Below are 144,179 nucleotides of genomic sequence, written 5' to 3' on the forward strand. Positions count from 1 at the left end.
GTGTGTGTATAATCAATAGTTCCATAAAAGTAGGAGAAAATATTGAGGAATAGAGAAAGGTAACCGGAGAGCGATTGGTTTGTGTCTTAGAGATCATGATTTTGGCAGGCGTTGGTTTCTTTTTAGACATTCTCTGTCAGAGAATGTACTTACCAACTGTTCTAAAGCAGGCTCTTCAGAGGCCACCAGAACCAGCTAACGATGAACTTACAGAACAAAGAAGAAAAATGTCACACTTCCAAGCTCAAAAACCGTCAGAGTCCCGAAGCCCATAGCCGAGGCCGCAGCCTGCAGTTAAACCAACAGCCCGTAGAGAATCGTATGGCCAGCTAATTGCTGATGACCTTGATCGCGCGGCGGGATTACAGAGAAATCGTATCATTAGCCCTGGTACAGATGATAAATCAAACAATTAAACTTATCTTTTCCGTCAGTTACCGCACCGCTGAAGTTACTCAGTTATGAAGACCGGACTCTGCATCAAGATCTGACAGGCCGCAGACTGAACGCTGCCGCCATGGTTGTATAGAGAGGGGGTGGGCTTTACCTATTCAGTGCAGAGTGTAGTGTGTCTGGCAACTTGTTTTCCAGTCAGGTCGGATGCCTTCTGTAGCTTGGCTCCTCATTGACAATAGTGTTGCTGCCTGTTTAGTCATGCTCAGTAGTTTCTCTGCCTTTCTGCATAGCCTCAGAAGCCTTCTGAGCATGGAGGCTACACTCTCAAGCTGAGTTAGTATCGGAACCAAAAAGTGTTTGCCATCCCGCCTGCCCCCAATACTTTCTGATGGAAAGTCAGTCGTCCAGTGGGGTCTCTTTTGTTGTAATGGCTAGATTTCCTACTCTTTTTACCCCTGATTAGAGATCTTTATGATTGGTTCTCCTTAAATGAATTCAAGTCTGAATTCTAAGTCTAGAAGTTTATCCAAACGATGCAATGTTTTATGATTCTAAAGTTAAAAAGAGGGAAAAGTTATCATTGCATAGATCCTAATCTAGTTAAGCGGGGCAGGTTTCCTGGTTTCATGATACTGACAGTCTTCTAGACTTAGTTGGGCCTAGTGATTGCTAATTCCTGCTGGGCATTAAAGTTGGTGATCCAGTTTAGGTCTGTTGATCAGCACCTATGGGAGTCTGGACTGAGCATATTTTGAGGGAAGGAGGGACAGTATTTCAAACCTAATTTCTTTCTTTCTTGTTTTTTTTTTTGTGGTTTTTGGTTAATTTTTTTCTGTTTATATTCTTTTTTAAAAATGGATTTTTAAAAAATTTATTTACATTTCAAATGTTATCCCCTTTCCTGGTTTCCCATCCATAAACCCCCCTATCCCCATCCTCCCTCCTACTTTTTCTATGAGGGTGTTTCCCCCACCCATCTACCCACCCCCTTCCCACCTCCCTGCCCTGACATTCCCCTACACTGGAGGGTCCAGCCTTGGCAGAACCAAGAGCTTTTCCTCCCATTGGTGCCCAACAAGGCCATCTTCTGCTACATATGCAGCTGGAGACATGGGTCTGTCCATATGTGCTCTTTGGATGGTGGTTTAGTTCCTGGGAGCTCTGGTTGGTTGGTATTGTTATTCTTATGGGGTTGCAAACCCCTTCAGCTCCTTCAATCCTTTCTCTAACTCCTCCAGTGGGGACCCTGTTTTCAGTTCAATGTTTGGCTGCGGAGCATCTGCCTCTGTATTTGTCATGCTCTGGCTGAGCCTTTCAGGCGACAGCTATATCAGGCTCCTGTCAGCATGCACTTCTTGGTATCATCAATATTGTCTGGGTTTGGTGGCTGTGTGTATATGGGCTGGATCCCCAGGTGGGGCAGGCTCTGAATGGCCATTCCTTCAGTCTCTGTTCCGAACTTTGTCTCCATATCTTCTCCTATGAATATTTTTGTTCCCCCTTCTAAGAAGGACTGAAGTATCCCCATGTTGGTCATCCTTGAGCTTCATGTGGTCTGTGGATTATATCTTGGGTAATCCAGCTTTTGGGCTAATATCCACTTAACATTGAGTGCATACCATGTGTGTATTTTTGTGATTGGGTTACCTCACTCAGGATGATATTTTCTAGTTCATTCCATTTGCCTATGAATTTCATGAAGTCATTGTTTTTGATAGCTGAGTAGTACTCCATTGTGACTGTACCACATTTTCTGTATCCATTCCTCTGTTGAAGGACATCTGGGTTCTTTCCAGCTTCTGGCTATTATAGTAAGGCTGCTGTGAACATAGTGGAGCATGTGTCCTTGTTATATGTTGTAGCATCTTTTGGGTATATGCCTAGGAGTGATATAGCTGGGTCTTCAGTTAGTTCAATGTCCAATTTTCTGAGGAACCTCCAGACTGATTTCCAGAGTGGTTGTACCAGCTTGCAATCCCACCAACAATGGAGGAGTATTCCTCTTTCTCCACATCCTCGCCAGCATCTGTTGTCACCTGAGTTTTTGATCTTAGCCATTCTCAATGGTATGAGGTGGAATCTCAGGGTTGTTTTGGTTTGCATTTCCCTGATGACTAAGGATGTTGACTAAGGATTTCTTTAGGTGCTTCTCAGCCATTCAGTATTTCTCAGTTGAGAATTCTTTGTTTAGCTCTGTACCCCATTTTTTAATAGGGTTATTTGATTCTCTGGAGTCTAATTCCTTGAGTTCTTTGTATATATGTTGGGTATTAGCCCTCTATTGGATGCAGGACTGGTAAAGATCTTTTCCCAATCTGTTGGTTGCCATCCAACCTAATTCCTATATAGTAGAGAAGTTGAGAAAGTCCTGTGTGTGTGGTGTGTTCAGTATATTTGTGTGTGTGGGTGTGTATGTGTGTGATGTGTGTATGCTATGTGTATATATGTGTGTGTTTGGTATATTCGTGTGTGAGTGTGTGTGTATATGTGTTTGTGTATGTGTGTATGTGTGTGTGTGTGGTGTGTGTGGTGTGTTTGGTATATTTGTGTGTGTGGGTATGTGTGTATATGTGTGTGTGCTATGTGTGTATATGTGTGTATGTGTGTGTATGTGTGTGTGTGGCGTATATGTGTAGTGTGGTCTGTGTGTATGGTGTATGTGTGAGGTGTGTGTAGTGTGTATGGTGTATGTGTGGCATGTATGGTGTTTGTGTGTGTGTGTGTGTGTGTGTGTGTGTATGTTGTGTCTATTTACCCCCTGGTCTTAAGGAGGTGAGTAACAGGCTGCAATAGTTGGACATTGAAGAGTTCTAGGTCCCGGGTTCTTGCTCTCAGGCCTCCATTGAACTTAGTTCCACGAGAGGATTTCCAGAAATAGGTTGAAGGCATTTAGGTTGTCATTATCTTGCCAGCAATTGATGTCAAGACTTGTGAACGGTAGGGATTCTAGCAGTGGGGGTGGGGCTGTTAACACACTGACGGCGCCTATTTTATATACCAGCAATCACCACGGAGACAGAGGCTCTGAAACAAGGTCCACCTGCATCCACTGTGTGACTGGGGCAGGGTCTTACCCAACTCCACAGGTCTAACCATTGCCTACAAAGCATTAGCGTTGGGCTCAGAACATCGTGTCACCGTGTCTCGTTGTTTAATCTTTCAATGCTGGACCACAGGGATCACACACAGGTACTGTGTCTAGCCCATCCAAATGCTTATGTGTACAGAAATATTTTAATTTTATTTGCCTTTAGTTCTGGTTAAATCTTAGATGCTGGAATTCCTGCTGAGGGACAGCACGCAGGGCTTGGATCCCTACATTTCTGTTTTTGGGGAAAGCGAATGATGTCATGTTGATGAGCTCCATCCCTCAGAGGTCTTCAGAGTGGAAGTTCTAGCCTCTGTAAGACCATCTTCTCTAATCCAGATGGACTTTAACCATAGTGTTCCCTCCCTCAATCCCTCCCTCTTTTCCATTCAGCAGAAGCATTTGCCACTCCTTTTCCTCAGTTCATTCTGGGCTTTCTTTTTCTTCAGGTCTTTACATTTAATATTCTTTATCTAGTTGGGCTTCTTTCTCCTTTTTTTTTTCTTTTTTCTTTTTTTCGGAGCTGGGGACCGAACTCAGGGCCTTGTGCTTGCTAGGCAAGCGCTCTACCACTGAGCTAAATCCCCAACCCCGGGCTTCTTTCTCCTTAAATATCAACTCCTTCGAGTCTCTTCTCACCTCACCTCTCTCCCTTTATCCGTGTAGCCTCAGTGTATAAGATATCGCCCCATCCAGACCCTCTTTATCTCTCTTGCTTTATCCCCATGGCATGCATGCCATCTGACATAGTCTGTACTTTCTTGTTTATTAGTTTATTGTCTCTCTCCTGCATATAAGGCCATTGGTTTGTTGTGTCTTGTTCACTGCTGTAATCCCAAACCTTAGAACTGGCTCAACAGATAGACACTCAGTTATTGAGTCTGTTGGGTCTTCATTTACCACTTACAAAATTCCATGACATATTCATTTAGTCAGCAGATAACCACTGACCACATGGTTCTCTTTAGGGCATTGATCTAGGTATTATTGGGAGCAGGAAGGGTTTTAAGATTCTTTGTAAACTGACAACCTATACTTGGAAAGACAACTTACCAAGTTGGTAGAAAAAGACATAAAAATAAGTGAATATACATGGAGGTAGGTTATAGATACTCAATAATGTCTATATCTATAATAGGTATAGATTATGGACATTCAAATAAACTAGAGGTCAACAGAGGAAGGTGTGTCTTGGAAGGGCAGGCGAGGTCTGCTATGGAAGATGGAATTTGAGCAAATCTTTAAAAAGGTGGCGGATTATGGTTATTGAAGAACTGTGGTATTACAACAGGGGAAGGAGATATATGGTCCAAGTGTCCATAAACACCTGCAGAGGTTTGAGAGGGATCTTGGTACAGCACGAGTGGTTCCAACAGCCAAAAATGGAAAATGAGGTTATGGATGGGTTTGCAGGCTGACCAAGAGTTAGGATTGGTGGTCCTAGACTCAGGGAACTGGGGAAGGTGATGGTGTGGAGGTAAGAGTTCACACAGAGGTGGCTCTGGAGGATGCAACTGATTTATACAGGAGAACAAAGAATGCAGAGGCCAGCTAACTGAGCAGGCTATGGAGACAGCTCAGGCTGAGGGCTGTGGAGGCTGAGGCATGCAAAACAGAGAAGCTGACCTTGCAAGTGAACTACAGAGAGGGTAGTGAGAGAGTGTGGGACCTAGGTGAGCCTCTAGTTTCTTTTAATTTTTCTTATACAGACATTTGGTCTTTTGGTTAGTTTTTGGCATTTGGTCTCCTCAAGAAGATCAGAAGACTTAAACCTAGTCTTTAATTTTTTTCCTTAACTTACGTCTTAGTTAAGGTTTTACCGTTATGAACAGACACCATGACCAAGGCAAGTCTTATAAAGGACATTTCGTAGGGGCTGGCCTACAGGTTCAGAAATTCAGTTCCATATCATTGAGGCGGGGAACATGGCAGCATCCAGGAAGGCATGGTGCAGGAAAAGCTGAGAGTTCAACATTTTCATCTGAAGGCTGCTAGTGGAAGACTGACCTCCAGGCAACAAAGGTGAAGGTCTTAAGCCCACACCCACAGTGACACACCCACTCCAACAAGACCACACCTCCTAATATTGCCACTCCCTGGGCCAAGCATATACAAACCATCACAATTTCTATTTTAAAATTGTCTTGCAGAAGGGAAGAAGAGATTTAGGCCTAGGAGCTTGTGATTACATTAGTGGTTGATTATGTGGTCACACATAAGCTATGGTTATTGTGAAGGCCAGAGGGCAGCTTATATGAGTTGGTTCTGTCCTTCCACACAGGTTCTAGGGACAGAACTGAGGTCGTCTGGCTTAGTGGCAACCACCTCTACCCAATGGCTGGTCCAAGCTGGGTATTGAGTTTAAGGCCTTTCACACTCTAGGCAAGTGCTCGCCTACTGAAATATATTCCCAGATCTAAAGAAATATACCCGAGTTTCAAATAGAGAGAGTCAGAGACAAGCTATGTGTTCTGGAAACCCTTTTAGCTGTTTTGCTGCAGAATCTACAACCTGTTTTGCATAGAAGTGCTCCACTGCTAAGGCAAAAATGGTGTTAATTTACTAGTCTCTGAGGCCTGTGGGTCCGTGAACGATTGCTCGTGTCTGTAATAATTCTTCCCATCTGCTTGGAGATATGGCCTATCCCTTCTCCCCAGTCCCTAAAACCAATCCCTAGAAGCAGAGTAGTTTAGATCTCTGTATTCAGTTGCTTTTTCTTGTTCTGCGATCAAATGCCTGATAAGAAAGGTTTTGTTGTGACTGTCAGCCAGAGGGGTTATAGTTCCCCTTGTCAGGGAAGCCCTGGAGCCAGACACAAGAGGTGGCTGATCATACTTAGTCTGAAATCAAGAAATAGGAGGCAGACGCAAAATGGAGCTGGACTAAAAGCCTTCAGGGTCACTCGTGGCTCTGTCTCTTAAACGTTCTATAACCTTCTAAAACAGCGCCACCTGCTGGAGACCATGTATCAAACGTATGCACCAGTGGGGGACATTTCACTTTCAAACAGCAGTCTTTGAGTTACCTAACTTGTGTCCTAACAGCCTTCTGGTATTCTGGTAACGGCTTATGTGAGAGGTACGGATTTAATTTTCTCATCACATTAGAAAGATCTGGTTATAACGTGGAACACTCTCAGATCTGGCTTTTAACTTCTCCTTATAATTTCACTGACAGCTGAATTTTGGAGAAAGAAAACAATCATACATCATTGTATACAAAGGAAGCGACTTGCTCAGTATTAAGCAGATTAAGGAAGGGCGTGGTTTGAATAGGAATGGACCCTATAAGCTCATGTGTTTGAATGCTTCACCCATAGAGAGTGGCATGATTAGGAGGTGTGGCCTTGTTGGAGTGGGTGTGGCCTTGTGGGAGAAATGTGGGGTGGGCTTTGAGGTCTGATCTGCTCAAGCTTCTCCCAGTGTGGTTCACAGTCCCCTTCGGCTGCCTGCAGATCAAGATGTAGAACTCTCAGCTCCTTCTCAAGCACCATGTTTTTTTCTGCCTGCATACCACCGTGTTTCCCACTGTGATGATAACGGACTAACCTCTGAACCCGTCTGTCAGTCCAGTTAAATGTTTTCCTTTATCAGAGTTGCTGTGGTCACGTGGCTTCTTCACAGCAATAGAACCCTGACAGGCAGTGAGCCTGACAATGTTGGTCGGGGACTGGCCCGGCTGCATCCACAGGGGAGCTGCTCCTGGAGTCTGTGTGTAGCTTGTCTCTGCACTCCAGTTTCACTGTAAGCAGCTGCCTAGACTCTCAATATGTCTGTGCTGAACCTTTACAAGGCTGACTTGGCTTAAAATTAATTCCTGCTTGCTCGGATAAGACTCCAAAGGAAGGCAGGACTGTAAAGAGTTTCCCCAAAGCGGTGGAGGGGTTCTAATAACACAAAAGCAAGGGGAAATGATGTCATATGCAGTAGTCCTTGCCTGTCACTCCTGAGTAACACTGAATTGTTCCCTTACCATCCTTGGTTAGAAAATAGCCATAATTGAATAATTAAAAATACTCTATTTTGGCTACCCTCATTTAAAAATTTGTAAGCAATTAAAACACAGAAGCGGTTGGCTCTATAGAGACTCCTTTCTCCCTAAACCAAGTACCACAAACTCAATACTGTTCATATAAGCTTACGTGTGGTTATTCTTATACAGCTGAGAAAACTTACAACGGAATAAAAGCTAATTGCTGGGTTGGGTATAGAGCCAAGTTGCATGGTGCGTGCCTAGGATATGTAGGGTCCCGGGTTTGATCCCCAACATTGAAACGCAACAGGAAAAGTATCTCTTTAGTAAAGATTTTAAATTCTATTTTTATTTGTATCACATATGAAGGATTTAAAAAATAAAATCTCTATGCCTTAAAAAATATCCAGACAGGGGACTGGGGAGTTGGCCCAGCAGTTGAGAGCACCTGTTCTTGCAGAAGAGCAAAGTTTGATACCCAGCACGTGCATGGCAGCCCACAACTGTAACTCCAGCTCTGGCCTCCTCAGACACCAGGAAAACACGTGGTACATTGACATGCATGCAGGCGAAACATCCACACATATAAAAACATTTAAAAGACAACAACAGGGGTTGGGGATTTAGCTCAGTGGTAGAGCGCTTGCCTAGGAAGCGCAAGGCCCTGGGTTCGGTCCCCAGCTCTGAAAAAAAAGAACCAAAAAAAAAAAAAAAAGACAACAACAAAAATGCAAGCAGAGGCGAAGATGACACCAGTTTCACCGTCACGTGTATCCATCAACCTCAAGTCCCACACCTAAGAATTAATGCCAGAAAACGACACATGTGCATAGCATTAATTTTCTGTGAAAATTCCAGCATCACCCCCAAGCACTGGTAATTAAATTCAGGGACTTACACCTGATAGGCAAACATTTACCAGGCTATAACGGTGGCACCCAAGATCCCGAACCTCATCTTGTATTTCTGTAAATGTAGCGTCAGAGCTAATTTATGTCCCTGTGCATTTTTTTAAATACAGGAACTGGGGGCTGGAGAGATGGCTCAGAGGTTAAGAGCACTGACTGCTCTTCCAGAGGTCCTGAGTTCAATTCCCAGCAACCACATGGTGGCTCACAACCATCTGTAATGAGATCTGGTGCCCTCTTCTGGCCTGCAGTCACATATGCAGGCAGAATGCTGTACATAAAATAAATAAATCTTTAAAAAAAAAAGAATATTAAATACAGGAACTATGCTCAAAGCAGAAAGACTGACAAAAACTGTTCCTATAGCTGTGATTAAAAAAATGAGTTTTTAAATCTGAGCTATCAAGTGTACACACTCCTGTGGCCGTGAATGCTTATGATTGTGGCTCCATAGAGAGATAGGAATAAACCCGTCATCCTAAAGATTTAATAAAATTGTAGGGTCTAAAGTGATCCATAAACCGCCCTCACTTTTAGTAAGTATTTGGCGACTTCCAAAGGGCTCAGGGGTCTTGCTCAGTTAAGAGTCAATTCGTGAATCCTTTTAATGATTAATACAGCCATCCATCTAGGTTTGAAAGGCCATGTGCATTAACTCTCAAATAACTAAGGATTTGTTTTCTCAAACTTTCTTTAGGAAAAAAAAAAAGAAGGTGGTTCAGCCAAACCCAGTTTATGCGTGAAAAATTTTATCCCACAAGGCTAATATTTTTGGAAAGGAGTGCAAACAGGAGCTTTGAATGGAGGCGTGTGTCTGCGGATGGGAGGGGAAAGGCCGTAACTGACAGCTCCCTTCTGTGGATCACCGCTTCCCCCACCCCAGCGGTGACTTGGGAAAAAAACAAAACAAAACAAAAAAACAAACAAACAAACAAACAAAAAAAACCCAAAAAACCCCTGAAATGGCAGGAGCCACGATCCTGCAGCCAGACAGGAAAATTAGAACACATGTGTTTTGTGAGGAAGTTCACTGACTTTTAAAATACTTCATCTTCAGTCAGGAACAGAACGAAGGCTCCTGAAGAACAACTGTTTTTAAAAAAATGCTAACAATCTGTGGGGACGAGTAAAATTAACACACACCCCAAAAAAAGGAGAACAAGGTAACGGGACTCCACATCTGGTTGACATTTAAAGAAAGCTGCCAGAGTACAAACTAATTTCAAGACAGCAAACCTAGTGATATATTCTTTTTAAAAGATTGCAGAAAAAAAAATTTTTTTTGGCTGAGCGAATCTTAACACCATATGTGAGGGAACCATCAATATTTATTACATTATAGATTTTGCCAAACAACATGAGGACATCTGGGAATATTAAAATCGGACGGTTGATTATGTACTTTCGTGCCTTGGGTTGGACTCCACACTGAAGCCAGATTTGGGTCTTTTTGGAACCGATAAGACAAGTTTACTGACTGTGCAGTGCTCGAGTGGCTGAAAGTTAAGGGTGCAGACGTATCCGTGTGTTGTGCAAACTGGGACCGAGAACAACTGAAAGGGAAGGAAAAAGAGCAACACAACGCAATAAAACCCCGTTTATTAGCAGTGCTGGAAGGTTGTTGATAGGAATGAGACAAGACTGAAGAGGTCTTAAAGAGCCGGTTTCTGATCGGAGGAGCCCTTAAGTTCAGAGTTTTAGAGCTAAGGCTGAAATCTTTTCTGTTAAGGGAGCCAGCTAACCATAACCTCTTACAGCCCAGCTGTAAGATCCTACTGTTTGAGGTCACCATGGCTGTGTTTTAGAGGACGTCTCCCAAGTTACTGAGAAGATCAAGTGGCATGTAATTAAGTTTCTAGAGTGTAGATCTACCATTTATTTTGGCCACCTGTGTCTCTGTCCCTTGCCCACTGGCGTCAAGCTAGGCGCTCTGTTAGTATCTTGCTCAGAGGATTCAACTCATAACACGAAGCACACAATGTATTATACTCCAGACCACGGGAACTCCATTCATTTGGTATAATTAAATCCTACCAGCTCAGCTAATGGACAGAGCTGCAGTGGACCCTCCAGGTGGCCATGACGGATCTGCCTAACGGCTGTGCAGATAGTGTATGCTCTTGGGTCAGTGAAGTCATTATTCTACTAGATTACTTCAGTAGATCTTATGCAATCTGGCCTACTCAAGTTTTTCCCTAAGCAGGAGACTGGAACAACAAAGACAACAAACAAAGCCAACAGAACAAACAACAGAGAAGAGCCCAGCTGAAAGTCCCAGCTGGGAATAAGTTCCAAGGGGTGAGAATGGCAGCCTGACTGTCCCTTCCTGCCTCAGTGACAGCTTCTCAGGAAGAGAGATTCTGAGCAGAAAGGCCTTGACCCCTTGCTGCAACCCCTTCCTGCTCTTCAAAGGGAGGAGGGACATATGTCGCTTTGCAGGGACAAGCAATTCTGTAATAACATCTGAAAATCTGGGTCCTCGTTGGCCAAAAGAAAGGTAAGTCTGCCTTTTTTTTTTTTTTTTTGGTTGAGGAGTGGGATGGCAGCTTCCTTTGAGAGATAAGAGTTGCTTGAACATTAACAACAGAGGACCGGTAGCTTCATCCGTGATCCTCCAGATGCTGTTGTTGACATGGTGTTCCTGACTTGAAAAAAAATTAGATATGGAGACATGGGCACCTTATATTCACAGCGCGCTCAGATTTTCAATTACTTTGATTTTTGCCATTGTAAAGTTTTTATTGCCAAGAATTTGCGTTTTATAAACGAGGAGACAGAGGCACAGAAAGTGAATTGTGCAAAACTTTTCAGGGTCCACGGCAATGATTTGTGGTATCGCGGGGCTTGCAGAACCCTGGCTGATCTACACAGCTCATATGATACATTGTTTGGTGAAATAGTCTTGGGTACATTTCCTATCACTAGACCTGAACCTTCGTCATTTGCTACAGTGTGGGATTTTGGAAACCCGTTTTCCCCCCAAAGGTCCTCCGCTTCTCAAATCATTTTTTTGTGGGATTTACAAAGCAGAAGCAGGAGTGGTGGGGGCAGGGGTGGGTGGGGGTGGGATGGGGGCAACTCCGAATGTGTGCTTATGGAAATTAGCTTCCTGTGGTAGGCTGAGGAGGAGGCTTTATGCAGAAGCAGATGGAAAAAGGTTCACCTTCCCCCTCCAGGGTCTCTGCAGGCTAAGGAGGGGTGGCCATAGATTGAGATTTTATTCGCATGCTCCTCCCATGCTGCTCTGAGCGAGAGAACCTTCTGGAACCTGCTGCCTGTTGCAAGGGTCAGCCTCTGGTTCTGACAAAATGTGGGCCCACAATGATACTGACTCCTTTCACCTTAAGGGTCGATGCTTGGGAGTGATCCTCCCTGTTCTTGCAAGTAGAGGTCACAAAGCAGCTAGAAGAAGTAATCCGGACACCCAAGGTCGTGCTTGCCTGACACTTCCTTCAATGCGTACCATCTACTAGGCTTGGCTGGCAAAGCAAGTGGGAGGGATCAAAGATGTAATCCGGTGGCCACATGCACCTCTCAGCCCCCGGACCACCGTCACGGTGGGAACGTACAGCGCCCCCGCGCGGCCTCCTTGTGCAGTGCTCAGGCACTGGCATTATGGAAGCTTGAAACCCACTGAGTCGCTTGCCCAGGGATCTCGGGCTTTTGGGGGACTGTTGGCCACTTGAGGGGATCAAAGCATTTTTGTGGAGCCCGATGCTCACGAGGCTGCCTTTTTGTTAGCCTGCTTTCACCCCGTCAATAAATTTTCTATCAAAGAAAGGGCAGGGGTGGAGGGCTCAGGGGCTCTAGGTGGATGGGAGAAGGGGCTGGAGTTTCCTGCACCTGCGCTCCCGCCACGTTAAATTAGCGTGAAGCAAGTGACATCTCCTAGCTCGCCCCTTTCCAATGGCTCATCTCCGTGGAACGCCCACCTACTCTCTAGGGGTCAGCACCTTCAAAGAGAAGATTTCCTCGGCTCTTAAAGTTTATGTAGTGCCTTGTTGTAAAGGCGCGCTACAGCTGGCGGGAGTCCCTCTTCCCCCTCTCTGGCTTCCCTACAATCCCCAGGGGAAAACATTTAGACAAGTCTGTCTCTGTCTCTGTCCCTCTGTCCCTCTCTCCCTCTCTCCCTCTCTCCGTGTCTCTGTCTCTGTTTCCCTCCCCCTTGTTTGTTTGACCCCACCCAGGCGTAGTCAGAATTTCGGAAAAGATTTCAGCAAGCAAGGATTCTTGTTCTGTTTCAACTCCTTCACAACGCAGAAGCCTCACAGGTAATGGTGAAGAAAAGGACCCAGGGTCAGGGCTGCTATAGTTGGCAAAACTGACTAGAACTGGATCCCCAGAGACCTGTTTCCAATCATATCCCACCTCCCGTGTCTCTTCTTCCCTCCCTCTCCTCCTTTTAGTTTTCTCCCCCTTTGCCACTTATTATATGGATGGAAAGAATCCCTTTTAGGCAAGTCGTGTCCCTTTTTAGGACCTGTGTTTTTGCCATTTGGATTGGAGATCCAGGATCACACTTCAGTCACCCCGAGGTCCTGGGCAGTCACTTGCTATCTAGACACATGGCCAAGTAGAGTTCGATTCCCTCTGCCCCTATGATTTCTTCCAGCTCCACCCATCATTCAGAGGCCCTGGAGTCGGCTTCAGGCCAGTCACCTCCCAGGCTGGAGGAGTTGAGCTGCAAAGGGGGAGACTTCCCTCTCAGCAAGTGATCTGCTCAGAGAGACTTCCTGGATCTACAGTAAGGAAAAATGACTTCAGTCCACTTTAGAATCCAAATCCAGGTCCCAGAGTGAACGGAAGATAGAGCTAAAGAGGTCTGTATAACCTGCCTGCTAAATTTTTGCTTAAAACCCAGGCAGAAGAGGCCTAATCTAGAAACCACAGGGTCACAGGCAGGTTGTGACTTGTGGGGACTCTTTTGGCCAGTGGAATCTCATCCAGTTTAAACTCTGGGAGTGAGTTCTTTTTTGGATTGCATCGGATCAATAGCAGAAAGAAAGTCACCAGTGGGTCAGAATTGGTGCCAAACCATGTTTCTATTTTTCCCCCTTCTCCTTCTCCTTCTTGATCTTGTTAACCAACCGGAGGAAGAAGGCTGGAGAATTTCTGTACAGTTTTTCATCTTTGACAGAGTAACTAGAAACTTGAATTTGATTCTTTCAGTCTACCCTTAAGGACCTGCAAGGACAGGGTGGTGCTTCTAATGGTTCTTCTTCCTGTAGCTCCTGCAGGACCAACACTTTGCTCCTCACTCCTCTCTTGATCCCCTTGTACTTTGTTGGTTAGACTGCTGGGATGATGTGAAGAGTGACATGAAATCTAGATGTGGGCAATATCAAACACCTGAACTGTCAAACTCTTAACACAGGGAGAGGGGATGGAAAGTTCCCAAGAACTTTTGTTCTTCCCAGGCTTGAGTGCCCCCCTCACAGGGTATGTGTACAAGGAGGCCCTTGGCACACACAGTCTCCTGACTGCCTTCTAAAACAAGTCTGCTGCCACCGGGGTCCTAATGCCTCCTGGGGTGTATTTGGCATGGGTTTTGAAAGATGACTGTAGTTCTCGCCTCTCTTGGCTGCTAGATGACCTCAGGGTGGACTGAGCCCAGCTCCTCCTCCTGCTATTGGCCGTTGGCTGCCTGAGCAGGTGGACCCCCTCGCTGCAAGATTGCCTTACCGGTTGTGCACGGAATTCTGTATCTGGCCTCAAAGGCATGTTTCACAAACCAAGTATCGAGGTGGACCAGAAATAGGCAAGGCCTCTTTAGTTCTGCACTGTCTCTATGGCTGTGACCTGTCCCCTATGTCCTAGCAAGTTCTTCATTCACTCCTTTGAGTTTCAGTTCCCCTTCAGTGCAAGACCAGGGACAATGCTCCGTTTCTGTTTTCAGGACTCCTTTATCCAGCTTTCCACGGAAAGAACAAGAAGCGAGAGGATTCCTCTTGTCCTCTGATTTTAGGCTGCCAAAGCAGGGGAAGGGGGCCCATGCTAACCATCCTGGTGCAGGTTAGCTATCTCTTCAAGCACTCCATGCTCACCTCCACCCCCACTGAGTGTGATCTAATTTCGCAAAGTAAATTGGGAAATCCTATCTCCGTGGTCCCATCTGGGATTATTTATTTCACTGATTTCACTGTGTCCTGTGTCCATAGCTAGTTGAAGTTCTTAGACTGTATGACACTTTAGCTTTCTATAAGAGGACATGGGTTTGAGGTCATCTCTAAAGAAACCAGAGCCACATTTAGCCACAGCAAGACCTTAGATCCAGGTGCTCAGAAGTGCCCAACAGCCAGTCACCACCTGGCACTCAGGGTTAGCTAAGTGGTTTAAACTGCTACCGCTGCTGGCAGTGGTGGTACTGGTGATGGTCTCCTAGGTGTCCTCTATGAGTTTTCAAGTTTGGTTACCTTAGAGGCCCTAGGGCTCCTTGAACAAGTGGAGGCTGAAGGATCAGGCTGGGGACTCAAACAGGCCTTAGGATTTAAGACAGGAGGAGTTCCTCAGCTGGGTGATTCTGGGGCCAGTCTAGTGGAATTCCTTTAAGGAATCTTACAATGAATGGAAGCCAATTTGACACATGCTTGTGTTCTTTGAAATTTATTTTTGGACATGTGTTTAAAGCAATCAAGCAAGCCATGCTTACCAAGGAAAGACCGCTCCTCCCCATTGTTCCTTCCTTTTGACTTTCTGAGGACAAGCTTATCAGCTGGTGGGCTCAATAATTCTGGGCAAGAAGAGTGTAGAGGTGTGTGTGTGTGTGTGTGTGTGTGTGTGTGTGTGTGTATGTGTGTGTATGTGTGTGTATGTGTGTATGTGTGTGTATGTATGTGGTGTGTGATGTATGTGGTGTGTGTGTGTGTGTGTATGTGTGTGTGTGTGTGTGTGTGTGTGTGTGTGTGAGAGAGAGAGAGAGAGAGAGAGAGATTAGGTGAAGGAAGACGCTGGAAGCAAGCTAAGGCATGCCGGCTTCACCCACTTGGGTCAGTAGGGAAAGAAAACCAACTTCACAGCTTGCAGTTGAGCCTTGCAACAGCTCAGAAAGCACTGGAAAGAACTGTGCTCTGTGACTTTTAGGGATTTGTTTATTTTATTTTTATGTTTTTTTTTTTTTTTTTTTTTTTTTGGTTAAAGAGTGTCTGAAAAGAAGCCAGGCTCTCACTGGATGCAAGTGCTATCCCCTCAGGAGAAGTTCTGCTTTGGAGATCTCACAGCGTGCTACTCTACCCTTGCTAGGTGAAGTTTTTATATGAAGAGGAAAAGTCCCTCTTCCCAAGATGCTGGAAAATAACCGACCAAAGTCACATAATCTGTGGAAGCCAGCTGGAGCTCCGGCTTCCTCCACCCCTGTTTCTTCTGAATATTTAGTTTACCAAACAGTTTATGTAGCTGTGGAATCCGTTGGCAGTTCCATAAAAGGCATGGCCATTTACCCCGAGGAGAAGCACACACAATTTTGCTTTTCGCAGGGGAGCGTCCTGGACTTCCTGAAGTCTGTCCTAGGGTAAATCCCCACCCTCCTTGCTCGAACCATCTCACTTTCCAGCCGCTGGTGGGAAAGTGGTTCCCGGGAGGGCCTCAGGACCAGAGGATGTAATTCAGCAGGATCTTGATTACAGCTGCGTGTCCTGAAGCGCACAGATGGTGGTATATGGAGGGAAAGCACACAGGGGAAGGATGCGAGGTGGAGGGGAAGGGGATCAGTAGACAGCCATGAAGTTATTGCCGTATTTTTTCCAGTTCTTGGGGTTCTGGAGAAGACACCCCTCCCAGAGGGGAGCATCTACCTGCTTGGGGTCTAGCTAAGCCAGGAGGCTCCTCTGAATCTCTTTTTTAGTCTGGTCCAGCATGCCCACAATAGGGGGCCTCGTGTCTTCCCTAGAACACTCCCAAGGGCTGATCCCCTGCCTTCGGGTCCCCTAACCCCAAACCCCACTTCCCTGTTTTGGCCCCATCTGACTGGCTCTTGCACGAATGTCTCCTCCTCGAGGGCTGTTTAAAGTTTGAACCGGTCAGAAGGCTCCTGCGCTCTAGAGTCTGTTTACTTTCAGTTCAAGAAGCAGCCACTCACAAGCTCCTCTCCCTTGGCTCCACTCTGCCATCCTCTGCAAAAGCTATTTTCTCAACTTTGTTGATATTTAAAATTACTGGTGAAGGACTGATCATTCTACTTTCTTTCTTACTTAAGCCATGAGTAAAAGCCTAGCCTGTCATCCACATAATCTGGCAGGGTAGCAGTGGTGGAGTTATAGTTCATTTTCAATCGGAGTACAGATGTGCACAAACTGCCTGTTTGTAAAGGTAGAAAACTATCGTGTGTGTGTGTGTGTGTGTGTGTGTGTGTGTGTGTGTGTGTGTTCGCACTCCCTGAAGAAAACTCAGCATGATTTGACAAAAACAAAACAACGAACAAAAGAGTGCCTAATCCTGTCACAGAGGCTCTACCCCTAAAGCCAAGTGTTAAAATCCGAAGGGGTGCAGGAGTGCTAGGGAGCTACAAAAACAAAAACAAAGCCACCACAACAATAACAACAAATAACGGAGAAACCACGGCCAACCATCTGCGACTATTGCCAGCTGAGAGCCGAGGACTCGCTACTTTCTGTCACTTCAGGGCAGACGCTATCCTGGTCCAAGATTCTTGACCAGGTCCCCGGCTTTCCTGGAGGACAGTGGGTCTTTTAGGACTCCTTACTTTCATCACTGGAGAAAAGTGAGGTTAGAAAACACGTTTCAACTGTAGTCAAGAACTCAAACTCTCCCACTCGCGTTAAAAGAAAAGTAAAGAAAGTAAAAGAAAAGAAAAGAAAAGCGCTTTAGTTAGAAGACCACAAATGAGGAAACTCATCTGTGTTACAAGGCGTTTGCAGAGGGAGGGAGGGCTACCAAGGGTTGGTTCCCGTGTGCCTCAGTGGGAAGCCTTGCGACTCACAAGTGGCCCCTCAAGACTCTCAGAAACACTGAAAGAAAAAAATAATCTGCGGGAACATACAGAAAGCCACCTTCATGTACTTAGCTGGGCATTGCCTTGGCCCTAGGAAGAAGCAGACACGAATGCGGTTCCAGTGCCCGACCTAGGAGAAATTCCACCTCATAAGGGCCAGGGGATACCTGCGCTTCTGGCAGGCAGGCGGCTAGTCTTTGTTCTCACTTAGGCGAGCTTGATCCACTCGGAACTTTCTGACAGGTTCAGATTAGAGGAAAGTTACAATCAGTTCCGAAAATTTCTCCCTTCAACAAATATCCATCGCCACTCTACCGCGTATCCAGGAAACAGGCAATCTCTTTTCTAATGTGTTTTTTAACCGGCTCTTCCTGTGGAGGGCTGGATCTAAAGGTGAGACTAGAAAAGCAGCGCTGGGATTTTAAATTTAGCTTAAGATAATGGAAGGTCGCGTTGCTTAAAGGACTTGTGTGATTCGTGGGAAATTTGACTTTGTTCCAAACATTTTTGTGAGGGGTATTTTGAGAGGGGGGCAGTTAATTTTCTTGATAACCATTCATTCACGCACGCCAAAAAGCAGTTTATGTATAAATGCATGCTTAGACTGAATATTTTTGTATCTAAAATTGCTAATGGCGTGAATTATTTCCATTTGCTTCAGAAATGAACTGGGCTATCCACTGATAACAGGAAAAACTCAGATGGGCTATAGTGGCTGCTGTCACCTGCCTCGCAAGCTCTATGGAAGTAAGGGACTGCTTTGCACTTCAGAGTTGCCCACAAAATACAGATATTTGTAAGGCAAGTAGGCGCTGTCCTGCAAGACAAACATGGTACTTGTTCGTGCGGAGAGAAGGAGGTCAGTGTGCCCCTTTGGCGTGACCTCTTCTCTCCGCCCAACTGCCGGTCGCCGGTTAAACACCAGAGGTGATGATAATATTGATAGAAATCATCGCTAACCTTTCTGATCTTAGTTACCTTCTCGAGAACAACGCGATGCATAAGAGTACGAGAATCAGCTTGTTCCCTAGTCGGCGAGGTAAACGGCGACTTCTCCGCCGCAACCACTGCCCACATTTTCAGGTTCAGCTTCCAGATCAGAGACCCGGCTGCAGCGAAGGCGGGCGGGTGGACTCCGACGGCGCGCAGTGGTGCCGCGAAGGAAGCTTCCACTGGGCTGAGGAGGAGGGCGCTCCACTCCAGTGCTCTGGCCAATCGGCTTGCACACCGCCTGACAACCGACCAATCAGAGGATGCGGTGCTCCGAGTGGGGGTGGGTGGTAGGTAATACTAGGAAGGGGAGCTCAGGTCCCGGACTGCAGAGAGTGACTCCGCGCTGAAGGCAAGCAGAGTGCGCCTGAGGCGGAGTTCTGGGTCGCCGGCCGACCTTTCCAGTTTGGGCCAGAAGTGGAAAGCGAAGCGAAGCGACCCAGGCTGCAGAGGCCCGGACAGAACTTTGCAGAATTTGGAATGTACGGGGTGAGGTTGCTGAGGACTTGATTCGCCTCTGGCCTCTGTCTCCCATCACCATCCAGTGGGCTCCCGCCTCCTACTCTCAGGCCCAATTCTGTTTGCTCCCGCTGCTTGCAGCTCGGGGGACAGATTCCGAAGCTGGCTGTCTTTTAACTGGGTTGCTAGCCTGAGCCTGGTTCTTGGTGAGTGCTGTGTGGTCGCCGCCGCTCGGGAGTCAGGGAGGGCACGGGACAGGAATCTTCAATACTGCTTCTTTCTGTTTCTGGTTGTCTTGCCTTAAAAGATGAAAATCAAGTTCCATCAACCTTGTGCGGCTCAAGCCCTACTGATACCAAACCAGCTTCTTCAGCCTTATGGCCAGTGTCCCCCTCTCCCTGTGTGTACATGGGACCTCCAGTACAGCATCGGTTTAGGGGAAGGGGAGGGATGAGACGACCTCTCTAGAGTCTTTGTGGTAGGTCATTAAGGAACATTTGGGAAATGTGGTTTCAAGGTCCCTTGTAATAAAAGGAAAGACAATTGTCTCATCGACATTTTTATATTTATCATGGCCATGTGAGCTGGCTTGGAGTGTGTAAGGTCAGTAGGTGACTTGTCTGCAAAGGCCAGACAAGTTAAAGGTCAGGTGCACAGACCACTTAGAATTAGTAAAATACAACCTTGGTTGAGCTGTGGATCTCTCGGGTTCTCTAGACCCATGTGGCCCGTATCATAGGGAACAGAAGAAAACTGGGTAACTCAGGCTGGCCTTGCAGAAATTTGGGGGCGAGCCTTAGAGAGGGTCGCTGTTTGCGAAGGGCGGCTCTTCAGGTCTTTTTCTGTCTTCCTAGCGCGCGGGCAACCGAACCGAACTACAGCCTAGTGTCACGATGGAAGGGCAGGCAGTCCCCGGAGTTGGGGACTGGGAGATCGACGTGGAGAGCCTAGAGCTGGAGGAGGATGGCTGTGGGACACCGTTGCGGGCCACGCCACAGGAACCCAGTCCGTCGACGGCCGATGGAGAGGAAGATGAGGACGAAGAAGAGGAAGATGAAGATGCAGAGGATGAGGGTGAAGGCGAGGACTCCAGCGCGTCCCCGGAGGTACCAGGTCGGCCAGAGCAGCCCGGGGGACTGGCACCCAGGCCACCGCCCGCTGCTCAGGCGCTGCCAGCCGCCGCCGTAGTCCCCGAGCGCGGTGTCACCGCCGGTGGCGGCGCAGAGCCCCGTAAACTGAGCCGCACGCCCAAGTGCGCACGCTGCCGTAACCACGGCGTGGTGTCCTGTCTCAAGGGCCACAAGCGATTCTGTCGCTGGCGGGACTGCCAGTGCGCCAACTGCCTGCTTGTGGTAGAGCGCCAGCGAGTCATGGCCGCCCAGGTGGCGCTCCGGAGGCAGCAGGCCACAGAGGTGGGTGCGGACAGGCTCCGGGTACTTCTCCAGGGTGTGCACCCAGGCGGGGTGGGGAGTCCCTTACAGCATGGAGCTAGGCTTCCACTCACACTTCCGAGTGACCTCGGATCTCGGATCGCCTGGCAGGAGAGGTGCAGACACTCTGTCCACGTTAGCCTGCGGGGCTCCGGAGGGAAAGCATGGGCTTCACTGCAGAACGTGCTGGAAAAGTCTCCCATTAAAAGCAAAGAGAGGCAAATTAATTAGGTCCATTTGAGACACCACGGAAAAGTCAATAAAACTGTTTCAGGGGTTAGTTTTGCAGGTGGTTGAGGAGGGAGGGAGGTGGTTGACAGCAGCACACAGTGCTGTCACTGTGCAGCTGTCCCCCTACCTTGAGACGTAGGCAGAACTTGATGTCCATTTTCCAGATAAGACCACAATGTCGTTGGAGTTAGGAGACCCTCAGCCTAAGGCTACTGACTCTGTGACCTGTCAGAGAATGCTTAGAGGACGTTGCTGCCTTCTGTTGTGAGAAGTCGGAGTTTCTCCTTGAGAGACTTTTGAACCCCGGAGTTTTGTTGCTTTGAGGGAGTGAATGCAGGTTTCAGTGAATCTCCTCTCAGACCTGAGGCTAGGTACAGCTTTGAAGACTTTATTACTGTTATAACCGTGGCTGTTTCAGGAGCCGAGGATGGGTTTTAGGCCAGTGCTCTGCAGCTGAGCCCGGAAAACTTTCCAGTTGACTTTCCCCTTTTGACAGGTGCTGGCTGGTGGTTAGCAATGGAGTCCGGTGACTCCAACGGGAAACCATGCAACCTGACCAGACAGTACTGGGGACCTCAGGTGGCCCTGGCCCTGGGTTCAACCTCTTTGCTAGTTGGGCTGCATCCTGTTTCTGCCATGCTAGGCTTCTCTGCAGCCCACTGGGTTGGGAATAACCTGGCAGTGACCAGGGGGCTCCCGGGGCTGGTGTCCCTCAAGAGGTTCACATACCCCACCTCCTAGACAAATACAGACGATTCCCCCAATCTCTGGCACTCCATCATGTCTACTTCACCTAGGGGGAGAAACCACCCTGGTTTTCGGTCCTCAGAAGCAGTCAGTGTTCTGCCTAATGGGCATCAAATTCTGCCTGAGTGTCAAGGTAGGGCGACAGCCTGGGGACTTTCAGCTTAGTGGTTACACCCTGGGGAGGCAACCATCCCTCCACCCAGTCCTTCCAGGCTCTGTTCCTAAAGTCTCCTTGACTGTGGGTCTCGTGTCCCTCTTAGCTTCCGCTGTTGGCTGCTCTGAGATTAAGAGGCTCTCCTGTTAATTTTTTTTTCATAAGAGATGACAAAACAGATGCGTCAAAGGGTGGGGAGGGTTCAGAGGCTCTGTGGATGCCGCTCCACCACCCTCACAATTGTTTCTCGTGTTTACAGGACAAGAAGGGGCTTTCTGGGAAACAGAATAATTTCGATCGGAAAGCAGTGTACCAGAGGCAAGTCAGGGCGCCAAGCTTGCTGGCCAAAAGCATTTTAGAAGGTAAAAATAACTTCAAGTTGTCCTTTGGCTTCTAAAAACCGAGCTGAGGGATGCCTGTTATTTACATGCATGACCTGTGTGCTAACCAACCCAGGAAGGAGCTAATTTTCATTAGAAAGTTTGCTTTGGGGAAGCATATCTGGAAAGTGTGTTTCTGCCACATACTCACAGAAGTTTCTGCCACCCACACTAATATTATCCTCCACTGCAGCGCCTGGTGAAATTTACCTAGTGTGAGGGACATAGAAAAATGCACTGTCAAGGGATCCTGGAAGCCACCTTGGGGAAGAAAAACAATTAGGACTCACCCCCACCCCTTCCCCCCAACTCTCTTAGTTACTGAAGGAGTTTAATGTTAACGTGCAGAGTAAATCAAGCAAGGAGGTTATAGCTACTGTTACCAAGAGTCATCTCTAGCCTCAGGTTTCACTTTTTAGAGTCGGACCTCCTTTTCCCTCCCAGATGGCTGAGGCATCCCCACACTTCTTCCTTACAGCGTCTGCCAGTCAAGGCTGCCGAGTGGGAAAGGCTTTGAATCAAACAAGCAAATGGAAGGCTCACTGGTAGCTGCTAGTCAAGTTCTGCCCCTTGCTTTTATCTCCCATGAATCCTAGAGGCACATTCTCTTTTCTTAAAATAGTGGCGATTTTCTAAAGCACGGTGTTTGTTTACCCACTGGCTTAGCGCTCTACTGGCCACCATCGACATTTTCCCTTCATCTAATGTGAGGTTAACCCTAATCTCTGCCACTCCCTACAGTTCAGCTTAAAAGGAAGGAAGTCCTTCCTTGAAGCGGTCAGTTGAGGGTTTCTTTTTTTTTTTCCCCTTTCTTCCTTCCCTGTGAGTCTTACGAGTTTAGCTGATCCTGGACAGTTTTAAAGTATGTGTCTCAGCCTGTGCTGTGCACCTCTGACCTTAAAAAGAGTTCCTGAGAGCTCCGAGTGAATTTGGGCTCCAAGTGGGTAAACATCTATACGCACAGGGGACCACGTTGATGAACTGAGATTTTGCCCAAGCAAGTTGAGACACTTGAAGTCAACTCAATGGAAAAGTCAATCCAAGTAAATAACTTTCTGCTGAACTTTTAGCCTAGGGGAAACAATAATTTTCAACTTCTATTTTATTTGCAAATGAGTATAATGGGTTTGTCACTGTGTAAATACAAACACCACACTGGATTCTTCAGAAAAAAAACCTGCTACCGGCAAGTGTTTGGGGGTAGGGGGGGAGAGGTCTAAGTACTTTAAGCATTCTGTTTATTTTGTCTTAGCTTTGCTTTTGATTTTGCTCTGTGCATGAGTTCATCTGCATCGCAGTGGCCTGCTTGTTCAGTCCTTTTGGTATTTGCCCAACGTGAATGAACTTGGGGAAACAAATGCTTGAGACCTGTTATTTTCAGTGTAGCTGGAGAAGTCTTTCCCTCACCCCCACTGTTCCACCTCACTTTGTTTGTCCTGGAGGTCACTGCGAAGCCTGGCTAAATTGTTAGTTTCCCTGCGTGGCTGTGGGTTTGGGCTAGTTAACTGTTCTTTTCAATTTTTCTTCGCTTCTCTTTATCCTCAAGTCTTTTCTTCTCCCCCCCTTCTTACTAATCTTCTTTAACTTTCTTCTTTTTCTTTTTCTCCTAGTTCTCCTTGGATTATTCTACAGCTGTAACAATGTGTACATAATGAGACGTCTTTAGAAAATAAAAGTGGCGTCAGCTGTAGGTATAGATATCTTTTATAATAATCCCAAAAAAAAGGAAAAAAAAAGATACGGGCAATGAAACATTAATTAAGATAATGTGGACAGATTTGTCTCTCGATATCTATGGATCTGGGAAGAATACTCAAATCTCATTGATACAGTGCACTTGCTGAAGCAAGAGAGCAGACATACCTACACCAACAAAACCAAAGGCCTGCCAGAAGCTACCGTATGGGAGCTGTTCCTCAAAGGGAAACTCTATTCAACCCAACCTGTACCACTCTTTGGATTAAAATACCAGTGATAGAAATAGTAACTGTGCTTTGTAGTGTTACTTTTTTGTCTTCTGGTTTTTCTAGATTTTTCTTGTCAGGATGTTAATATGTTTCCTTTCCAACACTTGCTTATTTTAGGGTACCGCCCAATGACGGCGGCCGAGACTTACCTAGGAGGGACCCTTCCCCTACCCCCGCCTGTCAGTGACAGGATGAGGAAGAGAAGAGCATTTGCTGACAAGGAGTTGGAGAACATTATGCTGGAGAGAGAATATAAAGAGAGGGAGATGTTAGAAACATCTCAAGCCGCTGCCTTGTTTCTGCCCAATCGCATGGTGCCCGGGCCTGAGTACAGTTCCTACAAAGGTGCCTTCAGCCCCAGCGCAGGCGAGCTGCCGAGCAAGGACTTCTGTAACTTTTTACCTACCTGTCTCGATCTCACCATGCAGTATTCAGGGTCTGGGAATATGGAACTGATTTCTTCCAATGTCAGCGTGGCCACAACTTACAGACAATATCCCCTGTCCTCGCGATTTTTAGTCTGGCCCAAGTGCGGTCCCATTAGCGACACCCTCCTCTACCAGCAATACCTGTTAAATGCTACCACTTCTGTCCAAGCCCTGAAGCCTGGGGCCGGCTGGGACTTGAAAGGAACCCGAGTTCAGGATGGGCTTAGTGCAGAGCATGACGGGATGCCACCCAAACCGGAAGGCTCTCTAGTGCTGCCTCAACTATCAGAGGTCCCGACCTCAAGAACTGACCTTCAGGCTCACCAGGCTGTCCCAGAGAGGTCTGCCTTCTCCCCACCGAGCCGGAATTTCTCCCCCATTGTTGATATGGACTGTCTGGCAGCTCAAGGGCACGTCTTAACCAAGATCAGCAAAGAAAACACTAGGTATCCTCTGCCACTTAAACGTAATCCATTCCACTCAGTATTCCAGCCGACGCTCAACGACAAATCAGGCCCTGAATTGAAAGCACCGTTTGTCAAAGAAGCCTTTGAAGAGACCCCGAAGAAACACAGGGAGTGTTTGGTCAAGGAGAACCCGAAGTACACATTTACAATAGACAGATGCGCAAAAGACCTCTTCGTAGCCAAACAAGTTGGAACGAAACTCTCGGTGAACGAGCCTCTGTCGTTTTCCGTGGAATCTATTCTTAAGAGGCCCTCATCTGCTGTCACTCCCGTCTCTCAGTGAAGGGCTGCTTGCAAGGGAAGCTGGATTTTTCTCCAGTCTCCTGGAGATGCCTTTTTTCTTTTTAAAGTTAAGATGTGTGTATAGAGAAATTTTTAATGTAAATGACCAATTCTTAAGATCCTACATGTTTCCTCCGCATGTATCTTTTCGTATCACGCGAGTATATTTAAAGACGGAAACTACTTACTGTGCAAATTGTAAGGGCTTATGCTTTCTTTAGCCAGCATTCTGAAAAGCAATAAAAATAACACCGTCTTCTAAAGACCCAGTGTTTCAAACAGCTGTCTCGGGCTAGATGACAAAAGCTTGCGTCTTAGAATTTTATTCTTTATTTTTCTAGGAGTCTATGTACTTTCAAGCATTCTTAATGGTCCTTGTGAGCCACAAGAGAATATCTATGGATAACTATGAACTTAATGACTTTTTTTTGTAGTTTTTAAAATTTGTAGGTAGTATGAGGAAAATTCAGGGTCTTACACATGCTGGGTGAATATTCTTCCTCTCAATGACATTCCTGATGTTTTTTTGGCTATATATCCAAATACACACACACACACACACACACACACACACACACACACACACACACATATATTTAACTTTTCAAGATGGAGGCATAAAGAGCTTGAGGACAGAGTTGGGGCTGTTTATATAGTGATAGATCTTAAATATTATGTAGTCTGACAAAGTTGAAATAATTAAAAGGGAAGGCAGGTACAACAAGATTATGTACTTTTGATTGTATGTTTGGGGATGGATGATTGTGAACTCCTGGGCCCCTTTCTTCCTCAGGTCAGGCTCAGTATGTCAAGTCTTAAGCCCCATTCTAGGAAGAAGGCATTCCTTTGGACATCCCTAGCTGTGTAATAGAGCACACCATATCTTTAGCTTGTTGGTGATTGCCAATAAGTTCCCCTTGTTGCGTGCAATCCATTTAGTCCACGATGGTGTCAAATCCCCCCCCCCCCCCCGCTCCCACTCTTGACTTAGTTCACTATTCCTGAAGGCTTGGTGACGGCAGTCATTTAGATGTAGGCCGTGTAGGCCGTGTCAACTCTCAGCTGGCCCCTAACTACCAGTTTACGCCTCTCACGGGTGTACCTGCCCCAAAGGCTGTCAGCGTAATTTTCTTTTGAGATTAAAAAATTTACTACACAAATGTGATCAACGGACACTTGCCAAAGCCTGCGGATATTTATCACAGAATGCAGGCAGTTTCTCTTCCCCACCATCTGTAAATTCTTCGCTCCCCTCTTATTTTGCTTAACAAACTATTAAGTGCTGCTTGAGAAGTCTGATAGAACGAGTGTGAGACCCGTGTGAAGAAACTAATCTTCTGTGGTCACCTGTGGGCTAGGGACGGTGTGAGTGCCTGCTGAGCGTGCAAAAGCCCTTGGTCTGAGCCCCTGCACGACCTAAGCCAGGCTGCTCTTGTAATCTCCGCACTGGGAGGCTGAAGCAGGAGGATGGTGTTTTTGAAGCCATCCTGGGCTATATCATAAGACCTTGTCTCAAAACAAAGCCACAGGAGATGAACATAGCGTCCTTCCTTCAGTTGTGCACCCCCAATCAAGTTCAAGTTTTAGAGCTAATAAGATAGCTTAGTGGATAAAGGCGTTTGATGCCATCAAACTCATTGATGCTGAGTTTGATTCCCAGAATCTGCATTCTGCATACTAGAAGGAGAAAACCAATTCCTGCAAGTTGTCCTCTTACCTCTACATATATACGGGGGTGCAAGTAGATAAACGTCTCTCTCTCTCTCTCTCTCTCTTTCTCCCTCTCTCTCTCTCTCACACACACACACACCACACACACACATCATACCACCCCCCCACACCACACACACAAACACACACACAAACACACACCACACACACACACACCACACACAAACACACATACACCACACCACCCACATACACACACACACACCACACAAACACCCATACACCACACCACACACACAAACACACACACAAACACACACCACACACAAACACACATACACCACACCACCCACATACACACATACACACCACACAAACACACACACACCACACACACAAACACACACACATAAATGTAATGAATCCTTTAAAGTTCTAATATATCAAAGTCATCTCACTATAGAAGACATGGGTTCAGATAATTTCACCTAAAGGACTGTCCTGGGGGTTAACTCTGGATATCAAGGCCATTTGGGGTTTGTGGAAAGTGACAGAGTTTCGACAGCATGAAGGGTTTCTTGCTTGCTCTTGAAAAACACTTTAAAATTTCAGAAAATGCTCGTGCTACCGGCTACTAGCTCATGCAGGCCTCCGGGGATTCTCAGGGTTGCTACTTAAAATTAGCATCAGTTTCAAAAACCCAAGCCCAAACTTAGGTTGATTTTCAGTTTGTACTTGTAAAATAATACTTGGTTTTGTTGAGTCAAATTTACTTACTGTTACTCTTGCAAAAGCCAGAGCGAATGGAAGCTTGCCAGCGACACAGAACTGAGAGCAGGCAGAGATTTCAATAGTTGTTGGGGATTATCATTAAGTGGAAAAGGTGTTTTCCAGCCAAGTCTACCCCTGTGTTAGGTCTGCCTTCGGTCACCTGGGCTTTGTCTACACACTGACTCACTTCTTGTTTTCCTATGGACAATTTACCTTTTGTGCAAGGCCTTGAGTGTGAACTGCACACTGAATCAACTCCTTGGAGACAAACTGTAGCAAAATTTCTCAGTGAGAAGGGGTTCTTAATTCAAAGATGGATTTATTCTCAGTCCCCTCCCCCCACCAGGCACCCTCTCTGCAGGGTCTCATGTAGAGCAGGCTCTATAGCAAGGAATGACCTTGAACTTCTGATCCTTCTGCCTCCAGCTCCTGAAAGGTGGGATTCCAGGCATGTGTTGCCGTGCAGTGCTGGTGATGGGATGCAGGCACCTCAGATAAGCTCTCTACCAACTGTGGGAAATCTTAATTTTGAATACCCATATTCATCAATTATTCCCCTTTTCGTGCCAATGACCATATTGGGACATCTTTGTCCTGTCTCTGGATCATTTTAATCCCATTAAGTGAATCCAGTTGGCGGTGGCTGTAAGTGGTTTTTCTCACAATACGAGTGACTGGAATTTTATTGTCCTTGAATGTTTATGAGGGTGAGTACTTTTCCTGGCAAATTTATTAGTTCTGCTGTAATGATGAGTTCTTAGAATTTCAACCTAGCAAATCTACCATCGGCCACGTAATCAGAGCTCTGCTCTGGCCCGATATTTGCTTTGTAAAATCACCGAGCTTCCCTTGAAAGCTTCTAGTCTTCAAAGAACCCTGTTTTTGACATATTGAGCCAAACTCCTGACTCACTTTGATCATTTTTGCTCGATGTTCAAGGTAATGGATTGATTTGAATCATTTCTCAAGAACTTAACGGCTAGCAAAACATTTGCCTCTTTTCTCAGTTTAACTCTCAATGCAATCGTGCGGTTTTAATGAGTTGCTTTCTTTCCATGTCAACTGATCAAGTGCTATTTTTTTTTTGTGTGTGTGTGCTCTATTTGCAGTTTTCAAAAGCTGACAACAGTGTTTCTCAAACTTTAATGGACAATTGAATTCCCTGGACCCTTGGTAAAATGCAGACTCTGCTCCCACTGGTCTGGGTGGGCCTACGGTTTTTTAACGAGTTCCCAGATGTTGATGCTACTGGCCTCAGCCCAGGCTTTCAGTAGCAAGAGATTACAGTTCCATTGTATTACTGCACATTTAGTGCAACGTGTTGTGGATGGTGGATACTAACGCAATGATAATATTGTTAGCATAAACAATTTTATATACATCAATATTGAGAAGAAATTTCCCTTTCTGCTAACCCCTTGGTGGCTTGAGTAGGTTAAGATCTAGGCAAAGACCACATGAGCTGCATTAATCTCTTCTGAGGTTGATGTCGCTGATGCTCTAACTCACTCCCTGGGGTTCCTCTTCTTGACATTCCCACCAGCTTAATGCCATCACACTGGGGGGGGCATGTTTCTGCCCTGTGATGCTTTGACAGACACACTCGGACCATACCTAAGCCACGGCAGTGTGCACATATGTCCCTGAAACGCTCCTTGTCACTTGTTTGGTTATAGACATCCCTCTCTCTTCAACCACGGGGTTATCAGTGCCACCAACCTACCTACCTACTTCTTTCTTTGCAAACTGGATTTTCCCAGTTAGACGTCCCTCCCACACTGTACCCCCCTCTGCATGTGCAGTGTGTCCATTCAGTATTGTCCTCACCTGCAGGGGCTCCAATATCTGTTACATGCTTTTCGGTGTGTGTCCGAGTGTGTTATCAGTCATTTGAACCTAAAAACTAAATTCCAATTGTGTAAGGAAAGGCTGCAACTTGTATTAAGAAATGTTCCAGAAGTCCTGAAGCAGAGTCTCTGAGGTGCTAAAGGGAAAAGAAATGGCTGAAGGTCAAGATGAAGAAATGAGAATCCGCAATTCCCTGTAGAACAATAAAGACATCACTTAACGTCAAGGCCGTGCTTTCAATTGAGACAAGAATTATGACAGCCCACCAGATTGCATGAAGTTTGGATCAACTTCTTTCTTTCTATTCTTGGTTTAGTGCTGCAGTTAATTTCCAAAGCTGGAGCCCAGTCCATGGAGTTCATAACTTCTGAAATGGCTGGACTCTGCATTATATAAACTCGGGCCAGTGGTGCCTACTGATATTCATTTTTATGATTATATTAAGCTCTTTATCATGTTTCTCCTGCTTCGTTCTTTTGGCTTCCAACTGGTTTTGTTCAAACACATTTAGAACATGCTAGACAGAGACACCTGGAAATGGGTTGGCGAGGCGTTGTGGTAACTGTGCACTAGCAGTAACTGCGTGGTGCGTTTAGAGCCTTCCAGTTTAGAGGGGGCACATTTGCATTTAGTATCGCTAGCATCTGACTGGAAAGGAACAATGTTGCTGGCTGTGGGAATCCTTTAACCGGCATCCTGAGTTGGGGAGCTAAGCCCGTTAGTTATGGTATTCGATGAGCCTGAAAATGAACCCCTTGTTTCAGACCTGGGTGGAAAGCACGCCCACCCCAGTTAATACATGAGACAAAGAGCGGGTCTGGCACTTGGGGATGAGACGACTCTTATCTACTTTGTCACCGATTATCATCACCTTGGAGGACAGAGCTAGCAGGGTAGAGACTTCCTAGTGCTGAATTCTCTAGTAACACAGACCACCTACCCAGAAACACCTTGCTCACCACATCTGCACAGCCTGTGAGCAGATGGACAGTCTGTAGTCTGTGCATACAGGTTGGCTCTTGACAGGAAGGAGAGGAGTGGGAAGAGGTCCCCAAACACCAAAGACCCACCAATCTGCTAAGTTATTCTCCTTCAAACCTCTCACTTAATATGCACGTGCTCATTATCTTCTTTGTTTTTGCAGTCAATCTAGAGACCGTCTATATCTACATTTAAGGGCTGCAATCAACATTTAAGTCATTACTGAAGATAAGCCAGGGAAAGGGGTCACTTCAGATTTGCTAACTGGGTGGCAGGTACATGTAGAGTAACGAAGAGAATGGGAGGGATGACCTCGTCTATTCTAGTTAGAACGAGCACACTTAAGCCAGCATGCTGGCAAGAAGCACCGAGGTATCAGACAACCACGTGGTCACTGCTTGATGTTATTAAGTAGCATGCTTACATAGGATATTATCAGAAGACGGTACCTGAGATTTCGTAAAGCTGTGGCACCAAACTAATGCATTTACTCCTTGATACACCTATTACCACGGTACCAAGAAGATGGCACGGGCAAGCGAGAGCCCAGCCTAGTAAGGCATGCAAAGTCTTTCAAAGTGAAGGGTTCCAGAATTGATAGCAATGAAGCCATGGAGTTCTGTAGCTGTTTGAATAGCTAGCTTCCAAACCTTCGAATGATTTATTAATATTAATTTCAGGAAAGGTCTTTTGTTTCCTGCTCCCAGATCCTCTTGTCTTCCTCTATATTCTAGTAGGCAGGCGAAAGGGTAAACATTGCCTCTCTAACTCGAGGATAGTATTGTTGGGAGGTTTGGCTGCTAGTGTGGGGTTGGTTTGACTAACGTAAAACTCTCCATCACAGGGCAAGTTTTTGTTTTGTTTGTGGGTTTTGTTTTGTTATTGTTGAGACAGGTTCTCACTCTGTAGGTCTGGCTGGCCTGGAACTCACTATGCAAACCAGACTGGCCTCAAATTCAAAAGAGATCCACCTGCCTCTGCCTTCCAAGGGCTGGGGTTAAAGGCATCAATCACTACCTCCAGCCCGCAGGGCAAATCTTAAGTCAGATATTAAAAACAACTTTCCCCCAGTTATGAAGCAATTTGTTGAAAGAGAGTTAACTTCATGTTTGTTTTCTGCGAAGCTGATCTCAGTAGTCATGGGGGACTGCAAAGCCCCAAAGGGAACTAGAATAAGTCAAGATTATAAGCAATTGCTAAGGCAAACTTGGATTCCATTTAGAACACTGAGATCAAAGGAAATGCTAGCTACAACCCCTCTCCTTGCATCAGATCAGATATGGACGTCTGTAACAAGCTCTGAGCATTGCGTGGTAAATGTAGTTATTGATGGGCTTGGCAAAGAGGGTGGTGAAAGGACTTCTAAGTTTTGTCTAAACATGAGCTTCAGGATGTTGCAGATGTGGCCTTGAGCAGAGCTATCTCAAGGGAGAAGGCTTATTTCATGTAGAGGAAATGTTGTCATCTTGAGTCGGGGAGCTAAGTTCCCTTGGAGTCTCTAGAAGAAACTAGATTGGCTAAGAAGGGGACATGGAGGGGTCAGCAGACACAACGAAAAGATGGCCGCCTTCAGGTTTGGCTTGTCTGTGCATGAAAGCATATCTGGAGGTCTTTATTGAGGAACAAGGTGAGGGGACACCCGCACTGTATATTGGACTGCACTGACAAGCAGAGGCTGCTCCAGCCGGAGTCCTACCACACGGCCTGGCATATGAGCAGCACAGAGAATTGTCATGAGTTTTTGGGCGGCTTGGGTTAGAGAGTAAGACTTTTTTGTTGTTGTTGTTTAAACACAAAAAGAGTTTATTGAATAAGAACTCTTTCCAGTTCTGGTAATTCATAATTTTATGACAACCGTCCACGAGGAGGATTAGTTGCTCAGAAATCTTTAGAGTTTTTGAGAATAGATTAAAAAATTGTCTTTAAATAGAGTGCTCTTTCGTGATATATATATATATGATATGTATATCATATATGAGATATATATCACACATATATATGATAAACAATGTTTTGAAATGCTTATATATAATCAAGCAAATTAACATACTCTCACATAGATCTTACTCATGTGTGGAATCTAGGACTATATCAAATATATACAAATAGCGACTGGACAGGTCAGTTCAGTGGGTAGAGAAGGAAGGCATGCAAAATAGGATGAAAGACTGAAAGTTGCTAATGTACAGGAATCATGGCTCATACTACTCGACTGCCTATCAGAAGTTTGCTGAGAGTAGTTTTAGGTACTTTTATCATAAAATTTACTCCTATGGTTTGGAAGAGGGCATGAAGAAACCGTTGGAAGTCAAGCGTCACTGTGGATAAGAACATCGCACCGCTGCTTCAGGTATGCATAACTGAATAATACTCCCCTCCCTATGTACCTAGGCAGGCAAGTGCCTTATTACAGTTGCTAATTTTTCTATTGAGATATTCTTTGGGGTTTAGTAGTATGGGACATACATATGTGCTTTAGTGTAAAATTAATTTTATCTATGAATTCTTAGGGTTGATTAAAGTATTTTTAATACAATAGACACCAAGTTCTGAAAATGGTTCCCTTGGCTTAGAAAACTTAATAGCTGATCAGTTTTGACTGAAAAAAAAACCAGATTTATTATGGCTTAAGTTAATATAGATCTAATTGATATTTATTAAGGTAAAACATGACTCTATTCAAGTTTAGTAAAGTTGAGCTTTGGTTGTCTTTCCAGTTTAGTCAAGTCTGTAAATCTGATTCTTTACAGACTGCTGCAAACAGTGTGTTTACACTGCTGTCACTGAGCCCCGTCAATATTTATTAAGCACACTCTATAAGCTGGACACCATTGGGCTATAAGAGGAATCACCAGTTAAGACATGGATAACAAAGATGTCCAGTCTGGGGTCTGGTGAGAGAGCTTCATTGATGGAGCCCTTGCCATACAGGCGCGAGGACCTGAGCTGAATCTCCAGCGTCCATGACAAGTGTTATAGTTGGTGCTTCTGATCCCAGCACTGGGGGAGCTGGACATGGGCAGATCCCAGGAATATACTGGCCGGCCAGCCTAGCCAAATTGGCAAGTTTCAGGTCCTAGTGAGAGATCCTATCTCCAAAAACAAGGTGGATAGCTCACGAGGATTGATACAGGAAGTTTCCTGTGGCTTGTGTGTACGCATGTACACATCGATCCTCAAGCGAACATGTGTTGCCAGAAAGTTTAGTGTCTCATATCGATTATGTTTCTTTCCACATGATCTCTAAACACAGGCAACCGCTTTCCTCTGCAAGTCACCTGACAACAGTCCATGATTATTTACTGTTATTTCAGTATTACTTGGGCAGGGTTCAGCCTTCTTTCAATTTCCCCTGCACACTTTATTATATGACCAGGGCTTTAAACAGGAGACTTGTAGGTTCAGGCGTTTCATATAGGGGATTGCCATGATATTCAAGGATGGTGACTATGACTATAACCAATAGAAGACAAACTATTTATTAAAGTGCATGTGTGTGTGTGTTAGTGTGTGTGTATGTGTGTGTGCATGCATGCATACATGTGCGCTTGCATGTTTACATGTGAATATGAATACCATAGTGTATGTGAGAGGTCAAAGGACACAGAGAGACAACCTAGGGTGTCTTCAGGTGCCGGTCAGTCCTCTCCTACCTTCTTTGAGACAAGATCTCTTGTGGTTCATTGTTACACATACCAGGCTACTATTTTTCAAGCTTCTTGGGGAGGAGAATCTTCTCTCTTTGCCTTTACCGGGGAAGCCATCTTCCTACCCACAGTGGTACTTGAACCCCTACACTAAAGCCACTGGGGATCCACATACCAGAAGGCATTAAAAGCCCGCTGCTAATTACGGTTTTGTATTTGCAAAGTCCTAGTGGAAAACAGCTCCGAGCCCTCAGCACAGTGGCCTGAGGTACAGGTGGAAGGCTCAAGGCAGGCAGAGAGTAGTTGTGGATAAGTGACAGAGCTGTGTGAGCTCCCATAAAATTCAGCCTGGTTTAATGAATATGTTTAAAAGACATTTTTAAATTTTATGTGCATGTATGTTTTGCCTGTATGGATGCCTGTGTACAATGTGTGTATAGTGCCCAGAGAGGCCAGGAGAGGGCACCTGATCCCCTGGAACTGAAGTAACAGCTGTTAGCTATCACGTGGATGCTGGGAATCCAATGCCTGGTCCTCTTGAAGAGCAGCCAGTGCTCCTAATTGCTGAGCCATCTCTCGAATCCCCAGTCTAATGAGTATTTAATAAGAACCTTTTTTTGTACCAGCTATATGCTCCAAATTGGGTTTATGTGTGACTTTTTTTTGTTGTTGTTGGTTTGTTTTTTGAGACAATGTTTTGTGTGTGTGGTGTGTGTGTGTGTGTGTGTGTGTGTGTGTGTGTGTGTGTGTAACAGTTCTAGCTATCCTGAAATTCATTCTGTAAACAAGATTGGCATTGAATTTACAGAGTCTGTCTACCTCCTTCCTCCCAAGAGCTGGGATTAATGATGTATGTCACCATGATGGCTGATTTTGTTTCTTTTAAGTAGAAAGAAGTCAGAAGTTAACTCCAGTCATTAAACAAACACCATACAGAATTTATTTCAATTCTAACACTAGAACAGGGAATGGGACATATCAGCCTTCAGCAGGTCTCCCAGGCACCAGACTCAGCCTGGATAAGGAAAGGTGGCTCAACTGACATTTGACCACTTTGCTTCCTTACTGTTCCCTTAGTTGCTGAGTGCCTCATTCAGGGTGAGTACCAGAAACTGCTCCTTGCCTTTTCTTTTTTTTTTTTCTTTTTTTCTTTTTTTCTTTTTTTCCCCCCGAGCTGGGGACCGAACCCAGGGCCTTGCACTTGCTAGGCAAGTGCTCTACCGCTGAGCTAAATCCCCAACCCCTCCTTGCCTCTTCTTGTCTGTAGGTAACAGCTTTTAGACTGGCTATGTGCCCAGGTGAAAGGCAACGGCTCCTAGGTTAGTTTGCATTTGCCTCAAGGTGTGGCCGCTGAGGTGCAGGTGGCCAATTGCTCATGGGACTTCAGGAAAGGCTCTCTACAAAGACCTAAACAGAGAGGATGAACACCCTTGGGTGTTTTACTTCTCTATTTCTTTCCGGAATTTGGACCTCTGCCAACATCCTTTTACCTGGACAGTGACAGCTATGGTTTTAAAAATCTGGTGGAAAAGCCAAAGGATGCTGAATGCCTGTATAGGTTGAGGGTCTGCAGAGCCAGATCTGGGCTGTGTTCCTCATTCCACATTCATGTTCTGTAAGAGATAAGTTACCGTTTACACTATAAGCCACTGTCATAAGTCCTGATTATAAGCAGCCAAATAATAATAAAGAGAATTCAATTGACCACACCCACCTTTCTTGTGGTCCCCACTGATGCCTCTGCATCTTTTTTGATCTGAAGTTTCATTATTTTCTCTGTGTGCATCCCTTTGCCTTCTGTTTCTACAACCGACTGTCCTCTGATGCCGCACACCCTTCATTCAAATCTAAGACCGTGATCTAATGGGTTCAGTTAATTCCTGCCGTCTGTGCTAAAATCCTTTCTAAGTATCTGATCAATAATTAAACTCCTCTGCCCACTGCCGATCCAAGATCTTCCCCTCAACTGTTTCCTTTTCACAGACTGCCAACGACTTTACCAGGAGATGTATCTGGCTTTAAGAGATAAGTATTGGGGGAGGCGGGGATCAGCCTTATTACCACAGAACTGTTTCTCATATCATCTAAATTTTAAATATTAGAACAAATGTGTGTTTATTATAAAATACATTGCATGAAGGTGGAACCGCTTTGTATTAAACACACGGGGTCTATTTTTCTAGATTTTCCTGCCTTGTCTTCCTATGTGACCTGAATGGGAGCATGCATTGAGTTAAGCTCTGTACCTTGTCTTTCCTCATGGGCTGGCCTGTCTGGACGAACACTCCACATTAGTGCCTGTCTTAGCGGTTCTGCTGTGATAAAATATTATCACTAAAAGCAACTTGGGGAGGAAAGTGTTTATTTCAGCTTACAACTTTCAGCTCACGCTGCATCACTGAGGGAAGTCAGGGTAGGAACTCAAGGCAGGAGCCTGGAGCCAGATGCTATGGAGGAGTGCTGCCTACCGGCTTGCTCCTCATGGCTTGCTCAGACTTCTTCCTTATACAACTCTGGACCACCAGCCCAGGGGTGGCACTATCCACACAGGCTGGGCCTTCTCACCTCAATAATCATCCAAGAAAATGTCCCCCAGGTCTTTCCACAGGCCAGTCTAGTGGGAGTCATTTTTTCCTCTCTTCCCAAATGACTCTAGCTTGTGTCAAGTTGACCAAAAAACCCAAAACAAATAAGCAAACAAAAACACCAAAAAACCCCCAACTCCCCCCAAGTACCCCCAAAACAAAAATCTAGTCAAAACAATGCTTATAAGCTGTTTTAATGTGAACTTAGACTGTTGGCTTCAATATGTAGAGGTCCTTAGGCTAATTTCAATACAATTTTTCATTGCAAAGATGAGAACACTGTGACCCTTCAAGGAGTTATGAATTGCTCAATGTTTCGGGTTCCTTGATTTTTATTCTGAGGGCTTTCCATGTCAGCATGCTACTTAGGAATGTACATGTGCTTGCCTAGGAAGCGCAAGGCCCTGGGTTCGGTCCCCAGCTCCGAAAAAAAAAAAAAAAAAAAAAAGAACCAAAAGGAATGTACATGTGAGCACACACTAATGTATTTGAACATCTTGGGGCAATGAGTTAGCTGACAGCTCATAGCCTACCAGGTTCCATTTTGAAGGCATAACAAGAATTATGGGGAGCTTTCAAGAGTAAGATAATTTGCCAAGTTTCTATTCCTTGAGTCTAGAACAGTTGACCTTGTCTGGATTGAAAGGTTCTTTGTGGAATGTTTGGGGTGGGGCAAGCAAACTGAGAAGGTTGGTTACTGGGCCGTCATGCACAGCTGCCTCAGAGGAAGTAGAACACACGACTGTGTGTAGTCCCTGTAGGCTGTTAGTGTCACAATACCTGGGTTTGCATCAGTGAGGGCCAAACTTGCCAGGCAGCCTGGTTGGCATTCCACTCCCAGTGCTAAACTATACCATAGGCCACCTTTACCTCATGGTGGCTTCTCAACCTATTGAAAGCTGTTCTTCTCTCATCTGGGAAGAACTCAATTCATCTGACCATGGAACGTGAAGTCATCGGAGCCGCCTTCGCTGTGTGGTGGCACTGATCTGAGGAAAGCACCCTACAGCGTCTCATCTGTATTTAGAAGATAGCCTTTATGTTTACCACCGCTGACAACCTTGACTCAAAGGTGGAAGACAATATCAGGAAGCATTGTAAGCCTGGTGCGGACTGGTGGCCTTTGTTATGGAGGGCAAATGTGAGCCTCAGGCCAAGAAGATCATTCATAGGGACCTGTCTGTGGTCAAGGTTGAGTCTTTTCTTTGCCCTAGAAGAACCTGGGATCTTGTGGCTTTCCTTCTGCCTCTGTGTAGCAAAGGGTCTATCTCAGTAGGGCTCCCATTTCGTGTCCTGTGCAGAATGGGGAGGTGTGCCTCCAGCTAGGTATTCTGAAGGCAGACTAAAGAGCTTCTCTAGAGTCATTCCTATTCTGTCCTGTGATGAATGTAAGAAGAACTGAGGCCAGCTCCCAGGAAGGGCATATCTTGGCTCAAGCAATGTTCTTCCTTTCAAGCTTGTTTATTTGTGGAAGCACTGAGGTCAAACTTATCCTTAATTTTTTTCTCCTTCTCTCTGATGGATTCCTGAACTTCTGCCTCTAGCTTTTGTATGGAGTCAGCATCCTTAGAAAAAGTCAACCATGCCTGTCCTGGGCAGACTATATATTATCGGAGACTGTATCATGTGCTGAAAGAACATTTGAAATGGGACACTAACAAGCTGAACCAACCCTGAGGAGAACTATGCAAATGGCAAAGGCATAGAACATCTTCTGGCAAAAGAACATAATAGTGTTCTGATTATGACTGAAGACTTCCCCTGAGAACAGAATGAACTTCTCATTTCTTAGGGCTACAGAACAGGATGTGAATGTATTGGTAGAAGTTATAAAGAAAATCTGACCTCAGTACTTTCCAAAAGGGGAATGGATGGGCCAACCAAAGTGACTTACTATAGATGCATACTGGGTTGCAACTCCTGCTCTGGGAGAGAAGTTGACCTGTCATCAAGAACTGTAGGTCATCAGTTTTGCCTAGGAATCCTCTCAAGGTTCTTCTTGGGACTAACTTCTGGAAATTCTGATACAACAGCTTGGGGAGTTGAGACATGATGTTTCTGGAGACATCTCCAGTTGATTCTGATAAGTCTCTAATTCACATATGCCTCAGTCTACAGTGAATGAAATCCTGTCACAATTTGCATGGTTTGGGTCCTGAAATTCTGACTAGGGGCAGCAAGGGCATGGAAAAAATGACAGACAAACAGTTATACATACAGAAAAGCTGGAATCAGGTAGGGGGTGTGTGCTTTAATGAGGGGGCCATGCTACAGTCCACAAGCTGGAATGTCAGAATGTTTATTATGTACAGCACAGGGGACAGGTAGGCTAGCTTCAGTAGGAGGTGACTGTAGCCTCAGGCTATAAATACCCAGGAGAAGGATGCTGCAGCTGGCAGTTTTGGACACAGTGATCACTCTCTTGCACTAGGATCCCCCAAAGATAGCTTTGTAATCCCGATTGGTCCAGGTTTGTCAATTGTCCGTGGTTCCAAGGCCTTGGAGTCCTTGGCGTGGCCATGTTCATGTCAAAAATACATATTACCTCAGGTCTCCACTGCCTCTGTCCCCTACATATCCCCCTTACTCCTTAGATGTTCGAGTTGGATGTCCATGACTGGTCCAGGGGCAGTTTGCTGTCATGCTCAAGACAAGACTGTCAAGATGAGAAGGAAGAACATATCAGCTCCTATGCCCAACAAAAACTAAATGAGTGTTTTAACAAGTCAAAGGAATCAGAGCCCTGATGCTCATCGCAGGCCATTATTGTAATATTAGCAGGAGAAATTGTCTGATCACATCGGAAAAGGAAGGAGGCTGAGAGCCAGGTTTTCTTGGGAGGTAGATAGGATGCCAAGAGGAAAAAAGGGGAGACAGTTTAGTCATTGGCCTTGGTTCTTTCTCAGAGCGGAGTATAAATTGAATTAGAAATTCATGTCAAAAATACACATTCACTCAGGTTACTATATCTTATGAAAGACACACAATCCAGGTATTTTATTTACAATCTGTAAACTTAGATTGGGCAGGTTTTGGAGTTATTCTAGCTTATATCCTAGCCGTATGTCCCTTGTTACTTGCTGTTTCTCCTGGTCACATGCTCATGGTCCATTTCTTCTCTTCTTGGCATCCTCCTCCCTTGGTCTCCTCTCTCCTTCCTTCAATCCCCAGTTGGGTATCTGAAAACCCATCTACCTCTATCTATTGCCCAATCACAGGCTTAGAGAACAAGGTTACATAGAATCACTTGGTGTAGGTAAGGATTTCCTTGATGGTGGCAACCAGATCCAGGGGTCAGTATTTAGCATTAAAATACATAGCAACACCAGGCCAACCTCAAGAGCTGAGGAAGGAGCTGTCTCAGTATTGAAGCTCAGGAAGCATGCTTGCTGTAAGGTAGAGGAGGAAAATTGGCTTATTCTAAAGTAACCCAGGAGGTCAGATAGCTCAGTTATAACTCAAAGTGTTTCCGTGTTACACTGCATGCTGTGTAACTTTCCTTAGTCCAGTGTGACATTCTCTCTCATGATGTCACATACACTGTATAAACACTTACGCAGTATCAGAACCAGAAGGGCCTTTGGATGTGTTTTGTGCTTCAAATAACACCGTCAAGGTTGCCAAACTTAACAGCAGAGTCAGAAGTAGAACTGAGGGTCACGATGACAAGTTCTGTTTGATGATATTAGGAGCTATTTTTCAAGTTCTTGTCTAAAGCAAGTCATGGCCAAGTCTAAATTCTTGGTCAGGGGTGTGGGTAGGGGTCAGGGTCGAGGGAGGAGTAGAGGATAAGTCTCTAGAGGATGTGGGAAAGGCGAAGGAGGAGATAGTCAATATTTGATAAACTGTTATTTACTACCATTGGCTAATGTCAGTCAATGTAATATGTCTAATGCCTAGTTAAATTGTTTCTCATCCTATATCATAAATAAGCTTAATACTGAACTCCATTTCTATTATTACCAGTTCTTTACTTTTTATGGTTTTTAGAAACAATTAAAATAAATTTAATTGTAAAATACAAAGGATAGCAAAGTACTGAATAGCATTAGTCATAAAGATAAAATAATTTAAAATTTCATACTACCTATATCAGCCACTTTGCTTCAGGGCTGGGACAAAATGCACAGAAGCAACCTAAGGGAGGGAAGGTTTATTATGGCACATGGTTTCGGGGGATTTCAGTTGATTATGGTGGGGAAGGTGTGATGACATATGTGGGTCAGGAGATGTGGGAGAGTATAACTCTGGCTTCTTACACAGTGCTGACCAAGAAAGCTGATGGCGTGACAGGAAACAGCCAGGAGTAGAAAGGGTCTGCCCTCAGTGACCTAGTTCTTCTTGCTGGGTCTCCTAACATTTCCACAGCCTCAGAAAAAAGTGTCACCAGTTGGGGGTCAAGTGTCCAAGCACACGATGGACATGTAAAATGGGGGACATTTTAGAACCAAACCATAGCATTCCACTCTTGTCTTCTACAGGCTGGCTCAGATTTCAAAGTGTCTTTAGTGCAATTTCTAAGGTCTGTATAGCCTCAGTTCTCAATCTGTGAGTCACAACCTCTTTGGGGATCAACCAACCCTTTCACAGGGGTGGCCTAAGACCGTTGGAAATATCAGATATTTACATTATGACTGACTCATGCAGTAATAAAAAACTACAGTTGTTAAGTAGCAACGGAAATAATTTAATGTTTGGGGGTCACCACAACACAAGGAATATGTACTAAAGTGTTGCAACACTAGGAAGGTTAAGAACCACTGCTCTTCAGTCTTATATGACACCATTCAGGAGTCGAAGCCTTTCCTGCTACCGAAGGAAAACCCTTAGCTGTTGAGACCCCGTAAAATACAAAGGGAAGTTGTGTGCTTCCAATATTCTATGGTGTTGAATAAACATCTCAAAGCAGACTAAAGCCACACAAAAGTGCAGCAGGACAAACATACCGCCAAACAGCATGTCTAGTATCCAGGGCAGGTAGTGTAGTGATGAGAACTTGGATAGTCTTGGGTAGCCCTAGCCTTATTTCCCTGGCATTTAGGGCATATGTGGTTTCTCCTGTGGTTTGGCTCTGGTTGGTGCCTGTAGTGAGTGTCCTTTTTGGCTGATACCCGGCTGTCATCTCCAACAGCCCATGTTGCTATTGAAACTTAGGCTTCATCCCAAAGTATCACACAGTGACCTCAACCTTGCCTCACTTCTCAGTGTTTTTCTGGAATGTTGTTATAAACCTTTTGGACTGTACCACTCTTACATTTTACATCCCTACAAGACTCAAACCATGTGATGATGCCCACTTCTATTGCAGTCTGTCTGTCTGTCTGTCTGTCTGTCTGTCTGTCTGTCTATCTATCTATCTATCTATCTATCTATCTATCTATCTATCTATCTATCTATCTATCTATCTATCTCCTTGATGTTGCTACCATTTCTGCTCCCTCTTGTAGAGTTCCTTCTCCTTCCCCCTTGCCTCTGAGAGGGCAGCTCCTTTCCCCACATTGCAGTCTTAAGATGTATCTGGGACCTTTTGGACCAGTATTACAGCATCCTTTGAGTGCCTATGCAGATTAACCAGGGGAAAGAAACTTCTTTAAGTTGCCCTGTTAGAGTAGGATGCTCTGAAAGCTCTATTCTTTCAGGCGCTCAATTTGAGTTTGCATTTTTATACCTTGGAAACTCTGACAGATGGGGTCTTGAGATCTAGATACCTTTCTATTGTCCCATTCCAGTGTATATCTTTTCTTTAATATCCCTAAGCTTTTAAATACCTACAGTTACATTGTCTACACATAGTGCCTTGTCCACAACTTTAAGAACATCTATGATCCTTTTTGCACTAAACTGCACATGCTCTGCTTTTTGTTCTGGGGTTCCATTATAAATTTGGCTAAAGGCAGCTGATGATACTGCACTATGCCCTAAATGCCATGCTGTTGTGAAATTTTCTCCAACAAATAAATTAGCCCACTACATTTTTATCTAAGTTTGAGGACACAGACCATAGCTAGAGTCTTTGACAGAATGTATACAAAGGCCATTAGGCCAGTTCCTAAATGAACCCTGGCTCTTGTCTGCAGGCTCATGTGCTAGACCATTACTGTCTGTGTTTATCTAGTCTTCTACACTCCAATCAGAATGGACCATTAAGCTTTGTTTATAGCACCCTAGACTTCCCAAGTTTAATAAAAAATGAGGATTTTTAGAATATATTAGTTTCCTGTAAATCACAGAAGATTTTGTAAATGAATCTTTAAAAAGACAGATAAACATCTAAGACCCAGGAACAGTTGGATAGTCTCTCCAGGATTCCTGTTCACCTGCCATATCTTCTTTGTTTTGGTCCTCCATATCTCTCTCTCTCTCTCTCTCTCTCTCTCTCTCTCTCTCTCTCTCTTTCTCTCTCTCTCTCTCCCCCTCTTTCTCTCTCACATTGCAGACCAGATTCTATCTGAGTATCATACTTAATAGTGTTTATCCCCAAGAATACTGAACTCTTGCTCTTGCCATGATTGTAAATATTGATTAGTCAGGCTATTAACAAGACAGAGGCAAGGATACTGGAGACCAGAAGGTTCTCTCATGCTAGGTCGATCTCCGTTTGCTGCCCATCACAATGTACATGGTAACTTTATCCAGATGTCCCAGTAGCTTCTTACATTTCCTGAAAACAAAATAAAACAAAAACCAACCAACCAACCAACCAACCAACCAACCCCAAACCAAACCAACCAACTAAACACACAGCAGCCATGTGCATCTAGTGCGTTTGTGGGTTGATCTTTCAGAGGAGAGGCCTGGAGGAACCTTGGGTGTTGTATCTTCAGCCTATATGTAAGACCTGGAAGACCTAGGCCTTTTAGGTCTGGCCTAGAAGAAAAGATATACTTGTCCAAAGGAGAGAGTGTGGGAGAAGGTGTGGAAAGATTCTTCTAGCACAACTAGGAAGACACACATAGTTTTGGAGTCAAGGATGGAGATAGGATAAGAGTACTCTGATGTTTTCTTTAGGAAAGACAAGTCAAACCAACGAAGCCTACATTTGCCCTCAGAGCAGTCCCATTGCATATCTCCATCTTTCTGATGCTTGGCAGAGACACGGACACTGCTCTTCTGGATGAAAGTGTTTGCTGAGGCAGCAGATTCCCCCGATAGATTCTTTATTTGCATATTAAAATATAATAGGTCCACAGTCTTCATCTTGGACCAAAAGGAACATAAAAGGCGTTTGATCTTTGGCTCATGATAGAGCTCCTGGGGTCTTGGATAGATTATTTCTGAGTAGGTGCCCTTTGCCCAGAATTCCAGAGAGTACTCTGGGGTCAAAGATAAACTGTATATCCAGAGATGAAAGGACAGTGTTTCCCCACAGAACCTCATAAATCAGTTTAGATATCTTTCCCGTTTTATTTATTTATTTTTTCTGGCACCACAATATTGGAGCTGTTTGATGCATTTAACTGAAGCTATTTGTATAGGGCCTTTCCTTTTTCTCTTGTGATGAAAAGCGTTGCCTCAAAAAAACAAACAAACAAACAAAAAAAACAAAAAAAACGAGCTGATAAACTGAGCATCTACTCCGTGTCAGGCTGAGGGTCCAACATCTGATTGTACTTAGTGAGGAGGAAACTTAAAAAAAAAACTCGACCCAACTTTCATTTCTTGCTTCTTTTATCCTTAAGCTCAGCAATAAACTAGCACTCTTTGGTTAAAAAGTCAAGGAAACAGATGTATAATTCTGGTGCTTCAGCATCTAGATTTCAAATGGAGCATGTAAATTATGAGAACCTGTCTCAGCTCCGCTGGGAAAGTTGCAGAAGCACGTGCCCTGCTGCTGTCTGTCATTTTGCTTCCCACCACCTTGGGAATAGCTCCTCCTCCAGGCTGGCTGGGTCCTTCCAAGCTGATGAAAAGGAACCCCTTCTAAGTAGGCCATGCTGTTTCACGGGGAAGAGGTAAGTGGTTGCACCGTGGGGAACTTTACCACTAAAACCTGGCAGCAGATGGGTTACAGGGACAGCTTGGGATGAGTACTGCATATAATTAGGGGCACACTTCAGGGTGAGCAAAGCGAAGACAGACTTCTCTTCCCGAAGGTCTGGGCTGAGTTCCATCTGCCCTTTCGACCTTAGGGAAGGTGTGCCACGGTTTCTACTCTGAATCCAGAGGATAAAAGAGGGCTCTTGAGAAGGGGTGAGAAAATAATGTGTGAAGAATATTTAGTTTAGTGCTTCCATGTCCTGAAAAACAGTAGGACCCGTTATGGCTTTTCAAGAAACTGGTATCGATTAAGTAGCCATGAACAGATGAAACCCAAAAGCTGTAAGGACCTTTGGAACCATGTGCCAATGGTCTTTGAGATGGATGGTGGTTTTTTTCGGCATCTTAGCTCAGACTTAGCTCACCCCTCCTTCTAGGAAACCACACTACTATTAGACTCTAGTGGCAGCAAGCAGAGCACCTTGAGGTGTTTCCCGTACCTGCCGAGGTGCCCGCCACTCAACTTTGTTCAGCAGAGAATAAAACTGAGGTGTGCTATCAGACCAGATTTATTTTTTCCTTTGTGTTTCAGCTTTTTAAGTACTTCCAGAGAGTTAATGAGCAGAGCGTTACAAACTGTTTAATGCACAACACAGCTTATTAAACAGCTTAATAGGTCGAGAAAGTGAAAAAAAAATTGGTATATTAAGAAAACCGCTAATCCACGTGTGAAAATACAGTTGGGAACCCATTTGTTCTATAGCGAGGAGAGAGCACGCTTTTGGATGCCTACTTTAGACTTCAGTTTAAGTGGAGTCAACGTATTGAGTAGAGAGCAGCGGTTAGAGAGTTATGGGTTGCCAGACAGCCCATAGATACCTCCTCAGGGAGACAATCTCCTGATATTCCCAAAGCGCCTTCCGGATTTAGAGTCTCCCCTTCCTTTCCTTAGTAATTAAGATTTTTAAAAAGGCGCCAGTGAGTCAGGCATGATGGCGCACATCCGCAATTCTGGGAATTGAGAGAGTGGACGGATGCCCATCAGAAGTTCAAGATCATGCTTGGTCACTTAGTGAGTTTCAGGTCATCTTGAGCTACATGACACCTGGTTTTAAAAACTCCCTTCAGCCCCTCAGATCCAGTGCTGGTCTCTCCCTTCTCCGAACTACCCTTTTAAAGGGTGACGCACAGACTTCTGGATTTTGTCATGGCCAGCCGGCAGCTTGGTTCCCTTAGCAGATGGAAACCACAGTGACCCTTATCCACCATTTCTACCCCTTCCAACCCACTCAGGTTGGATGATCAGAGGAAGGGCAGAGCTGGTCAGGAAACACCCGCCACAGGAAGTCACAGGTTTCAACACTGGAAAATGAAGCGACTTCTGAAATGTTGTCTTTTCTTACTGGGAGGCAGAACCAGATAGGAGCAGGGGACGTCCTGGTGGGGGTCAGTCTCGAACATTAGCACACACATTTCACGTTTGTTCAGGCGTCATCTAGGAAAAACAAGCAGCTCATTGTGTCCCTCACTGCTTATGTTCCCCTCCCTAAAGTCTTCTGCAGTCTTAAAGATTAGCCAATATGAACAAGAATGTTGCCCTGTGATTGTGTGAATTAAGCTGGGTATTTGTTCACTGAGATGGTTAAGGCTTTTTATACAGGGTCACCATGGACGGCTGACATAACTTTGCACTGTGTCCTGTGGTCTTTGAGTGTTAAAAAAATCCCTTTCCATATTATTCATATATTTCCCTGGGAGAGGGGCCACACACAGCCCCACCCTGTACAATTTATTACCAGATTCTTTCTGTCCTCACAAAGTACTTACTGTAATAAGAGTGCTAGGAAAAATAATTTTTCCATCTTGCTGTAATTCTAGTGATACTTTTCGCACCTCTTAAATAGTTGCACCCTAGGTAACTCTTGTCTGACCCACCCCTTAATACGGCTCCATATGGAATGGAGGAGAAAAGCGGAAAGAAGAAATGTGTGGTAATGAAGGATCACGGGAGATGTTTAAAAGCTCATAAAACACGGATGAATTTGCAATGTGTGTAGCCAGAGTGTAAATCGCCATTTGTCAGAATCCACCAAAGATCCAGAATGTCAAGGATAAAATCTACTTTAATTCTTTCCGTTCCACTTCTAATGAAGGAAATAACAAACTATAAACTGTAGACTTTATACTCTTTCAGAGGGGTTCTTTTTTTATTATGGTGGGAGACAATTTCTTTTCAGTTGAAAGTGGAAACTTCTCAGTTCATAACACTTTGTTGTCATTCACTATTGGTCCAGGGGACGCCTTTCTCTTGGTGTTATTTTGTCTCCCTATTTTCAATCTCTATTCCTGGTCCCTGGCCGCAATATGTTTCCAAGCTAGTGTGCTGATCACACAACTTTCGAAATGTGTTCTAGTAAAATATCAAGCATCGTTCAGAACGGGCTTCTGCTCTCCGTTCATTGTTCAAACCCACTTTTAAGATTAATGTTTCTATAACTACAATTAGCTCTCTATTTTTAATGCTTGTAAGTTATTCTATAGGATGGACTCACTTCTTTTTTTAAAAATCTCTTTAAAATGGTGGTAAAATAGCCTTAGTAAAGATCTTACAATACAAGTGGAAACGTGGCTGCGTCTGCCTTTAATTCCAGCACTTGGGAGTCCGAGGCAGGTGGATTGCTGTGAGCTTTAGGCAAACCTAGTCTATATGCAGAGTCGCAGGCCATCCAGAGGTACATAGTGAGACCCTGTTTCAAACAAAACAAAACAAAACAAAACAAAACAAAACAAAACAAAACAAAACAAAACACCCAAAACAAAAACCAACCAACCAACCAGCCAGCCACCCAACCAACCAACCAACCAACCAACCAACCAATCAACCAACCAATCAAAACCCCAATCTTACCATGTTTACCGTGTGTGTGTGTGTGTGTGTGTGTGTGTGTGTACATGTGGCTCCAGAATTTACATCTTTCCAAACCGAACCTCCATCTTTTAGACAGCAACTTCCAAGTCCTCCTGAACCCCAGCCATTGGTCCACTGTGTTTTATTGTTCCCCCATGGATGGACACATAGCTTGTCCTTAAGACATGTATTACATTGTAGCCAGTGACCTTATGCCTCTGCTCTTAAGAAATGTGCAAGAATTCCTGTGTCACATAGATTCAGAAGAGACGTGAGAGACAAAGAGGGTGCGTTGCATTCTACAATGGCTGTGGTAATTTCCTGTGCCCTGGAAAGCACGCCAGATCTCCCAGCCTCCTACAACACGAAGTCCCCGAAATGATCTGAACTTATTATTTTTTAACACCCTAACAGTATTATTTTATTCCATTATATTTTTGTTGTTGTTGTTTATGGAGAGTGTGAGCATCTCATAATGTTCTCGGCAGTCATTGGGAATTGTCTGCTTTATATTTTTCTCCTTTAAAAACTCGAGGTGCATGATTTATTTCTTACTGATTTTCAGGAGTCTTTTTCTTTGTGGTATATTACACACGGTAACTTCTTGCCGTTTTTTATGTTATAAATATTTCATTCCAAAGGCATTGACTTGTTTGTTTTTGTTTTTAGGGTTCTGTTTCAGAAGTCTTCCTCGATGCCCATGTGAAAATGCCCTAGGTTTTCTTTAAATTTCACTTTATAGCTACTCTGGCTTTTCTAGAACTCTACATTTTCTCAGTACTTGGGATCCTCACGCTCATGTCTCTAGCTGATGTGCAGAACATCTTTTTAAAGTTACTGGTCCACATGTTTAATCTTCTTGTGATTTGTTTTCTACAGCAATTTTCACTTTTTTAAAAAAAAGATTTATTCATTTATTATATATAAGTACACTGTAGCTGTCTTCAGACACAAAGAAGAGGGCATCAGATCCCATTACAGATGGTTGTGAGCCACCATGTGGTTGCTGGGAATTGAACTCAGGACCTCTGGAAGAGTAGTCGGGTACTCTTAACCGCTAAGCCATCTCTCCAGCCCCACTTTTTTTTTTAAGGTAGCTTTCACTGTGCAGTCCCGGTTGGCCTGTCTCTACCTGTGGAGTGCTGGATGGAGCACCGTGCCTGTCTCCTATCATAGATTCCAGGCCGCCATTTCCTCATGGCACCGGACTTCCACGAGGTTCTTGTTTCCGTGTTGTGTTGTTCTGATCATGAGAACTGCTTTGTCCAGTGGGTGATGTGTCCGTTCCTGCTTCTGAAACCAGGTTGTTTTCGTAGCCCTGTCATATGTCTCCATAGATGGTGGGGTGAGTCTCTGCTTTGTGCTGACCTATTTCAGAGTGGCCTTAGCTATTTCCTATATTAATATTAGAATGGGGAACTGGAGAGATGGCTCAGTGGTTAGGAGCACTCAGTGAGAGGACTCAGGGTTGGGTCCCAGGACCCGCATGGCAGTTAACAACTGTCTGTAACTCCAGTTCCAGGGAATTTGATGCCTTCTGTTGGCCTCCACAGGCATGAATGTGGTTCACAGACATGCATTCAGGCAAAACAACCATAGACATAAAATTTTTAAAAAAATTTATTAGAATGGATTAGAGGCATTACCTTTAAAATACCATCTTGGATATTTGATGGGGTTCTGTGAACATGAAGATTAATTTGGATAGCCCTGACACCTTTTCTCTGAAAGGTCATTCTGTGTAGGTCATTCTTTCAAAGGTCAAAGCATTGAGAGCTTTCCATTCACAACAACCTTCCTTCATGTTCTTCAATAGGATACTGAAATTTTAATATGATGAAGGTTATATACATTCTCATAGGGAAATATGTATTCTAGATACACTTCTTTGTTACTATTACGACATCTTATTTTCAAGGTTATCATTGCTAATGCACAGGAACATCAACTTTGTTAAATTTATTTAACTTTTGTTAAATTCTACATTTGAATACTTTTGCTGATTTTCTAAGTAGATAGCACTATTATTTGAAAATAATAGGTTTCACCTTTTCTAACTAATTCTAATATTTCACTTACTCTTTTGGGAAACCCATAGGACTTTAAAATTCTTTTTGAACTATTTTAAATGGAGAAGCGATAACAGGATTCTTGTCTTGTGGCCAGTACTATTTGGAATACATTTCTCCTTGATATAAAATGCTTGATGTGGGATTTTGTAGGAAGCAGGGATTTATAGCCAATGAATATTCTCTCTGGGGCGGGGGGAATGCTCTGTTCAACATTTAGATAGCCAAGTGCCTTTGATCTCTCACATCACATGGAAAGAAAGGAAGAGGAGAAGGTGGAATCTCGAAGCGTCTCTTCCATGCCAGGGAATCCTGGTCTGCTAAGCTAGAAGGGGAGTAAAAGGAGTTGTGGTAAAAGAGTTAGAGGGACATAGGTAGCCAAGGAAAGAGGAGGGCTCCCTGAAGTGGAGGCTTCTTGTTCGCAGAAGACATTGTAAGAAGAAATGGTGGGAAGACATGGGGATTGGTTTCTAAACAGGACTGGTAGGAAAGAAAGAAGGACCCAAATTCCTATGAAATACTAAAACTAATGTTTGTATATAGGACTTCCAATCATAGACCTCCCTCATCCTGAAGGGAGGAAGCTGTTATTTCCCTTATCCTGCAGCTTGTTCTTGTGTTTCCGTTTTTGGTTAGTGACAGAGAATGAACTTGGCAATCCCCTACATGACCATCAGCAACCCTGTTACAATGGGTAGACTTCAGTGAGCAGTATGGTTTGTGAGTTTCCGTTTAGACTTTCAAGGGAGCAGGACTCCGAGAAGGGAGGTTTCCCTTCATATTAAATCATATTAAGACTGCATAATGCTTTGATAAGAAGGGGAAAAAATGTAAGGTAGATTTCTTGAGTATTTATTATTTGTCAAGATCTAAGTTGGGAGATTTTGAAGTGATGTTCCAGACCACATAACAAATCTTTGAGGCATATATCATAGTATGAGGTATAGTATAGTATAGTATAAGATTTATGGTGTAAGTATAACAAAGACCAAAGAAGATAACACTGTGTCCAAGTTCTTGTATCTTGTATGTGTAAGTTTTTTGAGGTAGAATCTGTGTTGAAGCTCATGTCTCTTCCCAAAGTTTGCATCTTTCCCCCACTCTGTTTCTCAGCAGATGCCTCATGATGATGACATCTACTTAGTCTTCAAAGACAAAACATAACAGTTTCTCTCTGAAATAAAGAGAAAGAACCAAAGACAGAAAAAGAGGAGTTAGGCTGCCATGGTCCTTGTGGCTCGGCAAAACATACAGAAGTTATGATAAGGTCAATCATTAGTGGTTTGAATGCTTTAAACAGACATTTATATGTAGAAGGTCTTTATTTTTATTGTCAGAACAGGGAGATTATGTAAATATGCGCAATCACAGAAATGACAGTTCCTTTATTTAAAAACAAATATAAGCCAATCTATAAAAAATGTTCGAAAGTATGACTTTCAGCTTACTTGAAGTGGAGAATTTTTATAACCTGAATAAATTTTGATTTAAACACTGAAAAAGGTCAGTGGGAATACATTGCTATACCAGAAAGTAAAGATGTTCTCATTAAAAGTGATAGAGCTCTGTCAAAAGAATGATGGGAGCCAGCTGGAACCTCTTCCGGCTTGCCACATCTGGGAAAATTTGAACACAGAAAGAAGCAACACATTGAACAAAATAAGATCTCAAGAATCTGTCCTGAAGGTAATGAAATAAACAAAAAAAGAAGAGGAAAAAGTAGATAAATGAGGAAAGAGGGGTATAGGTAAAAATAAGTAATTTAAAGCCATTGTAAGGTGGGAAGATGGCTCAGTTGGAGATGAACTTGGCACACACTATGAAGACCTCAGTTTGGATTCATATTCGCATAAAGAGCGTGTGTCTGTGACCCTAGCATTGAAGGGGAGGTTTGCTGTCCAATGGGTCTAGCCCAATCAATGAGCCCCATGTTCAGTGAGTTGCCCTGTATCAAAAAGTAAGATGGATAGATGGATAGTGATAGAGAAAGACAGCCAATGCAGACTTCTGTCCTTCACATGTACATTTATATATGAACACATACGTTCATTATGCATACATTCATCACACATGCACAAATAAAAGCACGTAAACAAATATACAGACACACAGCCACACACAGACATACATACACACACAAACACACACAGACATACATACACACACAGACACACACACATACACACAGACACACACACAGACACACACAGACACACACACAGACACACACACAGATACACACAGACACACACGCAGACACATACAGACACACAGGCAGAAACACAGACAGACAGACAGACAGACACACACACTATTGCAAAGACAGTCCCAGTGTTAAGTCCTCAATGGATGTTCCACATACGTGTAAATTAATATGTGGAGCTTCACGTTCAGATTCTCATAATGTTCCTTGATATATTATGTATTAGGTGCACAGGGGATAAGCAGTAGATATGGAGTGGAGACATTGGGTAACACTTTCCCATGCTAATAGACATTATACCGGCAGTGATGGCCTCCTATGCCACCAGACACATGGCTCTAAGTGGACACTGTGACTTCATGTGTCCCCTGTCTGGGCCTGTGTAACCTGAAGCCAACTGAAAGGAAACATCTGCCAAGGCCAGACTGAAGAGCATTCTGCAGTACAGATGACCTCTACTGAAAGGCTGTGGAATTGTTCCAGATTTCAAAACAACAAAAAGACACGGCACATATAATCCAATGTGTGGTTCTTGGTAGGATCTTGTTATCTCCCTTAGTAAGGGAAATGTGTTCAAGGACGTTATTGATAGCACTGGATTATGAACTGTAGACTACGCTGTTGTGTTCTGATTTGGAGAACTAATTTAGCAACAGGAAAGCATCTTCTTCTTTTCTTCAAGATGCATTCTATTTTTATTTATGTGAACACATGTGTTTCTGTGTGGGAGCATGTACCTGTGAGTGGAGTGCCCTTGGATATATCCTAGAGCTGGTGTTACAGGTAGTTGTGAGCGGCTTGTTGTAGGTGTCAGGATCTGAGTTATGGTCGTCTGGAGGGGCAGTGAGCACTGCTGATCTGGTCGTCCTGGCCTGCTTATCATTAAGAAATCTATGCTGAAGAATTTACAGAAGGGCATCCTTAAGACTGAGAAAATAAATGTGGCAGTATTGTGAATGTCTGTAGACGATGGAGTAAAGCATCGAGCTAATAAGGCATGCCCGTGAGTCTCCATTAGTCTTTTGATGCAATGAGAAGGAATAGTGCTTTTTACCATGTATTGTCATCAGTATTAGAATCAATATTTGTGTATGTACGGCAGAATGAAGCTTCAAGTTCATCCCTGTTACCACTGTTGTTTCTCTGAGACACTCTGGGTTCCACTCTGTGGTTCAGAGTGGTACTCTCTTTCTCTTTGGGTCTCCATTGAGTCCTGTGTTGTTACAGAATTTATGCTGGCTGTCATCACATATTGGCTCCTTTCAGAACATGGTAAGCTTTTCTCACTGTCTCTAAGCATTGTGGTAAAGCATGGATTCATGGGGAAAATACATTAAGAGTTTCAAGTTGAAAATACCCTTTGGACTGAAAGAGCTTGAAGGGGCTTGAGACCCCATATGTACAACAATGCCAACCAACCAGAGCTTCCAGGGACTAAGCCACTACCCAAAGACTATACATGGACTGACCCTGGACTCCAACCTCATAGGTAGCAATGAATAGCCTAGTAAGAGCACCAGTGGAAGGGGAAGCCCTTGGTCCTGCTAAGACTGAACCCCCAGTGAACGTGATTGTTGGGGGGAGGGTGGTAATGGGGGGAGGGTGGTAATGGGGGGAGGATGGGAAGGGGAACACCCATAAAGAAGGGGAGGGGGAGGGGTTAGGAGGATGTTGGCCCGGAAACTGGGAAGGGGAATAACAATCAAAATGTAAATAAGAAATACTCAAGTTAATAAAGATAAAAAAACAAACAAACAAAAAAATAAGAAAGAAAGAAAATACCCTTTGGCTGTTATAGTATGGACAATTTCTTTTAGTCTATATTTTCAACCAAGAAAGGTTCAGTTAGGGTGTTTTTAGTCCTTTAATCCATTCACCATGAAGGAGAAGAAGTAATGAAGTCCCTTTTATACATGGAACTTAAGTCTCCTTGGAAAAGTGCTGTAAACAGAGCATAGTATACTGGCTGGTGGTTTCTCCTCATTGTTTACTGTGAGATTTAGGGGGAGTGGAGAAGTGATATCTTCTCAAGAATGAACCGTTTATCCTTTTTAAAAAGGTTGGCTGGTATTCAGGAAGACTTAAAAGAAGGGAGGCAGCTGTTAGGTTGGTAGGCTGGTGGCCTGGGGCATAGGAAATGCTGAAGGAAATGGGAGACTCACAGAAGGAGGTGTGGACCATGGCTGGCAGTCAGCTGTGTGAGCCGAAACCAATAGGCTCCCGAAGCACAGAGCTGAAAGCTGTGCTGGCAAGCAGTGGATGGGATCATGGGAATGGGAAAGAGACAATGGTAGGGAGACAGGTGACTGGCAGGAAGCTGAGGGGTTTGTAAGGAACTGATGCTCCTGAGAAGTGGGAGTCTGTGGAGAGGCAAAGCACATCAGTTATCCCATCTGAATAGGATGTCACAGATAGAATAATGACCCCTCTCTTCCACCCATCCCCTAACCCCTGGCGTCTGTGAATGTGCTGCCTTACATGGCAAAAGGTACTCTGAGAGTCTAATGAAATTAGTGATATTGAGGCAGAGATGATGGGGTAACAAGCTTTTTTTTATTAAGTAAAAGCAGGAGCTAGCTCACGAGAGATGACTGAAGACATTATGATGTTGGGTTGGAAACTGGAAAGAAGACGAGCCAAGGAATGAAGGCAGAGGTAAACCTGGAAGCTAAATGTGGAAGGAAGCATATTTTCCCACATCCCCTCAGAGGGTTAGAACCCTGAGAATACCTTGATGCTAGCCCAGTGGAAGCAGTTTTCCATTAATGTACAGCAGGGCTATGAGGCAATGCATTCGTGAAGCCTCTGAGCATGTGGCAATCCGTAATGGTGACACCGAGGGGCAAGCACTAAATGGTACAGTAGGCTAAGAAGCACGAGGCCAAGACTGGCCTCTCATATTTACATGAGTATCATCCCCATGGCCCACGGTGGTGATCCCTAGATTTTAATGAGCAGGGAAATCCTGTGGAGAAACTTCCCAAAGTGTAGAATCTGATGGGCAGCACTGAGGTAACCCTCAGTGCCAACATGTCCAAGACGTTCCCAGGTGAGGAGAGGCAGGTCTGGAGGCTGCACGTTGGTTTCATCAAAATCCGGTGTGTATGTCAGTTACAGGGTTGGGGAACTACAAACATCAAATGAGTTTGCTTGTTATAATGGCAAAAGGTTATGGTTTGGGGCATAAAAGATGCTTGGCAGCAACATCTGGATCTAAAGCTTAAAGATCAGAGACCAACGTGTGGTGAGAACCCGGCGACCCAACTCTTTTAAAAGGTGGTTTTGATGATAAAAGCAGAGGACACTGTGACAGTGGTCTGTTCTTGAAAAGCACCATGCCCAGACACTGAGGGTCCCTGTCTAGATGCTAGGGGAATTGGTTAAGAAGCACATATCACCAGAATACTTCTTCTCCTGCTAGATTGAAGTCAAGCCCTTGACAAAAAGAAATAACTTAAAAATTTCTCTTATATCCTCTATTTGTTACGTGCGTTATTAGTATATAGAGTAGAACATTTTGAAACCTAAACGACAAGCTTAAAGCAAAGAGCTTTCTGTAACCCAGTGATGGAAAGATTCGCAGGTTTCCCAAGAGTGTGTATTGAGTCAGTATCCTTCTCTTTCCTTGAATATTACAGAAAAGCACACCTTTAAGACTTTGTGTTGCATATCATCTATCTATCTATCTATCTATCTATCTATCTATCTATCTATCTATCTATCTATCTATCATCCATTCATCCATCTATCCATCCATCTATCATCCATCTATTTATCTATCTATCTATCTATCTATCTATCTATCTATCTATCTATCTATCATCTATCTATCTATCTATCTAATCTGTCTTTCTATAATATGACATCATTATGCAGCAAGACAGGTCCAGGATAAAAATATAGCCTATCATTGGATGAGAAGGAAGGGTAGGTGGGGGAAAAGTCTAGTAAGGCGGGAGGAGAAGGAGCGAGGGAGATCAAGATGGAGTCTATGGAGGAAGATGGTTCAGATTTAGGTGATCTAGATCGATTTTATCTTGTCAAGGTGGGGAGTTTATATCTGTATCAATTGGCATTGAATTTATTGTGTAGATGAATCGTGGAATGAGAATTTAACATCTAAATCTAATTGCTAAATTACAAGTTTCTGGAACGTCGATTTTACTGGGCTAAAGAGCACAGTGTGTGAAAGAAATGGCTGAGAGGCAGTTGGAGCATGTGCATCTGGTTCTGTTGTCTGAGCAGAGTGAGAACGTGCAGAGGCCACAGAATGAGGTGTGTGTGTGTGTGTGTGTGTGTGTGTGTGTGTGTGTGTAGTGGTAACTACCACCTAGAGGACCGTGCAGAGAGGGCTACTAAAAGGGAGACAGCCGGGAGAGGGCAGCTTGCAGACCACGTGTCAGAGTAGCAGCCGGAGTGAGAGGATCTAGCTCGCAGGAATTAATAGCAAATGATCCTCATTAATTTTTACCACAACAATAATCTATCCATCTACTCTATCATCTATCTCTTCTTTCTCGTCTCTCTCCTCTCTCTCATCTATTTAATCTATCATCTATCTATCCATCTATCTCTCATCAATCGATCTATCTACTATCATCTACCGACCTATCTAATCTATCCATCCTTCATCTATCTATCTATCTATCTATCTATCTATCTATCTATCTATCTATCATCTATCATTCATATTAATTCCAGTCATAACAGGAAACACTTTATCTTAAAACTGAAGTTGTCAAAACTGGATGATTTTTGTTCTCTATGGGTTATGTCACAATGTTGAGAGACTTTAAAAAATTATGTCTAGAGGGAAGTGGCTACTAGCATGGGGTGAATAGAAGCCGCAATGTCATCAGACATGCTGCATATACAAGATATTGTCCATGATGCCTCACTGCCAGCCAAGGCTTAGAAACTGTACTAGAACAGTGGATTGAGTTTAGCAGTCATCAAAATCTTCTGAACAGTTTGCTAGTAAAAAAAAAATCATTATTTCCTCTCCCCTCCTTTCTCTTGTTGTGATTGAGAAAGTATGGGAGGAGCCTGAAGATTTGCCATTTAGCAGGTCCTGAGGAAATGGTCATGCTGTGAGTGTGGCGGCCGGACAGAGAACACTTGCTTAAAGATGAACAGCTTCACATTACTGGCACGCCTGAGTCTATGCTTTCACTCATATTGAATTAGGCTGCTTGTGTGTCTCTGGCGTGTTGCAAAACTCTCTTGGGCATAGGCTAGGCCTCCCCCTTGCCTTAGCTGGTAATGCATGATGAAAACACAATTCTTAGGGTAGACCAGATGGTTCCATTTGACTGTGTGGATCTGGCATTGTTTAAATGACTCGAAAGACTTACGGGAGAGTTGTTGGTCTGGGAAAACTGGGGAACTGGGACAAGTGAAGATGGAAAGGAAAGAAACTGCCATTTTTGTTGTATTTAATGCTCTCTAACCCTGAGGTTCAGCACACCTGTGCAGTACTGTGTACTTTTTGAAAAAAATAGCAAAAAAGGAAATAGGAGGGTACTGTAGTCAAGATGATCATCAACTCGGGTTGTCTGTTCACTGTTGATCTACCCGCAGACTCCAAAGCAGGGTTTCTCAACCTTCCTGATGCTTCAGCCCTTTCATACAGTTCCTCATGTATTAACCCCCAGCCCTAAAATTATTTCATTGTTACTGTAATTTTGCTACTGTTATGAATCGTAATGTAAATATTTGATATGGAGGATATCTGATATTCGGGGTTGCAGCACACAGGTTGAGAATCACACTGCTCTAAAGATTTTTCTCTTTCAGGCCCCTGGCATTGTGATCTTCATTTTCTCTCTAGGAATTGTGTCTCCAGCTCCTGTTCATTCAGCCCAAGGACACAGCTTATTCACCTCTGACAGACCCATGAGTAAGTTGGGACAAGGAAGTGCTCAGAAACTGGTGATCAGGAAACATTGGCTATCGAGCTCGAAATGAACTGAGGGGTGAGTATCCAGGTCAAAGATCAGGAGAACACTGTCGTGTCTAGGGGTGGGAGAGCTCAACACTGAAGTGAGGCCTGGCGTTGCAGCCTCCTTCATGGCCTCTGCTGGGTAGATGGGTGCAGCAGGTCCCTACTTTAGAGTGTGGAGCTGGTTAGTCTGAAGAACTGGGCACACTTGGGGTGGATAAGAAATCTCCATACTGGGGAGTAGTGAGGAGTAGAGAAGGTGACAGAGGCCATTTTAGAAGTTCTGCGAATTCTGTGAAGACATGTTTGTCTTATTGTTTTTTTGGATACTCATAATAGATAACTTGTATTCTTTTCTAATCAACAAATTACCAAAGCCAGGGGTAGATAGCCCAGTTGCCATCAGCAATGATGGAGGGAGGGGATTCTCCTTTCATATTAGAAAAAGGAAGAAGGAATCTGCATTCAGTTGTATTGTCTCCAAGACCTGTGCTCTTTAAATAAAGTAGGAGACATTTCTGAGTCACAAGTTGTTAAGTTCTTTGAGGAGTTACTATTTTTCTTTTTCCATAGAAGGAGGCTTACGCTTAGGTAACCTCCCAGATGAGGTTGTGTATCTAATGTTATAGCCTGCTAAAATGTAGCCACTCCCTCAGCAAAGTCTTTGCTTTCTAACCATTGTTTCCCTTTCAAATATTTGAAATTTACTAGCCTATGAAGATGTCCATTCTTTTCCATTTTAATTTGCGGTTCTAGGAAGGAAAAGTGGACTTTTCATTTTGATAGTACCGGACACCATCTATTTAGTGTCCATGGCAGTCTCGGGCTACAGAGTAGTTCTCGAAAGCATGCTGGTTCCTCAGGTGTACGTCTTGTCCTCAGGGGCACTAGTTCCCCTTTGTGCGAGTGCGCCCTGAGCTACAGGTAAGATGGCATTGCATTTCCCAAGAATGGGGTTGCGTTGTACCCAGCACGCTGAAGACCGAGGGAAAGCTGGGCAGCTTCTGGAGCAAGCAACAGACGCAGATGAAGGCCCAGTGTGGTTTAGGAACACCCTCATGGAATCAGGGCGATAGGGGACGGGATAGGGGGTTTATGGACAGGAAACCGGAAAAGGGGATAACATTTGAAATATAAATAAAAAAAATCCAATAAAAAATAGGATATTTTAAGCACAGCATTTTAAGTATGCCCTACTTTTAGATCCTCCTTTCTCTTCCTATAATCTCCCTGTAGCCTCCCTGGCTTATGCTATGCGCCTCTGCCCTCCGTGCTTCCTGCAGTTTTTCTTTGTAGCAACTTCCGCTCTGTACTTACAGTGCCCGTGCTGGGAGCGTGGCGGCAGCCTCTCTGCAGCGCCCACTAGGTGCCGCCTGAGAATGGAGCGGGCTCTCCACCCTGTGAGCTGCTTTCTCCCTCCCCTCAGGCCAGGAGAGTAGTTCCCTCACTTTTCTTTCTTCCCATAAGAGAGAAGGCATTGATGTTTCTGCTCAGTTGAATTATGAAAGCAGAAAACACTCCAAACTCTGCATAAGCCCAGCACCTTTAGATTTCTGGGTAGGATCCTCACAGGTTTACAAATGTAAACCCACCCTGGTCCCCCCACCCCACACAACTTCTGGTAAAAAACGGAACTTTCTGGAAAGAAGATTGGAGACAGGTGAGATCATCGCCTCTCATGCCCAGGTGACTTATAAAATTGAGTGGGGTTCAGAATCACCTGGGAGAGGTGGTGAGTACCCCGACTTCTGAGTTTTGCTCACACTTTCTGGTTTAGGTCGTTGGAGGAGGGCTTTCTGTCTCTAACACCTTTCAAATAAGGCTGTTGCTAGTCTGGGGACCTTGCTTAAACAACAACAGCAACTACCCCCCAAATTACAGCCCAACAGTGTTCAGTCGTATGTGGAAGAGAGGAAAGAAAGACAGAGACTGTGCTGTAATTGGTATAAACAGATTTCCTCTTAAGCTGTAGCCAAAGGGGCTTTACCTCTTTCTGATTAGGTTCTCCCAGCATTCTCCTCACTGGAAAGAATGGCGTCAGCACATTGTGCTTTTGCTAGATAAATGCAATAGCAATTCAGGGACAAATAACCAGGCAGCTGGTCCATTACAGGAGATACATGGAGGTGATTTATTTAAATTTGGTTGATTGTTTTTCTAGTAGGGAAATAAAACGTTCCCCCTGTATTGCAGGTGTTCAAGTGCCTTTTGAATGGCTGAATACTTAAAGTGACAGTCATTGTTAAGAAAGTTATGTGAATCTACTATCTTTCTATCTCTCTATATCTGTCTGCCTGCCTGTCTGTCTGTCTGTCTATCTATCTATCTATCTATCTATCTATCTATCTATCTATCTATCTATCTATCTATCTATCTATGTATCATCAGGACTTCCTGACCATCCTGAATTTATAAAATAAGAGACGGCGGTATGTGATGTGTATATGGAAATAGAATTATTCCAGCTACACTCAACATGCTTCCTAAATGTTAGCACTGCTCTGAGCCCGCTGTGTGACTTGACCTCTTTCTGTACCTTATAGGATGCCGACATCTTTCTCTCTCTTTTTTTTGACATCTTTCTCTTAAACTCTTCTGTGTATCAGAAGACAGATTTTGTGATGACCTCTGCATTGCAAGTGAAAGCTGTGGTTCAGGGAAGTCAACTGATAGGCAGTTACTGACTTGGCATCCACACTGGAAGCAGGAGGTCCTCCATTTTGAGTTTCTGTCTCTAGTTCTCAGCCCTGCCCTTCAACCTCTATTAAAGCAACTCTCCCTCAGATTCCCACTAAGATTGCTGCAGTTGAATCCTGTCCACACTAGTGGCAGGAGGACCCCCCATCCCCTGAAGAGGTGGTATCCTTCCCACACTGAAATGCTCATTTCTCAGGTTGAAGGGATGGCAGGTAGGCAGGCAGGCAGGTAGGCAGACATTTTCCATCCACGGAATGACTGTGAAATCCCTTCCACAAGAAGGTAAAGGTTTGGTTCTCTTCTGGTCCTAATCTCAGAACAATACACCTGCAATGCACCACCACCCACTGGAAAAAGATCACAGGGTGACTGACAAGGTGAGGTCTTTGTTTGGTTGTATTTCAAATCTTTTGCTCTCTAAAATCCTCAGCACTTTGGCTATAAATCACTGAAAGGTGGATGTTCTCTGAAATGAATTTTGCATGAAATGTCAGCCAGAGTCTAGGGGACAGCTACAATATTTACGACTGGCGGTATTTCTTAGGGGAGGTAAAAGAAAATGAGGCCAATGTAGTTTAGTTTAGTTCTCTGGGGTGGGGGTGGGGGGGAGGAGAAAGGGAAATTTGAAGGACAAATCTCTTTCATTCACAGTGTTTTCTTTCTGTTGTTCAGTGCAAATAAAAACTGGCATGCTCAAAGCAGAGGGGTTGGGAGTGTTTATCCATATGGGCAAAGCATGGATTTTTAGAGGACTCCAGGCGACTGCACAAGGAGTGGGGCAATAAAAACCCAAAACTCTGGGGTGCGCTTGTTAAGCTGGAGTGGTGGTGATGGTGATAGTATTGTTGTTATTATTATTGTTGTTGGTATTGTGGTGGTTGTTGTTGTTGGTGGTAGTGGTTTTTACAAAGTCTTCTTTTTGAAGGACAGCTCTGTTCTGGTCTCAGTTCCTGGTAGTTTTAGAGAGAAAACTGCTGTGTATATCTGCGGAGGAAAGGGTGCAGAATTAAGGTAACATCCCGCTGTCCCTCATCGTCGCCGTCAGAATACACATCTCTGCCTGCCGCTTGGTGGTCTGATATTAAGTTAGGTTTCCAGCTCTTTCTGTCAGTGTTCTCGCTGTCTGTGTTCCCACGCCATCGGCCATTTTTACAGTTCCCGTTTCATTGGGGTTTGACAATGACTGTGTTGAGTCTGCCTTCTGGTGTCACATTTTCTATCCATGGCATATTCTCTCCCATTCTCTCTGCCCACTTGGCTCTTGTTACAAATAAACAAACGTATTATTGAAATAAGCCACATAATTTTTTAAACCAGTTTACACGTACGGTTTGAGGGCTCCTTTGATCTATGGAAGCTGTACAGTCATCCTTGCAATCTAAGTCTGGGGGAATTTTGTCATTCACGAAAGAAACTCCACATTAAAATTCCATGTTGAGAGATACCATCATCTAGATAGGTGGTTTTTCCTGTACTTTTTAGTTAGCACAAAAAGTAATGGGTCTCACCGTGGTATGGTTACTATATTTTGTTCTCATCGATTCCCCTCGCTGTCCTTTTCTTCACCCAGTTTGTCTTGCCCTCTGCTCTCCTTTCTTATCAGGTGTATTCCGTACCTGTATTCCCCACTTTATAAAGCTCTCTTCCTCCCTTCTCACGATTACTTTCTAGTTTTGGGACCTCCTCACACACATAAAAACACATAAATACGTAATACATATAATTTAAAATCTAGGTTTGCGCGTCTGTGGTATCTGCTTGGCTTATTTCACTTAACGTTCTGATTTCTGGCTTCATCCAGCTTCCTGCGCAGCTCATGGCTCCATTGTCTCCCCGACTGCATAAAATTCCATCCTGTGTACGGAGTGCATCTTGTTTATCTGTTCATCTGTGGACGGACCTCCAGGGTGGTTCTGTTTCCTGAATTTTGTGTCTATATAGTAGTAAATATAGATGCGGAATAGTGTTGCACTCGGTTTACTTAAAGTCTTTTGAGGATATAGCTGGTCCTATGGAGGGTGATACAGCTGGTCCTATGGAGGGTGATAGAGCAGGTCCTATGGAGGGTCTGCTTTTAGTTTCCTCTTTTAAACGTCCATACTGGTTTTCGTAGTGGCTGCACACATTTACATTCCGGCCAGCAGTGTATAGGGGCTCCTCTTGCCTGGAAACTGGACCTACACTGTTGTTGTTTGCTTGTTGATGGGATCAATTCTAATGGGGGGGGGACCAAAAGTCAGTGCAATTTTAACTTGCACTTCCCCGAAGTCTAAGGATGTTGAATAGATTTTAAAGTATTTATTGGTTATATCTGTATCTCCTGGTTTGCGAATTGTCCATTCTTTTGTGAACTAATTTGTTAGTTTGATGATTTCATTGCTTTGATGTTTAATTTTTCAGCTCTTTCTATATCCTAGATAATAACCTAGCCTGAGGTACATTTAAATAAAGACGTTTTCTCGGTCCCCAGCTCCGAAAAAAAGAAAAAAGAAGAGAAAAAAAAAATAAAGACGTTTTCCCTCACTCTGTAGCCAGTCTTGTCCCTCTGATAATTGCTTCTTCTTGCCACACAGAGCTTCTAAATTTCACGTAGTTCCACTTGTCAATTCTTGGAAGCATTTTGTGTGTTATTTGAAGTCATTTTTAGAAACTCCTCGCCTGCATGTGCCTTTATTTTGAAATATTTCTCCTATGTTTTCTTTTAGCAGTTTTCAAGTTTTATGTCTTAAAATAAGTCTCTGATTTGCTTTGATCTGATGTTGTGTACAATAAGAGAGAGGACTCTGGATCCATTCTTCTATACACAGAAATCAAAGTTCTCCAGCATCATTTGTTGAAAAGGTGGTCTTGTCTTCACTGAGTGTTCATGACGGTTTTGTCAAAAAATCACGTGTCAGTTGCTGTATGGATTCATATCCTGGTCCTCTCTCCAGTTCTTCTGTTGTATATATCCATTTTGGTGCTTGAGTCAGGTTGATTTTACCACTATACTTCTGTAATGCCAGGTGAGGCTGGGTATTTTGATATCGTCAGCCTCTCTCTCTCTCTCTCTCTCTCTCTCTCTCTCTCTCTCTCTCTCTCTCTCTCCCTCCCTCCCTCCCTCTCCCTCCCTCCCCCTTCCTCTCTCTCTCTCTCTCTCTCTCTCTCTCTCTCTCTCTCCCTCCCTCCCTCCCTCCCTCTCCTTCCCTCCCCCTTCCTCTCTCTCTCTCTCTCTCTTTCTTTTCTATTTGAGTTTTTTTTTTTTTTGTGCTTCATAGAAATTGTAAGATTCTTTTTCTGGTTCTGTAAAGAATGGCACTGGGATTTGGGGAGGGCCTGTGTTGAATCTTCAGTGTTTTTAGTATATAGCCGTTTTCACAAAGAGGCTCTGCCGATCTAATCCAGCATCTTCAGGATGTTAAAATTTTCATGGTATCAGCCTTTCACTCTGTTGTTTATGTTTTTTCCTAGGCATCTAATTTTTTGGAATATGTTTCTTTTCTTGTCTTCATTGATAGCACATTTGCTATGGTAGACTGAGGCACTCTTTGTTTTTCTGTGTTAATTCTAATATCCTGCTACTTTGTAGAAAGGCTTTTCTGGTGGAGTCTGATGCTCCCTTTTCATTTCTTCCAGCAATGATTTTTGCATCTCGTTTTTAAAGATTAATTTCCTTTTATGTCATGTGAATGGGTATTGTGCTTGTGTGTTATGTCTGTGAACCGTGGGTGTATAGTCTGAAGAGACCAGAAGACAGCATCATCTCTTCTGGAATTGAAGTTACAGATGGTTGTCGGGCACCTTTTGTGGGTGCTGGGAGCTGAACCATAGTTCTCTGCAAGGGCAAACAAGTGTTCTTAACTATGGAGTCATCTCTCCAACCCCTGATTTTGACCCTCTAATTTAACCCTTTATTCTCTTCCTTGGTCAGTTTGGCTAAAGGTTTGCCTTTTTTTTTAATTTTAATTTTAATTTTAATTTAAAATTTTTTAAAAATATCCAGAATCGGTGTCTTCCTACTATCAACAGCCAGATCCCTAGCCTAATGCTTGTTACTGTGTTTATTTTACTTCTCTTGGGTATAATTTCTCTGCTTTCTTTTGGATTTGCAATCCTTCTCTTTTAAAATACCACAGAGTAAAGCTGTAGATGTCTGGCATCTGATACATTTTGATCTACTTTTGCTCTCCTCCATCTCAGGTGTCTTCCTAACTTCCCAGGGGCTCTGCTTCTGGCCCACTGATTGGTTTGGAGTTGTGCTTTAGTTTGATCTGTGTGTGAATGTCTTGCACTTTTATACTGTTGCTGTCTAATTTGATTTTACGGTGACAATTCTATTGCACAGCTTTAGTCTTTTTCCTGTTTATTGAGACTTGCATATGGCTTACTCTAGCTGCACAGTGTGGATTGATGTCTGAATGCAGGTGAGGGCAGGCACAAGATAAGGCAAGGCCTGTGGTTGGTCAGTGAAAAACAAAGGTGGGGGGGGGAGTTTTTGAGAGGTTGGATATTAAATTTAGTGAAATAAGCCAGGGAGAGATGGTTAAATATTACACTGGTTCACTGATATGTTGAAGTAAAACAACTGACATCAGGTAAAGAGAGGGAAAACAGTGGTAACCGCAAGGTAAGGAGGGCAGGGAGACAGTGAACTAGGCTGTGGGGGGGAGGGCGGCAAGGGGGGGAAGATGGGGAGGGGAACACCCATTAAGAAGGGGAGGGGGGAGGGGGATTTTTGCCCGGAAACCGGGAAAGGGAATAACACTTGAAATGTATATAAGAAATACTCAAGTTAATGAAAAAAAAAAAAAAAGAGGGCAGGGAGAGAGGTTTGTCAATGGGTACAAAGTTATCGTTAGATAAGAAGCATAGGTTTGAGTGTTCTACTGTACAGTGGAGTGACTAAAGTTAAGAATTTATGGACTATTTCAAAACAGAAATGAGATGGTTTCTTCATGATCTCACAAGAAAATAATACTAAAAGTAGAAGACTCATTATCTGGTCTTTTGACCATTACACAATGTATATGTGAACAACAAAAGAATCACACTGACATAAAAGAGCCATGGGTTGTCTAGCAAAAGCCCTAATGCCAGATGTGGCATACTTTCCCCAGTTGCTAGCCAGGTGTATCTGGGAGACTTTCAGAACAATGCAGGTGGTGGAAACCAGCCAAGCGAGCTGTGAGTGAGAGCTGGGTGGCCTGATAGGGTGCTGTGTTGGAAGGGCTCTCCGACAGAGGGTCAGAAAGTAGATGGGGACAGCGTAGAGCCACTGAGGTAGACTAGCGCTGGTCCGATGGCCCACGGGAGCCATAACTAGCAGGAGAGTGCAACCATCAGGGTATGCGTGGGAACCGGTTCCACCATTTTTTATTTTTTACCACCACAGGGATACACGATGTATAATATCAGAGCCATTAACATTTCCATCTCCTTATTGTTTCTTGATATTTGTTTTTCTTCTTTTTTCTTTTTTTTTTTTGGAGCTGGGGACCGAACCCAGGGCCTTGCGCTTGCTAGGCAAGCGCTCTACCACTGAGCTAAATCCCCAACCCCTGTTTCTTGATATTTGTGATTTTTGAACTCCTCTCTTCCAGTTCTTTATAAAGTATGTGCAACAGGTTGTCATGAACTTCGATTGTCCTTTTGTGCCACAGAGCCCTGAAACTTAACTTCTCCTCACTAGCTGCATTTCAGACCCCACTACCTAACCCCCATCTCTGCTTCCTGAACCTGCTTGTCCCGAGTGGTCACTCCTCTCTTCTTTTAGGCCAGTGTTTTAAGCTTCTTCACATAAGGGAGACCATTTACAGAATAAAACGATGGGATCACCATCTTATTATTTAGCACCTGACTTACCACCTCTCCTAATTTTCTTCAGATCTTTATTTTCATGACTTTCCTGGAGTGTTTTAGAAGTCTGCTGACTGGCATCCTTACCTCTAGTCTTGTTTTTCCTCTAATTCATCTTGTGCGTTGGCACTGGGTTAAAAAAATGGATCTCAGGCTAGCACAACCCTTATTAGTGCTCTCATTTACTTAAAACTATTTTTATAAGATTTTTATCAATCCTACTGAAGTTCTTTTGTTAATGGATTTATTCCACCAACACGAAAGAATCCAGACGTGTGGATGCATTTTATTTTCTGTGTAGTCACTTTTATTTTACTCATGGGTTTACTTTTATTCAGTTTAGTTTCTCTCTTTTAAATTTAATATAATTATATTATTTTACCTTTCACTTTTCTCCTTCTAACCCCTCCTAATTTTGACTCTCCAACTCAAGGTCCCTCTTTTCTCTAATCTCTGAGAGTATTTCTAAATTAAATGGCTGGATGGCTTTTTCTTGCTGCTGGGAATTAAACATGAATAAAACTGATCCCAGAGAAGCACAGGAAATTTTAATTTGGTGGGACAAACATTGATGCGACAGACTTTTTTTTTTTTTTTGAGACAATCACTTATTTATTGGACAAGGCAAGGTCATTTAAAGAGAGAAAAATATATCCAACAATGGGTTTATTGGTGTTACAGGCATCAAGGCTCACAAACAGTACTCGATACATCATGGAAACTGGTCACGTACAGTCAAGAAGATGCTGTCATGTCACTCAAAAGTATGCCCCAAGTGCTTCGGAAGAATTATTAGGGAGTTACATGCATGCTTGCCCCCAGTTCACAATCTTCATTCCCTGCAGCTGAGCTATTAGCCCATAGGATTTGGCTAGTTCCCTGGTTATAAAATGTGTTCCTGCATTCTGGAGAACTTTGATGAGTATATGTCTCCTATTTTTGAGTGTCACTGAAATCATGTCTGCTGTACGTTACCTAGCACTAGATCACTTCACTGGTTTTCAACTACCCTAGGCAGTAATGGGCTATCACACAGTACTGTAAACAGAAGTCTACTGAACACACTTAGCACTGTTACAATGCACCCAAATCTGATTTAGTCTTATAGTACCATATTTCAAGAAGATAGCAGAAATTCAAGCAAAGACAGAGGAGGAACATACTCTTGTCAGAGTGTCAGCTGGGCTGGGGGGTCTGGGGGGTTGGGCAAGTGAAGAGAAAAGCCCTAAAGTGGGGCTGGGGATTTAGCTCAGTGGTAGAGCACTTACCTAGGAAGCGCAAGGCCCTGGGTTCGGTCCCCAGCTCCGGAAAAAAAGAACCAAAAAAAAAAAAAAAAAGAAAAGCCCTAAAGTCCCAACAGGGAGGAGGGCAGTGTAGATGCATTGTCTGGAAGCTTTGCAGAACAAACTGCCACAGTGAGGGTTGGGGAGGCCTTGTGGGTATTTGGGAGAACAATGAACACTCTCTTTGGCTGGAATAAGGTGTCATGTGGGATAAAGGTGGAAGCAGGGTTGGAATTATAGGACCCGGAGAACAGCGTGTTATCCTGTGAATAAATGAGAACCAGAGGTAGATTGCAAGCTGAGTGCTACTGGGTCAAATGACACTCTAGGGCTGACTTTCTGCTCGTGATGTTGGCAGTCCAGGGAAGCCTCATTCCTCCTTTGAGATGTTTTTTGGGGTTGCCAAATGACCTGAATTTACTCTTCTAGGAGTTAAAGCTAAAACTCTAAAGCCCTAAAGATGGAGGAGTTTCTTAGGATGAAAATACTCCATACCTGTTGGCATAGGTCCACGTTTTACTGTCTTGATGTGGAGCGGAGGCTGAGAGACACAAATGAAAGAATCACATGTTAATGAACTCATGGATTAATTTGTTGAAAGGTGACATTTTTCTTCTTCATGAGCTAATGGTATATTCTTTTAAAAATTAGCAACTTTACCTAGAGGTTTTTTTGTAAGGCTTCAGAAGAAGCTCACGTTCATATGGCCAGAGTGACAAAAGACGGGCTTTCTAATCGGAATGCGGTGACACCTTAAAAGGCTTCTATTGTTATATTTAAACTCACATGTCAAAAATTATTCTCGGCACACAATTTGTTCTCTCTTCAGTGTTACCGTGCAGCAGTGTTGATAGAGAATGAGACAGCACGTTCGAGTTCTAAATTATAATTGTTGGACAAGAATCTCGACAATTGTGAGACAAATCTCTTGTGATTGGTGCTGTATTGACGCAGGCTGACAACATAAGCCCCTGCTGCAAGATTCCATCCATCGCCTGCCACGGGAGGCATTTTATCTCAAGCTTTATGAACAGAGAATCCATTTACATTCATGTTTCAAAGTGAGTTTTCCAAAGGGTGTGGAGTTCTTCAATTTACCACCTACCTCTTCCTGAGGAGGAATCACCTCAGGCCATGAAGAAGTTAAAGACGCAGCCGACACATTTCTAACAGGTCCTTGGTTTCCCTCAGCATCTCATACCCCCTTGCCTTTCACATCTGGGCTGTGCATTGTGTGCCTTATGACTGAAGCCTCATTCCGTGGAGGAACAACAGGGCTTAGATAAAAAGTCTTTACAGCCTGCTTCTCGGCAGGACACTTGGTTTCTTCTTATCTAGTCCCTGGTTTCCCAGTCGTGATGGAGTAAGGACAGACGCCTCCACGTGCTCCGACAGAGATTCTGGGCCCTAGATCCTGGCTCCTTCACAAGGTTTAGTCCACAGGGAGAAGATTTATGCAGCAGAATATAACCAGAGCAGTTACTATGACTATAATTGACACATGGACAGTCGTAAGGTTTTAATAACTGAATTATGAAAATTCAGTTTCCTTGTCTTTGAGGCTGATGAGACTCATGTTGGTAGTCAGGTAACTGTCTATGACCTGCTATGCATACATGCTCTTGTATGCGTTATATATAAATACATATACATGTATGCTCCCTTGATTCTTGTTATCACGGTAATTACATATGCCTCATAAGGTTTCCAGAAACAGTCATCGAATATTGAAGGATTGTTTCAGCACTGGAGAGACGAATCAGCAGTTAACAGCACTCGCTGCTCTTGCAAACAGTCGTTTTCACTAACCAATCTTGCTTCGGTTTCTGTAGAAAGACACCTTAGTACCTAGTATTGATCCACTAGCATTGAACTCACTGTCAACAGCTCATACTGGCTAACGTTTCTTAACACTTGGCCAAGCATCAGTGGACCTTTGACTTTCTCGTGCTTAAGAACCTTAGACAACACTTCAGCTATGATGGGGGCTATTTAAACAGCTAACCCCTCAACCAAAAGAGAAACCCAGAAGAGTGTGTCATTAGGTGAGCCATGGGAAGCCACTTGTTTTTAGCATAAAGGCTGAATAAAAAAGGTGGCATGTGTCCTTGCTTGACCTCAGTGGAAGAGGACGGGTCCTTTGTATGTCTCATGTGGTCGCTACTTGGGATCCCTCCAGATAATTGATGTTAATGTTGATTGACTGGATTCGAACGAGATGTGTCTGTCAGACTAGTTCCAGAGATGATTGACCCTGGGGTAGCAACTGAAGAGGAAGACTCACTCTGAAAGTGGGCAGCTGTCAGTAGCTTAGAAGCCTAAAATGGACCAAAAAAAAAAAAAAGAAGAAAGGGGTCTGTTAGTGTATGTGCATGCTTTGCAGGCTCTCTGCTTCTGTGGGGCAAGCTGTTCTCCCTGCCATTCCCTTCAGACAATAATATTCTGCCCCATAACAGTACCCTAAACACAGAGCCAAGTGATCATAGATGAAACCTGCCTATGACCAAATCATTATTTCTTCCTTTTAGCTGATTTTCTTAAGTCTTTAGTACAATAAAAAGAAACAGACACAACTGTCAATATACCTGCGGATGTGGCCACAGATCCATTTTAAAGAGAGGAGGTGTTTGCAAATGTGGAGTCTGCAAATAGTGAGCTCTGACTACAGGTTTAATCTCAGACGTCGCTGCTCTGTAGGTAAGATGGAGTAGATCCTAATGCTTTTCACTGGTTTTCTTGTAACACCCCACAGCCAAACTTTACACTTTCGCTAATTTCCTTTAACTTGTTATTTTCTTCTAATTTTTTGGATGTTAAGTGAGATCATGTGTGTAACAAAACATGATCGGAAGTGTCCAGGTATGAAATCCCCATATTCCGCTGGTAGCGTGCTTTCCTGAGGATATTAGCTAGTAGTATAGCGAGAAGGTATTAATTCAATATTTAATTATAGGAAGTTGGAAGACAAAAGAACTAGGTAGATACCAAATTAAAGTTAAAATTATTTTTCCTGTTATTTGAGGAGTTGTAAAAAAGCATAATATATAATATATATAATATTACACACACACACACACACACACTCACACACACACACACACATATGCCCCAGAGATATTTGTAGGTCATAGTATGGATGTTATGAGAAAGAGTGTGCCACATGTGGCAGAGGCTGCCTTGTCCAGGCACCAGGGTGGGGGGATATTCAAGGGTGCCCCACCTCTCAGATGCAAAGGGGGTGGGGAATGGGGGACAGAGTCAGTGAGGGGGGGTCAGCATTTGGAATGCAAATAAAAATAAATTTTTAATTAAAAAGGAGAGAGGAAGAGCATGCCAGTAGTTACTGTGCATACTGCACAGTGTTCTCGACGCCTGATATATGTTTATTCTGTCTTCCTGAAGCCCACCTATGGGAGAAAACAATAGGAGTCTTAGCAGTCTGACTACAGAGTCTTCTGCTTTCCCTCATGGTTTAGGGCAGCCTTCGCAGTGAGTTAAAAAATTTAAATTACTCTTTGTTTATTTGCTGTGTGTACCGTGCACAGGCATGGCATGTGTCACCGTGTACACATGGAGGTCAGGGGACACCTTGCAGGAGCCAGTTCTCTCCCCCTCCCATGTAGGTCCTGGGATGGACCTCAGGTTGCCAGGCTTGGTGCGAGTGTCTTCACCTGCCAATCCATCTTGACAGCTTGGCCCAGCAGTCAGGTTTGAACAACCAGAGGAAGAGTCACTGACAGCAGGACATGCTTAACCAGACAGAAGGAATCTCTCAGGTTCAACGCTCCTTTATCAAGCACTAAACCTGACAAGAGTTTCCTTCATGCTACAGGAAGGCTATTCCTGTAATTAATTTCCAAATATTAAGGAAAAGGCTTAATATTTTCCATAAGAAATAGGATGCAATATAGGGGGAGTTCAGTCAGATGGGAAGAAATCAAAAGCTTCCCCAGTCTCTTGTGGAAGAACAAGAGAGACAGAGTTACTTGATTATGACTGTGTTCCCACTCCCATGATACCTGTTAAGGCCCAGGTCCTAAGGAAGGAGCATAGTAGATGCATTAAGAGGAAAGTGGGAAACAGATGGAGTTTTCCAGGAAACAGGCCAGTGGGATCCCCTGTGTGTCAGAGGACGTCGTTGCTATAATGCAGTCAGGTCGAGGGGAAGACCTGACTGAGTCCAGGCAGCTAAAGCCGGGTGCAGGGTACACAGAGAGTGACTTTGGAGATAAGCACTCGCAGAAATTCTGGGGCACTCTCTGCCCTCTCTAGTTGTTGTCTGTGGCAGCCCTGACTTTCTTCAGTTTTCTAGTCTGTTTTGGCTCATGTGTAGTATGCAGAGACTCACATTCCTTGGGATGACACTGTTAGTATCTGGAATGGCTAGTGGTTAGAGCTGTCAGCATGGGTATTCTAAGCTTGTGAGGACAGAAACTAAGGGCTGCAGGGTAGCTTCCTAGACTAGAATCACATAGGCGCTGTGTGCAGACCTCAGAGGATGTCTACATGAGGAGTTTGGAGGAGGGATAATCCAGTGGTAAAGACCTGTAGGGCTCATGTAGGAAGAAGAAAATCTAAATCGACTGGTCATGGCTTCTAGTGACAGAAATCCTCATCAATACTACCCTGGTTTACAGGGGCCAGAAAAGACTCAGAACTGAGGACTGAGTCTGTGTTGGAGACATGACAACAAGAAACTGTCTTACTTCTGCTTCCATATAGGGGCATAGGAAAGACATATTGAAGTAAGTAAATGCAGATAAAATGTAATAATATATTAGAAACTTGTCCAAGACAACATGAGAACACAAAGAGTAGATCAGTCAGGGCCCAGGGAAGAACATGAAGGAATCCACAGGAGAGGCAATGCCACTCTGGGTTTGTGGGGAGTTTGACGGGTTAACTAGATGGGAAGGCATGTTCTAGAGGACAGGGGAACTAGCATATACAAACCCCCAGGGACGTGGACGAGTCTGGGCTTTGAGCACTAAGGGGAAGATGGGACTGAGGTACAGTAAATGTGCTCTGTGCTCATAGCTATGCAACCCTTAGAAATTTTACCTTGGTACTGATATTTGTAATATAGTTAGAGGGAAGATGGACCGTGGTGTGTGTGTGTGTGTGTGTGTGTGTGTGTGTGTGTGTGTGTGTGAGAGAGAGAGAGAGAGAGAGAGAGAGAATGAGAAAGAGACTAAGAGACACGAGCAAGCTCACACGCACGCACATACACACAGACACAGACACACACACACACACACACACACACACACACACACACACACACTCACAGGGGTGAGAAAGAGACAGAGACAGAAACATGCCTCACTACGACCTGCCTCCCTAGAGGCAGATCTTGGCTGCTTGCTTCTTTTCCCTACCCCTACTCCACTCTGGGAACTCTAGTCTCTACCTCCTTGTCCTGCTGTCTTTCCATCTTCCCTTTACATACAGGGACAGAGTTGCTCTTTGCTCAGTGGGTACCTGAGTGTGTGCTTGAGTAGGACTGGGAAGGATTGCATGGGCCCTGCTGATGTCAGGGTGGGTGTGGCACTGCCATCCCTGCCCCAGCTGGTAGCACACTGGTACCTTCTGCAGGTGACTTGGTGACTGATTGTCACTCTTGATTGGCACTCCCACTGTGCCTGGTGCAGAGGTGGCAGGAGCATTAGGGAACGCAGGTCTACCATGAATTGGGGTATCAGGTTGTGGGGAGAAGGGCAAGCTTGCAGCAGAGGGCCTGGTTGGCAGTCAAAGGGGCCCATGTGCCAAGAGGAACCTTTTTGTATTTGACCTCTTTCTGCTGGTGTCCCTGTGCTGAGGGAATTCAAGGTTAAAATAGCAGATAAGGAATTCCGTGACAGGTTAAGAAGAAGGCTGGGAAGTCTTTTCAATTTCAGATCATTCCTCTGCCCACTACGGCATTTTAATTTTTCATTATGTAACCTATCCTGAGTGTGGAGGCAAGGGTGATTGATGGACAGAGGGACTGAGTGGGTGGACAGACGCGCCAGGCCATCGCGCCTTCCCATGCTTCATTTGTGTAAAGCTCCTGATTTACACATAAGGCTCAGATCATGACTCTATTTCGTCTGAAACATTAGTCAGGGAGCCAGGGCATTGAGGCTTCAGCACCAGGATTTGCCCTGCTGTTAATCCAGAGGCACCTGCTCTTTCATAATTCTCCATGGCTAGAGACATGTAAAAACCTTGCAAGGTTTGTACAGGGAAAGGAGAATGGCTGATTTATCACCTCAGAAAGTGTTAAATGGTACCTCAGTGGCCTAGGAGAGTTAATGCATCGTCCAAAGCAGGTAATTTACTAGCCAGGGACTGAGAAAAGAATAGAGGATCAAAAGGTTGTGGTGTGGGGGAGGGGTTCCCTGGAAATTATAAAGCCTGTCTTTTTATTTCTTCCTCAACACACATCCCAGGTTTTCTTGATAGCAGAAACACACACACACACACACACACACACACACACACACACACGAGAGAGAGAGAGAGAGAGAGAGAGAGAGAGAGAGAGAGAGAGAGAGAGAGCGAGCTCACACAGGAGAGCACAAGAGGAGCACACACAAAAAATTCTGACTGGAACCTGAGTTTGTTTGAGCCCAGGTCTTTCTGGGGATATGACTACATCTAAGGACACGAAGCAGCACCCTCACAGTTGCAGTGTCCTCCTTCCAGGGCTGGGCTTGACCTAGGATCTCTGATCACATGGCTAATACCTGTCTAATTCCTCTGCTTTTTTCCTTATATCCTGTAGTAAAAAATTCATTTGGCATTTGCGTGGCACTGCACTTCCGTAGAGTGATGGCTTTTCCATTTCCCCGTGGCAAGAGATGTCAGCAAACTAATATCTATGTTGATTCATATTTTTTTTGAGGTTGAAATTTATTACGATGTTTGTAGAACTGGCCTCCGCCAGCAGGCCTTCCTGAACACAGTCCTTAAGAAAACAGGGCTCTCTGTCTTTAAGCAAGTGTGACTGTCTTCCTTTTGCTGAGTCAGCAGCCATGGCCACAAGTCACTTTGCTTTTATTTGCTTGAAGTTGGAAGCCAAGGGCTTGCAGGTGCGCTCAGCATGAAGGCTGAGAAATCCCATAGCTTCCAGGAACAGCAATGCAAAGAAGGAAGTGGTCTAGTAGAACCCCATCTCCAAACTGTGTCTCTAACCCAGGTTAGTTTGAGGTACTGCTTAGCATTGGTGCTCTCCCATTAAGTCAATGATTGGAGTTGCCGGAACGGCTTCAGACATCCAGAGAATGGTTGTGTTAGGGTGGCTCAACATGCTGGACAGATGCTGAGGTGAGAAGCGGGGTGGGTTATTTCCCCCAAAAGAACCATCTTTGTGTTGGTTGGCAAGACTATGCAGAGTAGAAGTAGAAAGCACTCTTTTGTTGTTAGCCTTGATTCCGGATGCTTCTTTGGGACACTTGTGCATGGCTTGGTACTTGGTGTTGGCTAGTTCCAGTCTTAGCCTCCGCCAGCCGTTCTCTGTTGCCTCTTAATTGCTGATGCCTTTTTGTTTTCAGAATTCAGGGGCAGGGGACTGAGGCATGTATTTTATATATCAAAGCAGAGCTGGCCTCCAGGTTCTCCCAACAGCCCTCAGTCCCTACCTGGCATACACTGCCCGAATCCTTGAACTTTCCCCCAGAGGCTCCTCCCTATATAATCCAGACATTTTGGTCTCTTCCCTTCTCTCTCTCTCTCTTTCTCTCCCTTCCTTCCTCACTCCCAGTTCTCTCTCTGAATGTTCTTTCTCCTCTCCTCTCTCTCCCTTCCCATGGTGACTTCTCTGGCCTCTTTCCTTGGGGCCAGTGACCTTTCCCACTTCTCAATAAGTCTGCATTTAATATAATCTAATCTGGTTTGCGTTGGTTTATTTCACCGGCAGAGAAATAATTTATCTTGTGTTGATTTGGTATTCTGTGTTCTAAAGAGAACTGTGGGATGTTATGTGAGGAGGAGACTTCGGATCCTGAAAAATCAGGGTTCTCATCGCTTAGACAATGAATCTGAGAGCTAGAATTTAGTCACTTATTCCAGGTGACCCCAGAGAGTTAGGAATAGGCTTGGGAGCAAACGCCACGTTTTCTTGCATTGTGCCCTGGCTACCTGCAACCATGCTTGCAATATAAATTATGTCAGGAGGAACTCTTGTAACAGTAGACAGGGCTTTCAGGAATGGAATGTCATGTGATGTCGTAGGAAAGCTGTTTCTAATCATCTTGTACCGCGCAACCCAGTGTCCTTTAGTCCATGTTATAGGATGGCTGTGGATGTGAAATGGACGGACAACCAGGCTTGCCAGTTCTTCAGTTAACATGGAGGAGAATTACCCACCTAAAGCAGGACCTTGTCTTAGTCCATGTTACCACCTCAGTGTTTCCTGTGGTTCTCTGCACTGGGAGCTCCTCAGAGGCTTAGACACTGCAAGCTATTTTTACCAGTCATTGTTCTTATTTTATATAGTTTGTTATTATAAGAAAAAGAACCCTTTTATTTTTATAAAACCTTTCTTTTTACAAAAAGGGGAAATGTAGGAGGTTTGTTCAAATGCTAAATACTGGCCCCCAAGATCTGTCCCCCCCACAGGAGATCCTCAAGCACACTAATGATGCTATATAAAACCTTGATCCCAAAGTTAATTGGTCCATAAAAGGCTGAAGCCTGTGATTGGGCTTTAGATAGAGGCAGGCGGGTTTTCAGTTACCTCACGGGGTCCCAGGGAGAGATGGGAGAAGACGTAAGGAGAACAAGAAAGGAAGACACCGTGAGAGGAGATAGGACCATGAGCAGTGTGATCAGTGGAAACAGCAAAGTAACAAGGGCTGGAGTGTAAGTTAGAATAGCTCCAAAACCTGCCCAATTGAGGCTTACAGTTTGTAAAGAAAATACCTGGATTGTGTGTCTTTTATATGGACTAGGAAGAATTTTTTTTTCTTTTTTCTTTTTTTCGGAGCTGGGGACCGAACCCAGGGCCTTGCGCTTGCTAGGCAAGCGCCCTACCATTGAGCTAAATCCCCAACCCCCTAGGAAGAATTCAATTTATACTTCTGGACCCGAGTTTCTCATCAAACAAGGAAATTAGACTAGATAGTTTTCTTTCCAGTGCTAACAGTGTACGGGCAAGAAAACAAAACAAAACAAAATCAACAAGCAAAAACCCAAAAACCCAAAGCATGTTCTCTTCAATAATAGGAACTTTTATTAAGACACTGTGTGTGTGTGTGTGTGTGTGTGTGTGTGTTACACTTGTGCGCATGTGTGTACTTGTATGCATGCACACTTGACTTGTTCTAGAGACATAATATATGAAAGGTGATTTTATAGTCTTGAAAATCAAATGCATATGGTTTAAACGACTCCTCGATTGAAAACGGACTCACTATTTCTTCTTTGGTCTACTGGACAACAGTAACAATAACCACTATAAAATCAGAAGCCTTTTAGTGGTTTATAGAGGGAAAAAAACCCTAAAATTTATTCTCAGTTAAATTAAAATGAAATCTGAGGAAAGCATTTGTTTAATTTGAAAGGTATATTGCAGCATGTACTTGGAAACCATACAATTCATTCCTCTGACCGTGATAAAACACTGTGGCCTGACAACCAGGATACCGCGGTGTATATTGTGTTAAGACTGAAGATGCCGTAACTCACATTCAGAGTGCTGGATTGAGCTCGGGCTCCAGAATTTGATTTATAACTTGAGGTGAAGCCATGAAACCACATGGACTGTTGTCTGAGAACAAGTATGACCAATTGCACCTGTATTCCTCAAAGCTAATGCTACTAAAATCACCATTCAGCATACCTTTACTCTGGATAGTGTTCAGAGGATATTAATCATTGACTGTTCTATGGAAGGAATTTACTAACGGGGAATTAACACCATTTTTGTATATTTCTTCAAGATTCAAGCAAAACGGGACCTCAGAATGAGACCTTTAAGAGTAAGGAGAGGTCACTTAATTCAATCTTCTTATATTATAGATAAGAAAATTGAGACAGGAAGGTTAAGGGACTCATTGTAGTCACAGATGGAGTTCTAAGCACGCACAGGAATGAAAACACGTGTCTTTGTAACTCCCTGTCCAGTACTCTAGGCTCTGCCCCTCTTGTAGAATGTACTCTTGTTCAATTTTGTCCAGACCTGCTAGTGTAACCATCATTTACATCTTAAGTCTCACCTACTGGGCATTGTTTCCTATGTGCTAAGGCAACTCATTTGGGGTGTCCAGTATATTAAGGCCACATAGTACCTAAGATGTGAAACTTGGATAGAAATTAAGGAAAGTTAAGTTGGAGCCAAGCTAGGGTATGGAGACTACTCAGCCCCATTTGCATTTCACACAAGGAATGCATGCTTTTTGGTGTATAACAACTTTATTAGGATCTAAGTTATATAAAATAAAATTTAACCATATATAGTAGTGCCTGATTATTGCCACTCAATCCAACCCTGGTGGTGGCGGTGCATTCCTTGCTACCCACCCAGTGTTCTGGGTTCCTAAGTGAACACACACACACATAGCCTTTATGTTTTGATATATCTTAAACAGCTTAATGGCTGGGCCACTTCCTAACCTTCACATGCCGATCTACCTTCCCCATATCCCTGAATTCTCACTAACTAATCCTACTTACCATCTTTGCTGTGGTAGACCCAATGGGGGGGGGGCTCCTAGGGCTGCTTTTCTCTCCCTCCTACATGGCAGCTGCGCCCTCTGACCTTTGGCATCTTTCTTCTCCATCACCTTCACTGGCATGGCCGATCTCTCTCTTCTTGCTCCTCCATTGGTCCTTTGCCCAGGAATACTAAAGTCTCCCTGCCTAGCCATTGGCTACCATCAACTTTAATTACCAATCAAAACCAACCGAGGGCAGGGTTCCCTCAGGGACATGTGGATTCTTGCACAATTTTGGGGACCCAAATTAACATAATACAAGCAGCATTAGACCAAACTCACAGTACTTGAGGGGCAGAGGCAGGGGATACTCTGAAGGCTGCCTAGCTAGACTATCTATGTTTAGTGAGAGACTTGTCTCAATAAGTCAACGAATGATTGAATAGCATCCAAAATCTACTTCGGATTTCCACATGCATCTCCACATATGTGTATCTATATACACATCAACATGTCCACACATTCATGCCTACCACATGCACGTATAAAATGTAGAAGGAAAGCATTTCCAATCACATCAAGAATGAGACCAGGAGTGAAGGGTTTTTGGATGTAGTAATCCACTCAAATGGGTAAAAAGAAATAACAAGGAAGAGAAGAAACTATATTTACTAATAGATGAACTGCTAAATTGTCATCCAGAAATTATGAGGACTAATAAAAGTTTAGCAATGTGACTAGTAATGAGCAACATGTATGAACTGTTAGATGTTTATGTTTAAACTGTAGCAAGTTGAGGAGAAAAACATTGAGAGCAGCGACATGTAGAAACTAGAATACTCTACAGATACAGATGTTCATGCTCTCCAGAGGAAGCTTTAAAATCCCAAGAGAGTTCTTCATGTAATACAGTGAGTTGACATGTGGAATTCTGGCAAACCAGTGAGAAAGAAGGCAAGAGCTCAGGAGAGATCTAAAGCAGAAGCAGCGGCCAGGTGCCCATCAAACATATCTCAGAGGGTGGTAGCTGGCGGGAAAGGGGAAACGTACACATTTACTTAGTTGTAAATTGGTACATATCCTTTTTGGAGTTCAACTCAGATGGGGCTGTTAAGATTTAAAAACCATTTCAAGAGATTTATTATACGGAAACGGTCATGTTGGGACCACATATGTGGATAGAAACATATGCAGAAAGAGTATTCATATTTAGCAGTTTGTGAAAGACTATTTACGTGTGTCAAATACTGGACTGAAATACTTAAATTGTGGGACATGTGACCTTTGGATTTCAATGTGGTGGTGAAAAGATAGAAGTGGTTCTCTATGGGCAGAAGGAGAAAAGTCTAGAAGGCATTGTTAAATGAAAACAAAAAGGCAAGTTCTGGTATGATCCAATTCATGCGGAAGATGCCTATGATTTCCAGAAGGATGGGGAATCTATGCTTCCTGTTTTCACACTAGTCACATCTTGGAGTGGAGTGGGTTATGGGGAAGAGAGTTGACGGGAAGCACCCCCCCCCTGCCCTTGACTCAACTATGTCTTCACTAGAAATTTTTGAAACAGTTCATATATGTATTTTTGTAGTTCTTTTACAATTTTAAAAAGGACCTTAGGTAGTTTAGGGTCTAAATTAGTAGTGAGTAGTTGCAGTGGGAGGAAAAAAAAGAGAAACAAATGTATAGGACAATAGTGATTGAAAAATGTTACATATGTGTACAATATATGAAAATGTATAAGCACACAAGTAGGTGCGCAGAACAAATTTGGAAGGAAATCTCTTGACTCCAAATAATGGTGTTAGGAGCCAAGAGCTAGGGCCCTAGTACACACACACACACACACACACACACACACACAACTTGTTTGTCATAAGACAGTAAAATTCAGGGTAAAGCTGTGTTTCATTTTAACTTTCTTGGTTTCAAGGATTGGCCTGGGGTGAAGTAGGGAACAGAAGTGCCAGAGGGCCTGGCTTCTTTCATAAATGCCATTTATTATCCATGAGTATATGAGAGATTTGAAGAAGGAACAGACTTTTCAGCGGTGGTCATCTCTTTGACATTACGTTTGTCTCTTCAGCAATGAGCTGTTGCCAGAGCCAGCTGAACAAACAGGGGCTTCAGGGGCTCCTCTGAAACTGAAAGAAGAAAGATCAAAGTTTCCCACCAACTCTTGTAAAACAGTGGCACTTCTGCTGCACAAGGAAGATGTGACTTCCATCTGTCTCTCATGCTCTGAATATTCACCGTGATTTACAGCATTCATCGCTCCCCTTCCCTGTCACGGAAATGAGGGATACGCACTTCAATAGCCCTTTCCTGAATATGCTTACCTCTGACTGCTGCTGCAAATACATGGATCAGGTTCTTCCACTGCCCCGTAAATCAAGATCTCCAGCCAGGACTTCACTTAGGTCCTGTGACGTCCTCTCCTCCCCAAGTTATGTTATGAATTCCACAGTAATTTCCTTCCCTAGAGATAGAATGTAACCAAAAGAAACCGTGGGTTTAAATAATGTCAATTTCATGGCTTGATTTATAATAGGCGGTGGAACAGCTGTGTGACCCGGTAACAGGCTGGTGTGATGATGTTGGAGAGGCTCTCACAGAGTCCCAGTTATGATTTTGGTGTAAAAATGTGAAGAAAAGGAGGTCATGGTCGCTTCTCTCAGGAATTCAGAGTCAGCTGGGAGGTGATGGTTTGGCTTAAAAGGCAAGATCAGCTGACAAAGAACATGGAGATTTGACTTTGAAGTCTGAATGGTCTGTGCCTTTTTTGACCCCAATTAAAATTAGAGAAAAGCTCGCCTACTGATGATACCTCATTTTTCCTGGTTTGAAATCTAGGTATGTGACAACATCCTTTCAGTGTCAATGGGTCATGAGGGTGGGTTGTTATCATTCCAGAACTCAATATAGTAATTCCCTCTCGGTCAGCCCTAGAATTTCCTTATGACAACACACGAAATCTTGATTTCCAAGGAAACAGCCTGTGGAGTGGGTTGAAGCCCATGTCAACTTCTGTGGCCATAATACCTGGTGGAAACAACCCATGGGAGTGAAGACTTATGTTGTGATTGCATTTTATCATTACTGGGGATTGAATTCAGGGCTCGTCACATGCTAGGCAAAACTGCATCACTGAGCATTTATCCCTGTCCCCAGGTGTCTGTTTTTAACTGAGGGTTACAGCCCATCATCACATGGATGCATCCCAGTTCACGGCTATGAAAAAATGGCATATCACAAAGGATCAGGAAGAAAGAATGGCGGGGAGGTTCTTAGATTTATTATAGTAGCAGTCACAACTTTCCTCCTGTGGATCTTACATCCAATCAGAAGGATATTGGTTATCCCCATAACATTAGAACCACTATTGCACACATGGGCATTTCTTGCCACACTGGTTGTTACTGTAGCATGCTCGGTTCACAATTATCCCCACCCCCCAGCAGCCTGCATAGGACTTTCTAGTATATGAAAGCTAGCCAGCAGAGAGGAAGCATCTCAGTACCAACTTGATTTCTCCGTGTCCTGTGACCAAAGCGTGTGATGTCCCCAGGAATAGGGCCTTAACATCAAGCTATGCTGGATAACCTGCATTGTTCTGAAAGTCTCCCAGATACACCTGGCTAGCACCTGGAGGAAAGTATGCCACATCTGGCATTAGGGCTTTTTCTAGACAACCCATGGCTTTTTTGTCAGTGTGATTTTTTTTTTGTTGTTCGCATATACATTGTGTAATGGTCAAAAGACCAGACAATGTGTCTTCTACTTTTAGTATTATTTTCTTGTGAGATCATGAAGAAACCATCTCATTTCTGTTTTGAAATAGTCCATAAATTCTTAACTTTAGTCACTCCACTGTACAGTAGTAGAACACTCAAACCTATGCTTCTTATCTAACAATAACTTTGTACCCATTGACAAACCTCTCTCCCTGCCCTCTTTACCTTGTGCTTACCACTGTTTTCCCTCTCTTTACCTGATGTCAGTTGTTTTACTTAAACATATCAATGAACCAGTGTAATATTTAACCATCTCTCCCTGGCTTATTTCACTTAATTTAATGTCCTCAGTCATTTTCCACTGTAGAACAGCAGCGAGACCTGGGGGAATGGAGCCAATAACTGAAGCAGACGAAGAGTCTCATGCAATAGCTGGCTTCATTCAGAGCATCAGACAACTTATACTCCGAGGGCTAAGAAGAGTTACCTGAGTAGAGTATAATCCCAAAGACAAGCTGCAAAAGGCAAAAAACAGGTTTTTCCATAGAGACATAAAAAAAAATGACATTAGCTAGCTGTAATGAATAATACAAAATAAACTCAAAGACTTCTATCTACTACACCCGGGGGGTAGCTTGAAGCACTTATGATTCTCCTCGCATGACTCTATTCTTGGACTGTGCTCCAGTTCTCAGTGGCTTGCTTTATTCAGTGCCCTAAACGAATCACACCAGGCTATAAAACTTATTCACGCTAAATGTAACAATCCGCAGAGAGAGCAGACAACCTACAGAAGGGAGAAAAAGTTCGTAAATTCTGAATTTGATAAAGAGTTAATGTCCAGAATGCATACTGTATACAATTTAATAGCAAAACCACGTATACCATATGTAAGAAGGTGGTGCTTGTTCAAATAGACATTCGTAAAAGAATTTGTACATGTGCCCACCGGTACATTAAAGGTGCTCTAAATCATGAGGGAAATGCAGTCATAGTGCAGAGTATTTAATGGATAATACAAAGTATGGTATATACATGAAAATGTCATTATATCTATTTATTATCATGGGCAATTAATATGCACCAATATGGGAACACCCTCAGTATCATATGATTTTTACCTAAGTCAGAATGAGTGTTACAAAGACACAAACCAAAAGGATCTAGTGAGGCTTATGGAGACAAAGGAACCCTTGTGCCTCGTTTATGTATAGGTTAGTATACTCTTTCTTAAAAACTAGCTGCATATTCCTTAAAAGGTTAAAATAGAAGCACGTCTTTAGTTCTAGCACTCAGGAGGCAGAAATAGGCAGATCTCAGCTCAATGCTAAAGTGGTCTATGTAGTAACTAGTAGGCTAGGAAGATCCTGTCTCAAGAAACTAACAGATAACTAGCTAACTAACTAGAAATAAAAAAGAATAAAAAGAAAAGTTAAAATAAAACCATTGTATAGTCTTATGCTGGCCAGTTTTATGCCAGCTTGACACAGGCTACAGTCATCTGAGAAGAGAGAACCAGGATTGAGACAATGTATTAGAAGATGTGGCTGCAGATAAGCCTCTAGAGCATTTTCTTAATTAGTGATTGGCTGGGGACAGCCAAACCATTTGCGGGTGATGGTCCTGGGTTCTATAAGAAAGCAGGCTGAACAAGCCGTGAGAAGCAAGCCAACGAGATGCATTCCTCCCTCCATGGCTTCTGCATCAGCTCTGGCCTCTAAGTTCCTGCCCTGTTTGAGTCTTGTTTCTTGACTTCCTTTGATGATTAACTGTGATGTGGAAGTGTAAGTCAAATAAACCCTTTTCCTCTTCAAGCTGTTTTGGGTCATGGAGTTTCACTACAGCAATAGTAACTCTAAGGTAGGTGTCAAGATTCAGTCACAAGTTTCTTGTAGCCTCACAGTAGCAGGATGTGGAATTAACCCAAGCATCTATCGGTAGATGAATAAAAATATGGAGTATGTCTTCCCTTTTTCTTTTATAAATAAAATGGAAACTTAGCCATAAAGAGAATGAAATCCCGTCACTTGCAAGAACATGTTTGCTATTCTTTTATTGGATATTTTCTTTATTTACATTTCAAATGTTATCCCCTTTCCTGGTTTCTTCTATTTTTTTTGAGATAACCTCTTCTTCTTTTCCCTCTTCTAGTGCTGCTAGAATCTGTATATTGGTGGTGTCTAATGATTCTTGTAGTATTTCTCCATTCTTTTCATTTTTCTCTTCCATCTTGAGAATTTCAAATGACCTGTCTTTGAGCTTCTTCTTCTTCTTCTTTTTTTTTTTTCTGATTGAGTCTGTTGTTAAACCATTTCATTGGTCACCCTGGTCACTCTATTCTTTAAGCTCAGAATTTCCGTCTGGTTCTCTTTATATACCTTATGACTCTGTTTCCAACTTTCATTTTGCCATTTCTTATCTCACTTCATGTGTTTTCTTGTTGAGCCACTTTTTAATATTATTTTGATTCTTTATTAGACCACTCTTGGATACTCCTTTCTTCGGTTTTACTTACTGGGTATTTATTGCATTCTGTTGTTGGCTTGTTGTTTTAGTCATTGTTTTTGCAAAATATCTTACAGGGCAAATTAAAGGAGAAAGGGCTGAGTTGGGGCTTATGGTTTGATGGGATACAGTGTATGATGACAGAGAATTCAGGGCGGTGGGAACATGGCCACATTGTGTCTACAGTCAGGAAGAAGAGAGAAATGAACTCTAGTGCTCTGCTGGCTTTTCCAGTTTCCTCCTTTGTTTTATGTGTGCTCCAGCCCGTAAGAAGGTAACACTCACATTCAGAGTAAGTCCTCCTCCTCTGCTACATCTCTCTGGAAACTCTCCCAGACATATCTACAAGTGTGTCTTCTAGGTGATCCCAAATCCAGTCAAGTTGGTAAGACTAAATACACAGGTGGCACCATTTTTTTTTTTTTTTTGTATCCTTGGGTTGATATCTGCATGTGAAGTCAACTTTCCTTGACTTTGATGGACTGACCTCATAAGAGGTGTCCCTTGCCTGAGCAGGCACAAGGAGTTTGTTGAGGCTCTTTATTTCTGGGTCTTTTGTCAGGCAAGTACCATGGTGGCAAGAAGTGCATAGCTGAAATGGTTTGCATCATGGTGGATAGGAGGCAGAGAGGAGAGGTACTCTATGACTTTTTTTTTCTTTTCTTTTTTTCGGAGCTGGGGACCGAACCCAGGGCCTTGCGCTTGCTAGGCAAGCGCTCTACCACTGAGCTAAACCCCCAACCCCACTCTATGACTTTTAAATGGAGAATTTAATCTGTTTATATACAAAATGATTGTATCTAGGTAGGGATTTACCACAGGCTTCTTGTTTTCTGGGCCTGTCCCCACCCCCTTTGCTATGTGGTTTGGTGGCTTTCCGCAGTGCACTGTGGGTCTTTGCATTGTGGTTATGGGAAGCTTAGACAAAATGTCTTGTATGTAAAACAGGCTACTTGAAGCTGGTGGCAGCTTGACTTTGTATTCAGCTCTGTGCTTTTTGGACCACATTATACAATTTTAATGTCAAAATTTGCATCATCTCAATTTATTTTGGCTGTGGTTGTTTATAGCGGCTTTGTTTTGTTTTGTTTTTTTTTTTAATCCTCACAGTAGCATCAACCCCACCATTTTCATTGCCGATTATTCTGAACGTGAAACTATGAGTTTAGTTCTCTCATATACACTATTAATCAGACTTTTTCATTTTGCCTTGAAAAATATTCTTTACTCATTTCTGTAAGTTAGTCCTATGCACTCTTAGCTTTTCCTGGACTGGAAGAATTTGTATTTACATGTCTTTTCGAACAACAGTAACTGAGAATGTTCCTGGTTGGCCTGGAGACCTTTTCTGAGAATTCTTCTTGTGGCCGCACTGAAATTCCTGGATCTGTCCTAGGTTTCTTATCTCTCATGGCTCTCAAACAATTTTTCTTTGTCTTTACTTTTATGTTTTCCAGTGCTAGGGGTTAAGCCTAGAGCCTTGTTTTTATAGAGCTCTACTACTGAGCTCTAGCCTCACCCCTGCTTCTGATTTGTGATAGCTTACATGGTTTGTTAAATCGATAATTTGGTGGGAGAGCTTCATTCACTTCTTCTGTATGGGTATTGTCATATATCCCCAGACTTGGGAAGATTTAAGTCTTCATCCTTTTCTTTTTTACCTGTAATTCTGGTTGTGGAATTGTTAGTTTTCTTGATGGTGCCTCCTAATTCCTGTAGGCTTTTGCTATGCTCCAAGTGTGGTTTGAGCTCCCAAAACTCATACTGAGGCTTATTTTCTTAACGCAGCTGTGCCAGGAAGCAGGACTTTTGGAAATGATTGTGACATAAAGATATGGGTCAGTGTTTTTCTTAAGAGGCTGGGTTAAGTGTCAGGAGGCTTGGTTTTTTCTGGGAGAGCAAGAGGTTACAAAGCAAGTTTGTGGATGATGTTTCAACAGCTTCCACGGGCTCCTGTCTACCACTCAGGCAGGAGTTCCTTCCGTGAGCCTCTGTCTTCCAAGATATGAAGTAGCATGAGTCCTACATCAGCTTAAACTTGAAATTCCATACCTATGAGTTAGACAAACACCTTTTCTTTGTATTTCAGTGAGTCTCAGATATTTTGTTAGAACAATACAAAATGGACTTAAGTAACTAGATAATGAAAGAAATTAACATTATCTTTTCTTGTCTGACTAGATAACTGCCAAAATTCTGGTTTTTTCAAAGTTCTGTTTTTGAGTTCACTTGTAATTACTCTTGATTGATTACTGTTTAGTCATTTAGTCTTCATCTCCAGGGTTTAAGAAAATCATTTCTACTTAAGAAAATTATTTCTATTTATTTCTTTTTTTTAAAGATTTATTTATTTTTTTATTTATATGAGTACACTGTAGCTGTTTTCAGACACACCGGAAGAGGGCATCGGATCACATTACAGATGGTTGTGAGCCACCATGTGGTTGCTGGGAATTGAACTCAGGACCTCTGGAAGAGCAGTCAGTGCTCTTAACCGCTGAGCCATCTCTCCAGCTCCCTCTATTTCTATACTACTCTTTGTTGTTTACTTTTTCCAAAATTTATTTCATTTCTTTTAAGATTTGTTTTTGCGTGTGTGTGTGCGTGCACACCTGCATGTATATGTGAGCATCCATGGAGGTCAGAAGACACTGGGTTCTCTAGAACTGGTTAGAGATGGCTGTCTATATATACCATATGGATGGTGGTACTACACCTAGATCTTCTGCAAGAGCAATATGCATTCTTACCCACTGATTCATCGCTCCTGTATCAAATTTTAAATTGTTGGAATTGTTAAAGATTATGAGGACATTTGAAGTTTGGTTATATTTTGCATTATAAGATGAATATGAGACTTTGGGGACAAAGGATAGAAGGTTATTATTATTATTTTTTTTTTGGTTCTTTTTTTTCGGAGCTGGGGATCGAACCCAGGGCCTTGTGCTTCCTAGGCAAGCACTCTACCACTGAGCTAAATCCCCAACCCCGAAGGTTATTATTTAAAGGGTGTGTTTGGGTGTCAAGTTGGTAAGTGTGGAGTGATGACAGTTAATCTCAGTTGTCAACTTGATGAGATCTATAGTCACTTGGGAGACAGGCCTTTGGACATACCTGTTGGGATTATCATGATTAAGGTAATTGAGGTGAAAAGGCCTGCCCACTGTGGGTGGCACCATTCTCTTGGAAATGATCCTGAACTGTAAAAAAAGGAGAAAGTGAACTGAATACAAGTATTCTTTGTTCTCTGCTTCTTGGATGTGGTTACAATGTGACCAACTGTTATTTCCTGTCTCACAGCAGACTTAACCTTAAACTGTGAGTGAAAGCCAACATCTTCTCCTTTAAGTTGCCTTCGTTAAGGTGTTTTTATCTCAGCAACAAAAAAGTAACTAAGACAATAACGTATGAGAAAATTAATAAGATTTAATATTGAACTTCCCACTGTGGCTTTTGATGAGACTACTATGCCAAAATTTATTGTAATTTTATAAAATGTACATAATGTAAGTCTAATTAGAAGGTAACAATATGAAAAAAATCCAAAATGTAAGACACTTAACAAAACCTTTGCTTTATAGCTCTCAAAACTGTCAAGCATGTGAGACCATAAAAAAAAAATCCCAAATGAAAACAATTAAAAATACTCTGTGTGTGTGTGTGTGTGTGTGTGTGTGTGTGTGTATGTGCGCATGCACACATGCTCTCAATATTTTACATTTAAAAAAAGAAAATGATAATCAAAGATACTTTGCTATTCATGATCCTTACAATTCAGGAGAAAAATACTAGAAAAAATTGTGATGGATGTTTGGAGAAATTTGAATATTGGGCAGATTAAGTAATACAATAGTAACATTAAGTCTCTTTTTATTGTAGTGTTTTATGGGCCCATTTTCACACAAGTAAATGATGTACTTTGAGTCCATTCCTTCTGTTCCATGCCTCTGATTTTGCTTTGTAACTTCATTTTCTCTCTCTCAGGGTGATTTGCTGGTTGGTGGCCCCATTTTTTTCAGCTTTAAAAGTTTGAATTGTCACATGATTGTACACATTCATGTGTACATCATGGGTATATTATGGCTATTCAGTGACTCTATATAGTGTCTATGGATCTTATCAGGAGAATTAGCAGTTTGGTCATCAAACGGCTATCACTCCTTTAGAGCCCACTCACTCTTCTAGTTCATTGTAAAAACTGTTGTCACAGAGTAGCCACCCAGATGTGCTGCGGGGTGCTAGAAAGTATTTATCTTGTCGAAGTAGTGTTAACCCTATTGCTTAGCCATCTTCCATGCTTCCTATACGTACTCGGGGTTCTACTATTTTCACAATGTATTAGGAGCTTCAGCTTCTGTATTTGAATGAGAATTCACACTGGTTATCTCTGCCTGTCCCCTTTCAGTTACCAGACACTTCAGGCTTATCCATGCTGTCATAAATGACAGGCTTTCACTAATTTTCTATGGCTAAATTGAATTACATATTATATATATGTATGTATACATATGTTCAAGCAGCTCTTTGATGTATTAATGCTACTTTGTACACATTCCACAGGTGGTATTGCTGGAGTGTATGACACATCTACTCTATTCTTCTGAGGACCCCTCATTACTGTTATTCCAATGCATACTCCTAGAAACAGGGCATAGGAGTTTCTCTTTCTTCACACTCAGCATTTATTATCATTGGTCTTTTTGTTGATAACCATTCTAGCTCCCTCTCTTTAATTGTGGCTAATTACCAGCTTGGCTTCTAACTCTCTTCAGTTGTCTTTTATGATATTCAGGAGGAAGTTTCAAGCACTCCTTTGATTTATGGATCTGGAGCTGAGAGGATGGGTCTGAGTTGGACATAAAAACATATGAATTATTTTCAAATATAGATAAGTTATTTCTCTTGGCTGAATGGGGATCACCAAAGAGAACACAGGGTGTGAAAGAGACGGGGCTGTATTTCAACTGTTGAGAAATAAAACATTAATTTTCTTGACAGGGGAAGATGAGCCAATGAGAGGAACAAAATTGTAATATGGACGCAAGGGAGAGAGGTGGTTTCCAAAGAAAAAGGCAGATACAGACGGTGATAAATGGTGCGCAGATGCCAGAAACAGAAGAGGCAAGAAACAGCATTCTAGCTTAACCAGACAGAAGCCGTTGATGACGCTAGCCGTCACTGTTGTTGTTGTTGCTGTTGTTGTTACTATTGTAGATTACTGAGGTGACAGCGAAGTTTGAGTGGGCAGAATGTGAATCTGTAGTGAAGGTGTGAATATACACTTTCAAATACAGATTGTGACTAAAAGATATGATAGGTTTGATTGTAAAATATTCAGTGGCGAGAGACCTTCTGGTACTGCCTGCTTTAGATCAACCTGCCCTCAAGGCAGCTAGGAACCTGAAAAAAATATTTTTTCATCTGATTTAATGGCCCTGTCAACCTGTAAGTAGGCTCTAGAGACACAATGTTACTCTTTGGGTACAGTCGCTCTGAGACGTGAGTTGAGCTTTTGGGACTGACTTTTTTTATTCTTTCAAGGAATTTGCTTATTTCGTTTTCTGATAATGAGATGAGCAGATATTTTTAAGAAGAGATTTATGGAACTCCAGCAAATGGTACCTTTTTTTGTGTGTGAAGCCATATATATCTGGGTTGGGATCATTGTTTGAGTAACGGTGAAGCAAAACTTACATAGACCCAGCTGAGCAAGTGCTCAAGCTTCACTTCGTCTAAACCCTGATTGGATTATGCTAATTTGGGATTGTTTATGTCACAATGTGATTGGCTTCCAGAAGAAAGGCAAATCCTCTTTAGTAAGGGAACCCATCCAGGAGTTCAAATCACTTTCCAGTTTATAAAGCAATGCTCAAAAGGTAAGCAAGTCAGTCATAGTTATAAAGGGAGCTAAGACTTGTCTATAACCCAAGATGATAGCAACAGGCTCTTAAGGCACTCTGATATTGGAAATTATCAGTTATCTGTCATTAGCCATCATGAAGGTAGCAAAGATAGGATTTAAAACATTAGCACAAAATTGGCAGAAGAAACAAATGGAAATTCTAGGACTAAAAATTTAAGAATCCAGTGGATGATTTCACAACAACTTGACACCCAACTTAAAAAAAGAAGGTGAATGGAAACTACTAGAAAAAATGCAACATTTTTTGGTAATAAAACTTCTGAAGAATTCTACAATAATTAAAAAAATCCCAGTCAATAATTAAAAGTCCTCATGTAAGTGAAATATCAGGCTCAGATGACCTTACCATGTGTATAAGAAAGAAACAATAATAGTTTTACACAGCAGCTTTTAGTGAGTAGAGAAGAGAGGAAACATTTTATTTTTTAGAAATCTGGTAATCAAGTAACAAATAAAATGCCAATTGTTAAAAGTTTAAATCAATCTTGCAATTCAGACTTTTTTTTCCCTAAAGAACCCATTAAAATCTGAGGTACCTCAAATATTTAAATTCTTATCAGTTTTATTTCTATGAATTTGCAAAATTAATTATTTTTCCCCCAAGTCAATGGAAAGTCTCTGCAAGAGCGGCAAGCTCTCTTTACCACGGAGTCACCTCTTGTCTCCAGCCCCATGAACAGTGAACTTTGATCATATAATTAGGCCTGCTTTAAAGACAGTTTATATTTCCAAGTCTGAGTGACCTTACGGTTACCACATAGCATTGCAAAAGGAAGACTCTCCTTTACCTAGTCACAACCCACTTCCACTCAGGATTCTCCAACACAGAATAAGTCCAAGATCAGTAGAGTATAATTTGCTAAATGAGCTTTGCAGTGACTATAGTGACATTCAGTGACGGTTGGCAGATCACTTTAAGGGTTTGTTTTTTTGGCGTGCGACATTTTTATAACCTCTGCTGGTAATTTCTTACTCAGATCTGGGCAGGCATCTGAAAATTGCAACTCTGGACTATACAGGCAAACATCGTTCTTTTGTAGGGGACCAGGTGATTTATATCTGTAGAAGAAGGACAATGTCACAGGGTGTGCTCAGTAGTCCATGCCCAGCCAGCTGCTCTGCGGTTGACACCTATCAGAGACCAGTTGGTTTGACAGTCTGTTCTCTGGAGACCTGGACATTGCTTGCTGGATTCCCAGGCAGCTCTGGCTTGGCAGTTTTTGGCTTCTGCATGAGAAATGACATAGCATTGTCCTTGTCATTAGGTTAATCTAGCAGAACTGACCAGATTGAACATTACAGGAGAATAAAGTTGCAGCCGGTGCAGTTCAGTCCGTGGAAGAACAATGGAGACTAATGGGGTTGTCTCTGAGGTGTAGGAGGCACACTTGAAATAGGAGAAACCTCTTTAGTCTGGTACACACCCACAAAGAATTTCCAGCAAAAATTATACTGACTGGTGAGAAGGCATTTTCCATTACACTATTAAGATGAATAAGTGAATTTAGTAAGATTACTGAAGCAAGGTCAGTGTGCAAAATTAATTACATATTGTATATTCAAGCAACAGTTAATTAGCAAATAAAATGATGTGTTCAGCTTTTAAAAATAGGAACTGTGTAGGGTCTTCTAATGAAATCCCGTGAGCTCTCAGTAGTCTGAAATAACAGGAAAAAGTAGTGAATGTCTAACTCAGGGTGGGGATTAAAAGACTCAACATTGAAAAGGTGAATTCTGTACCAACATACCAGGCTTTTGTGTGTGTGTGTGTGTGTGTGTGTGTGTGTGTGTGTGTGTCTGTCTGTCTGTCTGTCTGTCTGTCTGTCTGTCTGTAGGAGCTGGTTTTAAAGAGCATATGGAATTGTAGATATCCAGGAAAAATCCTGAGTCTTCTAGAAGGCTAACACGAAAGTGTTAACTCTAGGGATGTCAGGGTTTACTTTAGAAGCACAGTCATGAGGAAATAGGAGGTTGGGACAGGCGAGAGTTACAGTGGGAACAGATGAGAACATTCAGGTCATACAGAGGTGTAGTCATTCACCTTGTACTAGAGACAATGCTACTGGGAGGCGGGGAGAAGGTGTTCGTTTCACTAATTGATGTTTTCCTTTCCCCTTTTCAATATGAAAAAGATATAAACTCCTTTTTAGGTGAGTTAAATTTTCTATGTCAGGAAGGTGGGATGAAAAAGCTACCTGAAGTTGATGTAAAGAGAAGAAGTCATGGTCTTGACCTACTATGTGACTTATCTTACAGGCATAGGATAAGTGTTTCAGATTATGCAATCTCTTTTCATTTCTTTCTTTCTTTCTTTCCTTCTTTCTTTCTTTCCTTCTTTCTTTCTTTCTCTCTCTCTCTCTCTCTTTCTTTCTTTCTTTCTTTCTTTCTTTCTTTCTTTCTTTCTTTCTTTCTTTCTTTCTTTCTTATTTGTCAGATAGAGTTTGCTTTCCTCTATTGAAGAGTTATATGTTTCAGTTTTGTCTTTCAGTGGTGGGATGCCTCTTTAATAAAATCTATGTTCATTTCTCTCAAGTAATTTAAATTGTTTTGTTTTATTTTCAAAAATCATATATATGTACTGTATTAACATGCTTTTTCCCCCTTTCCCCCTTCCTCCTCTTATCTCTAATACCTTCCAAGACTTCCTTGGTCTCTTTCAAATTCATGAGTTCATGGCCTCTTTTTCTTTAACTATTATCACACACACACACACACACACACACACACACACACACACAATACACAAGTAAAAATACAAATATCAGCTGCTTAGTCCATTTAATATGTGTATGTTTCTTAGGCTTACCATTTGGTGTCGGATAAGTAATTAGGGGTATTATCACTGGAGAAGACTGATTCCACCTCTCTCATCAGTAATTAATTGCCTGTAGCCCTTCATTTAAGGGTGGGACCTCATGAGAACTCCCCCTTCTCTGTTGGCATGTCAATTGGCTAGCCGTACTTCAGGTCTTGCTTAGGTGACTGTACTGTTGAGATTTCTTGGGTGCAGCTTCCCAACATCTTGCAGCAGACTCCCTAGTCCTTGGGCTCGTACATTCTTTCTACCTTCTCTTCTTCAGTGTGCCCTGAGCTTTAAAAGTTGAGGTGGTGTTGTGTTGGTTCATTATTGTAACTCAGAGGGTTCACAACTGAGTAAGGCAGGTGGTGATTACCCACCCCCTAGCAGCCTGTACAGTGCCTTCCAGTATTATAAAAACCAGCAGGAAGAAAGCTTTCTAGTTAGGACAGATTCGACTGCTCCATGTCCTGTGAACAAACCGTAATTCCTTCAGCACTAGGGTCTTACCATCACATTTTGCTCGCAACCAAAAGCATCATTAATTTCTTAACTTACCAATATTCATATGATCCTTAAAAGAGATATTTCACATTCACTCCTAGACTTTTGTGTCCTTAGCTGGCTATATGTTACACCTGGGGAGGAAGTCTCAGTGAGGAATTTTCTAGATTGAGTTGGTCTGTGGATGGGCATTCATTTGAGAGATTCTCAGGTGGGCATTTAGGTGGGAGGACCTGACTGTGGCCATCACTGAGTACAGTCAGCATGCGGTCATTCACCATTTTCTCCTCCTGACTAGGGTGTGCCTCGTTCTCTCAAGTGCCTGCCATTTGACTTCCCTTTAAAAAAAAATCAAAACCACTGAGAAAGAAACCAAGATAGTGACTGTAACCCCAGCATGAGAAGGCAGAGAAATGCAGATCCCAGGGGTTCACTGGCCAGCCAGTCTAGCTAACTTGTGAGCTTCAGTCTCAGTGAAAAGATCCTGTCTCAGAAACCAAGATGGAGTGCAATGGACCCAGAGTCAACCTGGGGCCTTGTACACGAACAGATGGTTGTACCTATACACCTCTACATGGTACCCTAAGACATACATGTTTAGTCTGGGGTTGTAGCTCTGTGATAGAACACTTGGCTTGGTGTGCTCTCTTTTCAATAAAGCAAGAACACACAGAGCTCTTGTAAAGTTATAGCAATTAGAAATGAAAATGCTGACGACCAACATTCCTTCCTGACATATTTTTCTGCAGATAAGTTGTTCACCCACTCTGAGTGCAAGTCAGTGTGAGAGAAGCTGGGGTTCCAAGTGTTTAGTCATGAGGAATGGGCTCACAGCTGCTATGGATGGTGAGGGAGTTGGACAGTTAGCAGACTCAGAGAAAAGCTTTGTCTTGTGTAAATTGAGCAGTAGAAGCTTAGAGAAGCTCAGAGTGAAATATCATCTTTGGGCTCATGTTGCCTTCAGAGGCGACACAGAAAAGTAACCAGCAATCCAAGCTGCTTTCTAGTCTGTAGTGTTCCTTTTTGGTAATGTCAACTGTAGGAACTAAGCCAACTTCTCTCTCTCTCTCTCTCTCTCTCTCTCTCTCTCTCCCCCTCCCTCCCTCCCTCCCTCCCTCCATCATTCCCTCCCTCTTCTTCCTTCCTTCCTTCCTCTCTCTCCCTTTCTTTCTCCCTTTCTTTCTTTCTCCCTTTCTTTCTCTCTTTCTCTCTCTTTCTTTCTCCTTCCTTCTTTCCCTTCTCTGCCCTCCCTCATTTCTCTTTCTTTTTCTCTTCTCCTCCTCCTTCTTCTCTTCCTTCTTCCTTTCCTCTTTCCTTCCCTCCTTCTTTCCCTTCCTCTTCCCCTGTTCACTTCCCTCCTCTCTACTCTCATTTTGTCTTCTTCCTTCTTCTTCTACTTCTCTTTCGCCTCCTCCTTCTTTTCCTCCTTCTTTATCCTTCCTTCCCTCACTCCTTCCTTCCTTCCCCCTTTACTTCTTTCTCCTCCTCTTCTTTTTTTGTTTTTATGACCCTGGTTGTTTTATTACTTCTGTTGGATTGCCCACCCCCATTCCTGGGTGACACACTACAGAAACCATCTGTGGTATTTTGCTGCTTTTCCAGAACATCCTTTGGGACCTCTGCTCCTCATGTCCTTGCATTTACATCACATTTTAAACTTGTCAGCACCAGGTTGCCCTTCGCACTTAACACAAACAGCTCTTGATATTCAATGAAGGTATGGTTGGTGTAAGCCCTTTTAAGATCAAGTTGAGGGAGGTAGACTCTAGATTTGTAGAATGACTTACTTTCCTCTAAAAACCTGTGGCAAGCATCTTTGCTAGATGGTGTGATTCATTCTTCCTCTGCAGAAGTACTAGAGGTGGTGAAGCCTTGGGGAAGAAGGGTGGCATTCATCATAGGCAGACTTGGATTCTGACCCCAGCAATGGCATATCAGCTATTTAATCACTAGAATAGTTATAGTTCCAAATACTAATTTTCTCTTTTTTTGAAAACAGAATGGTAGGAATCTTCACTATCCAGGATGATACCATTTCTGCTTATCCACATAAAAAATCTTAAGAAAAAGACATCGTATATTCGTTTTGTTGTATTAAGGAAATAAAAGCTATAGAAATAAGTGTTGCTGGCAGAGTCACTGGATCCTGTGGGTGACACTCTGTGACAGCCATGATTGCTTTGTGAGCCCAGTGATAGCCCTATACATTGGAAAGATGATGGAAATATCTGTTAGATTTCAGTCACGGAGGAGAGACCTAAATGCAACTTACTTATTTTTAAGCCCTGTCCCTGACTATGTACTCTGGCTCATTGCTAAAGCTATATCTGCCTCCTGAGTATGAAGATAAATACATATATACTCTGGGTCAGATCTGAGCTCATCCCTACCCCACATATGACTCCATGCCTACAGTGGCCACTTGAATATTTAATATATTCCTCTTATATCCTGAAAGGTGATTGCCCTGGCACAGTGACACAATCTAGGACCATCTATTGCCATTCACCTTTAATTCTAAATTCACTTCATTGTTCTTTCTAACTTTAATAATAACTTGTTCAGATTTCTAGGGCACGCTGGCATCATCTCTAGAAGAACCTGGACAAAACTTCATTTTAAGTTAAATTATATGTAAACAACAGTCCTTACTAGCAGTAACAGAAAATGCTACTATAATCAAATGGATGGCCAGCGTCACCCACTGTACTGCTGTGATGGCCACGAGAGCTGATTCAATTTGGTTGGTTGCTTTAAGTGTGTCCTAGATCCACTGGTATCCAAAACTTCATATTGAGCCAAAAGAATGCTTTTCCCTACTCAACTATAGGAGGCCATGATTTGCCAAAAACACAGGGGCTGAAGATAGGAAGACAGCTCAGTCCGTTCTGGGGAAGAAGGTATCTAGTTTTGCAGTTGATACTGGATCCTAATTGTCGAGAGTCATGCCTTTCTTGTCAAGCAGAGATACCTTGGCTGTGCTTTCCACCCTGATGAAGTGTCATTGCTTTTACAATGTTCTTACATATCATCCTGATGATTATTAGCTGGAAAGGGAATCTATGTTCTTATACATATGCTTTTTTTTTTAATCAAGCAAATGATCTTACTATATAGTATTGGAGCCTTAAGCTACATAGTGAAGATTTTAAAGGCAACTTAGGTATCTATTGACGTGTTTTCTTGTATTTTGAGGTTTATGATGTTTCTTATTTGAGAGAATTTGAAAACTTTAATAAATATAGTTCTGCATTCTGATGATTTTTTTTTTAAAACTTAATGACCCAAAAAGAAGGTTAAAAAAGTTAAGGGCTGCACAGACAATTTCCGAGAGCCCCAAAGAAAAATAGAGGTTATTTCCTTTTTATTTCACTACCAAAGTTTATTAACTAGATATCTTACTAAAGTTTTTCTCCTGAGCTTCTATTGTCCAACCTCATTATAAAGAAGGGATATAATACTACTGCAGGGGATTGCTGTGGAAATTAAATGGGTAACACTTGTAAACCTCTTGACATGGAATCTGGGTTATAATAAGAGCACAATAAATGTTTTATATTCTGTTAGTAATATCAGCATCATTATCATTTTATTGTCTAAAAACTCTAGGGGCTGTAAGAGGTATCCTTGTACAGTGTGTGTCTAGTTGCAAAGGCAGGGCTTTCAAAAGCATGTGGATTTTTCCTATAATATTTGGTGGCACCTTATGAGCCATGAGGGAATCATATTTGTGGCTCTGGGTAGACCATTAACATTGGACCAGCAAAATCAGATTTTAGCCTAGTCAGGGGACCACAGAGCAGAAATGTGCAGGGTGAGTATTCGGAAAGGAAGTTAAGTATGTCTGCATTTCAGAGAAAGGGACATCTCAGTGTGTAGCTTGTGGGGAAAACTTATGGAAACAAATGAATGGTCATGTTGAGGAGGAAGACATACTTGAAAATCTAACTTTGTCAGGACTTACCCGTCCCTCCCCTGACTTTCCCGGTTCATAGAAGTAGACATCTTGGTCCAGCCTTTGTCTTTCTGGGTCTATCAACAAGAGGTGAACATCATCATGGAGTGATTGGAAAGGCTGTTGAGGAGGAGGAGGGGCTCAAGAAAGATGGGAGGGATTTGGGCAGGGAGAGAGAGAGAGAGAGAGAGAGAGAGAGAGAGAGAGAGAGAGAGAGAGAGCGCGAGAGCAGGAAGGAAGATACTGCATTTGGGGTCTATTGAACAGTCTATATGAGCTTGGAGAGGTTGAGTAGGAGGGAGGAGTGTGGGAGCTGAGCTGAGTCGTATTGTGGGAAACCTAGATTATTACGTTTGGATTTTATGATTTGGGCAGGGAATATATTGGTGTGTGAGGATGGTTTGCCTGCTCTTCCTCTTCCTCCTCCCTCCTCCCTTTTATTTCCCCCATGATTTTCTAACTCAGTCTTAGTTTTCTTGCTGCTGTGGATAACACTTAACAAGAAGCAACTTAAAGAAGGAAGGGTTGATGTTGGCTCAGGGTTCCAGGGTACAGAGTCCATCACAGCAGGGAAGGCATGGCTGCATAGGAAGGCATAGCAGGGAGGGGTGGGTGCAGGTTACACTGTGCTGGTAGTCAGAAAGCAGATTACACTTACCAGCAGTCAGGAGCAGAGTGAGGTTACTGCTTGCACTTTGCTACTTTCTTTTCCTAGTCAGCTCATGACTCCAGTCCATGGGATATTGTCCACATTTTAGGTGGGTCTTTCAAACTCCATTAGCTTGATCTCAATAACCTCTTACTTATAAACCCAGAAATTTGTTTCCATAGTGATACATACATACATATTTGTATTTATCATATGTATTATATATATTCACAAGCTTTCATCATTTGTATTAAACGCAGCTGTTATCTGTTTAATTTCACTCATATTTTAGTTGTGTTTTTCACTATCCATTCTTCCTGAATCTCAAATTTGTAGCCTGGCCTTGAGTTTCTTCTTGGAATCTTCCAGAATCAAACCTGGGTCCTCTGAAGAACAATCAGTGCTCTTAACTATTGAGCCATTTCTCCAGCCACTCATTGTCACATAAAAATAGCTTCTTTGAGAGTGTCTCTGTGTGTATGCACATATGTGCTTGTGTGCATTTGTGCATTTGTGTATGTGTGTGTGTGTGTGTGTGTGTGTGTGTGTGAGAGAGAGAGAGAGAGAGAGAGAGAGAGACAACATGCATATGAAGGTCATAGAACAGCTCTCAGGGGTTGGTTCTCTCTTGCCGGGTTGTGGGACCCATGCATTGAACTTTATGCTGTCAGGAGAGAAATTCTGAGCAAGAGCAAGAAACGATTCATGGTAGCAATGAGTCCACAAGGGCTTCAGATACTGTTATATTTAGAATATCAAATATAATGCATGCTTACTATATTCAAAGAAATAAAGGACACATAGTCTTTGTGGAGAAGTATTAAACTATACAGATACTCAGGCTGGAATGATCAGAAAAAAATGGATTACTTAAAAGTCTGTTTTCCCTTGAAGCAATCCCACTAAAATCAGGAACTAGACAAGACTACCCACTCTCTCCCTACTTATTCAATATAGTTTGTGAAGTTCTAGCCAGAGCAATCAGACAACAAAAGGAGATCAAGGGGATACAGATTGGAAAAGAAGAAGTCAAAATATCACTATTTGCAGATGATATGATAGTATATTTAAGTGATCCCAAAAGTTCCACCAGAGAACTACCAAAGCTGATAAACAACTTCAGCAAAGTGGCTGGGTATAAAATTAACTCAAATAAATCAGTAGCCTTCCTCTACACAAAAGAGAAACAAGCCGAGAAAGAAATTAGGGAAACGACACCCTTCATAATAGTCCCAAATAATATAAAGTACCTCGGTGTGACTTTAACTAAGCAAGTAAAAGATCTGTACAATAAGAACTTCAAGCCTCTTAAGAAAGAAATTGAAGAAGACCTCAGAAGATGGAAAGATCTCCCATGCTCATGGATTGGCAGGATTAATATAGTAAAAATGGCCATTTTACCAAAAGCAATCTACAGATTCAATGCAATCCCCACCAAAATACCAATCCAATTTTTCAAAGAGTTAGACAGAATAATTTGCAAATTCATCTGGAATAACAAAAAACCCAGAATAGCTAAAACTATCCTCAACAATAAAAGGACTTCAGGGGGAATCACTATCCCTGAACTCCAGTAGTATTACAGAGCAATAGTGATAAAAACTGCATGGTATTGGTACAGAGACAGACAGATAGACCAATGGAACAGAATTGAAGACCCAGAAATGAACCCACACACCTATGGGCACTTGATTTTTGACAAAGGAGCCAAAACCATCAAATGGAAAAAAGATAGCATTTTCAGCAAATGGTGCTGGTTCAACTGGAGGTCAGCATGTAGAAGAATGCAGATCGATCCATGCTTATCACCCTGTACAAAACTTAAGTCCAAGTGGATCAAGGACCTCCAAATCAAACCAGATACACTCAAACTAATAGAAGAAAAAGTGGGGAAGCATCTCGAACACATGGGCACTGGAGAAAACTTCCTGAACAAAACACCAATGGCTTATGCTCTAAGATCAAGAATCGACAAATTGGATCTCATAAAACTGCAAAGCTTCTGTAAGGCGAAGGACACTGTGGTTAGGACAAAATGGCAACCAACAGATTGGGAAAAGATCTTTACCAATCCTACAACAGATAGAGGTCTTATATCCAAAATATACAAAGAACTCAAGAAGTTAGACTGCAGGGAGACAAATAACCCTATTAAAAATGGGGTTCAGAGCTAAACAAAGAATTCACAGCTGAGGAATGCCGAATGGCTGAGAAACACCTAAAGAAATGTTCAACATCTTTAGTCATAAGGGAAATGCAAATCAAAACAACCCTGAGATTTCACCTCACACCAGTGAGAATGGCTAAGATAAAAAACTCAGGTGACAGCAAATGCTGGCGAGGATGTGGAGAAAGAGGAACACTCCTCCATTGTTGGTGGGATTGCAGACTGGTACAACCATTCTGGAAATCAGTCTGGAGGTTCCTCAGAAAATTAGGACACAGCTATACCTCTCTTGAGCATATACCCAAAAGATGCCCCAACATATAACAAACACACGTGCTCCACTATGTTCATCGCAGCCTTATTTATAATAGCCAGAAGCTGGAAAGAACCAAGATGCCCTTCAACAGAGGAATGGATACAGAAAATGTGGTACATCTACACAATGGAATATTACTCAGCTATCAAAAACAATGACTTTATGAAATTTATAGGCAAATGGAGGGAACTGGAAAATATCATCCTGAGTGAGGTAACCCAATCACAGAGAAACACACATGGTATGCACTCATTGATAAGTGGCTATTAGCCCAAATGCTTGAATTGCCCTAGATGCACAGAACACATGAAACTCAAGAGGGATGACCAAAATGCGAATGCTTCACTCCTTCTTTAAAAGGGGAACAAGAATACCCTTGGCAGGGAATAGGGAGGCAAAAATTAAAACAGAGGCAGAAGGAACACCCATTCAGAGCCTGCCCCACATGTGGCCCATACATATACAGCCACCCAATTAGACAAGATGGATGAAGCAAAGAAGTGCAGACCGACAGGAGCCAGATGTAGATCTCTCCTGAGAGACACAGCCAGAATACAGGAAACACGGAGGCGAATGCCAGCAGCAAACCACTGAACTGAGAACGGGACCCCCGTTGAAGGAATCAGAGAAAGGACTGGAAGAGCTTGAAGGGGCTCGAGACCCCATATGAACAACAATGCCAAGCAACCAGAGCTTCCAGGGACTAAGCCACTACCTAAAGCAGACGTTTTGCAAAGCATTTGACTCATAAGCTTTTGAAACCTTCTAGATCATAAAAAGTAAATTCTGAAAATGTGCCACCATCAAGAGGAGCTTGAATAGAAATATCTAAAGGTAATGTGTTTTCATGAATAGTTTCAAGAGTGGAAAAATTGTATTATATAGAAACTGAGAGAATATAAATAACTGACTTTTATTCATAATGTATTGATTTATTAAAAATATTTGTTATATTATTAAAGGTGTTAATAAGAAAAATAAATATAGATTACCTTTAAAAAAAAAAAAGACTATACATGGACTGACCCTGAGCTCCAACTGCATAAGTAGCAATGAATATCCTAGTAAGAGCACCAGTGGAAGGGGAAGCCCTTGGTCCTGCTAAGACTGAACCCCCAGTGAACTAGATTGTTGGGGGGAGGGCGGCAATGGGGGGAGGATGGGGAGGGGAACACCCATAAAGAAGGGGAGGAGAGAGGGGGATGTTGGCCTGGAAACCGGGAAAGGGAATAACACTTGAAATGTATATAAGAAATACTCAAGTTAATAAAGAAAAAAAGAGTCTGTTTTCCACATACTGGTGGCACACACCTTTAATCCTAGCACTCTGGAAGCAGAGGCAGGTAGATCTCTGAGTTTGAGGCCAGCATGGTCTACTGAGTGAATTTCAGGACACACAGAGAAACCCTATCTTGAATAGGCAAAAATCAAACCACCGCCATCACCACCACCAGGAAAAAACACTGCTCCCCCAAGACAAAGCAAAACAAATCAAAATGCCCCGAAGTGTGTCTGATGGCAGGTTGGCTGTCTTCTTTCAGGCGTACCTGTGTGAGGTCATGGACCTGGATTGTGACTGGAAGGATGGTGAACTCCCTTCTGTGAATGCCATTCTAAGATGCTTCTCCAGGCTGAGTGGGGAAAGCATGGCTGCACGATACCCGGAAGAACCTTAAATTACCATTCAGCTTCTTCTGATCAAGTTTGGTAAACTCTCAGACATTCGATTTGGGTAAAGCAGTAGTGGTGTATGCTTTTAATTCCAACACTCAGGAGGCAGAGGCAGGCAGATTTCTGAGTTCCAAGACAGCCTTCTCTACAGAGTGAGTTCCAGAACAGCCAGAGCTACACAGAGAAATTGTCTCCCAAAACAAACAAACAAACAAACAAAAAAAAAACAAAAACAAAAAAAACCCAAAAAACAAAAAACTAGAAAAAACAGAAAAGAAAAAAAAAAGGCAGGTATAAGGTGGATACATGTCATGTAGCTTACAAACTCTCCCAGTAAGAGAAGAATAAACAGGTATAGAAAGCGCAGATATGAAGCAGATTATCTATCTATCTATCTATCTATCTATCTATCTATCTATCTATCTATCTACCTACCTACCTACCTACCTACCTATCTATCTATCTATCTATCTATCTATCTATCTATCTATCTATCTATCTATCTGGTAGTATAGAAGAATAGCCAGCATATAGGCACACAACATGGGAATTTGGAAGGTAATTTTGTGAAAACGTCTGTCTTTAAAGAAATTTTTATTTGGGTAAATGTTGTGTTATTTTCCAAAACTAAGTTCCTGACACATTATTTGGAATGAGAAGTGAGATCTCAGTGTCCTGACTAAAGTTTCTTATTTATGACAAAGCAAGACATTTGTCCATTGTAGTTAGGAGAGGAGAAAATGGAGTGGAGGGGACTGGAGAAGAGAGGAGAGGAAGGGGTGAGGGGAACAAGAGGGGAGATGTGGTGAGGAGAAGATGCAAAGTTAAATTTCCAAGGCTTTTGCTCCTCAGGAAGCATTAAATCTTTAGCAACGCTTGCAAAGATCGTGAAGTACACTGAGGTGCATGTCTTGGTGCTAGTGAGGCCAGGTTGGAGTTGCATGTCAGAGAGGGGCTGAATGGAGGGCACTGGCAGTTGAGTGCTGTCAGGTACTGTAGGTTGCAGCCCACAGACGCAACGAAGGGAACCTTATGGCAGCCTTAGCAAGGAATTGGAAACTGGTCAAGTTTAACTATACATCCCCCAGGAGAAAGGGACCACAGAGCAAATCTGGATAATGCTAGGAAAGCTCTGGGAAGGAATTGACCTGGGCCCTGGAATCTGAGCTGTGGTTCATGTGATCTTAGGGTGAGGAGGAGGCAATCCATGGAGAGGGATGAGTGAGATCAAAGGCACAGAGAGGGAGGACGCTGCACAGATGACATTCAGTCCGTGAGTCATTCTGAGGGAAGAGTGTGGAATGAATCCTCAAACGGGCCAACTAGGACAGAGTACGGGATTGGAGACCCTTTGTGGTGCTCCAAACATGTCACAGACCATCGTCTCACATGGCATACGGAACCTCCATCTTTGTGGCTCCCTTCCTGGGGTCAAACAGCCTCAGAGAACCTGCTTTCTGTACACAGTGGCAGAGGCACACTGAGTGTTGGGAATGAGGTGCCCACAGTGGCTAGCCACACAATACTGTGCCTCCTGGTTATGATTAAGGTGTTATATGGCGCTCTCTCTCTCTCTCTCTCTCTCTCTCTCTCTCTCTCTCTCTCTCTCTGTGTGTGTGTGTGTGTGTGCGCGCCCGCGCGTGCGCGCCCGCGCGTGCGTGTGAGTGTATGGATCTTTGGAGCACACCCCAGGAAATGTCAAACTCCATAACATCCCTGGAACCTAAGCATTCATACACAAGTAAATAAAAGCAGACACATCACTGGATCACCCCTCCCCCAATATGGCTGCCTGCATCTTTGAAAGTCACCAACCCTACTGGCCATCATCTCCAATTGACTCTCCAATTGCTGATGGCTGTCAGCTCATATGCAGCCCGACTCCCCTGACTTTGGGGAAAAGGCGAAGTGCAAAGTCCAACAAAACCTGCTGTAGGCTTGAGTGTGGTGCTCTCATTCAAAGAACAAGGTTCAAGACAGCCTGGACTCGGTGAAGAACATGTAATTACTGACCATCAATTGTTTTTAATAAAAAGGAATGACTCCAAAGCCACGTGGAAGGTAACTGTTCCCAGTATGCTTTTAAAGGGAAGGAAGTCACATGAACCTTTGAGGGCCGTTCAGTAGGAATTGGAAATTGAACTACGTCACAGTCCATGTTTGATTTGCAAACATACTTTCTCCTTTGCTAAGTGACCACTCAGCTCCAGGCAAAAGTTATCTGATTACAGGACATAACCTGATTGTCCGGTTACTATGAATGTTTTGTAAGCTTGGTCCAACCAAGCAGCCACAGGAAAATTTCCCTGTTTTCATCTTATTGTGTGTATACAACTTGGGTAATATTCCTTCAGTTACAGAAAGAGCTGCGACTTGGAAAATGGTGTTGAGGACTTCAACATTGCCTGCAATTGTTCTTCTGTATTAGGGCTGTAGGCCATTCCAGTGTGGTCTTTAAGATAAGTTAGTAACGCTTACTCTGCTTAGAGGTAAGATACAGAGACATCTCTTCAGGCTAATTCCCTGCCAATTTGTAGTCATTAGCTCTTAAAATTTCCATACGTCTTTGTCAGGTAGATCAAAGACCCTGATTACTTAACTGGTGCTTAGATACTTCATACGCCTGGTTTGGGATAACAAATTAAGCATAAAAACAGAGGAGGGTCAAAGGAGAAGACAAACAGCAAGAAAATACTTGTAAGTTTGCGACATCAAATTTTATTGCATTGGGGCTATAAATGGCCCCAATTAGTGAAACAGCCAAAGCTGCCTTTGAAAAAACAGTTGTGTGCGTTTCTCCAGGAGCAGATGGTAATTGCGTAAAGTCCTTGCACTGTCCTCAGAGCTGGAGATTTACAAGGAGGGTGGGGCTGGTTTACCATGAAGCCTGCTTTCCTCACCAAATCAGTTCCTTGTCAGGCTCTAGCCAGACCTCTGGAGGAGGTTAAGTGGGAGTCCAGAGGGACCACTTGACTTCTGTGTCACGGACAACGTTTTGATCTTGTTGTTTTTGGCTTGTAAAGGGCAGATGGGCCGATCCACAATGACAAGTGTGTGTGTGTGTGTGTGTGTGTGTGTGTGTGTGTGTGTGTGTGTGAGAGAGAGAGAGAGAGAGAGAGAGAGAGAGAGAGAGAGAGAGAGAGAGAGAGAGAGGAAAAGAGAATAGAAACAGAAACAGTTCAATGGTGACTAGTTATTTTTTGAATTGGGTGATATTAAATGGTCTGATGTTATGCTAACAGGAAAGAAAACACTGGTGTTTCATGTCCAAAAGCCTTCATGTTCAGGAATATAAACGTTATGGATGCTTAGCCACCATTAATCAATGGTTTAAAATAGGTGGACAAGCAAACCAAGACAAGGGCTTCACTAAGTCCCTTCCCTTGGGTTGACTGAGGCTTCTGGCCTGGAGAAGTTTTTTGTTTGTAAGACAAAATACAATCCTATCTGTGTGGGGAGTCTGTGTGAGGCATAGACAGACACCTAGTGCTGTCACGTGGAGTGATCATTAGCTTTGCTGTGTATGCCATCATCTTCTGTGGAAGGAAAGATGGTAACTAGAAGAGGTGACAGAAGCCACATAGCTGTCACCTCAGATTTACATCATTTGGCAGCAGCTGCCCCAGCCTTTGCCCGTCCTGCATTGCCAATGATTGACGGGACACCCTTCTTTGCGCCCCAAAGCACTGCACCTTGGTTGTGCTAAAGGGTTGCCTTGGTCGGAAAAGTCTAGTACTAACATACTATCCTGACTCCTAACTTTGGTCCCAGATTGTGCTCTGTTTTATCTGAAAGCAGGCTTTGTAGAAAGCTGTTGGGAATCTGTGTCCCCACAATGTCCCTGGTCACCTCTGTTTGAAGACAGAAGCTACTTAGGCTTGCCCTGGGGGGTAACGGGTTCTCTTGGTCCACCACATGCATCCCAGCAGCTTTTCTTAGACGTGCTTTGATCTTGCCTTATCTGAGTGTTCACAGCACAGCATTTAACCGAGGGTGTGAAGCCAAGATTCTATGTGGGGAGCAGGAGCAGGGTTTGGTCAGGGAGAGCTCAGAGGGCGGGAGGGAGATGTGTGAAGACAGCAAGTCCAGATTTCGCTGGGATTCAGCTGGCATCAGGAAGCAGCCCAACTCCAGCTGGTCACTAGGACTCTGGAACTTCTGCAGCATTGGTGTGGAGATCATGAAATTGGCTTGATCTCAATCATAGACAGCAAGCGGCCACCCCTGGGAGTAGGTGTCTTAAACCGTATTTTTCAGTCTTTTTTTCTTCTTCTTTTTTTTTTTCGATTTTTTTTTTTCTGTATTTTTCAGTCTTAAGAGACTTGGGGGCTAAGTAGTTTCTTAGTGTGCGCTGAGGAGCTCAGTCCTAGGAGAGCTGGCTAGAGGTCTCCTTAATGAGAATCCTGTCTTGAACCAGAGATCAAAGGTTTTTGTTGTTTCATGAATTACTTTGAACGGAGATGTGTCGCACGTGGCTGCTGTTAGGTGGAGCCTGCCCAGGCTACGTCTTCACGATCCAGCTGCCCAGGATATCCATCTCCAAGCCCTGGATTCTGGGTTCAGCCATCTGGAAGGGGTGCAAGGCCAGGTTCCAGCTGTCCCACAGCTGCCTTTCATGGCACCTGGAGTCTGCTCAGTGAGGTCTATTGTGAGGGCTTAAAACTAATCTCCCATAGTTTATGAGCCCAAATCCATTTGCAGTGAGGAAGACCTCAGCTGACCAGAGGCTTAAACAAATGCTGCCCCGGCCTCCATGGCATTCCACGGTGGGACTTGAGTTCCACGCACATGATGTGAGCCAGACCTAGGACCGGCCTTTCGCCCACAAAGGCTCAGAAATCACTTACAAAGCAAACAGGAAAGACAGTCACAGACAGGCCATTCTCCCTTTGCTCTGGGCCAGGCCGATGCTCACAGGCCACTCCTTAAAGGGCTCATCTGATCTGAAGGTGCGATTGAAAACAGGTGTCTACCAGTGCCTATAAAATATATACTGGCAATGGGGGAGCTTCTTGGAAATTCCTTCAGCTAGTAGAAATATGGAGACAATTCCCAAATCTGACTTCGCTTCAGTCCTTCCAGGCCCCCAATCCTGTCTTTCTTTGAGGAAAGAAAAAAAAAAGCACACGAACTTGCAGGGAAACTGGGAGCATATGGTTCTGTAACCCCATTTTGTAGGAAGAAATGTTGAAAAGATTAGAGAGGCTCTATTAGAACACCAGGCTTGGCTGTCCTTGCAGAGCTGGGAAATTTGGCTTGAGTCTTCTGCCTTGTTCCTTCCCCCCACAGCAGGGTGACTCAAGTGACCTTGGCAACTTTGATTTGGATGCCAGATTTACCCAATTTCTATTTAGTAAATACATCAAATGTACTGCTTCTCGTGTTTGGGATAAATATTTCATTAGATTCTTTTAAAACATGACGCCCACTGCCTACAAAAGCAGAGGATTTCATCTGGGCCATGTCCTGTGGGTTGGAGGATCAGGTTTCCTCGGTTTGTTGACAGTGTGCACTCTTGCTCCTTGGCCTACCTTGCAAGCCCATTAAGTCCAGTCTGTGACTCGGGGGCGACTGACAACGCAGCTGTATTTAATTTGTAGATAATTGGCTCAATAAATGTAATAAGCTAATGAGATGCATTGACCCCCCAGGCTAATTTGGGTATAGATGTTGCCTCCCTTGAGCAGGTGGAAGTGTTGCCATCACATCAATCCATGAGAGATAAATGCATGCCTTTCCTGGCATCACCCACTCAGAGAGAAGACCAAATCGTTTGATGTATCTAGAATCAATATGCACAACTTGTGGCCAGTGGAAATACGGAAGGAATGCTAACTAAAGGACCTGGAGCTTTCCCAGGCAAGACTTCCTTGTGCATTTTGATCTGGAAACATGAAAAATCTTAATTATAAGGCTACATGCACCAATCTACCGTTTTCCCCTACATCTCCTTAGAGTAGTCAGCTTTTTGTTTCCTATATATTTTCAGAGGTCCCTTACACCTTCCTTCCCACAAAACCATAGCCCAGGCAACCTGAGTAGCTGCGGACACAGCTCTATGGCTTCAAGAACAGGCAACGTTAGCAGGAAGGAAATCTATAATATAGAAGAAACTTGTACTTGAATGACGCCCATAATTGTCTACTAAGACCTACAGTGGATGTTGATAAACTGAGACCCTCAAGCCACATCCAGCCCACTGCATTTGATCTAAAAATAGTTAAATGGCTGCAAAAAAAATGAAAAGGATATCTCGTGACACATGGCGATTATGTAAAGTTCAGTTTCAATGAATTTCAATTCGGATACAGTTTTACTAGGCCATTGCCACACAGTATTTTCCACATATGCTTTGGAAGCATTTGAGACATTTCCCTAGCACTTTATACTCAAAATGTGCCAACTGCTAGCCCAGGCTAGGACACCATTAATTTGTTAAAGTGAAGAAAAAGCAGGATTGATTGCAGCGTATTAAAAAAGTGCACTTATTTAGCATGTGTGTGCAGGTATGTTCCTGTTTGTGCACAAGTGCGTGCAGATATGTATCATGTGTGGGCATGCATGTGCATGTGTGGGCCACCAGACTATCTTGAATCCCGTTGCTTAGGCACTGTCCACTGTTTTTTTTAAAAGATGGTCTCTCTGGGAATTATCCTAGCAGGTTAGGGTGGCCGGCCAAGGAGCCCTAGGGGCCTACCACTCTTGGAATTATAAACTTATACCACATTTTATTTTATTATTTTTTAAAAATATGATTCTGGGGAGCTAACTCCAATCCTGGTGTTTGACAGATTAAACTATCTTCCCAGCCATGGAATGTAGTTTGAATTATTATTATTATTATTATTATTATTATTATTATTATTTAATTTTCATTGAACCCTTCTTACTGGACTATTATCATTAGGATGCTCAGCAGTGATTTGTTTCTTGCAATTTTTGTATGCAAACAGTATTTAAAGTATACTTGGATTTTTCTTTCTAATTGGGAAATTGTTTCTGATCTCGTTTCTGTACTGGCACTATGCAGCAGATTATTTTCTCCGTAGATAGTCTTAAATGTCAGAGACAGTGAGATATTATTATATAGGCTTATAGTTCTAAGGAATTGGGCACAAAAGTTCGGCCACATTACCATCACCATAGTTAGGATCTGGAAAGGTCTCGTTGCCTTTTGATGCTACCTTGTTCTTTCTAGAGCCTGCCTCCCCTCTCCCGTCTCTGACCACCATGGATGTGTTTCCTCATCCTGCAACTTTGCCTTTTCCAGAATGTCATGCTCATGGAATAACACAGGAAATAATAGATATTTTAAAGGTAATTTTCAGCTCCCTCAACTACCATGTGGAAACCAACGAACTCTTAATAAAAAAGATTTTAATTATAGCTTGCACCAAGCATGCAATTAATATTAAAATAGTATTAATATTAAATCGGTTTCCTTCATTCTTTGAAAGAGAAATTCAGCTTATTGTATGGATACCAAGCTTGCTCACACAAATGTAGTACTCATGGGACCGGCTCCTGTTGGTAATATGCAGTCTTTAACATCTTTCAATGTAGATTTTTTTCGGCTATGTCATATTAGATTTCTACTACATTATCCTAGACTTTGGCTATGACATTATCTTAGGCTTTGGCTATGTCATCCTAGAATTGGGCTATGATGTCATATTAGACTTTGGCTTTGTCTCTTAGCACCTGCTCAAAGAAAGATTTCTAGGAGACATATCTCTGTGAGAGAAAAGTAAGGAGAAACTACGTAGTTATAACTTGCCTGTTGAAGCCTATATATATCTTTACTTTAAAACTTCACCTACCCAAAGACTACATGGACTGACCCTGGGCTCCAAATTCATAGGTAGCAATGAATAGCCTAGTAGGGGTACCAGTGGAAGGGGAAGCCCTTGGTCTTGCCCGAGGCTGGACCCTCCAGTGTACGGGATTGTTGGGGGGGGGCAGTAATGGGAGGGTGGATGGGGAGGAGAACACCCATATAGAAGGAGAGGGGGAGGGGCTCGGGGATGATGGCCTGGAAACCAGGAAAGGGAATAACATTTGACATGTAAATAAGAAATACCCAATTTAATAAAAATGGAAGAAAAATATGCAATTTAATAAAATACCAAGACAATGAGAAAAAAACTTCACCTCTTAAAAACAAAAACCAGCTACTGCTGTACTTGTGGGACTCCTGGGCTGTAGGATTGTTCTCTGGGACTGGGGATTGAGGGAAGACCTGCTTGCTTTGTGCACCCTATACACTCCCACAAAAAGAGATTCAAATGTATTCTTTCTTCATCCCTCTTTTTCTCTCTCTCCTTGTAGCCAGCATCTACTGTGGGCGGCATTGTGTGTTAGTGACCCCTTTCTTATGGTCTTGTGTGGGAACAACCTCAGGGTCCTTTAATGGAAGCCACATCTGAATGTACGTAATACAGCACACACTTAGTCCAACAGTGTTGCGAGGTTTTGTGGCAGGCTTTCCATCCATTGGAACATGTTCATGCTTTCCTGGATATTTTGTAAACTCCCAGAAGAGGATAAAAGTGGCTTAATACATCTTAAGTATATTTCCTAGTTTTGGGTTTTAATCCAAGAATGCCAAGACTCTTTTCTCTGTTGACATTAATGTGCTTTGGATTAAAATTCAAGGTAGCAAGTCTGGAAATTGGTTTGAAGTTTTCGTTTTATTTCCAACTGAACTCACGTTACTGCTGTTGAAAATTGTAGTGACAGGCCCATACATATAATTTATGATATTTCCTATCAAGATGTTTAGCTGAATTAGAAACATTTGTGAACAAGTGGCCGGTTGAAAGACTCTTTCCTGCTGGCGACGGTGGCTGGCAGTGGGTACAGAGGCGTAACGAGAGCTCAGAATACCTTCACTGCCATGACTGTTGCTCAAGCAATTGACTGTAAACGGTTTACTGCCGTGACCTTTGTTGTAACCACGGGACGGGTGTTTATGGCTAGACATTAACTGGTTCCTATGCTTCCTACAAAGCATACTGTTTACAGGGAAAACCTCCCCAAATGTCTTATTTTTCTCTGAAACATTTCCTGAAGTAGATGACAAGATCGGTCAGACAGGATTGAAAGGGAACGGAGGTGATCAAGTGAGGCTTCTCTGATTTGGGGGAGAACATGACAGTTTCAGTGATTAAAAAAGAGACCATCACACAGGGCCCATTTCTCTCTCTCTCTCTCTCTCTCTCTCTCTCTCTCTCTCTCTCTCTCTCAAACACACACACACAATTAGGTCATCTGTGAGATGGCTTAGCAGATAAGGAACACAGGTGTACAAACTTGACGACTTGAGGTCCATCCCTGGAATGAACATGGTGGAATAAGAGAACGAACCCCTGAAAGTTGTCCTGTGACCTTCACATGCACACTGTGACACACACACACACACACACACACACACACACACACACACACACACACACACCATAATACAGTGGTAAGAAATAAAATTGAAAAATAAAATAGAAACAACATTTTAGGAAGAGGCTAATAAAATGATTTGCTAAGTTGCTTAAAGAGAAATGAGAAAGGGCCACCTTGGCTCATATATGAGCTGGAGACAATTTACCAAGGAGTGCAAACTATTAGAATGACGTAAAGTAAAGTTTATTTGAAAGCCTGTTTGTTCCCAGGGTGCTAAAATGAGAAACTGTCAGCTTCAAATGTATTTTCACCCCAAAGATTCCAAGAGTTGGTTTTTTTTTTTGTTTGTTTTTTAAACTTCAAGTTCGTATAATTATCAAATAAAAGGAAGATTCCATTTATATGTAAAAGAATTCATTTTGGTGAGGTACCATGTGGACGTATGAACAAACGTTTGGATGTTGTCTGGGACAAATGGAAGGCACCACAGTGTTGACGCAGAAATGGGTCTGTGTGATCACCAGGGCAATGCACAGCTGACCTCCCCAGGCTGAATGGTGAAGCCAGTAGTTAGGGACCTCACAGGGATGCAGAAGAGAGTAAAGGATGGATGCCTTGGAAGGCTCAAAGCCAGAGACAGAGAGCAGCTCCCAGTGTGATTCCGGCATCAAGAAGAGCAAGACAGAAAGATTATGCAGCACTCTGTTTGCAAGATAAAGGAGGTAACTGTCAGGCCCTGGCTGAAAAAAAAAACCATGAATGCCCAAATAGGAGGGGAACACACAAACAAACCCCCAAACTCCATCGGGACCACTGCTAATCTGTTGGAAAATGAAAGGAGTCCGTTTCAAGTCAGATTGAGCAACATTAATGAAGGCGTCCCAGGAGCAGTGACTGGGAAGACAGCAAGCGTAATTTCAGAGGAGGGGACTTTAAGGGGATTCTAGAACATCTAGAAGGAAATGCTTAAGCTTTGAATAACTTCAGCGGAGAATGCTGCTTCTCACGCTTAAAAATCTTAATCAAATGGGCATTGACTCGAGAAGCGGTCATTTCCACAGCCTAGGCACTTTAGGTTAGAGCAAACACTGGAAGGAAAAAAAATGCAGAGGGAGAAAAATACTTCTCGTAGAGCAGACCAGCCCCTGGGTAATGGGCCAAGCGCTTTTGCATGCTGATTGATTTATTACATTTTCAAAACTACCCCTTAGTAGTTTTTTTGGTTTATAGCATAGTTGAGGGGAACATACAGAGCCTTCCTACACCTGGTGTACAGGACCATCCTCTGAGCCAAGCTGCCACAATATTGAAGGTTTTAGCTGTGTCTGCTTGGAAAAGATCACCATAGCAGGAATCTCTGACTGTTGACATTCCCCCTGGGAGGAAGGGGCAGGGAGGGTCCTGTCGGTCCCCTGACGGAATTGGGGAGGTGTACATTCTGGGTGCACACCTTCCAGTATGGCTAATTTGAGGCAAACGCCATTCTTTCCTACTGCCTTCCTCTATTCTTGCTACAAATCAAGCCTAATAAACTCAGTTTCCCCGAGTGAAGAGATAGCATCAAACCAGTTAGTCATTGGGATCTTTAGAGGAGAATTAGATATTGCTTCTGTCTCCTTCAGGGAAGGGATTTTAACAACAGCTTCCTTCCTCCCAGCGTTTGTAGGCTCCTCCATTACAGTATCCTCCACTAGAGGTAGTGAATTTGCTGCACCGATAGACCACACTGGCCTGTCCCTCTTACCCTGAGTGTGTATCATAGGGTCTCTGTTGGTCCACACTGGCCTGTCCCTCTTACCCTGAGTGTGTATCATAGGGTCTCTCTTGGTCCACACTGGCCTGTTCTTCTTACCATGAGTGTGTAGTCAGAGGGTCTCTCTTGGTCCTGTCTGTCCTATGGATTGGACGGTGCATAATGGCATGGGTCCACTATTATAGTATCATTTGAAATAGTTTTACTTTCTTAAAAAAAATCCTTGATCTTCTTACAAGCCATCCCTCCCCTCTAATTCCTGATCATTTTAATTGCTTTTTAAGTGTCTCCACAGTCTCTCCTTTTCCAGAATGCCATCTAGATTAACATACAGATTAGCTTCTCTAACAGTAATATTCATTTAACTCATGTGTCACCGAATGCCACGAAGCTCATTTATTTATTTATTTATTTATTTATTTATTTATTTATTTATTTATTTATTTATTTATTTTTAAAGAGCTCGTTATTCATTTATTTTTGACACTGAAATGCATTCCACTGTTCACCTACTCACTCACTGACTGAAGGGCATCTTGGTTGTAATCTAGGTTTTTGACAGTTATGAGTGAACTTGCTATAAATGTTTGCCTGTCAGGTGTTTTGTTTGTTTGTTTGTGTTTGTTTTTAATCCCTTTGGGTTAATATAATTCCGGGTTGAGTGGTTTTGATTTTGTATTCCAACCACCATGCCTCTGCTCCTGCCTCTGAGCTAGGTGCTGAATGTTGGTTATCCATACACCAGAAGGTTCCACTACTCCTTTATAGAGGAGAAGACAGGGAGGGGTCTGGGTCTGGGGGGTTGGGAGTAGAGGGGTGCACGATCATCCTCTTGGCTACTGTCATGAGTTGCGATTTCTAGCCAGATCTTTCTGACTTACTAAGTCTGTGTGCTTTTTTCCTATGATGGTCAGTTACTATTTTGACACCTCTTTCATGGCCTTCTCGCCATCCAGAGTCCCTGTAACAACTGCTCATTGGCTTTAGGACTTCCAGCTTGTATTTATGACCTTTCTCAGTATTTAGACTAAGCAAAATTCTTTGCCAATAAATTAAACACCACAAAGGTTTCCAGGGAAGTTTTATTTCTTTTTGTTCCTCAATATAAAGAGGGTTAGACGGCCTGGAGAGCTGGCTCAGCAGTTAAGAGTTTGCTCCTCCAGAGGATGTGGTTCCGCTTCCAGCACCCCAAGGTATTCACAGCCTTCTGTGACCCCAGTTACAGCCTCTGTGGACAACAAGCATGCCCACGCTGCACAGAAATGTGTAGGCAAAACACCCATACACGCTTGAAAATGCCTGGAAGATTTCTGTCTTCCTTTTTCTAGCATTGTAGATAGGATGCCCAGCAGTGGGGTTGTCCATTTTATAACTAAGAAGGTGAAATTCATGAGCTTTGTGGAGTGGGGTAGGAGGACAGAGGAACCCTGGAAATGGACAAGCACCTCACACCCCTGCCCTGATGCTGCACTTTTTGTTGGATGGGAAGGCAAACCTGTCTTAGGTTTTAAGCCACCAGGATGGGGTTTATGCTTGCAGTGGTCAAATCCTAACCAATGTGGCCTTGAAGGAGAGGTCCAGGGAAGGGAGAGGAAGTGGTGGCCCATCTGTGGGAGAGGAGTGGGCAACTGCGGCATGGGAGTCGGGGGGTACCTGCAAGCTTTCAGGAAAGAAGCAGTTAGGGATGTCCGGAGAGTGATCGCCCCTGGTGGGAAAGCTCTCAGTGTAAAGGGAGACAAGGCCAGGAACATATCAAACTGATTACCTATTAACACGCCGTCATCTTAAAATTTCAGGAAGTCTAACAAATGTGTTTATTCAGTGCTAATTGGGTGGGTCAGGCATCGAAGAAAAGTTTTGTTATGGAGGAAAAATGATTTGAGCCACAAGTACTATCACTTGTCAAAGAAGCTTTCACGCGAAGATCCTGTGTCATCTCACAACTGGCTGATGGATTGACGGCGCTTGGTGGAGCAGATGTGTTACTGGCGGATGAGGTAGGTTCTTTCTTCACAACAGAACGCACACAGCAAACCTAGTGATGTTGCTGATGGATTGTGGGGTTTTCTCCCTACTCAGTTACACTTTATTAGTCAGCTGGAGTCACTCAAGCAGAGTTCTGCTGAATCCTCCAGAGAGCAGCCCCCTTAATCCATCCTCCAGGGGTTCTTGGACTTAAGCAGGTACTGCATTCACTGGGGGACTTTCTCAGCTCACCTCCTTGGGCCTGGGTGTCAGCAATGCTCCTTCTTAATAAGTGTCCCGGTGACTCTGCTACAGATGGTTTCCTGAGCGTCACTTGGGAAGCACTGGTGGATACTCTTCTCTCTTTGTGGACTTCCCCTCTTCTCCCGTGCCTGTGTTCTGGTGATTTCCAGGAGTGAAAGACTTTCCAAAGACAAGAATTTCATTTTACATCTGTGGCTTCTGCAAGCAGGGTGTGTGTGTGTGTGTGTGTGTGTGTGTGTGTGTGTGTGTGTGTGTGTGTGTGTGTGTGAGAGAGAGAGAGAGAGAGAGAGAAAGAGAGAGAGAGAGAGAGAGAAACAGAGAGAGAGTTTTTTAGAACCTCCTTGTAGCTCTTAATTTTTTGCTCTTTTGAGACAAGTGTTCTTTGTCCAGCCTTGGATGTCCTGGAACTCACGGTAGATCAGGCTGATCTTGAACTTGGAGATCTGCCTGTCTCTGACTTCCAGTGTTGGGGCTGAAGGGGTGCAGCACCATGCCCAGCTTTTAATTTTTTTCTTTTTCATTCCAAAGGAATACTTGTTTATTAAGTAGATATTTTATAAAAAATTCAGGAAGGACGAATAAACAAGCACAAATCATTACCCGTTCTACCCTTGAGGCAGACCTACTGTTGATATTCTGGTATATTTCCTCTTTTTTCTCTTTAATAAGGATTTGGATCAAGTGTATTTAAAGACCATATGGTATTTTTCATAGGCCTCATGCTTGAGTTTTGTTAGATGAAGTTCTGGTTGCTGATATGGAGGTAAAGGTGTTTCTCCTCACACTCCTTTCCTTTGTCAGTCACACAGACCTCTGTAGGAGAGCTGGACTAACACCTTTTCATTCTTCCATTCTTCCTTCCTTCTTTGGATAAGGGATTTACTTGCTCTCACAGTTCATAGCATTCAGTCTGTAGTCCTTGGGTTCATTGATTCATGTGAGGTATGCTACCGTCTAAAGTTTCTAGAACCTTTTTAAATGGCACCATCACTTTGGAACTAAGTCTTCTAAACATGAGCCTTTTTTGGGGGGTGGGTGGGTAGCTATTTCACAGTCGAGTTATAACATTTTCTGCAAGAGTTTAGCTTTCTATGCCTAGCTAAGAAAATATCTGCCCAACCAAAAACCACAAGGATTTGCAGTATTTTCGAGAAAGCTGTTTTAGATATTATGGTTTATTTTGAGTTAACCTTTCACATTAGGGAGGTAAGGGACAGTATTGGTCTCCTACCACACCGAATTAAAGTTAGTGTGGATTCAATGCCCAGATGCTATCTGAAGGGAAAAGATAGAGATGGACATCTTTGTTTTCTGAAGAAAGGATGCTTTTGCTAAATGAATAAGCAGTATGATATTCACCTCAGGAAAGCTTTTGTAATTTTGAAGGAGAAAAGCTGTCTGTTGCTATGTTTAAGTCAGTTCCCCTAACCACTGGGCAATCTTGTGGGAGTGAACCAGTGAACTTGGCTGCATCTGGGTCGTGCATAGAAACAGAAGAGCTGAGCCTCCATGTAAACCTGAAGGAGAGCTCAGAATGCAGAGGCTTCTGCATTGGTTTTCTGTCAGGCCTTGGTCTCAGAGGCTGTTCCAACAGCTTTCTGCTACGAGGCTTCTTCCCTAAGAGAACCATAGTTATTCCTCACTTGTTTCCCGTTTGAGTGCAACCACTGTTGTAGATACTCAGATTAGAATTGTGAACAGATAGAACCCCCGTCCCCAATATCATGAAAACTCACTGAACTCTGATGGTCTGCAACAACAGTAAGTGTTCTTAATCATGGAGCGTCTGTCTCTCCAGCTCTCTGACTTGCATTTTCAGTGGAGCTCGGTAACTGTTGGACGGAGGACACATGGATGAGGTGTAGCAGAAGGAGGTTACAAAGCTGCTGCAGTTTTCCAGGTGGGAGATTATTTAGCCTTGAGCAAGACTGAGCTCAGTGCTGCAAAGAAGAATAAATAGTTCAGGACTCTGAAGAAACAGCTGTCGGGATTTGATGTTAGTGAGGTTATGGGATTGAAGGAGAGAGATTAGTCCATGGTGACTCCTGAGTCTTCTGGCTTCAATAGCTTTGCAAGATGGGAAAGATTTCGGGAAAGAGCTAATCTGGGGTTGAGGGCATTGGGAGCCTCGCTTGGACATGTTAGGGCCAGAGCTGATGGAAGGATGAGTGGTAGTGAAGGGGGGACGTGTAGGCAGTTGAGGCTAACGGGCAGGTCTGAGGAGTCTATAATGTGGAAGCTGACAGCGGATGGGTGGTGTTAAAAGTTACGAGGCTGACTGAGATCAATTTAGGAGTGAAGGGCCCTGAGGCATGAAGATGAGGGGAGGAGCTACAAAAGTGGACTGACGAGGAGTAGCTCACTGACTGGCCATCTTGCATCTTGTGGCTCTACCTGGGGCTGGAAGCAAGCATCCTATATGTGAAAGCCTCAGCAACCACGTAGGCGATATAGGCAGGGAGGGGTTCTCTAAAACCACATCAGGAGCGACAGACTGTGTGAATAAATAAAACATGGCCTCCATATTCCTCTCAGTCGGATTTATTGGGCACGGATCAATGTATTGGAAGTAAGCTCCATATCAGGGACGGAAACTCATGGGTGTGAAGTGTGTGAACATCCTGGACTTTGGTACAAATCCATGCACTTTCATTTCTTAGTAAAGATGAACTCAATAATCCAACGACTTTGACTTCCTTCCTGTCACTGGGTGTCCAGCAGAACTTGTACTCAGATAGAAACCTAGATAAAATGGTCTTGAGCCAGAAAAACGCATTGATTGGTTCATGTGTTTCAATGGTTGCACACACCCCTTAATCAATGTATTCACATCCATGTTTCATTTTTGTGTTTGTTTGTTCGTTTGTTTGAGACAAGAGTTTTACATTGCTCAGGCTGGCTTACAACATGCGTGTAGCTGGGGGTGACCTTGAACTCCTGGTATTCTTGGGTCTATCTCTTAAGTGCTAGGAGTACAGGCACCACACCCAGCTTACCTCTATGTTGACAGAGCTTCCTAATTTAAGGGTGCTACCCTCACACAGACTGTTTCCCTGGCCCTTGATTCTTGGTGACAAAATTATTCACAGGCAGATTCAGGCTTATATTTTATTGGCTTAGAAATTTTGTGTAAAGACTATGTCTCTTTTCCCATACTCTTTGAAGTGTTCAGGTCTGAGTCACATATACTATGCCTGCAGCCAGGATGAAGTAATGACCTTACTGGGCAGGCTTTGTCAAACATTCACCTTGAATGCCAGGGACCTTGGGGCTGGTCCTTTTACCTAACTTTAGCAAAATTACATCAGGTAGAATGTAATTCTACAGGAACATTAAGGTACTCTATTAGGGGATGAAGACTGACTGTGTCGGGAGAGAGAAGCATCAGTAGGACGGTGTAAGCATGAGGTATTTGATAGAGAAGGATGAACATTTCTTGACCCATCTGTGGTGTCTATTTACATGACACCGCCGCATCTGGTTGTATTTGGTCTGACCGTGGTTTGGAACAAGCCGGCAAATTACAAGCAGTTGTGCTTTAACTTTGTAAACTACACTCAGCCAACGCTGACAGTCTGTTTCCCTTCTCTCCACACCTTAGACTTGGGAGAGCAGCTCCAGGTAAAGTTTTGTCCCTCTGAAGGCTCAAAGGCTGGGGCCACCTGGAGCCTTGCCCAGAAGATACCCTGTTAAACGTGGAGATGAAGTTGTCACGGGCTTGGCGAAGTCTCTTCTGGAGTTTTTATGATAATATCATCAGCCAAGGAGGTGAAGCAAGACGGGGCGTTTTTAAGACAAGGAAGCCCCTCGGCGGAATACCACAGACCTTAAAGAGCAGAACTTTGACACCTTGGAGGGAAAAGTTCCTGCAATTTGGAAGGTGTTTCACTCAGGAAAAGAGCCTGTGATTTGTGAAGCAAGACTAATTTGCTCATGGGAAGCGGTGGCATGAAATGGGACAAGGTGTGATCACCTGTCAAGTTCCAGAGAGGGATGATTTAGGGGGGAGATAGTGGCCTGAAAATGTGAGGATGGGTGTTACTAACTTAATCCATATGATGCCTTCAAAACAAAAAGTATATTAGGGGCAAAAGGCATGAAGCAAACATCATTCACTGTCTCCAGGTGAGATTCTTGCCTGCGAGTTTACAAGCAAGCATGGGCATGCTGCGTGCAGACATTTGTACAATAGATTAGAGCCCCGGATTGCCACAGATGAAAAGTAGTGGGGAGACACCTTTGACTCCTTCCCTTCCCTGTCTAATTTATCTATCTCATTTACTCCAGACAAGGGCTCCTTTGCTTTGTGAAAATGAGAGACATCTGTAGTTACCCAACCGGAGTTGGGGACAATCAAAGCGTGAGCTGCCAGGTGTGAACAGATGGCCTGTAGGGTCAGGAGAAGGCCTTCTCCTCCTCTTCCTCTCATGGGCACCAGGTCTGATTATCAAAGGAGTGGGTAAAGAGGGTGAGGAAGATGGGCGTTCTGGCAGGCATAGCACACGCTGGGTGCCCGGGATGACTCACAACTCGCAATGTGCTTCCAATCGCAAAAAACAACGCGCCCGAGTCTGAAGTCCCTCCTGTTAAACTTGGGACTTGGGTGGTACTGCGAGTGCGCTGGGGGTGGGGGCGGTGTGGGAGGGGGAGGCACGGCCCTTTGAATGGCTCCAGATTTCGGTAATGTTCCAATTTTGACCATTCACTTCTGCTAGAATGCCCATGTAAATGCCCCAGAAGGTACAGGGGACAGAGGCAAAGAGGAGTTTGCTGTCTTAGGAGGTTGAACCTCTAAGAAGCTTCATAGTACAGAGAAATCGGGATGAAAGTCCTTAGTGACTTCACGTCAGCCTTTCGTTTCTCAACACTGAAATTTTATTCATTTTTTAAGTTTAAATTTAAAAACTAGACAATTGAAAAGTTGAGTAGAGCTCCTTGGTGAACTTGGGTTTAATTTTTTTATGGGTACAGTAGTTCAGAAGCAGACATGTTTGTGTTTTTCTGCACTGTCACAATTAATTGAATAACACTATACCCACAAGCTATGTCAGTTTCTTTGACTGCAACTGACCAAGTAGTCCTGGCTCCTTTCAATAGCTACCTACCAGCAAGCACAAATTCTTCTGTATGAACTTTTAGACTTCATAATTCTAATCAACAATAATTAGACAATACGTATGTGTAGGTTACAGAATGGATGCAAAAGACTAGAGAAGTCATGGTAGGGCTTGTGGATCTTAGTAGAGGCCAGGGAAAAAAGCTGATAGAAAAGCAGCTAATGAACCCAGTTCTTCAGACTTGAAGCCCGTACTACTCAACTCTGTGACTTATGGCCACCGCAAACAGAACAAGTCGAACCAGAATTCTTTGGTGCCACGCATCAGAGGTTGGAAATGAGTTGTTTCAGTTTTCCTGACATATCTTTTAAAAATAACTAGAGTGTGATATGCTTAGAAATCTCTTGGCTTATTTCTGAACTGGACTTTTATTCTAATGCTCCTTTTCTCAGTTTGAGACAACTAGTTACTTGCCTGCCTGCTTTAAGTATCTGCATTTCCTACTGTAGATGAAGCTCACTGTGGCTGGTTCAGAAAATAAGTATAAGTTGTGTGTGTTGAACCTAAAGTCACTCTTGTTCTTAGCAGGCAGGGGGAGACCAGGATCTCCTCCATTTTAGTACATGAGGAAGGAGCATGGGGGCTCTTATGAACCATCCCACTGCAGCTGCTACTATTGCTTTTGCCCTCCTCCTCCTCCTCCTCCTCCTCCTCCTCCTCCTCCTCCTCCTCCTCCCCCTCCTCCTCCTCCTCCTGCTCCTGCCTCTGCCTCTTCCTCTTCTTCTTCTGCTCCTTCTCCTCCTTCTCTTTCTCCTTCTCCTCCTTCTCTTTCTCTTTCTCCTTCTCCTCCTTCTCCTTCTTCTTTTGTTATAACATGTGGTCTTATGTAGACCAAGCTGGTTTTGAACTCATTTTGTAGCTGAGGAGGATGACCTTGTACTAATTTTTCCCTACATGCTATTTCCCTAGTGCTGGGATAACAAGGGTATTCTTCTACATCTGGCTCGCATCGCAGTTTCTACTTAAGGTGGAAACCTTTCTAAAGCATTTCTGATGTAGGCATTTAATGCTGAAGATACATGCTTCATAGACACTCCAAACTGGGAGTTTTTTACTCCTCGAGCTTCTATTAGTGGTTGTATCGTTGGCTCTGCTAGAATGCCCTTCGTATGGCATGGGTTTTAGAATGTACTGATTCCTTCAATAGCTTTTAACCCACCATCACTTAAATATTCCTTCCACAGTTTTCTCCCACTCCTGTTGATGATAAGCAGCTTGACCATGTGACACACATTTTTCAAAGTGTACTTAAGATATGCCTAGGTCAGTACAGGCTTTATTGTCTGATGAAGTAATGGGCCTTACTTCATTATCTGGTCTCCATGTTTCTCAAAACACAGCCTTAGATGCTTTTTCATGGGCTGTGTCCCTCAATGCTTTCCCTTAAGATTATCATCAACCAGTGAGTGGCCAAAGAGATGTTTCCTACAAGGTCAGACCAAACCAACGCTTGTGATTTTGGAAAACAATTTCTTGACTTCATCATAATGAACTTAGAAAAGAGGGTGAAGATTCTCCCTATATACTTGGTTATCTGTGTATGTGATAAAACTCCAACTCATGCAATTAAGAAAAACAGTATAATTGACCATGATTGTAATTGGTATAATTATAGCATCTAGTTGGGAGGCAAAGACCAATATTTTGAGTGGAATTCGTGTATGAGGAAGTAAGTTGAATAGACCAAAGGTTCTGATTACAGATGTGCTTGGGCACTGCTGGTGAGATCTTCCACAGCTATTGGTTTGGACTGGTACAGATCTCTGGGGCGGGTTTTCTTGGCGAGAAGAATAATATGGAGCACAAACACTCTCTAGTGAATGTCCACAGCTCCCAGCTCAGCATGATGGAAGAGTTCTCTTTTATTATACACAGCTAAGTGGGAGGAAAGTATAGAGTAGGAACAATAGGAGGGGCCTTGTTATCCAGAAGGAGGAATTTGCTGTGAGGTTAGCACCGAGGGGAGGTGTGAAGCCATAGAAATCCCTGGAGATCTCGTTGGAAGGATAGATGAGGGGTCTTAAGGATTGGTGCTGGAGTGGGGACAGGAAATGAGGAGGTAATGAATGAGTTTGAAGGAGAAAAGACAGGACTCAATTGGCAGCATGGAGTTGATGAAGAAGGTTAGATAAATACGGGGTTTAGTTTCATGCCTGGTTGATGTAGGTAAAGGTTTTGTGGGGAAAGTGGAAGAAGGAAACGGTGGATAAAAGGATCACTTTGCTTTGGACTCTTTGGATGGCTGTTTGGGTTTGGGGCTAGCCTTCCAGGATATGTCTATGTGATCTAGTATGTGGAGATAGGACGTGGGTCAGCTGCCAGTGGGAAGGAAGCCTGCTTTACGAGAATTGATTGTAGATGTTCTTGTCTTCTGTTTAATGTAGGTCATAATGCTTAGCTGGGAGTGAGCAGGCATCTGCGTGCCTGCCGTGTACAAGTTACTGGCAGGTGCTTCAAAGTTCGAGTTGGAACCAAACCCACTTCTGCCACTTCCTAATTGGGAGTCCTGACTAATCAATGACACTTCTCTGAGCCTCGGGATAAACACCTGTGAAATTGGAAGCAGCACCCGTCCCATAAACACGAGGATTCATCATAAGTCATGTACAGCTCCGTTTACAAAGAAGCACACAATGGCAGGCAGAGCACCACTTTATTGCTGCGTTTGCCACTGCTGCCTGGCTGTCTTTGTGACTACTGTTTATCACTTCTCGAAGTTGGGCTCTGAAGACTGTCCTTAGGGACCTAGGCTGGCTGAGTGTGGAGTTCGCTGATACACTTGCCAATGCTCTGAGGCTGCTGAGTAGGGATAAATGCATCTACTCTTTCCAGAGAGCCTTGTTGAGAAAGATGCGCTCTTCCAGAGATGCATATTCTTTAAACAGCATCTAGGGTCCCCGGACCCATCTATCTCCCTCTGTGAAAGTCACAGTTTTATACAGCTGCCACAATACAGGTAGAGTCCTTTAAAAGTCTTTAGCCCCTAGCAACTGCCTCTGAGTTCTGATAGGGTTGAACTCAGAATGACCATGAACAAAGAGGTAGGATATTCGCTCCATACTCCAGGTCCTACACAAACATGGACCTTAATAACTCTGCCAAGCCAAGGGCTCTGTATGCATTTCAGGGGCTGTCAGTCACTTGACATCAACAATAGGCTGTGATGGGCATAAAAGGCCAACTGTTTTAAGGATAGCAAGTGCTACCTGTGGACAAGTCAAGTCAGACAAAGCCTTCACTTGGAGATGTATGTGAGGTTAGGCAAAGCCCCCAGAAATACAAATGATACTCTTAAAGTTTTTGACCCCAAACCCCTTACCCTATGGCTTGAGGGGCTGTTCGAATGTATATGGGTTCTTTTTCCCCTAATATACACAAGAACCATAGTGTGCAGTTATCAGTCAGAGGACAACTTTTAAGAGTCTGTTCATCTACTATGTGGGTCCTGGGGATTGATCTCATGTTATCAGCCTTGGTGTCAGGAATGTTTACCTTCCGAGACATCTCACCAGACCAGAATGACCTTTACTACCCAGCCGCCAAACTCGTATGAAGCTTTTCAGTGGAGGAACGAAACAATTGCCACCAAGTCCTACCGCTGTGGTCATTCTAACGTGGCACTAGACGTTCATTAAGTGCAATTGTTCTTTTGTGTGTTTAGGGACGGTGTGCACATTGAAAATCAGATTTGCATAGATAAGCGCTTTGTCCTGGGAAGGATTTATCTAGAAGAAATGTGCAAACCCAAGGCTGGAAAGTGGGGGGAAGGGCGCCTGAGAGGAGGTAAGATTTGGGGAGCAGACATGTGCTTTTCAGCTGTCCCAGGCAGCCTAGAACAGCCGCTCCTGTGGGGAAGGGAGGCTCTGCAGGTTGCAGCGTGGATCAGAGAGATTTATGCCCAACACACCAAATGCATACCCACGACTCTCCACGGCACAATTTTGAAAAGGTGATTATGGCTCTGACATGAAGGAATATTTTAAGCGAATTGCTGAAAGACCTCTGGGCACTGAGCAGTAATCACCTTAGTACTTTCAAAAGTGTTCCAATTTATTTCCCATCGGCTCCCTGGCAGCTGGGATTTGCATGCCATTTAGCATCCGGTCCTGGGTATCTTGTATGCTGCTTCTCTGAGAAGGTGGGGGCGGGGGTGGGGGAAACTCGTCTGCAAGAAAAATGCACGAGTTTGGAGGAAAAATATCTCAGAAACTTCAAGACATGCGGAGATTTGAAATTTGTAATATTTTGTAATATTACAAAGGAAAATCATAATAGTATAGTCATGGAGCTTTCTACGTTCAAAGGTGTTTCCCATAGTATGTTATATTTTGTCTGTGCCCTATGTAAGCTTGTAAGCCTATGTTCATACACTTTTAACGAAGACAAGTTGGAAATAACATAGGTGTGCCCAAATAGAGGGTTTGATAAAGAATAGCATTGGCGCTCTAGAGACGGCTCAGAGGATAAGCACACTCACACTATTCATGGAGAGGAGGAAGGTTTGGTTCCCAGTCCAGGGATTTAGTGGCTTCTCCATGGGCTCCTGCATGTACACGGCACGTATAAACTCATGCAAGCACACACAGAAAATAAACTATAGGATAGTGATTCCCTCTGTGGGTCATAGAAGTATGTTTGCATTTTGAGTTTGGGGATGAGTTCCAGAGGGTATATAAATAAATATGGCTGCCTTGGTTGGTAAGATCTTATCTGTCTTTGCCCTATGAGAATGTAGCTTTCCTGAATTTGCTGTAATAAATGTAGATATCTTCATCTCGTTTAGTCTTTCATACATTTTTATTCTCAGAACTGTGAGCTTGGTTCATAGTAACAGAAGAAACCATTTCTGCCTCAAAAAAAAAATTAGGAGGTAGTTTATTCGGGAGCCGAACGTGAGTGATCCTATCCTGGGAGCACAGATCCAGGTTACCTCTGCTGAAGGTTTCAGATGATGTCTGATGATGTGTTTAGTCTTCAGATTGGTATAAACTATTCACAGAGTTAATATGTTTTAAAAGGACTCACCTGATAGCCACAAGGATATTAGGTCAGACACAGTGGTGGGCAAGGAATGCCTACTAAGAGAGCCTAAGGTAGCAGAAGCTAAATGGTGATTAGGCTCCAGACCTGCAGCCTCACAGCCCCCCTTTCGAAATCTTGTCCCTTTTCACCATACTGCCGTGCAACTGGAGAAGTCTGGATATGAAGACATGCTCTAAGACGGGGGTTCAAAGTGAAAATAACCCCTCTCCTGCCCCTTAAATTGTCTCTTCCCATTCTGAGGCACCATGAAGATGAATCCATTTTGGTAGTCTTAGGAAAACACTCAATATTCATCTTGTGCAGAAGGATGACTTGAGATTTTTTTTCCTGTGCCATTAGACAGTGAGGGGACAAAGGTTCACAGCATTCATGCAATTGGAATTTCTTTTGGCATTGCTGGCATTGCACGGAAGAGGGTTATATTTAAGAGGAATAGATGCAAGGCTCTCTTTTTTTCCCACTAGCATCAGGGTCATACCAAAGAGAGGGAGTTGTCTGGGGCCTGACTGTGTTTAGCATACGTCTCTTTGCAGAGTTAAAATTGCAACTCGACATTGTGATTCTGATTCCTAATTTTTTTTTTTGCCCCAAAAGGAGTTGATGTTTTCTTCTTAGAGTAAATCATGGTTTCCTCAGAAAATCAAAGTTGCTTGGCTTTGTTTAATCTCGTGAATACTTACAATTACTGGGCTTAATAATTTTAAAGAGGCCATCTACTTGAGGCCTGTAATTTTATAGGTAAAAAAGCAGAGATGAGAAAGATTAAAGAATTTGTCCAGTCTCACATCCTCCAGCTCTAGAATGCTGCTCCTCCGTCCTCTGGCTGAGGCCATCTGCATAGAATTCCACTTTTTCTGGCTATCAGCCCATTCTGCATCCTCACTGTCACCCAAGTTCTGCTTCTGTCTCATTGAAAATGGGTCTGAAGCCAATCTTTCCACCTGAACCCCAAAGAAAAGGCAGGCGGAGCCACGCTTTCTGTGTTCGGAAGGCTCCAATCCATCATGAGTCTGAGCGCCTGTTTCCTGATTGGGGTTAACCCTTGTGTGTGTGTGTGTGTGTGTGTGTGTGTGTGTGTGTGTGTGTGTGTGTGTGTGATGCACAGAGAAAGGGAAAGCATTCTGTGGGGCCCCGGAGAACATGTGCATGCCAGCTCCGGAAGTCCCCACGTGAGAAGAGGCAGGAACAACACTGCAAGTGACTTCTTTACCCCCCAAGGAGTTGACAGGTGAGTCAACAAAATCTGGGGCTAGTGACACCAGAAGTTGTTGATTGCCCTGAGCCACTTACAGTAGTGGCAAGTATACTACATAATTTTTTAAGCCCTATTTCTTTTTCTATGTAGCAGATTTCAAGTTAAATACCATAGATAATAAGATGATCTGAATGTATGGATGAAAATGTATAGAAAACATCAGTGCATAGAAATAAAGCAGACTTCTTTTTCTCTGCCATGAATCGCACTTCTTATAAACTAATGTATACCTTCACTTATTAATCCTCCCATGAATTGATGTATTATTCTCTTTCTTACTGGTGTGCTGTCAAAAATGCCAATATTATCCTCATCTTTAAAGCTTCCTGGGGTGGAGTTTTTGGCTGTTGGATATTAGCATCTGCTACTCAAAACATCATATATTTCAGGGATGTTTAGCATTGTAATTCTGCTTATGTTCTGGAAAGCAAAAGATTTACTATTCCTGGAAGAGATATTCATATATTATTTGCTTCAATCTTCATCTTTTACCCTACATTATGTCTACCCTGGGTGCACAGCTCACGATGAGAGCTGGGACTTTTGAACTCCATTTACAATTTTTCTTCCGACCATTTCAGAATTTCCAGCTGAGGACACAGACTCTTGGGTGTGAATTTCCATGTAGCATGTAAGTTACCAAACATTACACATGTTGATTTGGATTTAGCTCCTTGAGAATTTCCGGTACCAACTGTGTTAATATGTCTGTGATGTTTAAAAATCAATCCCCCAATTTTTAGATTTGCCTTGGTGAATGTCACAAAAATCCTGAAATAGGTTCATCGTCTGTTTAATAGAAAGGAGTCTGACAGAAAGGCAAGCCCTTTTCTAGTGATGGGAGCTCTTTAAGCAGAAGTGGCAATGTTGACTGTTTGGAAGGCTCTGTTTTATATACCTCTGATATGGAAGATTCAAATTATATGCAAATAAATGAATTTTGGTGTGAAACCATAATCACAATTTAGTTCTTGATAATATTGTTCTACAAAGGAATAGGATGAAGGAGGATTAAGTATCAAATTTATTTGTCACTAATGGAGCCTCTAAATTTAAACACACGCACACACACACACACAGTATGTATGTATGTATGTATGTATGTATGTATGTATGTATGTATATATGTATATATGTATGTATGTGTCTGTTTAAATTTAGGGGCTCCATTAGTGACAAATAGATTTGAAATGACTGCCCACAGGAGTCCTACTTTGTCTTTACATGGTGACCTGACCTCTGGAATCCTTAGTTTACAAATGACAGTTTTACCCACTACCCCTAAGGGCTTCAGGCCGTTTTCTCTAGTAATTAGCATTACATATAAGCTCCAATTAGTCTCAAAACATTTTCAGTGTGAGGTTCTCTCCATTAGAGACTGATTTTTTTTTTTTAAGGTTTGCCCTGGTTTTTGGATTACATTGTGAGAAACAGCTGTGTTCTCTGTTAGCATGATGTGAAAATTTCCTTTGTAAAGGACCAGAGACAGTGAGATAACCAATCCTGAAGCAAAGACAAGGGAAGAGACATGAAGAGACACAAAGAAAGAAGGCAACTGTGAGAGACATGCAAGAGAAGTGGTATTTTAAAAAAAGATAAGGAAGGAAAAAGAAAGGGAGAGAGGTTCATCGGAGAGAAAGATGGAATGGTGGTGGGAAGAGAAATTGACAGAGGGGAGCACTGGGGAGCAAGGAAGGGGGAGAAAGAGAAGGAAAGAAACCAAGAAGGCAGTGCTTAACTCCTCCTGGGCCCAGCAGGGAGCTGGCAAGAAGGAATTTGCAGCCAGAGCGGACATATTATCCAGAACCGGGAGTTGAACCTAATTGTAAGCAGACCCTGCCCATCCCCTCCGGATGAGTGATGGACTCCTGGCATGTGACCTGGCTTGGCAATCTCCACCCCCTGTCCGGGCTGCCACAAGGAGATACGTAATGTCTAGAGTGATGGGAAAGTCATGCCTGCAGATGGTACAGATGGAGCTGCCTCATAAAATGACTCACTGTGAATCCTCACCGAAATCTCCGCTATAAAAATGATAATGGAAAAAGCACAAGAAAGGCTAAACGGGCTCGAAAGAAATTCGTTCCAGCTTGTGTAGCTTCCCTCAAAGTTTTTATTTATTTATTTTTTTATTTCTAAAGACCCTATTAGAAAATGCCAGCAAGATAATATGCCCTCTACCCCCCTTCCCCAGCTAGAGCCCTCCTTACCCTACCTTCTTTTTGACATCAGCGTGTAAGTGAAGGCATCCAGAGGAACAGAGGAAGAAAGGAAGAATATTGGATGGAGATGTAAGAATTATTTATTAAGCAGTGAGCTAGTGTTCTGGTTAGGAAGGGCTGGGAGGCCTCTTCAAGGGAAAAGGAGTGGTGTTTTGGATCGAAAGAAGTCAGGCTCTTGGGAAGAAGCGGCTTGGTGTCTGGGGTAAGATGGTGCCAAAGTGGAGGGGGGCCTCTGAGAGAGAGGTCATGCACTGGACAGATGGAGAAGTGCTGCATAGCTGGGCATGTAGACCCCTGTTGCAAGATGAGGGTGTTTTTAAATGTGAAGAGCATGGTACTCTTAAAAGGAACTTCTTCAAAGTCACCCAAGGCCATGGGGTTTCTTGGTGTGGTCTCAAATATAGCTCAGTTTGCTAGTCGGGCACTGACAGAATTAGAAGTGGTTACTCGGTGGGTATTGTTAGTGATGTCCAACTCCTTATGTCTGCTGGCAGTGTTTGGATTTCTTTATGGGTTAGCTGGGACAGTTATAGCAGGGAGGAGCAGGAGAGGACAGCCTAGACCTTGGCTAATACTTGAATGCTGGCATTTAGGATATGACTGAGAATCAGTTCAAAGAGAAGAGTTTAGAATGGGGTACACCTACCACACTGATGCTGAGGACAAGCTGGTCAAAAGTAGCATGTACACACAGTATATACTGGAGTCAGCTGCTGGTCAGAACTGGTCAGAACTGGTAGACAGGTTATGGATATCCCTCTCATGGACTGAGACTATGCAGTGCTCCTGATACAATAGACACCATGTTTATAGTGAATAACATGGTGGAAATTCTTGGTGGGAGATCTAGGCTGATATTGTCCTTTCCCTGTGGCTTAGGTAAGGGGTGTGGAATTTAGGAGAGAGATGGGACAGCAAGAAGATCCCAGTGATAGATGGGTGCCTGGGACCTTTCAGAAAACAGAATCAAGTTCATATGGTCCATGAAATGATAAAGAGATAACTTAGAAAATAAGAACAGATTAAGAGAGTCTCCGAGGAATAGTAGACTATTCAGGGACTGGGGACATGTGGGAGTTACCACTACAGAGGTCTAGAGAGGTAAGGGAGAAGATAATGTTCCTTGAAGCCAATGAGAATGGAGACCACTGGGATTATGTTGCCTGCCCAATGTTGTGATTACATGGTTCATGACTATTGCTAAATAGACCATATGTAGGGTGCATATGTGTGTAAAGCATATGCCCTGGCCTCTTGTCCTGCCTTTCTATCTCTGAGTTCCCCTCCTTTGCTGCTAGTCAAGTCCAACGTGAAGACAGCAGTGAAGGTGCCATCTTTTGTGCCTAGAATAGAATGGGATGAGGTCAGGGGATAATCAAAGAAGGTTGAGCATATATGTGAACCAGCTAGATGACAGCTATCCAGGGACAGGTAACTAGTGTATTTTTGCCTAGAACTAGTCATAAAGAGTCTCAAGACTAGGCAAGTCTGTGGTCTCCTTACAATGAGTTGGGTTCTTTTTCTAGTAACAATTCCAGTGCTAAGTAGGTAAACTGAGGTATATACCCTATTATGTGGAGTGCTTGGAGTGATAGAGATGGGGAAGTGCTTCAGATGTGGTTAGAAAGAGGCTTGTACAGGGTTCTGGATGTCTGCAGTTGACTTGGTTGGTTCTTGGTGGCATGAGGTTGGGATGGAGGTAAGGGTTCATTTACTGCTCCATCTCAATGGCCTTGGGATTGGGCTAGGATGTAGACCTCTGAGTTTAATGGTAAGGGCTGCTGCTGAGCAGAGAAGAAAGTCTTGGTTGACATGGGGGAAATGTTTTCAGGCTTGATGATTCGTTAACTGGTGCAGACTAGAGAGGACTTGCAAGAAAACTAGAGAGTGACCAGGAGCTTGTGAATTATGTTCTACCATCGGAAATGACCATGGGCAGTACAGAACAGCACAGGACAATAGACACACCCAGAGGGGTCTTAAACTGAGGATGACAGCCAAAGCTTTTATATGTTTTTAGTTCTCATGAGAGGCTTTCCCTACCGTCAGCCTGGGTCCTCAGGGTAGCAGGTAAGGTCAGCTTATGGAGGACTGTGGTAGAGCAGTGGGGGAAAGTGGTAGTTTTGAGGAGAGAGAACTTTGTATTATGGCTACCAGTCGTGCATATTCTATGATTTCCCTCAAAAACATTTTATAAACATACCTTCTTGGAATTAGAATTATGCATAAAGGGGAAACATTTTTACCTTAGATTAGACCAAAAAGCCCAACCTGAGCCAATTTCCCCATCAAACGATAAGACGACTATCATGGAGATACAGAACAGATTGTATTTCATATGTTAACAAAGAATACTAAAACAGTGCTTAAATGCATATTGAATATGCTTTAATTTATGATCTGTCCTTTGGATAGTCTAAGGGACAGATTACTGGTTATTTTCTCATATTATCAGTGTCCTTTTTTGTTATTTTGAGTCATGGCTGTCCCTGTTTTGAAAGAATCTGTGTTGTTTTTGGTGTTTTTTCTTTCTATCACTATTTGTCATGGGTCAGGGATGAGTTGTAGTCGTAATGCTGCCTTTCTTGGACACGGCATCTATCTCTTATTTTCCCTTTCTGAAAAATGAACTTGGATTCTTTCTCATCTCTGGTCACAAGTATAGGCACAGTGATGATTAAAAGCTAACAGTTATGTGTTAACTATGCTTATAGTTTTAGGTACAGTGATTCAAACTTGGAAATGTTGTAATTACCAGAACAAGTTAAAAACAAGCAAGCAAACAAACAAACAAGCAAGCCCTCTTTGTGTTTTTCCTTTATGTGTTCTGTGGATGACATTACTGATGTCATTTATCGTCCATGGATATGTTTGAAAAGATAAAAGCTATGTATTGTTCATTGTCGAAAGCAGTTTCAGACCATCAGGTTTGTCTCTCTCTTGCCACTGCTGGCCTCACTCCTATCGTGTTCTCGAAATGTGCATCTTTGAGGCTTGTGGCACTGGAGGATTTCTGCCTAATGGGGGATGTTTTTGGCATCTTGAAAATGGCTGACTGAGGTTTTCCAGTCATAGGTGAGGTGGTATTTTTTTTTTTTAAAGATTTATTTATTTATTTTATGTACAGCATTCTGCCTGCATATGTGGCTGCAGGCCAGAAGAGGGCACCAGATCTCATTACAGATGGTTGTGAGCCACCATGTGGCTGCCGGGAATTGAACTCATGACCTCTGGAAGAGCAGTCAGTACTCTTAACCACTGAGCCATCTCTCCAGCCTGAGGTGATACTTAAAGATGTTATGAGGCAGCTGTAAGTAAAGAACAGAATTACTATGTCACTAATAGTTGTGGAAGAATGATCTCAAATTTCAGGTGTTTATTCCAGGTTGAAGTAAGTGGGTAGACACTGTTAATAAAGTTCAGATGTGTGGCTGGACTTCTACAATTCACCATGTATGTCCCAGAGTTTGCTCTCTACTGCTGTGATACCTCACCATGACCAAAGGCAACTTGGGGAGGAAAGGTGATTTTGGCTTGCATCTTTCAGGTCAACTTTTGAGGGAAGACAGGTCAGGAACTCAAGGCAGAAACCCAGAAGCAGGAATGAAGCAGAGGCCATGGAGAAGTGATGTTACTGGCTTGATTCTCTTAACTTGCTCAATTTGTTTCCTTCCTTACTGCAGGACCACTCAGGGGTGGTAGTGTCACCTATAGTAGGCGGGACCCTCACACGCCAATCATGAACAATAATATAAAATTCCTCACAGGCTTGCCAGCTGCTCAATCTGACAGAGACAGTTTCTCAATTGGAGTTCCCTCTTCTCAGATTAGTTTATGTCAAGTTGACAAAACAAAACAAACCTGCCCCCCAAACCACAAAAAAACCAAAACCAACCAACCAACCAACCAACCAACCAACTAATCAACCAATCCACCAACCAACTAACCTACCTACCTACCTACCAACCAACTAACCTACCTACCTACCAACCAACCAACCAACCAACCAACCAACCAGCCAACCAACCAACCAGTCAACCAGCCAACCAGCCAACTAACCAACCAACCAACCAACCAACCAGCCAACCAACCAACCAACCAACCAACCAACCAACCAACCAGCCAGCCAGCCAGTCAGCCAACTAACCAACCAACCAACCAACCAACCAACCAACCAACCAACCAACCAACTAACCAGACAGCCAGTCAGCCAACTAACCAACCAACCAACCAACCAGCCAACCAGCCAACTAACCAACCAACCAACCAACCAACCAACCAACCAGCCAGCCAGCCAGCCAGCCAGCCAGCCAGCCAGCCAGCCAGCCAGCCAGCCAGCCAGCCAACCAACCAACCAACCAACCAACCAACCAACCAACCAACCAACCAACCAAACAAACAAACAAACAAACAAACTAGCCAGTAGAGTGCTGTTCAGATTTATAGTATTCAGAATTCTGTTCTGTCCTGTTTATGCTTCAGAACAGAACTGGCTTCCTTTATTATACCTGGATCACACTCCCCAGATAAATGAGGCCAAGCTAGGCCCGAGGTTGCATCTCTAAGCGCCTGCCTCACCTGTAAGATGGACCCTTTTGGGACATCAGTTTGTAAACATGGAGGCTATGTCAGGATCACATGATGACTGGTCTGCTGGGATTGTTTCGGTGTTGTTTCTGTTGTGCATTTTCCTTAAATACAGTGGGAACTGTTAGTCTGCACCTTCAATTTTTAACTTAGAAAATAATTCATGCCTCTCTTTCCTTTTTACTTAAAGCCCCAGCTGATCTGGCTGTGGTTTCCCCAAATGCCTGCTGTCCTGCCTGCTCGGGCTGGCACTGGTTCCATTGTGCACAGACCTCACCTTTCAGGTCTGGTTTGTTCCCTGGTCTCTCTTACTCTCAAGCCCTAACTCATCTTTATGTAGAAATACACAATGGGAATCCTTAAGAACATCACCCAAATAGCCCAAACCTTTCTCGGTGTTTTTCTGCAGGCTCCTTATGGTATTTTTTGGCAGTTTGGGTTGAGTTTCCACCATACTGTAAAAGCAAAATACATTTCTGAAATACTTTGGGAACTTTCCTATTTTCTCCCCTTGTGCCGAGCTGGACAGCAAAGCAGGTGGATGCAGCCAGACTCTCCTTCCTGCTGCTTTCAAAGATAGTGAGACTACTACTGCTGGTGTGTCCCAGGGCAGAGTTACCTGGCCTTTTGCTCTCTTGCCTGTCAGACCAAAGCTACCCCCCTTTACCTTCCCCAGTAATGTGTAATTTTAAATGTGTGGTGGTGGGAGGGAGGGATTATGTTAAAGCCATCTTGCAGGGAGATTTTCTTGTAGCCTCTTTTTTTTTTTTTTTTCATTAAGCTGTTGCTTAGGCCTCTTATAATACCTGTGTTTCTCTGCTTGTAAAAGCAGTGCAGAAAAGTATAAATAATTTATACATTCTTTTATAGAATCTCAGAAGTAAAAACCCTGGAGCATTAATATTTAAGGGACTGTTATTATAGTATTATGAAACTGTTTTAGAAAATTGGCACCAAGACACATTCCCACAAACTGAACAAATGAATGAACTTTTATTAGAATTGATTTATTATTGCTATTAGCATCTTTGCTAACTTGATAGGTAAAGCTATCTTTCTACTGTATCTAGTTATTAATACCTTTGTTAAAAGGAAGTGAACAAAACTATGCATTTATTAGCTTTTTGAATGTCCTTCCCATAGAAGGTTAGAGCTATAACAACTGTCTTGTTTGACACACACTCTCTCTCTCTCTCTTTCGTGTGTGTGTGTGTGTGTGTGTGTGTGTGTGTGTGTGTGTGTGTATGTGTGTGTAGTACATGCACATGAATGTCTTGTTTGCAGGAGCAGATGTAATGTGCACACAGAAGCCAGAACAGAACACTGTGTCCTTTTCTATCCTTCTCTATCTTATTGCTGTGAGATAGGGTGTCTGAGTGAAACAGAAGCTTGCCATTGAGGCTGGACTGTCTAGCTAGTGAGCTTGTGGACTCTGCCTGTCTCTGTCTCTGTCTCTGTCTCTGTTTTCCACTGCTGTGGTTTTAGGCACACACATTTGAGCCCATCTTCTGATGGCAGTGTTGAGCAGTTTTGAACTCTGGTCCTCATGTTGACTAAGATCATGCTCTTACCCACTGAACAATCTTCTTCAGCTTCAGAAACACAGCATTAAATGTTGAAATACATTGACTGTTGTCTTACCTTGCTTTTCTTCTATAGAATCCTCCCACTTTCAGAGGCCATGGACTTTGATATACATGAAATTAACTTCAACGTGTGGGAGGTAAGGTTCTAAACAACTTTTTCTTCTTAAAATGACTGATCAAGTTTTACTAATGTTTTGGTTGCAAACAATAGAACCCATTCTAGCTGGTTTGAGTGGCCAATGCTGAGGATCTCATAGACCTCACAGGTCCTGAGCCAGGGGACTTTCAAGCAGTTATGCTCAGAGCTGTGGATGAGCAGCTTGTTAGGGATGGTTAATCTCTTATTTTTTAAAATAAGTGATCTATTTATTTTTATGTGTATGGGTGCTTTGCTTGCATATATGTCTGTGTACCCCCATGAGTGCCTGGTGCCCATGTGGGCCAGAAGAGGGCATGGGATCTCCGGGGACCAGAGTTAAAAGTGGTTGTGAGCTGCTGCGTGGGTGCTGGGAATCAAATCCTGGGCCCCTGGAAGAGAAGTCAGTGCTTTCAACTGTGAGCCATCTCTCCAGCCCAGTCTCACTTATTTTTTTTTTTAGAAAAAACAAAACAAAACAAAACAAAACAAAACAAAAACACCTCACATGGCTGCCTCTGAGTGGAAAGGGAATTTTCGAGAGGCTACTCGAGACAGGCAGTGCGAGGGACTGTCAAGATCCTGGGAGAATGGACTGAAGCTGGACGGAGCACATGGGAAACAGATGATGGATCTGATCCCCTCAGCAGCTTCCCTAGAGACTAATGGAGCCCCCTCAGCAGCTTCCCTAGAGACTAATGGAGCCCCCTTTCTTATTCACAGAGAACACTGGGATTTAAAACTATAGAAGGGTGGGTCAGTTTCAGCTTATAAGTACTCTCTGGTTGTTTTTATTGTTTGTGCTATTTTCACAATTATTTTCTCTGTTTGTAGTGCTGCATTTAACTACTATTGGCACACGTGCACTTACCTTTTAGCTCTTGTTCACAGTTGCTATTGCCTATTTATTTTTTCAGAACTTTAGAATCACTTTATCTGTTAGCAAAAGATAAATTAAATTGCTCTTTCAATTAGCACTGTAGTAAACCTTCAGTGACATTTTGACAATTCCAATTATTAAATATTAATTATTTCCATCAAGGTAATTGCATGTATTTTCATTCAGCCCCCCCAAATTTTAATGTTTCTTAATAATCTCTTGTCATTTTTCTTCAAAAGTGTATTTGTATTTTCCATTAAAGTGACTTTCAACTGTTACACATTACTACTAATTTAAATAGACACACATTTTCTTCTGCTTTCTTTCCCTGCTATTCATAAAATAAAAATCAGATACGTGCATATAACGTGTTACATATTAAAATTTCATATGTATTTTCTGCTAAAATTCGCTAATTGTAAGAGACCTTTACTAAATTCTATTTGCAAATAACAGTAATTTTGGAATATGGTAAAGCAAACAGCTTAACAAAAAAAGACATAGAAAATGAATAATTAATTCAATAAACTAGGTACTAAAAATACCCCAGAAGAGGAGTAATATCATAACAATGCTCATGTTCCCTCTGTATGGCCATTGTTAGGAACTCATACGAAGTAGTGATTTATGGCAACCAGACATTCTCCGTCAAGTCGACCACGTGGTTTGGTTTCCCCGATACTCCACACCACATAGCCAAGCACACATGGCGTTTTTCTCCCCAGTGCAAGTGTGTAAGCTCAGCGTTGAGACTCTGAAGAGTAACACATTCATTCAAGCAGATTGATGCCTCCAGGAGGCTCTGGCCTGCGTCTCCATCTGCCTGCTGGGGAGGCGGGTTTCCTAAGTGAAAACAGGCCAGGGCTCAAACCCTTCCCTTCAGTCTTCCTGCCCTGCCACTCTCTCTTTGCAGCTAAGCCAGGTGCTAGAAGAATAAATGGTGTTGGTGTCAGCAGGTTTGTGGAATGTTACACGTATTTTTTTTTTTTTAAGAATCACTAAATAAGCCCAAGCAAGTGGAAAGAATTTGTTGAAAGCTTTTTTTAAGACTTACAGAGTCAATGGTTCTGCCTCTCCCAGGTCAGCTAATGACTGAAGAGAGGCATTAGTGACCTATGACTTTGCAGAAAGGCCACAGGAAGATGAATGCTTTGGGTTTATACAATAATGGGCATCGTTGGACAATGACATTCATTTCACAGGGTGTAAATACAACGAGAACAAGCATGTTTTGAATACGAGCAGGATTCTATCTAGTGTACTCTCCACACAGCTTTAAGAACTTTAATACGCATTAGCTTTTATTGGTAGCCCCAAAGGCAGTTTGTAGGCAGCCCATTCCTTGTCAGCCACCGCCTGTAGAACCATTTTAATCAGATCCAATCCAGCTTTGTTCTTTAGAGTGCAAATGAGGAAGATACATGGATTGATTGTAGCCACTGGCGTTACCCTGTTCTGAATGAGGTCTGAAGGAGGTGGCATTTGGGTGCTTTTGCTGTAATGGAAGGTAAGGTTTCTTTTTGTTTCTCAAGGTTTTTGATCTCTGGACTGATCTCTGGATAGATCTCGGTGGGATCTATCTTTTTAGGATGGTTCTTATGAATTTGGAAATTTGCCTCTGAGCCATATTCACGCACAGCTTGGATTTAGGTCAGTGATGGAGCTTCTGGGAGGTTGGCTTGGTGAAACTAGGAAGGAGGTGGACGCTTGCTTAAGACTCAAAAGATTCGAGGGCATATGAGGTAGAGGAAGCTTGCCTGGGCAGCCGGAAATAAAGAGAATCCTATTGCGTACTGAAGGAGCTCTATAGGGCATGTAGCATTGTCCAGCTGGGCTTCAATATTAGACTCCCTTGCAGACTTTTCAAGCTCACATTCAAAGGTTGTTAGGCTTGGCCTTCAAAGAGTGCCCCAGAGTTGGGAACCTTACTAGCAACGCAGAAAGCAAGTACCTGATTGGAAAACACAGCTTGCGTGCGGCTAACATTTTGGGTGGAATTTTCATCATTGAATGAAACTGTACTTGCAGTTGATGCCAAGAGGAAATCCTGATTCTCCTGAGAAGGAGCCATAACTTTCTTCCAGCTGAAAAATGCTATAGTCACTTTGACACAAGAAAAGTGGGTCGTTATTTTTTTATTTGTGAAACCAAGTTAACCTGCTTTAAAAGTCTTGTCTCATGTGTATATATAAAATTAATATGTAATATATTATATACTTATGACATATAAACTATAATATAAAAAATATATAATATAATACATAACATAACATATACAATATATATCTCAATGGCAGATTGACTATTTTGAATTAGTGTTATTTTCTAAATAGAAAATAAAATTAAGTGAAATATTTTTGTTCAGTACCAGTGCCCGTCTCTTGATACGCTTCTGGCTGTGTCATGTAGCCTGGTACCACTGCCTCGCTGGGATGGGCAAGCATAGCAGAGTTATGCTTGGTACCCACAAAAAGGCAGATGTGGATACCGAGGGTCTAATCTCAGACATGTGGTAGCTTTTTCTTCAAATTAACTGCTTAGGACAGTGTAGCTACAAGTACTTTGAGAAAGTAATTTGTGATAATTTGTTTCCGGTTCCTTTCATATATCGTCACTTGGCTTCCTTGAGGAAACCAAGAGCAGTGTTAAAAAAAAAGCAAAAGGGAGTTCTCCATCCATCCTGGCTTTTGTTTTCAAAGGCCAAGCCGTAGGAAGGCTTACAATATCCAACAAAGACGGGCAAATAGCCCGTGGTTCTCAGAAGGAAACTGGCTTGAAATGAGAGAGTGCTTGCTACAGACTAAAAGAATATTCTCTAGGCCTGGATTGGGTTAAGGGTAAAAGAGTCCATTGGGTCCTAGAAAAGTGGGGGTCCTGACAGCATCCTGCAGAGGGAGGAAGGCCTCAGACGGTGTATGATAGGTGGACAATTCCAGAGACATTCTTTTAAATCAGTTTCATTGAACTTTGCATCAGGAGTTCAGGAATTGGGTCTCAGAGATCCGTAGGGACAAGATTGTGACTAATCTTGGTAGTTTGTAGACAAATGACCTATAATGGACACATTCTCTCTTCTCAATGCCACAGACACTGAGATGCAAACTAAGGATGGAGAAGCAGCCACGGCACCCCTAAAACACACCCACCAGCTTGATAATTAATTCAAAGTTGATATCTGGGAGGAAGGGATTTGTCTTTTAGGTTCAACATTTTGAGCTGAGATTGAGTTCTCCTATTATGGTTGAAGTAGACGCAGCCTGTCTACTTCATGGTGACAGCCACACTATGCTGGGAGCTCTTCATAGGCCAGTATAATAGTCCTTGATGAGATTCAGTTCCCAAGTCAGTTACCATCACTGCCTGCTTCTTGTGAATTTGTATCCACACACGTGATGTTCAGTTCTTTTCTCTATAAACGGGAATATATTTTACTTAATGTACCTCTAAGCATGGGCCTAGAAAATAAAAATAGCAGAGGCATTTGTGGAATATCCTCTGTGCCAGACGTTCGTTGTATTTGGTACTGACAGGAATAATCAGTTTGTGTAAAGTGATCACAGCTGAGCACCGCTTTCACGTTAATGGAGAAAGAAAACAAAGCTTTAAGAAGTTAAATAATTTACCTATGCCTTCTCATCGGCTAAGTGACAAATTTGACATCTGAACTCAGGACTTTTCTGCCCTCGAAATCCCATACTCCTGATCACCAACTTCCACCCTTTCTGGGAAGAAAATCCTCATTTTTGTCTCCCGGAATTCTGATGAATTTGAAGAATGAAGCTTTACTTTGCATGCCCACCAGAAACATAGTTTCTTGTGGTTAGATATATATATTTTTTAGCATACAAGACACTATGCACAAATGAACCAGTGATGGCCACAATTAGATCATCACAGAGAAGACCTAGGATGTCACTTTTTTTTTTTTTTTGGTTCTTTTTTTCGGAGCTGGGGACCGAACCCAGGATGTCACTTTTAAAGGTAAGAGTGAGGGTGCCTGGTTTGGATGGACCATGTGTTTTGAGGGTCTGTGTACTTAGTCTGTTTGTAGGGTCTGTGTTGCTGGGATGTAAAATGAGTGTGCTTTTCTACTACTTGACTATTCTCACTGTGAGGGCAATGTATCTCAACTGTAGTTCATGCATTCATGCATTGTTCCATGAAATATGGCCATGTCTCCTGCCCTCCTGCCCTTTTCTGTCCTCTGTTCTGTATCATTTGTCTTTTCTATACAAGACAGAGAAAGGCTCCTAACAAGGGGGCAATTAAATGGTCAGCTAATCAAACTCAAACGTTATGTAAAGGTCAAGGTATCACAGTACACAACCGTCAGTCACACGGATAATAGGACAGTGGTTACTGCACTAAGAAAATAACTTAATTGCCCCTGGGGCAGTCCATCCATTCTGGCTGTTGCTTCCTCTAATGGCGAAGGTAGTCACAAGGTGAAATAGTTTTGGTTTGATGGAGTTTTACCACAGGATTGGTAGCCAAAGCTATAGCAAAGTAATGTAATATTTATTACAAACATGCTTCCTCCTTTATGTATTCTGGTTGTGTCTTAGGGGAAGCAGAGGCTGAGATGGACAGTCATACACAAGAGCCTTACTGAGGGCTGGCTTCAGGGATGGTCAGCGGGCAAGTGAGAGAAGCAGAGATAGGGCAGAAACTAAACATAGAAGTGGCTTCAGCTGCTTCTATAGGCTCTGGAAGAGAGTTGAAGGCTTGAACTGTAAAGTTATCCCAACTTGAGACCATGGAGTTGGAGTCATGATCCTGCTTCAATGAGACACTGGCTGTGGGCTCTTCTTAGTTTGGGTTTAGCCTGGGTGTTGGGTAAGATGACTTAGCAGGTCAATAGGTTTATGCCATTTTAATGGCTAGGAATTGGAATTACCAATACCCTATGGATAGTGGAAACTTTTATGGCAAAAATTCTTAATGAACTATGAATTAGAATGAACTTTATTCATGTGACTGAGGGAAACTATAAAAACTTGGATCCCGTTAGGAGGCCATGCCACTTCTGTTCATCATCATGTTAGAGGGACCAGTTAGTGTTTTGAGGGAGATAAAATAAACAAACAAACCAGGAAACAAAAAATGACCAAAGATTATATGTTTGAATTGAAGATGCAAATGTCATTAACATTTTAAAATTATTAATATTTTGTTTTATGTGTATGGTATTTTGCCTGCACACATATCTATCTAACATGTGCAAGTATATAGTTCCTCTGGGGGCTGAAAGAAGGTGTTAGATTTCCTGGAACTGAAGTTACAGATGATTGTGACCTGCATAGATGCTGGAAATTGAACCTTGTCCTCTGAAAGAGCAGCCAGTGCTCTTACCTGACAAGCCACCTCTCTAGCTCCAAACTGTCATTAAGATAAAATATTTGCATAAAATACTAAAGTTTTAAAATTTAATAGCAATGCACATCTGCACATCTATCTATCTATCTATCTATCTATCTATCTATCTATCTATCTATCTATCTATCTATCTATATCTCACAGTCAGAAGCATTCCATATATGTTTTAAATCAGCATATCAAAGTCAATGACATTCCATATGCCTCAAAAAGTTGTGTGTAATTTCAGAGTTTCATAATTTACAACAATTGCAAAATCACTAAATGCATAGCAGCCTGTAAGGATGGAGTGCAAGCTTTCATCAAGAAACTTAGATGCTACTTAAATTCCAACTGAAAGGAAAGATGTTTCATGTCACTGAGTGGAAAGCTTTGAGTCCCCCTTCCTATTTACCTACAGGCTCCTAGTAGTTGTAACTAACGTCTGAACTAGTGGTGGCAGTAAGAGGAAACACATTGGTGGATGGGTAACACGTCTATCCACACACAGTAAAATCTAGTTGGGTGTGAACAAAGTGGCTCTGAATCCATCCAAAAGGGGCTATAACATAGCTCAGGGGTGGAGAACAAGCTTAGCACATGGAGGCTTTGGACTCAATCCCTTGCATCATAGAAAATCCACTGGAAAAGAAGAGTATGATTCATTTCATGGTGACATTTAATAAAGTTTTGATAATTGAGTTTAATTGACGTTTTAAAAATTCTATACATGTGCATATATGCATGTGTATCTCTTTGTGATCAGGGCAGAAATGGGTGTTAGATATTCTGGAGGTGGAATGTGGTTGTGAGCCTTCCATCATGAGGGCTAGGAACTAAACTGAGTGAGGTCCTATTGAGCCATTCCTCCAACCCCAGTTAAGAAGGTTTGATATTGGTGCAGGAATATATGGAAGACCAGTTGACTAAAGCTGAAAACTCAGAGGAAGCAGGATATGAGGAAATGTACTTTACCATACGATTGAGTACGTGACATCTTATGAATTAGCGATTACATCCTCAAGAATAACCTTTTAGAGAAACTTTTTCTCCTGTTGATCAGGAGGTAGGTTCAAGGATGCTCACAAAATAATTCATAAAAGCAAGCCGGTAGTCTGGAAATATTTCAACAGTACAAATCGAGTAGGGCATATTCATATAGTGGGATACTATGTAGTAGTGAAAAGAATTAGCTACGATTATAGTTAGCAAGTTAGAGTGATCTCAAAAATGTAACTTTGGGTGGAGGGCATGGTTCAGTCGAAGGGCACTTGCTTAACATTTAGGCTTTTATCTCTACCATCACATAACAAACAAGAACCCACTCCTCTCATATTGTATTGCTTCTTATTCACATAATAATATAACTCCATATATGTAGATTCAAAAATGATATAAATCCTACCAACCCAGCAGCACTTTACATAGACCTCTGTTATGTAGTAACAAAATCTTTTTTTTATTAACTTGAGTATTTCTTTTTTTTTTTTATTAACTTGAGTATTTCTTATATACATTTCGAGTGTTATTCCGGGCAAACATCCCCCCCTTCCTTATGGGTGTTCCCCTCCCAACCCTCCCCCCATTGCCGCCCTCTCCCCAACAGTCTAGTTCACTGGGGGTTCAGTCTTAGCAGGACCCAGGGCTTCCCCTTCCACTGGTGCTCTTACTAGGATACTCATTGCTACCTATGAGGTCAGAGTCCAGGGTCAGTCCATGTATAGTCTTTAGGTAGTGGCTTAGTCCCTGGAAGCTCTGGTTGCTTGGCATTGTTGTACATATGGGGTCTCGAGCCCCTTCAAGCTCTTCCAGTTCTTTCTCTGATTCCTTCAACGGGGGTCCTATTCTCAGTTCAGTGGTTTGCTGCTGGCATTCGCCTCTGTATTTGCTGTATTCTGGCTGTGTCTCTCAGGAGCGATCTACATCCGGCTCCTGTCGGTCTGCACTTCTTTGCTTCATCCATCTTGTCTAATTGGGTGGCTGTATATGTATGGGCCACATGTGGGGCAGGCTCTGAATGGGTGTTACTTCAGTCTCTGTTTTAATCTTTGCCTCTCTCTTCCCTGCCAAGGGTATTCTTGTTCCCCTTTTAAAGAAGGAGTGAAGCATTCACATTTTGATCATCCGTCTTGAGTTTCATTTGTTCTAGGCATCTAGGGTAATTCAAGCATTTGGGCTAATAGCCACTTATCAATGAGTGTATACCATGTATGTCTTTCTGTGATTGGGTTAGCTCACTCAGGATGATATTTTCCAGTTCCAACCATTTGCCCACGAATTTCATAAAGTCATTGTTTTTGATAGCTGAGTAATATTCCATTGTGTAGATATACCACATTTTCTGTATCCATTCCTCTGTTGAAGGGCATCTGGGTTCTTTCCATTTTCTGGCTATTATAAATAAGGCTGCGATGAACATAGTGGAGCACGTGTCTTTTTTATATGTTGGGGCATCTTTGGGTATATGCCCAAGAGAGGTATAGCTGGATCCTCAGGCAGTTCA

At 43.1% G+C, this 144,179-nt stretch overlaps 1 protein-coding gene, 1 long non-coding RNA gene and 1 other non-coding gene across 7 annotated transcripts; 2 read left to right on the plus strand and 1 right to left on the minus strand.

Moving 5' to 3' along the window:
* The first annotated feature begins 18,624 nt into the window (after positions 1–18,624).
* Positions 18,625–25,114, plus strand: Dmrt2 (doublesex and mab-3 related transcription factor 2). Of its 5 annotated transcripts, XM_087564220.1 has the most exons (5): positions 18,632–18,966; positions 19,615–20,172; positions 21,582–21,684; positions 23,313–23,393; positions 23,787–25,111. In XM_087564220.1, the coding sequence occupies exons 2-4, from the start codon at positions 19,654–19,656 to the stop codon at positions 23,366–23,368; spliced, it is 678 nt and encodes a 225-aa protein (XP_087420346.1). In that variant the 5' UTR covers positions 18,632–18,966; positions 19,615–19,653; the 3' UTR covers positions 23,369–23,393; positions 23,787–25,111. The 5 variants fall into 5 exon arrangements, with proteins under 5 accessions (NP_001101067.1, XP_087420346.1, XP_087420343.1 ...); NM_001107597.1 differs by lacking the exon at positions 23,313–23,393 and having other exon boundaries at positions 18,625–18,966; positions 23,787–25,114; XM_087564217.1 differs by lacking the exon at positions 23,313–23,393 and having other exon boundaries at positions 19,615–19,866.
* Positions 25,115–31,665: 6,551 nt separating this feature from the next.
* Positions 31,666–81,937, plus strand: LOC148007886 (uncharacterized). The gene is made up of 3 exons (XR_015648145.1): positions 31,666–32,467; positions 57,337–57,481; positions 79,983–81,937. It is a non-coding gene; the product is annotated as an uncharacterized LOC148007886 (long non-coding RNA).
* Positions 81,938–87,047: 5,110 nt separating this feature from the next.
* On the minus strand, positions 87,048–87,128 carry Trnap-agg60 (transfer RNA proline (anticodon AGG) 60). Its single transcript has one exon. It is a non-coding gene; the product is annotated as a tRNA-Pro (tRNA).
* Between the last annotated feature and the right edge of the window lie 57,051 nt (positions 87,129–144,179).

This window comes from Rattus norvegicus, chromosome 1, assembly GCF_021556685.1.
Source record: "Rattus norvegicus strain SHRSP/BbbUtx chromosome 1, alternate assembly SHRSP_T2T, whole genome shotgun sequence".
Classification (NCBI taxonomy): domain Eukaryota; kingdom Metazoa; phylum Chordata; class Mammalia; order Rodentia; family Muridae; genus Rattus; species Rattus norvegicus.

What these genes read in the sequence shown, in the direction of transcription:
- Dmrt2 (NM_001107597.1), top strand. Translation starts at nt 19,654, where the DNA reads ATGGAAGGGCAGGCAGTCCCCGGAGTTGGGGACTGGGAGATCGACGTG. An exon ending in GGAGGCAGCAGGCCACAGAG is followed by an intron (nt 20,173 to 21,581) that starts GTGGGTGCGGAC and finishes TCGTGTTTACAG; the next exon opens with GACAAGAAGGGGCTTTCTGG. An exon ending in GGCCAAAAGCATTTTAGAAG is followed by an intron (nt 21,685 to 23,786) that starts GTAAAAATAACT and finishes TGCTTATTTTAG; the next exon opens with GGTACCGCCCAATGACGGCG.